The sequence below is a fragment of the Pholcus phalangioides genome, unplaced genomic scaffold (genome assembly GCF_987345545.1).
Source record: "Pholcus phalangioides strain wild (caught in Gottingen) unplaced genomic scaffold, Ppha-v1.0 ptg000011l_1, whole genome shotgun sequence".
Classification (NCBI taxonomy): Eukaryota; Metazoa; Arthropoda; class Arachnida; order Araneae; family Pholcidae; genus Pholcus; species Pholcus phalangioides.
The window spans coordinates 2,182,371-2,326,549 of NW_028301604.1; the positions used below are offsets into that span (position 1 = coordinate 2,182,371).

Sequence of the window (144,179 nt, forward strand, 5' to 3'; positions counted from 1 at the left end):
GATACACAATGGGTGCCGTCTTCAGAGGACAAATTACGTTGACAGGGAATCTCTCTTGGGTTGGTTACCAAACCTTAACGTTCGGTTGTTCAGCGGAAAAAATAAGTCTGTTCGAGTCAGAAATTCTGACCCCGGCGATTGATTCTCCGACTCACTGCTCTACTCTATGAGGCAAACAGTTGATTGAGATGAAACACAACATGAAAAAATGAAGGCAATTTTGAGAGTTTTTTAAAAACACTAAATATATCTATCTATCAATAGGCTGTTTTAATTAGCACAATATAGGTTGCTGTCATTTTTCCTCTCCCCATTCTCTGTGTCTAAGGAGTTATTGGACCTATTATAGCTTAGCTTTTCTTCTTTTTCATTTTACTCACTTCGAGAAACAACTCGTTCAGATTCTATAACTCCATTGTGTTTGATCTTGGTTGTTTTAAGGCTCAGAATCTCGGAGTTTTTTTTTCTAGACACCGACCTAACGCAAGCGAGTAATTCTAGCCGAGACGCCTATAGATAAGTTGATATTTTTAGGAGCTCAAAATCTAGCCATTACTTCCTAGGCTCGGTGGTCTTTCCACAGTAGGATTGTACTTGAATTTTTTAGTAGGCGCTGTAAAAAAAGCTATACGAGACTACCTCACAACAGAATGAGCGTTTGGTCGTCAGAACTAAGGCGACAAAGAAAGGTGTTTCTAAGAGTTTTACCCTGAACGATCAACAGCAGACAAAGAAAAAACTTCACAAAAATGTAGGCAAAGTATTGTCCTTTGGAAGGGAGCGGGCTGCCCTGACCATGCATGCTTTCAGAGCTTAATAGCAATTTTGAAAAATGATAGTAAGGAAATCCCTACACTTTTCTCTGTCTTCTCTCGAATGAATAGCACAAACACAGTCATAGTGAAACTGCAAGAGGAAGCATGTAAATGGAGTTTTTTTTATTTTTCGCAATTAGGTATTCATCCTTTCAGTCAATGGAGGCAGAAAAAAAATTTAACTTTTTTTAAAATTTTTTTGTGTAGATCAAATGTCATTTAGGAGATATAGGTGCCAGTGTAGGTAAAACTTTCATTGGGAGAGCAAACTGCCAGTCTGCCAGACAAAAAGCAAGAAGTCAAAAATAATAATGATGACAATTACGTGGAAACATAAGTACTTCACTTTTTATTTTATCTTATATATTTTTCTTCAGAATTAAGTATTTTTGCACTTATCCACATTTATTTATACATTATAAAACAATCAAAAAACACAAAAACTTTCATAGAAATATTTATTGCCAGTATACAAACAAATAGAAATTTTACAAAATTATGTGTAGTCGTAGGTAAAAAAGTGGCCACCAAAACATTATTTAAGAGCATTTAAAAATTCATCGATGGATTAAAATTTATTCATTGTTTTGACATTGCTTCCTTATCAAATACATGACCGCAAAAAACAGCCACAAAAATTCAATAAATAGTGAGAAATTTTACAAGGTTTCAGTTAAAACGGGTTCGGACTAACAGATTCTTATAGGCATGTAGGACTGTCTTTGATTATATTCAATAAAATTTAAGGCTGCCTTTAAAAGTACCTACATTAAAATGATATATTTCTTTCATACTTTATAGTTAATATGGTTGGTTACAATAGACAGAAGCATTGAGTTTTCTCAATCTCCATAGAATTTAGAACGTTTTATATAGTCATTTTTTATTATTTGAAGGCTCTGTGATGATAATTTAGTATATTTTTAACGAAAAGGAATGTTTTACACCCGTTCCCACTCGATACGAATATTAAAAAAATAAATCTCACATTTTAAAACGCATGAGTATATATCCAGCAAATAGCAGAGATCTTTATCGTGATCCTATATATATATATATGCGATATATCTAATTACTAAGATTTCTAGTTTCTCTAATGTTTCTTTTTTTCAAGTTGTGACCTCAACTACTCTCACAAAACACGGTTTTTGGCACCTTTAAATCATAGACGATAAAAACACTACGATTAATTGCTAGAATTCAATTCGGGTTTAAACTGTCGGAAAATAAATACGTATAATATGCATTTATATGCACCAAACTAATGGTATTTCACTGTACACTTCCACTAACTTCATCCTTACACGAATTGCGTTTCTTCATCGGGGCATCTCATGTAGTCTTAGCTTCTGTTGAGAAGTTTTGTGGAATTCTTACAAAAATGGTTGAGGCAAAAAAAGACTAAAGGTGAGCTTTATATACACCTGTCACACATCCTACAATAAAGACAAAATACACACAAAACAAACATTGAGCACAATTATTATTATTATTATTTGCGAATGAATATTATGCACACCTCTGGTTTGATCACCGTCGAAACTTATTAGTTACATATATTCTTGTATGAATTTTTCCACACTTCGGCGAAGGTGATGAAAGAATGAAACCTGAAGAAGATGCTCAAAGGTAATGTCGTACGCACGATGACTGTCCAGGCCATGAAACCAAAGAAACCCAGTTGAACTGGACTTGCTTGCACTTTTTGCATCTCGAAAGTATAAATGATCCAGAAAGTTAGGTTGACCATCAACAAAAATGTTATTATCTGTCTGCCAGGCTTAGTGTTATCATGCTCGGGTAAATATGTCGAGCGACAAGTGATGTCAGCCACGAATAAGGATTGTAGAGTTACTTGTATAATGGTGAGGCAGCTAGTAACCATAACAAGAAGATTCGGTGCGAAGTGGAGAGGCGAGAGGGTTCCAGCGATGATACCGAACATAGCGTAGGTATACAAGCCGAAGCCACTGACTCTCAACAGCAGGTCGCGAAGATGGTCTTTACGATCGTAATGAAATCGCAAAGATCTTACCCGGAAGAAGCCGATGACAATAGCAATAATAGAGAACAGCATGATGACGGAATGTGATAGATCCGAAAGATACACAGCCAATAAATTCAACTCATCGTGATGGATCAATACGAAAAAGACGATCAGACATATAGTCGAGATCACGAGAAGGAGTAATCCTAAGAACAGACCACGGCTTGAACCTGCGCAATTGACTCTATGGAAAGACTGTGAACTCGAGGTTCTGGATAGTGCATCTTCAGCACTCTGCTCGATGCGAAACATCGGATTGTTGCCAATATTTTTCCACATCACGTACAGCACAGCAGCGGCTATCAGACTGTATTCCACAATAAACGGATACAAGAATGGTGATGCATCAGACACAATTGATCCCATTATATTTTGCTTTTGACACGGGTTGGAGAGGTTTAGTGTGATATTATCATCTTCTGTAAAATAATAAAAAAAAAAACCAAACAATTAAAATTATGCAAATACACAACTTATTGAGTACTCATACCGAGTTAAATTTATTAACAAAAGACTGAAAATATAAAAAATGAATAAAGATGGAAAAAACTGGGTTCATAAATTCACAATAAATCATTATTGTTATTCGATTTCAAACATCAACTAAATTATAGTTAGATACGTATGTTCGTAAATCGACGAGCGTGAAGAAAATTGGCCTATATACACATAAGTATGTGTGGAACATACTAACCAGATAATCGAAAAGGTAGAATCAGTTCCTCCAGACTTGAACCAAGTCCCGATTCACGTTGATTCTCTGCGATAGCTTCAAGGGTCTCTTTTCCCACGGTTCTGATCCAAACACAAAGATTCGTCGCTATGATGTGCATTAGTCCAAATCTAGCTACTACTTTGAATTTCTGGATATTCAACTGTTAAAATAAAAAGAAATACGTTTTAAATTTATAGGTTTTATCGTCGTTCATGTTACTCATTTTATCGATATTTGATATAAAGAAAGAATCATCCTATTTTTTAAAATTGTACAGGGTGATTCAAAACTCAACGTACAAACTTTTAGGGGGAGGAAAAAAAAATAGAATCACATAGGAATGTATGACCGGAAACCCCAACCTGATCAGCTGGAGGATGAACGAAGATGCAGAAATGACAAGACAATAATGGGTGGAAAAATTCTTCATTTAGCGATACTTGACACGAGGACAGTACTGTACTCATTAAGTTTCACACAAGTGATCAAAGTTCTTACCATCCACAGTTATGCACGCTTGAGGGCGCTGTTATCCGCTATTATTTTTGAAAGGGCTCGACAATCAATGCGTCGCCGTTGTGAAGCGTGCATAACTGTGGATGGTAAGAACTTTGAGTACTTGTTGTGAAACTTGACGTTTACACGTACTGTCCTCGTGTAAAGTATCGCTAAATAAAGAGCTTTTCCACCCATTATTGGCTTGTCATTTCAGCATTTTCGTTTTTCCTCCAGCTGATCAGGTTGAGGTGTCCGGTGATTCCATTCTTATGTGATTTCCTATGCGATGAGAATTACATTCCTATGTGATTCCGTTTTGTTTTTGTGTTTACTACCTTCCCTAAAATTTTGTACGTTGAGTTTTGAATCATCCTGTATATTTTTATTAGAAACGCAGTAGGATAACTAATACACGAAAAAATGAAGAAAAAATGTCAAGTTTTTGATCATGAACTACCGATGATGTTAGTGTCGTTTATGAAGCTCTGTTTTGGTGAAGAAGTAAGATGAGGCAGCAGAGAATAAACTTTCATTGTCATTTCATATGCATAATGTCAGTCGATAACCACCGTTATGTGTGTTCCTCAGCTTACTGTTTGTCGTATGTTGAAGAAACAAATGTGAGATACAAGCAATGAAGCTTTAAGATGAACTAAAATGACTGAAATTCTGCCTTGTCATATGCACGAAGCTCTGGAGACTTATAATTTTTGCATCAGACACTTTCCATTAAAACATGTTTTTATATAGCCTTGGCATTATACATGTGATTAATGGCAGTTGTATTGAACATTGGTGAAAAAAATGGACATTTTCCCTTTATATTCATGTGTTATGTATTCATCATTATGTATCGTTAATTTTTTTAAATATATCATTTTGAAATCGGATGATTCTTGCCGAATCACCTTGTATAAAAAATTGAAATAACAATATTAACAAAAAAAGCATCGCACTGCGTAGTTAACTTAAAATAACCCACATTTTTTTTCGTTTTTCGCATCCCACCGTCAGTCATATATAAAAAAAGGAGTTTTACGTGAACCCCCAAAACTATGTGTTTTAAAACCAACTAGAGATTTTAACCTAGAAAATTATCTTTGAGATTTCATTGTAAAACGACGTTTAGTGATCAAACATCTTTCCACAACAGGCAAACAAATCGATACATATAGCTTCTAAGAGAATTTCTAATAGGACAAAAAGAGGCAATTACATCAATTACGCGACAATTCTCTCTTCGTGTGTGTGTTTTTTTTTTTTTGACGATGCATATTACATCGTAATATTTTTTCCTTAACTTTTCCATGAATGGTAGAAGAACCGAACATTAAACGCACACTTCCAGGAATAACAAATTCCTTAAGCGTTTATAAGTGCAGGGATTTGCACTGATGAGCGCCTTTATCTCTTAAAATCGTCATTCTTCCAAACCTGCTAAACGAAATTACCCGTGATGTCATTATCAACGGAATATTAACTCAAAGATATCTCGTGAAATGTCCAATCAATTGTGAGAAACTACTACAAAGATTAACTTAGCATTGAAAGTAAGCCTTTCAAATTGTCAGTGATGTTTCCAAGTCAGAATTTTCTCATGACTATATATATATCCCCTACAGGGTTATTGGATAGTATCATTCTCATATGGATGTCTGATTGGAAAACAATATAGTGAAAAATACTGTTCGTTTGCATATAACATCGGCAATTTATATTTCATGTTTTTGAAAATGTAAGTTTCAATTGAAAAATGATAAAAATTTCACTTACTCTGGCATTTACGAAAATGAAGTACATCTGGGCGAAAGTGAAAATCATTTGAAGAACTGGATTTAGTCCTAAGAAAATGTTGTAGCAAAGTGAATGTGATGGTACTTCAAAAAAAGATCCAAATTCTAATCCATTGTGAACCATGGTACCAAGCCCGAATGCTGAAATGAAAATGATTTATCCATAAAAGACTTGGAAATTTCATCTGCATTTGTGGCAGACATCTTTAGTGGATAGCACAAATAGTTTTTATTTCTCATCATTTTGATTTTATGTCATAGCATATTCAGAAAATTTATTTTTTTAACCCTTTAAAGGGCCATTTTTTCACTATTGAATTTCTAGAATTTTTTTGATGATTTGTTATTGTTTGAGAATTCCATCGAAGCAAATTACTTTTATTCTTTGAATATGTCCCCCCAGTTTTTTGGTGGTAGGGGAAGTATTTGTCCCCCCCCCTTAAAAATTCATAATTTTGAGGTGGCAGTCAGTAATCAGAGTCATATAATAGCAACACAAAACTACCACAGTGAGAAAAGCACTTCTTAAAGGAGCATTTAATAAGAAGTAGGTGGGAAGTATACTTCCTACAGCCTTAGAAAGGGTTAAACAAAGTATTAGTAATCATACACTAGTCAGACACGAAATCAGGAATGCTTCAAAACAGAAATTTTATTAAAGTTTCATTATTGTCACTGTCAAATGCACTACCACAGGACTACATGTTTATTTCTAGTATGGAACATACACGGGTAAAGTATTTTTTTTATTTACCTACTTTTAGGTCGTTTAGACCTAATTATGACAAAGACTAGCATTAAAGGCAAAGCTTTTTTTTTTTTTTTTTTTACTTTTTTATTAATAGTTCTCAGAATATGACGTTCGTGCAGCTGAACAAATGTGTATTTTATACATGCGGAAATTCACTTATTCATATACAATATAAAGAAATATAACAGTCCTTGAAAAAAAAATGGTTTCATTGCGTGGGGTGAAGAAAATAAATACAATATCGTTCTTGCAAAAGAGTTTTTAATGTTGTGGATGAACGTAAAAAATTAGTGTTACTTCATTTGTTTCAAGGCTATATACTAGCAGAAAAAAGTATTTAGATATCTGCTGATTAGGTCACTATCCTTAAGTTTTTCATTCGGTTATAAAGCGTGTTTTATAATCTCTTGAAGTATAATTTACTTAAAATATTAACCCTCTATGCTCTAATGATTCAGCTATATATTTGAATACACGTGACAAATTTACATGGTAAAAAACCCCAATATACCAATTTCTTTTCTCTTTTTTTTGGTACCTTAGAAAAGTGAAATTTCAGTTCAAAAATACGTCTATTTAATTATAATACTTTTTCATCTAGAAAGAGTTTATTGGTGTAATTTTGTTTAGAGCTGTGAAATTTCACACATGTTTGAGGATTTATAAGATAGCACCAAATTGAGGGGATTGGAAATAAAATCCAAAGTAAAAACTATTCAACTTTGCTAAGCAAGGTTTTATCTTTTTATAGGTAACCATTACTGTAAAATCAAGACAAACTGTGTTTCACCCCTAATTAACCATTTTAACTCAAATATCCACTCTAATTAATTTCTGTTTTGATATATTATTTCAATTGGAAGTATGCTAACAGCAACAATTTACATCCGTTTTGGTAAAAAAAAGTTTTTTTTATATGCTTTTATGAGGGGTGAACCTTTTAGAGGGTTAAGAAATATACAGTCATCAATTGAACTCATGTAATAATACAAAATAAATAATGATTACAAGAATCTAGGAGCACTACAGTATGTAATAGTAGAAACGTTCATATATATGCTCACCGATGGCACCGATCCGAAGGAATAAACTTCCATGGCTCTTATCGTTGTCGGATATTCTGTACTTCTTTAATCTCGGTGGAACGGGACCGTCTGGGCCATTATCAACGCCTTTCTCTCCTAACCGTCTAAGACTTTCCAATATGGTGATTTTCTTGGCAACAGCACTAAGCCCACCTCCTGCCGTTGAATCCCGTAGCAGGTAAATGTAGATATACAGAAGAAACAGAAGGGACATCGTATAAAGGTACAAATAGAATCCCTGAAAGCATAAACAAAATTTCATATTTAGACATTGATAACATTTTTATAAACGGATTAGGCTACACAAATATTAAAATAATCTATAACGAACTACACATTTTTCCTTTTAAAATTGCCATTTTAAAGCGAAAATAACGGTTTTAATTGAAAATAGCTTAAACGCTTGACAGCGGCAAATTACCCTTTTAGAAAGGTATCATAGAAGGGCATAAAATTGCTATCCTTTAAATTAAATTACTCAATTGGTATCAGAATTAGATATGATCACTCACTTCGAAATATAGCAATGGGACTTGAGGCGTAACTATTTCAGAGATGAAAAAGGCAACACATATCACTACTACTAGCTGAGCATACATTGAGCTCAAGATGATGAATTGTTGCGTCCTGAAATATACGAAATTTATTAAAAAAAACTATTAAAAATATATATGAACAAATATTCATCACAATCAAACTAAAGTTTTTCAAAGCAAGTACACAAATACATTTTTTTTTTACAAGATATGATATCCTGTTGGCCTCTTTGTCGTAGGAAATGTGTTGGTAGAAATTGTGCAGTTTTTCACTTGTGCACAGCCTGAACATATTTCAGCAATAGATATTGAATGTTCAATAATGAAAACAAGAATATTTTATGCCTTTCTCAATGAATGTAATTTTTACATGATAGCCAGAAAGAAGTGTTCACTTTTGGGTCCCACAGCTCCACATACTGCAGCAAGACCCATAGGCTAGGATCTTTGGTGGGCCCCTGATCAGATCCTCGCTATAGTGAATTTATACTGTCAAGAACAAAAATAAAAAAGATAAAAATCTTTTCAGGTCCCCGGGCTAGAGCCCTATCACCCCCCTCCCTTGTGGGCACCATTTCTGTTCCTATAGGTGTGAGGGATAATTGATGATCAGATCAGTTGAGTCGAGGTAATTTGCACCATTAGCTCAGTAAATTATTCACACAACTGAAATCCGATACTAAAAAATAAATAGTAGGAAACGCAATGAAAAATAATTTTGCTAATCGAAACACAAGTAAAACCTCGTTAAGTCGTCGCTCACGTTATCGAGAAATTATGAGGGCTTAAGAGGAGGACGACTTATGCGAAAGGTCGTCAATTTCCATGTGCAATATTGTGAAAATCGTATAATTTTATTGTAATGTAAAATTTATCAAAATATGTATTGAAATGCATATAGATTGATATGAATGTATATAGATTGCAAATCCCCCCCCCCCAAATTTTTACCCTTTTTAAGGTTTTGGTATTTTACTTATTATGGTTAAATACACTTACACAATTATCAGTTATTCATGATGTAAATACAAGGTAAACTTGAACACGGAGCCCAATTTTGGCTTGAGGAAGTCCTGGGCAGGGCAAAGCAGACACTAGAAGGCCTCAACTTGGGAAAAATGTTTGGTTTTCCCTTATAAAGATATTTTATTTAAATTTGAAGCCCTAAATTAGTGGGGGTCCATGCAGAAATTACGTCCAGCTCAAACAGTCCCCAAAGTTTTTAAGAACTTCAGTTTTTTCAGTCAGCAAATGAACTTCCTCAGTGTAACTTTCATCACTTGAGCTGCACCGTTTTGGTAAATAAGGCTTTTACGATCACTTTTGCACGTGTTGTGGCAATGCTATTATCAAGCTCTTTCTTTAAAAGGAGCCATAGAAATTATTTGTTCCTCTCTCTCTCAAACTTTTCCATGGCAACGAAATAACTCAAAATTAGCGGCGAGTAAACGAGGGATTAATAAAATTTGTTGTTTATGAAAGCTAGACGGGGGCCGAAGAAAAATGTGACTTAACAGGAGTGACGGACTTATTAGGGTAACGAGACTTACCGAGATTTTATTGTAGAAGCTTTGGACATTTTCATATATCCATATAAAGGGTGGTTCTAAATTCAAGGGACAAACTTTATATCTTCAAACTTTTTTTGGCATAGAATGTGTGGCCGAATTGCAAATAGCAAAGGTGGTAGAGGGTGTTTTTAGAGATTGCACAACAGCACTTCACCAAAAGCAAATATATCATTTTTCTAATGGATGTGCTACAATAAGTGCAATGAGGAAATTCGAGGGTGCAGGGTGTTGTCTTCTCATGATTCAACCTGGGTAACGCCAATTCTACTACAAGTCATTATAGTGCTTTATCATTGTTTGGCACAGCACAACCTTGATGGTTTTTGCACCAATAAAAAACAATCTCCAATCCGATCCGAAGGTCCATAGGCACCCTCGAATGGTTGATAGCACATATCGCAGCAAATCCGTCGGAAAAAAATGTATTTGTTTTTGGTAAAGTGTTGAGTACTCTCGAAAAACATCCTCTACCACCTTTGCTATTGCGATTCGACCACACATTCTATGATCAAAAATGCTTGTTTAGGTGTCTCTTAAGAGGTGATATATCATCTCTTGAAGTTTGTCCCATGAATTTAGAATCACCCTATAGATCAAAGTTTCTGAAACTTTTTTTCTACCACTCCCTTCTTTAGGAATAATTTTTATCATCGCCCTCCAACTTAATCCCACCAATAGCATCCCATAATACATGTACACATAGCTGGATATACCATACCATTAAGCTGGGCCATTCCATCTCCCCCCCTCCAGGGATCGATATTGCCCACTTTTTGAAACCCTGATGTAGTTAGACACAATATGTTTTCTTGATTGAAAGTTATTTTATGTGCTTCTTGGAAACAAGCACAAAACCTATCATTTACAGAAATTGGATCGTCTACCTCAGGGATGGGCAAACTACGCCCGCTAAATTCTATTCGGCCCACCGCAGATTTTTTCAAAATAATAGCATAGAAATGTTTTAAAATGAATAAAGTTTTATGATAAATTATATAGGAACGAAAAAAAACTTCTCTTTTTTTTTTTAGGCCACTCCTAAAAGAGTTGGCCATTACTGGTCTACCGTAATAGAAAATATCCATGTAAAGCACAGGGATGCTGGTGCTGTTGCTACCCCAATCTTTTGTTGAAAATTGGACAGGAGGCAAAAGTTACCCTTTCTCCTGATTTCTTGCCCAACTTCGCCTTTCACCGAATTTCTGCCCTTTTTCCTTTTTTGTAAATTTCTACCTCTGTGCCGCTTTGGTCATAACTTCCATGCTGCATTTTTTTCAGAATTTCTGCTGCTTTGCCCTTTTAGGTTTCTAGCGTCACACGTCACCTGGTACAACAAGTCACACCTGAAATAACTCTCATACCATGAAGAAGCTGCTCTTCAACAGATTTGTTTATAAAAATAAAAATAAATCAATATGATTTCTTTATATGTCAGTCTTTCACCAACTATAGGCAAATTTTTTATGTCCAGTAACGGAGGTATACGGCATGAATTTCTCTGGAATTTTTTTTAGTTTTTACTATCTTTGAAAAAAGTCATAACCGCTATTCTGTAGTTTTTTATTTAATGAATCAGTGTGTCCTGGACGAAGTTTTCAGACTCTATTAATTTATTGGCCTAGACCGTTTGCCTCGGAAAAACGCCAGAACTTGGTTTCAAAAAACAATACAGCAGACTCGGTGCAGTGTGAACTTCACTCCCTGAATCTTCTGCTGTACCTCACCTTTCACGTAATTTTCATTCGTGGTCCCCCCCCCTCCCCCTAGATTTCTTCAGGGCTTCAAATGGGCCATGGGGTGAGAACAAGTGATTAGAGCTCATAAAGTGTTTCAGTAGGACTTCGAATAGTGTTCGTCTATAAGATGATATTGCATATTAAAAGAGTTAGCTTTCTCCCAACTTATGCAATTACTTACCATCTTACCATTATTGCAGCGTCTTTGTGATCCAAACTGAGTAAATTGTCTTTTCACATTGCTATATTACAATTAGCTTGTTTTTAGCAATAGAGTAAACTGTCTAAGAGTTTATATAATCTTGAATTAAATGAAGTAAGGAAGATTATTGCAGTTATTAAGGATTTAAAATATTTAAAGCTATCGCGCGCGAGAGGGAAGTTAGTGGAAAGCAAAAGGATTTTAGAACATTAATTATTCAAATACAAACACAAACGCCACAACAGACAAATTTCTCAACGAGGCGGCTGAAAAAAGATGTCTATAAAAAATATGGATGTCAAATATAACTAAAATACAGCAATCCAATATAAGAGCATTTATCTCGAAAATAATTAATAATACATAATACACTGCTCATAAAAAAATTATGGTATGAAGAGCTATCCTCACACTTATCTAATTATGGACAGCTTCTCGATTTATCTCAATACGTTTATCGTACTTCTTTTTAAACGTTTCATTTGTGTTAGAATTTACGACTGCTGGAGGTAAGCTATTCCATTTATTCACAACCCTATTAGAGAAAAACTCCCTGTGGCACCACAACCTAGAATTGCCCCTTACGAATCGATACTGATGTCCCCTTGTCGAAGCAGTTGATTGACGATGTATTAATAACTCATGCTCCATTTTATCCATCCCGTTGAAAACTTTAAACACTTCAATCATATCCCACCGACACCTGCGTTCTTCCAATGTAAACAAATTCAAGTCCCTCTTCATAGCTCAAGCCTTGTGTACCAACAAGAGCATGCGCAGTTCTTCTCTGCGCACCCTCAACCAAGTCAATGTCCCTCTGCAGGTATGGTCTCCTCTCCAAAACTTTATGGCATACTCCAGTCCAGGACGAACTAGGTCTAGGAAAAGCGGAAGAATGACTTTAGAAGAACGCGAAGAGACCTTTTTTAAGAATGAAACCGAGCATTATATTCGCTTTTCTGACCACCACCGAGCAATGTTCGGAATACCTAAACAGCTCGTCAATGAGAACTCCGAAATCGGTGGGCCTATTTGCGTCCGGGATAGTAATACAATTCAACTCGTAAGTGAAAAGTAGGTTGTTCGAACTAAAATGAGCGACTATGCACTTATCACCGATAAAGGTCATGCTCCATTCATTAGCCCCATGCTGCAATCATATTCAAGTTCGTCTGGAGCATCTCTCTATCGCTTGGATTCCCGACTACCCCCATTACCTTCACGCCATCTGCGAATTTTCTAACAATTCCATCGATACCCTGATCAAGTTTATCGATAAAAAGTGCAAAATAGTATGGGTCCAAGGACATTCCTTTGAGGGGACTCCACTTTTCACAACGGTCCAATCAGATTCGAAACCTATCAAACATTTTGATTGATTCTTGTATATTTAATTCAGTAATCGATTTCACCCATGCGATATGATACGATTTCGAACAGTAAAATAAAATGAAAATAACAAAAAAAAAAATCAATTTTTTTAAAAACTTATCTATTCTTTTAGTTTTTTTACTAAAGTTAGTCTGACTCGGCTTTTCTAATAAGTTTCGGTAAAGAAAGGGTTGGAAAACACTCGAAAAACTTACCGAAGCGCGAACTTATCAAAACAAATAGGACAAAATTATGTAAATAAGGAAAAGTAATGTCGGGGAGAAAGAAAGTAGTCGAACGGGTTAACAAAACTGCTGTAGCAACAATACAATAGCTTCTTCCATAGTATACCGACAAATCTCTTGTGTTTAGAGAGAAAAAAAAAAAACTTTTTCAGATTTTTGCCTTTTTGTTTATGCCATTTGACATCACGACTTTGTTACAAAGCATATTGCGCCTTTTTCTCTGAAATAAATCACATTTTTGCTCGGGTTGTTGTGATTCTTTAACAAGTTTTTGTCATTCCTTGACAAGAAATGTGACGTTACTTTTGTCTTGTTCGGCTTTAGGTGAAATATTCCTGTTTTACGATTAACTTGGGATGTGTATATGCGTGGGTTTTGAAAAAAAAAAAAAATCACTACCTCGATTTGCGTTTGGCATTTATTGAAGAAATCTCAGAAATTGCTCTGAACTCATCACCATTAATAAAAATATGTAAGCTTTTCTTATTCTGTTCTATGAATGTGACGTGACCACCGTCAGTTTTACCCCGATAATAAAAAAAAATTATCCTCAGAGTAATCTAATTCATTTTTTTTCCATAAATATTTACAAAAATTCGTATATTAAAATTTTTCCAGAAATTCATATTTAGTAGATTATTTTTTTAGCTTTTAATTCGTAGTTTCCCAAACTTTTTGTTCCATCTTCCCCCCTCCTTCAGAAATTTTTTCTCTCATCGTCCCACCCCCTACTCAAGCGAACCTATAGAATCCTATGTTAAACCAGTAGCTTTTATCGCCCCCCTGGACCATTTCATCGTCCACCAGGGAACGATATTGCCCACTTTGGGAAACACTGTTTAAATTGATCATTGGGTTCTTCAATTCCTTTCGAAAAAACGTGACTTTATGTCATTTAACTGGATTTTCATCTTTTTCTTTCATTTCTTCAAGCAAAAATATGATTTTTTTTTTTTTTTGCTTGTTTTCATGTCACTGTTACTTGCATGAACGACCTTCCCAAGCACGAGGACATTTCTGAATTATTCCCAACAAATGTCGTCATCCAGAGAACTTAAGGAGACATCTTGGAGCTTATCCAACGATCTAAAAGATCAGTTGCCTTGTGTTTACGAATCTATACGCGCGTATACGAAGTGCCTAAACAAGAGGTTTGAAGAAATAACTAATGCAATAAATAGTTCAAGCTTCACTGCTTCGACGTCTACTTCTCGTGGACGTATACCATCAAAATCAAAAAACTTTCCAGCATGTTATGCAAACGTCAAAATGTTACTCATGACAAAACTGTCGCATCTTAATTGAATGCTTTGATTGAAGGAATGATTTGAAAAAAAAATGCATTGTTCAAAATAAATTTTCCAGGTGAATTTTTTTTTTGCATGCTACAAATTAATGTGCTGCAAAAAATATGACGGTTCAAAGATTTCACTATTGTCACGTTTATTTTTATACGTCATTTTTGTTGCCAACTGCAGTTCAGACTTGCTCAGAATAAATGACAATTCACCAGTCGCGTCTAAAAAACTGTGAACTACAAAAACAAACTACTTGTTTAATTGAAAGTTGAGTTGGTTGCAATATTCAAATACATACATTTGTTTAATATCTATTTTCTTAGTATTCTTGGCTACTCTTTAATCATTCTTTTCTTTAGTCCTGGTTTTGGTTTACTTATAAACTATCACGTGTTTAATAGTGGCATATGGTGTTAGAGCGCTTCATCTCTATTTATCAATGTTGTTCGTTCTCTTAGAATATCGTCGTGATTTGGGAGCATTTCTTACTAGGGCTGGTCCGATGAAATAGATAAATCGGGTCCGTTAATCAATCAAAATTTCAGTTAAAAATTTTGGTTGAGTTAATCGACTCGATCAATTCGATTAAAATTTGATAAAAGTTTGCAAAAAAAGTTTTTAATTTAGCTTGATTTATTTGACGAAACCAATTTTTGATGTTTTAAGTTATGTTTCTATACATAACATTTTTCCCACTCCCAACACTTACTCATACACTTTTTCCCCTCACATCAAATTCAAATTTCCCTCAGCCAAAATTCCAAACTTCTAATTGAAGATCCCAGCTCGTACGGAGCCGTACCTTTTATGGAGCGAACAAGAATGCATTTATAAGACGTCCGTTACCTCCTACAAAGTTCCATTTCAGTCAGTCAATCAGACATAACGTTTTAGATGAGTAACCATATTTAAAAATATATGAATCAATCTATTAATCAAGTTTTCCGGCATTGGGGAATACATGTCGATTTAATGAAAATTATTGATACAGAAATTTTAGTTTCAAATTGAGTTTGATGGACATTTCAGAAGATAAGAGGCCAAAATTTATTTATTTCACAGTGAAAAGAACAGTTTTCATGTATTCCGTATAGATTTTTGACTTCTATATTTTTGCAGACATTTTTTTTCAGCCACTTCGTTAGGCAGTTTGCCTGTTGGGGAATTCGTATTTGGGAAGCATCACAAATAGGGTATTATCCAGCAAGAGCTTCTAAGAAAACAAGCAATAGTATGAAGATTGGAAGTAGTTTCGAAATCAGTGATTAACTTAAAGTAACTGTTTTAAATGACAAGATCCAAGTGAAGAAACTTCAAGATTTGACAAATAATGTTCATCATCTTTGACAAATAACGTAAATCGAGAAGCTATCCATACTTAGAATAAGACAACCATAAGTATTCTTTATGGGCATTGTATAATATTTTATCACGTGTATATGTTGTTTATAATTTTTATTAATTGCATTTTTAATTGGATTGCTGTATTTTTGAAATATATGACATCCATATTTTTATGGGCATCTTTTTCTCAGCCACCTTGTTGGGCATTTTGCCTGTTGTGGCGTTGTATTTGTATCTTAAATTGCTTCATGTGGGCAGCCTCGGTATCTTAATTTATCCTTATATTTGTTTAAAACTACGAATAGGTGAATGAAAATGAATAAAAAATATTTTCATATCATCAGTTAATATTATATAGTTACGAAAAATATTCGATTAATCGATCCAAAAATTTTGATTAACCAGTTTAAAATTTTAATCGATTCCCAGCCCTATTTTTTACTATGTCCTAACGCGATTCATACGTTTCTTTTCACTCAAAAAGTCCAGATGATTAATAAGGTGTAGAAAAGGAGTAGAGATGAAGTTTTTGATGTCGCTAAAAGGTGATATGAAATATGTCCTAACACGTCGTCAACTTTTCTTAAAAGCAAAACTAAAATCACAAGCAAAAATCGTTGGACTAAACAAGATGGTTCTAAAATAAAACGAATGAAGAAAGCTGATTATCTTTTAAATTGATGAATGTATTTTACCCCCTCGAGTTAATGCTGTCTTAACGCACAGGCACTGCTCGGGGTCCTCAAGAGAAGAGGGAGGGGCCTTATATATGTACAAAAATAATATCTGGTTGAAATTTTCGAGAGTAGGCATGTAAATTTTCCAGGGAGGGCCTCAGAAAAAAAACTTGGCACGCGGGCACATGATGCTATTAAGACGGCCCTGCTTTGGGTGACCATCCATCTAAACTGGAAAAGAAATCCATCTAAAACTGGTGCAAGTTTTTACTGAGTAATTTGAAAAACGGCAGAGCCTGTTAGGTAAGACGAATGGTTTCAACAAACACGAGAGTATGATGTACCATTATCTGGCTACATTATTTGTGCTAAACCGAAAGAATTTGCTAAAAAATGAAAAATTGTCAATTTTATGGAAAATATTTTGGCAAATGAAAATTAAAGTTTTTCCTTGAATGAAATTATTTGCAAAACAGGATTTCAATATTTTTTTGTTTTTTCACGCTATAAATTCATCATAAAGGGGGCCCCGTAAAAGATCCCAGTCTGGGGGCCCTGCTTCAGGATGTGGGGGCCATGATCCTCAGACAACCTCGATGCTTTCAAAAAATTTTGCTCGACCACAAATTTTTCTTTTTGCATATTTTAACATGATCCTTGTGATTTTCATTAAATGTAGGCCTATACGTGGATGGATAACAGTGGACAACAATAAAATCGCGTCCGACATGAAAGTATACAATTCCGAATGGTTTTGACTTGCTGAAGAAGAACATCACCATGAAAAAGTTTTATTGGCTCTCGTTTTTGAGATATCGCCATGTTAATAGTTAAAAGGTACTTGACGAGCGTTTTTATATGGTAAAATAGTGGAAAGAACCCATGGCCCCCACATCCTGTAGCGGGGCCTCTAGGCTGGGATCTTTTGCGGGCCCCTCGGTCAGACTTTTAACGGGCCCCTTCTGTAGCTAATTTATAGCGTGAAAAAGCAAAAAAATGATGATAATCGTCCCGGGCCCCAGGGCCAGAGCCCTGTCAGCCCCCCCCCCCATGTGGGAGCCATGAAAGAACCATAGATAACAACGTTACACCAGGGAAAATGACCAATTTCGATGTGCTGGCTGACTACTGTTGGACAATTGTAATTGTAAGAGATGCTCCTTATGAAGGTTTTTAACAGCTGGCTGATGCGAAGATATATTTAGAAAAGAAAGAACATTCTACTGCCCTTGCGGGAAATCCAACCCACGTCCTCTCTCTTACCGGCAGAGCGCCCTAGACCACTAGACTACAAAGCAAAGAATACCTCAATCTTTCCTTGGAAGTCGTGTGCACTGAACGGGACCGTACGTGGACGGTCGGACCTAATTCAGGCCAAAGCTCACTATCGCATACTCCTTATGCCCAGTACAAGCGCAATGCAAAATGAAGTACTTGTTAGACACCGCTACTACATTTGCAATTCTATGTATTTTTATTGTTTTATAGGGGAAAGTGGGGGCTAATGGGATAAGGCCATATTTCAGTATTTGTTTTTCTTTTCAAATATTTCTTTCACATTTGAATGACAACAATCAAGATTCTGTTATTAATCACAAGAAGTGTAACATTCCTGGTTATTAGAAAACAGAAAAGATAGTAATCACGTTTTTTACCCTGAAAAGTAAGTTTGATTTTTTTTATTGAATGATTTTGAAACATTAAATTTCTTTACATAGGTGAAGATACTTTAAACTGGTATACTTGCACTTTTCATAAATCTCAGTTACATTTTTTGTGATAAACAGGGGCTGTTCAGATTTTAAAAATATAAAATTTTAGCCCTTGGGGTCAAATGGGGCAAACACACACACACACATAGAGTTTAGTGCTTAAAAAGTGTTTTCTCTCGAGTAAGAAAAAAAACTTGAACAATTCGGTAATGACATCGACGCTACACCATAGCTTAACAACCGTAGCTTGAAACTATAAAGCTTCCATTTCATTATACTTTAGCTTAGGCATGGAAACTCATAAAATTATGCTAAAACTAGCTTTTACCCGTGGCTTCGCTCGCGTGTATGTGGTAAGCTGAAAACTGTTCTGCGATTATTTCTCCCATATAACATTAGAACCCCATATGACACCTTGGGGGCTGAATTTTCAGAAATCTCGCGTCTTAGTGAGGTATTCAGAAATACCTCACTAAGACGCGGGATTATTGTATCCTTTATTGTATATTATAATATACAATACTGACCAAATTTCGTATTTATAGCTTCAGACACTCTGTCTGGTTGGGAGAGATTATTTTTCAGATGTGAGTTTGTAATCCGGGGGGGGGGGGTGCTTTTAAAAATTTTTTGTGGGGATTTGTGCTATGACTTTTTTCCTTATTTGATACTTCACCAAAACTGACTTTGTGTGTGTGGGGTTTTTCTCATGTGTTTTCATTTATTTTTTCTCCAGGAATTGCAGAAAACAAATCAATTTAACCTCACGTTAATCCGATTACCATCTTCCACCCGCCCCGTGAAACCACCACCACTACTACTACTAAACCATACATGCGCCTCGTCCATATTCCTTGCGGAACTTCAAACGAATCGGTTCATGTTGGAATGTGCGTGTCCGTGTTGTAAACCTAACGTAAAGTTTGTTTCTGTGTAATGCTTGTTTTTAAAAAACCTGCGTTTGTGAATTTTCTAAGAAATCTACACGCACAAAATAAGCACATATTTGGAAAGAACGGAAAAAATCCTATAAGAGATGACACCATTTTCATTGAAATACCTGGATTTATTAGCGAGCTGCAAGCGCTGAAAGATTGGCGAAGTTTAAAATCGAATAAAATTTTTCATCGCCAATTACGCAAACACCCTTCAATCTACAATCGGTCTAAATTTACCAAAAACTTACCCACTTCATCAGCTTCCGAGAGAAAGAGCTTACAATAAACCATATCAGTGTTCTTGTTCAGGAGGAATTCAGCCTTTTGTTCGTAATACATCACTGAAATCAACGTTTGTCGAAGTAGATATTCGACGAAAATTCGGAATCGGTGGTTACAGATTTTGGCGACAATTTGATTTTGCAGAAAAAATCTCATAAGGTGACATTACAGGATCATCGACATCTACAGGATATCTGTATTCAATGGCAGGCTTCAATCGCTGAGAGATTGGGGAATTGAAAAATCGAATTGTCGCCAAAACTACTAAAATTACTTCGACGAACGCAGATTTAGTGATGCATTGCGAACAAAGGCTAAATTTCTCCTGAACCAGAACACCGATATGGTTTATTGTAGGCTCTTTCGAAAGCTGGTGCAATGGACAAGTTTTTGGTAAATTTGACCGATTGAGCCAGGAGGGTATTTGCGTAATTGGCGACAATTCGTTTTTGGAATTCGCCAATATTTCAGCACTTGTAGCTCACCAATTAATCCAGATATTTTATTGAAAATTATGTCATCTGTAGGATTTTTTCCGTTCTTTCTAAATATGTGGCTTAGTTTGCGTGTGGGTTTCTTAGAAACTTGACAAATGCAGGTTTTTTGGACTTGACATAATAAGGTAAAAATATAATATAATATAATAATAAGGTAAAATACTCTATAATATATATAATAATAAGGTTATAATATAATAATAAAAAAGGTTTATATAATTTATAAACCTCATTTATTACCTCTTAGTAAACTGAAGAGCCAAAAAAACTGGTACAGGCATGCGTATGCAAATAAAGAGATATGGAACCAATCAGAGTACGGCACTGCGGTCAGCAACGCCTATATAACACAACAAGTGTCTGGCATAGTTGTTAGATCGGTTACTGCTGCTACAATGGCAGGTTATCGAGATTTAAGTGAGTTTGAACGTGGTGTTATAGTCGGCGCACGTGCACGACACAAAGCTTTACGCCTCGCCTGGGCCCGACAACACCGACATTGGACTGTTGAGGACTGGAAACACGTTGCCTGGTCTGACGAGTCTCGGTTCCAATTGCTTCGAGCTGATGGACGTGTACGGGTATGGAGACAACCTCATGAATCCGTGGACCCTACATGTCAACAGGGGACTGTTCAATCTGGTGGAGACTCTGTGATGGTATGGGGCGTGTGCAATTGGCGTGATATGGGACCCCTGATACGTCTAGATACGACTCTGACAGGTGACAGGTACGTAAGCATCCTGTCTGATCGCCTGCACCCATTCATGTCCATTGTGCATTCCGACGGACTTGGACAATTTCAGCAGGACAATGCGACACCACACTCGTCCAGAATTGCTACAAAGTGGCTCCAGGAACACTCTTCTGACTTTAGACACTTCCGCTGGCCACCTAAATCCCCAGACATGAACATTATTGAACATATCTGAGATGCCTTGCAACGTGCTGTTCAGAAGAGATCTCCATCCCCTCTTACTCCTACGGATTTATGGACAGCCCTGCAGGATTCATGGTGTCAACTACCTCCAGCATTACTTCAGACATTAGTCGAGTCCATGCCACGTCGTGTTGCGGCACTTCTGCGGGCTCGCGGGGGCCCTACACGATATTAGGCAGGTGAACCTGTTTTTTTGGCTCTTCAATGTATATCCTTGACCGAAGATCTAATTTAATTTCTGTTAGTTTCTCCTTTTTTCTCCAGAGGCGTTATGAATTTCCAAACATCGGGATGACGGACTTCAACAGTGCTGCTGAATGAATTGTGCCAGCCCTCAATATTATTATTGGCTTTTGTCAAGCCGTCAATAGTGGCGTCGAACTGATTCCATAGTTCTATGGGAAATTTTGGACCTCTCCGACGATTTCTTCATGTTGGCTTTCCAATCCAGGTGCCTTCTGAATAATTTACAATGTCATGTAAATATTCTTCGTTGTCTCTGTAGTACTATCTAACAAATTATGTGGTAGCATTTTACGTCCCTTTTCACTAATTAAAAATTGCAACGGCATCGTCACAGAACAAAAATTATTGAACGTATGGCACGGAATCCTTTTCCCTTGCGCTGAATCGTCGGCACTGAATTGCCTTGCGCTGAATTGTCTCGCACTGAACTGTCGTAGATTCTGGTGGGGGGGGTTTCATGATCCACTTGGATTCGTCTTGGATCACTCCCTTTCATTTGGCAGAATAGGTCGGATTCACCCTGTATAGATAATATTTCTTGTGTGTTTATCTATTTCTTTTTGCGAGTCTGTTTTTCTTGTCCCATTAGAGCCCGAGTTCGGGGTCAAAAGAATTGATTCATAAATTTGGTCAGTGCAAAAGTAACTGGAATTATTTGTTTTGAATATTTTTATCATATAAAAAAATGTGCATGTTTATTAATAAGCAAAAAAAAAAAAAATTCAAGTTGTTTATTTCACTACAAAGAAATCAAAAACAAAAATTTGTCCCATTAGCCCCTCACTTTCCCCTATATATTAATGTTAGGCCTTTATATATTTATAAGTGTTTTTTTTTAAATATTTATTTTGTTTTCCATATACTCATGTTGTGTTTTAATGTATTATAAAATGTATTATATTATATGTATATTAAATGTGGAATTTCAGCGAAAACTAGCCAAACCAGCCTTTTTATGTTCAAATTCGTGTTCGGTCACCGAAATACGTAAAAAATGATTATTTTTGTTTCGGATACAGAAACTTTGTCAAAATTCGTTGTTCAGTTAATTGGGTTTTCACTCATTTTCATAAAATCCAATTTCTATAATCCCACTTGAAGTGATATCTTAGGTGCACGTATTTGAGAAAAGAAGCCTATTCTCACAAAAATGAAACTTCCATTAAAATAAACAATGTAGCATTTTACTGCTATTATCAATAATCTCTGTGTGAACTCTCTCACTACTTTCAAAATATTTGAGCTATATCATACGGTGTGGTATCGATATAAATACTAAAAGTATGCAGGTATTAGTTTTATCCCACCGGCATATTATCGAATTATCCAATTGAATGCTGAACACGAATTTGACCATAAAAAGGCTGGTTTGGCTACGGTCTTCTCTGAAATTCCACATTTAATACACATATATGTTACATTATAACATATCAATAACAATGCAATACATTAAAACACAACATAAGTACATAGGAAACAAAATAAATATGCAGAAAAACCACTAAATGTATAAGATCACTCATTTATGATCATGCATATGTATTTTTATGATCATTTACGTAATTTTTTTTATCTCATTTATGGTCAGGGACATTTTTAAAAAGTAATCTTTGAAGTTTTAGTAAAAGTACTGAGAATGAATAAATCGATGTTGATTATACAGTGCGATTCAAATTGTTAGTCCGTTCTGTAACCGTTGGCTTCAGAAATGTACTTCCAATTACAAAAAAGTTTTCAAATGACACGTGGTTTCTTTAAATGACGTAATTTTTTTGAGGGATCGTTCGCATACAAACATTAAGTTTTTATACAGTCCGCATGTGCTAAAAAACCCAATTAAAAAGTTATTGCTCTGTCTCTCCTGAGGCCAACAAGAAAAAAATTCCATAGTTATAAGTGCAATATTCGCTGAGATAATTCGATTCAGAAATCTGAGAAAAGTTGGAGGAAAAACAGCATAAACTAACGGAAAACGCCTTTTTCTTTTATTTATGCGGCTTTCTCCCACCGCCCCAAGTTTTCTCCGATTGCTGAATTCAAATATCTCAGCAAATATTGCATTTGTAAACGTGGATTTTTTTTTTTTTGGCCTCAGGAAAGACAGGGCAATAACATTTTAATTGAGTTTTTGGGTACATGGGGACTGTATGAAAACTTGATGTTTTTATGCGAACGATCCCTCAAAAAAAATTACGTCATGTAAATAAACCACGTGTCATTTGAAACTTTTTTTAATTGGAAGAATATTTCTAAAGTCAACGGTTACAGAGTTAGTCCTACGGACAAACAATTTGAATCACCCTGCATAATAGGTAGGTAATATTAGGTTATTAGCCTAGAAAAGCGAAAATGTCTCTATGCGAAGCGAATTATGCTTCGTCTACCACCATGCTAATAAATAATATGTTAATATATCCTAATATGGCGTCCGTACCCCAATGCTTTCTTGACAGTTGACGAGATGGGAGAAAAAAACTTTCAAATGATCAAAGCCACAGAAAATTTTAAAGTTATTCCAACACAGAATGATATATGTATATGGCTCGGTGAATATAAGAAAATATATACCTTTGTGGATGATAATCTGAGTATTTTCTTTAAATTTAGTGCTCGTACGTGAAAACTCATCTCAATAAATTGTGTCGAAAGAAATTCACGAATGTTTTACTTAAAGATATATTCTCAGTAACTTGACTTTATATTGCGTAAGATAAAACTCTATTCGTTTATATGCCCCAAACCAGCACATTTACATCTGTTTTATACTAAATTGTTGCTCAAAATTTGAATATCTAAGTCGTGAATCAATCACACGTAGACATGGACGAAATGAGAACGATTGTGGGATGAAAAAACAATGAGGTTAGATGCAACCAAGACGTTGAAGAATAACAAAATCATCTTAGGACTATAGATTTGGTAATGCAGTTAATGACCTATCTAACCTAACATTTTTCCTAAATTTAAATAAATTGAAGTTTCCCGAAAATCGCGAAAAAGTGTAAAATCTCTCAGAAACATGCGACAAACTTAGATCCTTCACACCGGTATATACAGTATAATATACTTAGGTGAAACAATTTGACCATTTTATTTTGATAATGACTTTCTCTTATTTACAACTAGATCTTGTAGTCTCCAGTTATGACCTGTCTCGAACCCTTCTGTCATTGTAAGAGCTTCATCTACATGACTTATTGTTTAATCAGCTGTATCTACGGAAGTTGAAGAGAGAGAGAGAGAGAGAGAGAGATCATGCCAAGATCACGTTTCTTGGATAAAATCATTCAACGAAGGTTAGTTTAAGTTCATCTGGTACTTCAATGAGTGATACTAAATGTTCTTGAAGGGGTGCTACGCATTTACCGGAGTAAAAGAAAAAAGCTTAATGTTTAGACATGTTTCCGAGTATTGCAGAAACGTCACTATAAATCTTAAATTATGGCACCAACTGTCGATTTCTGATCGTTTATCTTTCATATAAGTGTGTTTATGTGTACGCTAACGATCACTATTGGGACAGTTGACACGAGCTTGTAAAATGGGACAGTTAACAACGCTAGTAAAATAAATCAATTGACTCGGCCGTTACAGTCGTGAAGAGTATCAAGATCCTGACTGATTGTAACATGCTTGATGAAGATCGGAATATCCAAAAACATTCACTGGTTATTTTTCTACCGGTAAAATTTTGTAAAGAAAATTCTGATTTTCCGGGTGTGGTAAAAAAGTAACGTAAATCTCCAAGGACAGGTAAAGGCTGTTAGAATGATGTTGTGACACGTGAATTTATAGGAATACCATATGCCTTATAAAATTTGCCAGCTCCTCTCGAATAATCGGTATACTAATATGCAAATCCTAATTCTACATCATGTTGATGTAGAGCAGGACTGTTCAACGTACGGTTCACTGGTTGACTTGAAAATTTTACTCTGACTAAATGAAAATTATCTAATTGTGTGCACTAATATTAATTATATTCATATAGGTTCGAATAATGAATTAAGCTCAAATACTGAGCAGTCTTTAAAATTGTTTAAAAATTATTAGTGGTCCTGAGATTTTTTTTCAGACTTGAGTTTGTAATGTGTCAAATAGTGAAAAAAACTGAAGCATAATTAAAAAAGGAAAAAAATATTGTGAAAATTCTCTCTCTTACCAAAATTTTTAGTACATGGGAAGATTTATTCAAAGGGTACTAGATATGTTTGTTATGGTTTTCTCATATTAAAACAAAGAACACGTAGGACAATACACGTAGATGTAAATGATATGGATATCGATATGACTCAAAATTTGATAGATAACTATTACACATTGATAGCGGGAAATAATGATTTATTTTCGCAATAATAATCGTAACAATACTGAATGAGTGAGAATAGAAAGTAAAAGGGATCAGAAAAAAAGAATGGTGAAATATATAGTCGTAAATTATGCGTTCCAATTTAAAAGTATCCTAATCGCGTTCAATCTGATTTTTGTTCCCAAAGATAAATTTCAAGCCATTGGACTAAAACTCTTTGAAAAATGTGTGAATTCATTCACTTCACTAATTGTGAAATGCAATTCGCCGAGTGCGTTTTTTTAAACTGTTTAATCAAAAGGCTTCGGATCAATATAAACGATATTTCTTTAAACAAAACCTGAGAGCACATTCATGATTTTATTTATATTATAAAATTTTGAGTTTTACAGGTATTAACCATATGATCACAAATTTAGTTAATATTTCAAAATTATTTCAAGTCCGTTAATCATAAGAAATCATATTTTATAAGGAAACAATTAATTTCACCAATTTTGTAAATCTCTCTCTATCTACTCATAACAAGCATTAAAACTTTGAGCAATAACTTTACATTCAATTATTAAACTTTTTATCTCTCGGAAATTAAACCATGGCAATCATTTGAAGTGTTTTGTAGGTAAATATTTGTAGTTGAATTGGTGTAAACAAAGGGTACTGTTCATGTGCATCCTCGATGTACTGTGCCAGATAACTCAATCCTTCATCGGCATGATAGACGCTCTTACTGTAACTGATTTTGGTAATTAAACAGACAAGTATCAACCACGCTTGAAAAGAATCAATGGACACATAAAATGATAATTTTATAGCCATTATGTTGAACAAAGCTTTGTAACAGTTTTATATCTGTCTCCCTCGGAGTCCCATTTGCATTATACCGACATTTTTTTTTTTTTTTTGCAGAAAGAATGCAGTCGTATGTCACATATTATATACGTTTAAGAAAGGGAGCCAAAGAGATAAACAAGTCAACAACTTACACTAAGTGACAGAGGATCTGCCAAACGGATTGGGATTCGTGACTCCATTCTCCCTGGTGCAAACTATCCACGCCGGGGCAATCTTGAGGCACATGGGACGGGACACTTGCAGGATAATCATCCGAACGATGTACAGTTCTTCGCGAGTGGATACGTGTGATCGCGGGTTTATGCCAATCGGACGTTTCTGCGGCCTCAACATTGGATGCTGACATAATTTCCCGCTCGGTGGATGGATCTGTGCGTGCGCTCGCACACGGCGATTCTATCTTATTCCAACGACAGCAGCTGTGAATTAAGAAGAAACTACAGGTTTTGTAAACTGAAGCGCGAGTCAACAGCTAGATTTGAAATGATTCGTTTTTCATCAGGGCGGAGTTAACATCACGTGGCTTGTAGCTACTAACTGTTTCACGCGCGATTGCTTCCAACATATTTCCGTTTCTTATAAGGTAGCGGCTACAACAGGGCACTACCTCAAGAAATATATGTATACACATGTTTAACAACAACAACAGTACGGGGTGGGGTAAAGGAAAAATCATGTAACCAAACAAAAGTGAAAATATTAGCCATGAATAGTTAGGTTTATTTTCTTTTTGTTTTTAATGTCCGATCTCATACTTGCGTTGCAGCAAAACAAATAGCGCAAACAAAGTTGAAGATTCAATGACTTTTCGGAATATTCCGGGATTAGGAAATTTAGTAAAGCCTCCCTAAAACGACAGAATCCTAATTAGCCTGGTAAGTATTGAGTCATCCCGAAAAATTCTGAACGTTTTTCTCCTAAGTTTTTTGTACAGAAGAAAACATTTAAAAACTTACCTCTATTGTTTGAAGCATACTTTTTCTTCAACTTAAATCTATTTTTTAGATAATTATGAAATTTCGTTCTTGTAGAGTTTAGCTGGCTTTAACTTTTAAAAATGTGCAATTTCATTTTTTTTTGAGATGATAATTTTTTTCATAGTTAATGACACGTATTGAAAGTCAAAAAAAAAATCATCTAAAAAAATCTATTTCGAATCGTACTGCTTATACAGGGCCTTATTGAAGACTTGCAAAGCCTCAAACATCGAACATAAAATAAATGTGTTGAAGTAATATTACTTTCATAATATACAACTACCTTTTTTATGATTAAAACTATACTAAGAGAAAAATTCGAATTTCAAACTTTTCGAGGTAAAAAAAAAAGTAATGTAAACAAAACATTTTAACAAATTAGTGAAATCACAGACGTACACGCTCTGCAACAAACAAAGAGCTATTGTCATTAATTGCGACATCTACCAGCAAATTCAAAGTATAAAATGAAAAGAATATTACCTCACTTTATACGCAACGGCAATTCTGCATTTTTATCTTCAAATGGCTGCAGTAATAAACGTTTAAGGAACCCTTTGCACAGGACGGAATTAAGCAGGTGCAAAGGGTGCGACAGCATTGGGATAAAATGGATAAAAATATTTTGATTGCATTTTGACCTCAACTTCTTAACATAGCATAGTAAAAGTAATAGCTTAAAATTCAGTCTAAGATAAGGAACCTCTAACATTCAGAGACTGAACCATCAGGTCCAAGATTTTGACAAGACCCCCCTTTCCCCCAAGTTAAGAAGGGTAGTGCAGGTGGATCGGCCGGGGCGGGTGCTAAATTCTTCTTTAAACCACTTATTAAAAACTGCATATAGGAGGCATAATTACCGGCTGAAAAGAATATCGAGTTGGAGCCCTGGGTAGATTTTCTAGTCCTAACAGCCCCAACCTTTAAGTACCTGAGAATTGAAATTTTTTCAATTTGCAATTTTTTCGCTAGGCAGCGGATACTGTGCCCATATTTATTATACAAATACAAATATGCAAATGCAAAATCCACAACAGACGAGGTGGATGAAAAAAGATGTCCACAAAGAATATGGATGTCGAATATATATCTGAACTGTATCAAAAATACAGCAACCCAATAAGAGCAATAAAAATAACCAACAGTTATGATAAAATATAAATGCACTGTCCATAAAAAGATTATGGTTGTCTCATCTAAGCATGGATAGCTTCTCGATTTATCCCAATATGTTTATCGTATTTCTTTTTAAAACGTGTCAATCGTGTTAGAATTCACGACCTCTGGAGGTAAGTTATTCCATTTATTCACCACACTATTAGAGAAAAACTCCCTTTGACACCACAACCTAGAATTTCCCCTTACCAATCAATACTAGTGTCCCCTTGTCGAAGCAGTTGATTGACGATGTATTAATAACTCATGATTCATTTTATCCATCCCGTTGAAAATTATAGACATATCAATCATATCCCCCCAACATCTACGCAATTCCAATGTAAACATTTTCAAAAAATCAAGTCTCTACATAGCTTAAGCCCCGTGTGCCATCATTAGCACGCGTCGCTCTTCTTTGCATGCCCACAACCAAGCCAATGTCCCTCTGTAAGTATGGTCTCTAAAACCTGACGGCATGCTCCAAGCTAAGACCGGAAAAGTGAAAGGATCACTTTAGGAGAACGCGAAGTGACCTTTTTGAGAATGAAACTGAGCATTCTATTCGAGTTTTTGGCCCTCGCTGAGCAATGTTCAGAAAACATTATGTGCCGAACGGCTTTCATTAAAGCTAAATCTACTGGAATTCTCTTCTTGTGGGGACACATGAAAGCATTGTTGTACAAGACATCTGTAGACTCTACGGAAAATCTCGTCGCGAGAATCCTTTTTACAGCTGACAAGGTGAATACGACACCAGGAGTCTGCAAGTGGGTGTGCCAGTCTTTAGTTTACCAATGGGAACTATGCTATGATACCCTTGGATGTCACTTTTAGCATCTCCTTTTAGTCTTTTGCTGAGCTTCCCGGGGCAGTTTATGTATGACATCCATATTTGTTATGGGCATCTTTTTCTTAGCCACCTCGTTGGGCATTTTGCCTGCTGTGGCGTTGTATTTGTATTACGACCATGAAATTAGTTTGACAGTCATTCTCGGGCGCCAGTGTGAACATGGCGGCCACCAGAATACCCATGGACACTGGAATGTTGGAACACCCCTGTTCAGAGGGTTGCAAAGTTTTTTTTTTGCACCGTGCCGAAAAATACTTGAGGCCGTCCCTGCCTTTGCACATATGCAAAGCTATGCATTTAAGGGTAAGGTAAAAAGTTTATCTATATGACTTTTGATAGCATTACTGCAGCGAATAATTTTCCATGTATAGAACTTTGATAGGAGTGAAAAAATATGAAAATGAAATGGTATATATATACAATTTTTGGTATATACAGGGTGTGAAGTCAAGTCCTTAGACACTCTTTATCTTTTGAATCGTTGTTTATAGAAGCATACGTTCAATTAGAAAAAAGTATCCATCTCAGAGAGATATGGCATTTATTTCACTAGGGGCCGTGTGTGCATCGAGGTACAAAATTTAATTTTTTATACGGTCCCCCGTCGTCTAACTTCCAATTATAAAGATGTATCCCTATCTCCTCTGATCCCAACAAAGAAAATTCCACGTTTCTACATCCAATATTTACTGTGATATTGGAATTCGAAAAACGAAGGAAATTTGGGAAAAAATAGCGTTATAGATGAGGAAAAACTATTTCACCCGCATTTAATGCTGGTTTTTTTTTTTCCAAATTTCCTTCGTTTTTCGAATTCCAATATCTCAGTGAATATTGCACGTAGAAACGTGGAATTTTCTTTGTTGGGATCAGAGAAGACAGGGATATTGGAAGTTAGATAACGGGGGACCGTGTAAAAATTAAATTTTGTATCTCGATGCACACACCCTAGTGAAATAAATGCCATATCTGAGATGGATACTTTTTTCTAATTGAACGTATGCTTCTATAGCCAACGGTTCAAAAGGTAAAGGTTGTCTAAGGACGGGGTTACGCTATAAAAGTTTTGTAAAACTGCTTTTATAAAACTTGAAAAATAAAACCAATAAACTGATCGGTTGCATTTACTCGAATATAACTGACCAGCTTATTGGTGGTATTTTTCAAGTTTTATAAAATAACTTTTACAAAACTTTTATAGTGTAATCCCGGCCTTAGGACGACTTCGCACCCTGTATGTTTTTTTTTAAATTTATGTTATGTTATGTATGTTATTTTTTCAATTTCAAACCAATTTATTATCGCAAATGTATCGCCAATCTTATCGAATTTATTTTGGCTGACAAAAGACGAATGGGAAATTGAAAATGGGTCCTTAGAACACGTGCGTTTTAGAAGCATGTAACACTCTGAATATCAATCCATAGTTTTTCTCCGACTAGTTTCATGAAATTTTTGTGAATTGCAATTTTAGGAATGTTTCAATCTCTGATAAGTTTAGAGTAGTCAATTTTTTGTGGTATTTTATTATTATTTTCGCCTTTAACCCATTTTTGACTGACGTTGCATTTGGTAACGCTTTGTTTAAGAATTTTTTTCGACAAATTTTTGTATGAAATTAATATTTTCGAAAATTAAAAGGTCTAATGAGAGAAAGAGGGAAAGAGAGAGTGGCATAGTATTTTTTAAAATTTGTTTACAATGAAATTAAATTTTCTATGACTTTCCAAATATGAATTTTTTGGAAATTTTATTCTGATGTTCGATTAGGATTTTTTTTTACATGAGCATGAACAGAAATAACTTTTTTAAAAATTGGGAAAAAAACTTTTTTCTTAATTTTTTTTGTCATATGATATATGATACATGAGGTTTCTTAAAATAATAATTGCTAATTATTTTAATTAAATTGAGTTAATTTATATTAATTACAAAGTTATTTATTTCGAAAGTTATATTCATTATAAAGAAAAACATGTTAATACCATTTTTTTAAACTTCTCAAATATATTATTTTTTTAAGTAACCAGTTATTATTTATATAAAAATTGTGGAATTTTTGGCCATGAATTGGAGGAGCGGTCAAAAAGGGGTTGAGACGTCAAGCATTGCAACTGATTATCTACTCCGATCATTTAGACTAAAATTTCAGTGTTTTAGGCCAGGATTACACTATAAAAGTTTTATTAAAGTTCTTTTATGAAACTTGAAAAATGCAACCAATAAGCGTATCCATGAAACAAGCAAGGCTTTTGCGGCCATCATGTAGGTGAGATTTTATTTTTTGAAATGTTCACCAACCGCGCGACCGAAACGTCGAAAGATAAAAACTATCTGTTACATTCGAGCGAATGTACAAATTAGGCTTATTGGTTATTTTTTTTTCAAAAGTTTTGTAAAATATCTTTCATCAAACTTTCAGAGTGTAATCCGGTTTTAAAAACTTCTAGGCAGTATATAAAGTATCATCTCCATAAACTTGATATATTTTTAATCCCTATACTCTACAAGATAACTACAGTAAAATTACATTGGGGCAATTATTCAAATAAAATTTATGTTAAGTGAAATTAAACAACGATTTGATAGTATTGAAGTGCCTTTCATAGTTTAGACATACAATATATGCTGATTCGAACCCTTTAAATTACTTGGAAAATTTTTGATTCTCCATGACATTCTGTCATTGGTTTTAAGTATTGTAAATGATAACATTTGTATCAGCTGTTTGTTCAAAATGGTCGGAAGGTAGGTAACATCAAGGGGTACGTACGTCTCTTTTTTTTTTCATTTGGTCGTTTTGTGCGATTCCGAATGGCATATGGCTCACGATAACAGCTTATTCGTGCGGCATTGAGCATAAGCCGCCTCGTTCACGATGTGCTCGAGAAGACCATTTTTTAAATATCAGACAAAATGAACAGAAACAAAAAATAATGAAAGGCAAAAACGTGACTGGGATCTTAGAAAGTAAGGCGACTTTCTTACAGAGAATAGATAGATACATTACGGTTTGTATCACAAAGTCTGATATTACGTTATCATGAAATTCATAAATCCGATCACAGAATGCTTACACACCAGGCGTGTTTTAACACAAGTAAATCCAGCAGAACTTGTCATAAACAAAGAAACACTGCATTAAATGATGAAAAAAAAAATCCATACCTTTGAATCACAGTGCATGGTAACACCATCTGGGCTACAATGGGTCCCATGATATCGTTTCGGTTCACTTGAACATTCATTATAGTTTGAAGATTGTATGAAAGAACGCTATTACAGAAACACACTTCTACTCACACAAATCAGAATTACGCTGAAATTCTGACATTGGTGTATAGTATATCTGACTACGAATGTATGGTTGTGCGTTCATTAACCGTATCACTTTCATCTGTGTCCTAATTGAGCTCTAACTTGAAAAAAGAAATGACGTCCGTTAATGAAATGCATTAATTTTAATATTTTCTAAAATGTGCTGAAACTATCATCTTCGATAACAATGTGTTCATGGCAATGAAATGCATCAGTATACACATCCCATCGATGACTTCTTTCCACTTAGCTCAATAATTTAGATAATAGCTCTGCAATAACAGAAGTAATGAATTTTCTAAATCATAGTGATTGGGCACAAAGCAATTCACAAAATTTTTAGATAACTGTTACATGATGTTTAGTAATATCCACTTTAATATACAAACAGCTTAGACTTCTTGAGCTTGAAAATTATCTAAATGATTGCAGAATATATCCACACACACACACACACACAGAGACCTGAAAGCAATTCATTCAGCAAACACCAAGACCAACTGATAAAACGATCAGAATAAGGTACTTTTATCGAAGCTTGCGAGACCATACCACGTTTATGGTGAACATGTGACTTCGCTACCTCGGCAAAAATCCTCAATCCCCAAAGTCACTAAATTTACATATTAGTATGTTTTTCTCCGAAAGCGCAATACCCTAATACTCTATGGCCAGTTAATAATCAATCAGGATAAATCCGGATTATCATATAACAATAAGCAATAAATATTCGCTCATTTTGGTCAGTATGGCAGAATAGCCTATACCAAACGAAAAACATGCTATACGAGATTTTTTTCGAGACTTCTCAGTTCCAGTTTTAACACTTCCATCTGATACGTAATGTTTATATATTGTAAAGAATGTTAAAATATTTTACTAGAAGAAAGTACGATTGTGAAAAAAATGAATATTTCTTTCTAATAGCCTACTCATATTTAATAACAAGAAAGAGATTTTTCTTCCGTGATTTTGTTCCAAGTGTGAAATTCATGTTTTTTCCAAATTTATTATCGCTTAAATACACATTCTGTTTTGAATATTTTGTACTTAATGCCTTATTATTGGTGTGTTGCATCTGGCAGTTTACCTTATTTACGGACATTGTGAAAAAATGGTGTGGTTTAAAATACTTTTGCAATTTTTGAAGCTTTCCAAGATATTGGAATATCCTCTCTCTTGTCTCTTGTCATGCTCAATATCATCAGCATAGTGTTTTACTATCTGCTTTCGTAAATCGCATGCACTCAGTAACTACTTGGACATATGATACTGTTCATTCCGCGTTGAGGCTTTCTTTAGTACAGCATTACGTAAATACGAAATAATAGAAAATAATGTTAAAAGAATAAAAGTGAAATTCCTTATATATATATATATATATTTCCTTCATAAGAATAAAAATGGAAGACAGTATTTATTCTTTTTCACCCTGGTATCATATCACAGAGAAGGTCGCAAAGTATGCATTACGCTTACTAACAATGTTTACGCCTCGGAAATTCGCTTTGTTTCCTTTGTTTGTGCCTGTGCCTTCAATGCGCCTGGAAAAATGGAAAAATAGAAATAAAAGAAACATAGTAATGTTTAACCACAGGCGGTGCTCCTACCTTTAAGAGAAGAATGCTTTTTTTTTGTTTTCTTGCAGTACTTGAACAATTCTACAGTTTCTAGGAATAATCTTGGAAATGGTAAGAAAGGAAAGGATTCGGCAAAATGCCAAAACATGTAAAGAAAAAGACTTTTAGGGTGAGCGTGTTATTAGTTCTACATCTAATGTCACAAAAATGTCATCTTTCTGAGGTGACACCGGCAGTGGAAAGCAACAAATAGAAACTTGGGCTTTCATACGCAGGGTAGTCACACTAGAAGCATGTCTGACGCGAGCGTCTCTTCTTTTGTTGTAGATGAACGTATTTGACACAGCGTAAGTCAAATATAGTATCATTTTACCACGCAAGAGAAAGCGGCTGTGTAAAGCATAAGTAGATGAAATGATGACATCTTTGTTGCTTTTCTTTAGAGCTATTCTACATATAAGCGTTTTGATGTACCTTTTTTGGCGCTATAGAAATTAGCCTCCTTAGGTATATTACTCGTTAATTTTCTCGAAATCAGACGTAACGTAAGGGTACGCAAGCCGAATTTTCCTGGAATAAAATCTTATAAGGCGATGGATTAACACACGACAGCACAGCGGCTTTAGTTTTTAAGCTTAACTCTAAGAAGTAAGGCTTTGCGTGCCTGACTCGGGCCCGTTGTCCTATCCCTTCAAGATAGAACTGAATTCCTAAAACGAATTGAACAAAACTCTAAATTCGTCATAAGTAGGGGCCTACATATTCATATATTTTCGACCAGGGTTTCTGAAATGAAGTTGTGGGAAAAATAGTAATAATTAGCAGCAGAAAACATACAGGGTGATTACTTACTTCCCCTTGTCGCAATTTACTGGTGAGTCTCGTGTGATCCTAGAGGCATACTTTTAATTAGAAAAATTATCCAAATAATGCGTAGATCTTAGAAGCATCGTTCATATTGCAAAGAGTTGTATGAATATTAAAATGTAAAAATTAACTTTTTATACGGACACCCTGTCCTAAAAACACCCAATAGCAGGGTTGTTGCCCAATATTCGCAGAGATATTTGAATTGAAAAATAGAGAAAAATTGGAAAAAAAAAAACAGCAAAAACTAAAGGACAACGCTTCTTTCCCTTATTTATGCTGTTCTTTCCCCAACTTTCCTCCGATTTTTAAATTCCAATATCTATGCGAATATTTCTCTTGGAAACGTGGAATTTTTTTGTTGGCCTCAAGAGAGACAACAACTTTCTAATTGAGTTTTTGAGGGCATAAATAATTATCATGTAAATTATTTGATATAGGTCACTTTAGTTCCAATTGAGGACAAAAATTCTTTTAAAAATACTGTTTTTAAACAATTAATTAGTTGCATAACACATTATCTAACCTGGTACTTGAAAGTACCGTCGGTAGATAAATAAAAAATAGATTACTTGTGTACGGTACTTATTTCACAAAGTTTAATCAAGAAGATTTCCTGTTTTTTATTTATTTATATATTTTTTGTATCACATTACACTAGTAGATTACGAAGAAAAAAATCCAGTCAGTTCAGTGATAGGAATTCGAAATTTCGACATAAACAGAAATAGTTTTATCTTCGAATCCGACTAATGATAAGGACTCATTGAGAATTTTTCGCGTTGACAATATACCTGTCCAGTGATATATATTATCTAGCGTTCACAACTTCATTGTCGTATGAATAGACAAATTCAACTCAATTAATAAATAATTTAAATGAGGTAAATATTTGCACTATTTAATGACTTGAATATCATGCGTACAAAAACAACAAACAAGTTTTTTATTTGAATAATTTTGATTTTTTTTTAGTTGACTATTCTGTTTTCCATACCAATTTTTCCTAGCATTTACCAGAATTGGTAAATTTTTTTGATTGACTCCTTGGTAAATTTTTCTCTTTTTTTTTTGTACTGTTATATGGTAACAATAAATTGATTTGATAAAAAAAAAACACAGCATTTCTCAAATTTTGGTGTGATTATTAGTGTTTAATAAAAACAGTAAGGAAAGTATTCGCAATTCACAGTTTTTATTTAATGACAGTATTACGTTAGCATCAAATCAATAAACTAAAAATAGTGAATTTTTTCGTTTGAATTAAAGAAAAGCCAAATTTTCATGAAAATAAATCGATTTCTTTAAAAAAAATAATTTATATTTTTTTAGAAATAAAAGAAAGTAATAAAAGTTCCGCCCAGTTTTCAGAAATAGAAAGTATTTCAAATGCAGCAAAAATTTATTTTTGGCTTTCTTTTGCCAAATAAAGTAATTATTTCTGATTTAAGGGAAATGAAATAAGAGAAAAATAAAACGGCATAATTAACGGAAAAATAAACGGAGTCGCGAATAGATTTTTAACATGTCCCCTTGAATGTTTGTAATCTTGGTACGTGTAAGTAAAAGTAACAGTCCTGCCTGTTATGGTTTAGAATGTGTTTAAAAGCGGGAAAATTTAAAAAGAGTTGTCGTGGACAAAATTCATTAATCTACTAAAAAAATTTAAAAAAAAACAATATGACTGAAATGATACTAAGAAGTACAAACTTTTGTTTCAAACAAATTTAGGCAAAAAAAAAAAAAAATTTCCCATTCATTCTCATATTTTTCCCCCTTCTTTAACATAAAAAGAAAATGATCTCAACGCAAACGCATAACAAATCTCTCACGGGTACTTTAGAAGCAAAACCATGACAAATCACTATTCTTTCTTCCATAATTCTTCTCGGAAATTATACAAATGTTGTTCACTTTTCAAATTCTAGCACGAGATTCAAAGCATTATTGTCACAAATCTCCACGCAAGAAACACAAGTTTGAAGTTTTATATTGGAGATGACGTTAAAAAAAAAAAAAAAAAAAAAACAGCAACAAGAAATTTGAATCTTTCATTCAAGAAAAAAAAAAAAAAACTTTCTTTTTGTCGGATCGTGTTGACTTACACTTGACTTCACAACATCCCTGTATGTATCAGGTTTTTCCTGAATGATTTATTATCATAATTTCTTTTAATCTTTCAAAAGATTTATAAGTTTATAGTTATCAGTATTTTTCATTATATTCACATTAAATGGGAGACGAGCAAACAAAATACTGTAGTGCTTCCTCGAATTTCACGTAAGTTTTTCCTTGATCACGGAAAAACTAACTAAATACGAGATGTAATAGCTGGAAAAAACCTCGTTGATGTCATTATAAGGTGATTTTTATTTCCTTCTCGCCAGAAATTAAAATATGCTGAAAACATGCGTATTAAAAACATCACGCATATGCCAATTTTATTTAACAAAAATTTAAAACGTTAAAAGTAATTTCTAGTCGTCTGGACACGGCAATTACTGAAACACACATTCAAGGACACGGCATCATTATTAAAGTACCGTGAAATTTATCGAGTAATTTTCATAAATTAACTATTGCCAATGTTCACAAACATCGTTAAGTATATCCAACTTTGGTTGCCCTGAATGTGGGTACGCATTGTAGTTTTTTTCTAATAGGAAGCAGTACCTGCAATTCTTTTTCCGCTATCTTAAAAAAAATAGCGATATCACCCCACATGGAATTTTCTTTTTGATTTCCTAATCATATTGCAAATTCTGCATCTGAGATTTTTTTTTTTCTCTCCTTTATACTACACGAACTGTTCATTTTCTGTGCACCCTTCGCTTTCCCTGTGTATTTCAGTTTGGATACAAAGGACCAAAAAAGTAGAGGCCATACCGTCCATAAATGCCACAACGATTCCGAAGGGAATGAAATGCTAGCTGAATCAATGGAGACATAAAGAAGCCATGGTATAGGTATATATTCCGCACATTTTTGGGAGTAAATTATGCGCTTATTCGTTCTTATAAACGTGGCTGATGAATAACAAGAGACAGTCAAGTTTTTGTCTCCTTAGTATCATTACTTTCTCCAGACAGAATCTTTCCATGTTTTTCTTTGACTTTTCTTCTGCACTGTTTGGCTTATTATAGCCTAAATTTGAGTTGTCTGTTGATATTTCTTGTGAATGGTGCGATTATCTCGAACGAAATTTTGAAATGCGCAAGAAAATTCGTTTTACACACAAATCGCGAAATTGATTTCAACATATGACAGAGGTTGAACCTTTTCTTTGAACCTCACTGTTTTTATATATTTTAATTTAAAAAAATAAATTAATATACATACATACAAGGTGAACGAGAAGACCAGGACACATTTTAAAAATTAATAACAAATCAACCAATTGACATAAAAAGGTGCGGTTGACACTAAAATACTTATCATGACCTAAAATTTTTTTTCTTTTTGATAAATTAAGAAAAAGTTCAAATTTCACTCACAGGTGGCGCTGTAAATCGAAAAACTCGACACAACACATAAATTGCCACACAAACAACATAGTTAATGTTTATGACAATTTGCATTACATAAACGTACCACATTTCAACACGAGCACCTTTCACTAGTTCAAATGTGGCCCGACCTAAAAAGAGCACTCGTATTGAAATGTGATTGTAGATGAATTTTGATATATTGAGGCGTTTTTAAGTGAACAAAAGAATCTCGCATCAGTTAAGACATGTTATACTTTCATACATCGCCCCCCCCCCCTCATGATAGAAGCATGAATGTGCAAATTTTCACTTTTTCTTATCAGCTGGTTGGATACCTTATTTTACTATTTAAGATTTTTCCTGAAATGCGAATGTGTATTTCTAGTGAAACACGTTATAAAACAGTTTAGGAAAATAACTTCCATAGAGTAACATGGGTAGAGTAAACATTCAAACGTGATTTCCCGCGTTCTTTTTTTTCCATTGACATTGCACATTCATGCTTCTAGCATGAGGGGGGGGGACATACAGGGTGATTCAGAAAAGGTGGGAAAAACTTTAAGAGGTGATAGTACACACCAATACAAAAAATCGTCATCACAAAATGCATGGTCTAACATGGAACGCAAACGAGCTAGCGCGTTTCGAAACGGCCGCTCTGCAAACGTTAAAACTGCATTCTTGTTGAAATTTATCGGGAGAAAATCTGCTTCACATTGAATAAAAGGCGCGGACGCCAGCCCTGTGAAGTTATTCCAGCGTGCAACCGTTCTAGCAGTACTAACGTACGGGACAATGGCACACTTTAGTAATGCTGAAAAGGCGGACATGCATTTCACACCCTGTAAAATGCATGTCTGCATACGGTTTTTCTTCTTCTTCCCCAGATTACATTTCCATGCATATGGTGTTCAATTTCCAACAGGAATGCCGTTTTAACGTTTGCGGAGCGGCCGTTTCGAAACGCGCTAGCGCGTTTGCATTTCATGTCAGACCATGCATTCTTTGATGACAATTGTTTGTATCAGTGTGTACTATCACCTCTTAAAGTTTTTCCCATCTTTTCTGAATCACCCTGTATATTATAGTATACTGTATGGAAGAAAGATAAGAGCATCAGCAAGAACACGAAACAAGCACAATTCTGACAACATAAAAACGTTTGTGCCACACATACACTCAGAACACACATTCCGTCATGTACCAATTAGTTAGAAATTCTGTAGAGGAATGTGTACGAGGTGCATGTACGGTTAAGTAGTAGTAGTAGCATATTGTATAGGAGATTCACTAGCTCAGAAAAATAGTTTTATATGTCACAGAAATGTTACCTAGGATTAAACACCCCACTTTCTAGAAAGAAAACAAATGAAATAAATATTGGGATTTCTGATCAGTAAATACATCGTTGTACTTCAAGACCTTGCATACGAAAGATAAACAAACAAAAATCGACACACGCTTCAAAACATATGGTTACGGCATGAAACCTCCTCGTAGTTGTAAAAACGTTTTTACAGTATTATTATTACTCCATCTATACTCTCCAACATCCTACCGAATCGTGCTTAAAAGGGCGCATTAATCCTAAACTCACGAAGCGTCTGTTATTTGCAAGAACATCGTAAGAATGGCTGTCGCGGCACGTCATCATATTCAACGTTGCACGTTTTTGACAAAGCTTTATGGTATAAATCTTTGTGATACCTTTTAACCTCACTTGCCTACTTGAGAATCTACCCTGGTAACGTAATATAAATGTGCGGTAAATGGACTGTATTTTTAAAATGTTAACAGTGATTTACTGAATTAGAAAGTAAAAATATTACGAAAAAGAAGTTAAATAAGTTTGGGATTTTTCTTAAAATATAACTTCGACCCTTGAATGAAAACACTAATATTTTTCGATGGCCCAAATACTTTTTCTCACGAGTTGCAATTTTTTCACATTGTTTTTCTCATTTACATGACAAATTGTAAATGACTATATGGATTGAAAAATATACTTAAGAAAGTAGCCTACTGATGGATTTGATGCGATTGCGAATGCAGATTTATACTAATCCTTCATATCTTTATACACATAAATTTTGATACTCGCTTTTTATAGAATTTCATTCCTAATGAACAATATAGAAATTTCCCACACCATAACCAATAAATGATCTCTTAATCTTTCCCGAGAATGAGTTTTTCCCACTGTAAAAAAGATTAAAATTTCAATAATTCAAATATTTTGTCTTTTGTAAGAAGATACAAAAAGAAAATTTCTTTCAATTTTTTCTAATGACACATGAACAACATTAAACAATATGCCGTGAGACCAATGAAGAGTACCTTACACCATCTTGAAATGAAGTTGGTAAGATATGAAAAGTATAAGCAAAAAGAGGAAATTTCAGTGTGTTAGTGAAATAACGATTTTTTCAACTCCGTAAAATAACGATTAGGAGAAATATCAAAAAAATTGAATTTCTATTCTTCAATTCAAAAAAATATTAAATAGTAAAACATTTGTGCATCTCTCTATTACATCGAAAGAAATTCAACTTGTAACAATTGAATGAAAATTCACCGATATATTGAACTTCTAGATTTTTGCCAATTTTTACGCGTGCTAAATTTCTCGAAAAGTTTTAGGAATTCGAAAAATTGCGGAAACGGGCAAAAATCACAAATTTCAAGTACCAATATCCTTGCGAATTTTTATCCAGTGCTAATTTTCCTCACTACAATAAAAAAAACCACAATTTCCATTAGTTCCCTTTTTTACGATTGGCTGTATATAAAAATTTTGGTTTTTTAACTCTCCTTCCCCAGCCATTTTTATTCCTGAATTTTCGTGTTTTTGTTGTCATTTTTTTTTCATATTAATTTCGGAATCAATCGTAAAATCTTTATTCCTTCTGGGCACTCTTCGGGAATCACCCCGATCACGTATACCTAATACAGAATTCTAATTCAAAAGATATTCCAAAAAAATGATTAAATTATTTTACTTTTCTGATAGCAACCGAGCTTCCGTTATTGTAAAAAATTCTTATCTTCTCAATTTTACGGTTTTTAATATTTTTGCATTAAGAAAATAAAACGACAGTTTTTCTAAACCTTCTATAAAGGAAACGTAACAAAAGCTGATAAAAAAATTTGGGAGAGGAAATGTTATTTTTTTAAACATTTAAACTACATGTGTCAGCTTTATGAATCCCACTGTGTGGATTTTCATTACCTATTCTATACTTTTAACGTGCGGTCTTAACTCTAATTTATATTTGTAAACAGAATCTCGGCACGGCAACTGCCAAACTTGGGATAGGACTAAAATTGAGCCATTCTCATGAAATATTTACTTTACCCATTCACGAGCAAAGTTTTTATATTGTTTCCCAGCAGTAGAATTGCACGTTTTCAAGAATATATTTTTAAAAAATAACAAGAAAGTAAAACAAAAGATGCACACAACGAACTCTGGTTATATATCTGAATGCATAAAACGTGTTTTTTTTTCAACCAGTAATCATGATTCAGCAAAAAAAACCGAAACAGTAGATTTTCGTTTCGGTTCATTTTGAGACAGAAGTCCAAGTTTATCGATACTTAATGCTGAAACATAATAATAACTTACTTTGAGTTCTAACAATTACTCATAAATTTGTTTTTTGTCTCTTTCTTTTAGTTTAAAATTCACTGAAATACTCTTTTTTCATATTTTTTTCTTGGTTTAGATTTTGCGAAATGAATTCGACTCAGAGTTTTGAATTCATTTTGACGTCTTGTAGCTGCTATTCCACTGTCTCTAAATTAGAAAAACCACGTTTAAAGTCTAGATATTTTATATTATGAGAACCAGTGTGTTCCGTATAGACTTACAAAAGTTACTCAGAAATCACCAACGAATAAGGAAAATATACTTAAAATACAAAACTCCTGATGCATTTTTCGACACACAGTGGATGTTGGCCATTATAATGGCGTTGGATGTATAACCATTAATCACGCTGACCGACGGTCCCACTTAGGTTGTATGCAAAATTTTGATACCAGATTTGGTACTAATTTACAAAAAATAATCGTTAAAAATATTTATTACCATGTTAATTACAAAAGTTCTACTCTTAATTACAAAAAATAAATAGCTAAACTCCTTTATATTTCAATTTTTAGGGTCTTTGAAAGCTGCTTTTATCACTGGTGGTGAAAAGGGGCTTATTTTATCACTTTGGCAAAAAAGTACATATATTTTTCTTCCGGAAATTTTGAAAATAAAATATAAATTTTTGAATTTCTTTGTCGATCAGGATATTTACTCTAAAGTTTTCTAAAAATATGTAGAGACTATAGGCCTGTAATTTTTTCAACGTATAATAGCAAAAAAACACTAATTGATACTAAACCCTTACTAATGTCAAGTCATACGCAATATCTCACGCGAATGATTTTCTTTCCTGCTTCATTCAAAAAATGGATAAAAAAACTCATGCATTCCAAAATTACGACTGTTGCCGTGTTTTTAATAGCTTTTAGCACACTCAATACTTAAAAATAACCACAACTGCACAAGTTTCCGATGTATCACACATAATACAGTAAAACCTTGAAACCTCGCTACAACCATACTTGATATAACGATAAATTTCTCTACAACGATATTTTTTCGTGTCTTGTTTGGAACTGCCTATGCTCTCTGTTAAACCTGCTGCCTCTCTGAATAAATCTGTAATCCTTCTACAACGATAATTTTTATGGTCTGCAGAGTATTGTTATATTGAGGTTTCACCGTATTTTGAAAACATGAATTTCTTCTGGGCAATTTCGTACTGCTGAAGTTGTTTGATACGCAAAAGGGCTAATTATACTGGGACCTATAACTTTCGACTAATCATGAAATGTTTGAAATGTTAATTTCTTCATCCACAGCCCGTGAATGGCTATGACAGTGTGGAAATGTACCATTACAAAATGAGTACCAGAAAGGATTGCGGCTGTTTCCTTTGGATTGAATGCCGCTATTTTGATCTGTGTTTTTTTTCGAACAATTCAAAAACTTCGATATGATATTTCAAGTTGTAGTTTCTCTTGTTTCCCGACTAAAATAGTGATTGTGGCCATTGCCGGAGTTATGGTTCTCAAACTCATTTTTCTTTCATGCAGATCCTGGACTTGATGATTATTTACTCCAATTCGGTCTGATATGGTCATGGACCATCTCCAATACTGTTTGTTAAACACTCTCTATCGATGGTCAATGCATGAATGGGAATTTGGATAAACAGACTTAGCAAGTGAATGCGCACATTTTCTGCATGGGCTCTATCAGCAAACACAATATTTTCGATGTTCTTCAAAAATTGATCACGGGAATTAATTAGGGAAAAACTTTCGCCAAAGTAGTTTTATGGAATCATTTGAAAAATGCTTATCTCTTTGTCTTCATTCAGCTTTCATTGGAGAATTTCAAATCGCACCAAGAATGCATTAATACCATTCGTTGTTTAGCTATCACTAAGAATTAGTATGCTATAAAGATTCGGCCAAAATTGCAATTGTCCGTCTTCGAATTTCATTTTGAATTTTCTTTTATAATTTAAATCTCTCTACTTCGTTCATCTGTAGCCTTTATATTTGTTTAAACAGTTTTGTGCATTGTAATACGTACATAAAAAAGCTGTTCATTTGGTATTTTAAGTAAGAGTTTTTAAATATTTAAAATATTTTGAACCGAAATAAAATCATGTTAAAACTGTGATAGTCCGAATATATGAAAGAAAAACCGGTCCTGAGTTTTTCGTATTTAAGCAGTCCAGTTTCATTGAAATATCTTTTGCATAAGTCTCGAAATATTTAAATGTTAACACAGGCCCGTAACTAGAGGAGGGCGCGGGGGGGGGGGGCAACTGTCCCGGGCGACAAAATTTAGGGGGGGTGGCAGTTTTAGGTGGGAAGAAAGAACACCATTACAAAATTATTGAATTTTAAAGCTGCGGGGGCGGCAAAAATCCTAGTTACGGCCCTTGTTAACAGACGGTAGAAGAAAACCATTACAGGTGTCTCCGAATGATCAAAATATTTTTTTTTCATGATTATACATAGCAAAGTAAATAAATCAAGATGGAAAATAATGATAGAATCAATCTATACATCGTTAAAAAAACATGCATAAAGTACGCTCTTTTTTTAACAAAAAATGTACTGTATAAAATGTATTCCCAGAATATATTGAATCTTCTTCCAAATTTAGTTCTTGAGATTGCCTATAAATTTATGCATTTATAAAAGAAAGAAAAATTTTATGAGAAAACATGATCATTCGGTCAAGTGGATGTGGAAGTCCCAAAACTTCTAGAAAATTTATGCGCAACCAAAGCATCAGGATCAGATGATATCTATCCTAGGTTCCTCAGGGAATGTGCTAATGAATTGCTGGGGCCAGTCGCACAGATTTACAGAAGTAGTATTGCTGAGGGTATCATTCCAGGCGATTGAAAGCTTGCTGGTGTGGTTCCAATATTTAAAAGAGGTAGTAGAGAAACCGTGTCGAATTATCGTCCAGTGAATTTGACGAGCTCCCTCTCGAAAATTTTGGAAATCATTATCAAAAAGCAATTGGTGAAGTAGATAGACGAGAATAATGTATTGTCGGATAATCAGCATGGAAAGGAAAGGCTCAGGAAGGGAAAGTCACATGTAACTAACCTTCTTTGCTTCTATGATTACGTGACAAAGGCAAAAATGTAGATGTTGTTTATCTTGATTTCCAAAAAGCATTCGATCGGGTCCAACATGGTAAACGCTTGAAGCGTTTGCACGAGATTGGGGTTGAGGGCAACTTGCTTAATTGGATAGAATCGTGGTTAAGAGATAGGTCACAACAGGTTATGGTGAACTGGGAATTCGCTGATTACACAAGCGTCACAACTGCAGGCACTCAAGGAAGTGTCCTTGGCCCCCATTCTTTTTCACTTTTTATCGCTAAACTCTATCAGGATATCGATGCGATTTTTAACAAATTCGCATATGACGTAAAGCTAATAGGGTTGGTCGGGAATCAAAGCAATAGGGCTCGTGATCAACCTAACCAGGATTGTAGCGTGAGCAAATGGAGCATGTCTTTTAGCGTTGAAAGGTGCATGGTCACGCATTTTGGTTCGAACAACGCCCGTTTCAGTTACGAGTTGAATGGTATTATTATTCCGAATGCAATTAGGATCACCGATTTGGGTATTCTTATTTATGAGTGGCTTAGGTTTTCTGAACATTGCTGAGCGGTGGTCAAAAAAACTAATAGAATGCTCGGTTTCATTCTCAAAAAGGTCACTTTGCGTTCTCCTAAAGTGATCCTTTCACTTTTCCTGGGCTTAGTTCGTCCTGGATTGGAGCATGCCGTCAGGTTTTGGAGACCATACTTACAGAGGGAAATTGGCGTGGTCGAGGGGATGCAGAGAAGAGTGACGCGACGCGTGCTCTTGATGGCACACGGGACTTGAGCTGTGTAGAGACTTGATTTCTTGAAAATGTTTAAATTGGAAGATCGCAGATGTCGGGGGATATGATTCAATTGTTTAAAGTTTTAAACGGGATGGATAAAATAGAGCATGAGTTATTAATACATTGTCAATCAACTGCTTCGACAAGGGGACACCAGTATCGATTGGCAAGGGACAATTCTCGGTTGTGGTGTCGCAGAGAGTTTTTCTCTAATAGGGTTGTGAATAAATGGAATAGTTTACCTCCTGAAGTCGTGAATTCTAACACGATTGATACGTTTTAAAAAGAAATAATATAAACATATTGGGATAAATCGAGAAGCTATCCACATACTTACATGATACAACCATAATTTTTTTATGCACAGTGTATTTATATTTTATCATAACTGTTAGTTATTTTTATTGCTCTTATTGAGTTGCTGTATTTTTGATATAGTTTAGCCATGTATTCGACATCCATATTCTTTGTGAACATCTTTTTCCTGCCACCTCGTCTGTTGTGGCCTTTGTATTTTTTTTGTATTAGAAAAAGTAGCTATAGAATATTTTATGCAGAGCGGAAAAACCAAATTTCTTGCAATTTATGTGTGATAAGACTAATTATAATGCTGTAGTATATTTCATATAAATATAAAGAAATATTAATTTTTAAGTAGAATTTGTACAGAATATTTTTTGTGCTACATCTCGTGCGAAGGTCATTCTGGTCGATGTTGATAAATAAACATTTCGAATCAATATCAAAATGATTTTTATGCATGGAGTCGTTTTGAATGGATGAAATTTGCATAGTGATAACATACCAACCTGTTGAATAATTTTCCAGCTTCGAAATTTTTCTAAAAATCAGTTGGAAAAAAAATCTTATACAAACATTTTGTAAAAGTCCTTACGATGGTGAGATACGAACAAAAAAGTGAAAAAGTCCTCAAAGACCGTTGAAAAATTAGTGTTTCCGTATCTAGTGACATCTAGAAAATGTCTTCGTGACATCTAGAAAAAATATTCTTCTCTATTGATATGGAAGACACCATAGGGAGAAAAAAAATTTACTCACCTATTTTTCTGATCAAACTAAAGATTTTAAAAATTGATGAGGGGGAAAAACACAAAATTTATGCTTGATATTTAAAAATAAATAAAATTAGCACGAATCTCGAAAAGTCATCAATAAATTAAATGGTTTGAAACAATTTCAAGATTTTAAGACTCTTTCATGAATGTATTTACCAACAATCAATAATTTTGATTGTCTGGAAAAGCCCCCTTTTGAGCAAGAAAAAAATATTCGTGCTGAGTAAAATGAATAGCAAAAATTTTTTTTTTACAAAGAAAATATTTTCATGATTTTGGATGAATGATCTACTAATGATGCATTAAGAAAATTAACGAATAAAAAAAAAAATTCTGGGACCACCACGGCTTTTTATATGCCCCAGCCTCGCGTAATTTTCATTCAAAAACTAAAATAACACCAACATTTGAATGAAATTAAATGCTGTGCATCTAGCATACTGTTCAAGTTTTCGTTGATAATTTTATAATGTTACGTGATGTTTGACATCCTTTTGGGGTAAAAAATTAATTGTTCAACTGGATTAAAAAGAAATGCACAAAAACGCTAATAAGAATTAATTAGAATCCCTTAAAGATATTGGATAGGCCACGGCTTTGAATCAGCCTCAAGAGCTAAAAATTAATTTTTAAAGGAAGGGCTATTTTAATTAAGATAATAATCCGGAATCATGAAAATTTTCAATTTTATTTCCCACAGAAAAAACAAACAAAACACTCATTTGTGTTTTTAAAATAAAATAATTCAGTAAAACGAAATTTCGATTGTATATCTAATCAATCATCGTTAAATTAATTTAATTACAATTAACACTAATCTAACTTGACTATTTATTTATTATTTCAAAAGTCTAATCGTGTCTTCCAGTTATGTCAACTCACCTAGTCAAGTCTTCGGGCTTTCTTTTTTCGTCTCTATCAGCATTCCAGTGTCCGATATCCAGATCCATGTTATCCGGGTTGGAGACCCGGAGAGGAGCCGCATGTCCATCGGCACTTTCGATTCCCACAGGACCCCCCGCTCGGGGGGCCTGTCTCCTCGGGGTCAAGAAAGCCAGTTTGGGAAACGGGACGAGAAACGAAAGTTACGAAATCAAATTTCTTATGCAGGAAAGACAGAGAGAGAGAGAGAGAGGAAATTTGTTTAAAGGAGGCTAAAAAGCAGCAGCGGCAACACCGCCTGACAGCGGCGCCGTCATTAAACTGACCCAAAGCACTGTGCTGACGGTGAGGGATTTTTTTGGTTTTATTTTTTTTTATCCTGTTTTTTTCCGAAAAAAAAAACACAAATAAAATGACGATGATGCTAGAGTGTCAAAATGACAATGAACGCAGTGGTATTGTCTTCGGTTATAAGTTCTCCTCTGTCTCTTTTGCCTTCCCTCTCCACAATGCAGCACATCCATTGCCACAAGTACCTCACGTTGATAACCACGCATGGTGACCGCTATCGTATAATGTGAGATCAACTGCAGCAAGTAAGGGAAAATGGAATAAATATAAAAGAAAATATATAAATAAATAAATAAAATACTCTGCACAGAATCTAAGTAATAGTTGCATGGAGGAGAAAAAAAAAATTACACAGACGAAGTTTTTGAAGAGAAAAATAAGAAGGAAGAGGAGAAAAACAGTTTCCATATATATTTACAATTCGAATATTTCACAATTACAATCAAACAAGTTGTCTATCCAAGTAAATTCAATTTCTCAGACTTTGTTCCCATCATCATTGTATTTTGTAAATATTTGTTGTGTAAAAATACATCACACTAGGATAGTTACGTGGAGCTATTCACATCGATCAAACTGTATCATCGAATAAAAGGAAAACAATCTGATCGTTCAGTCGAATTTTTTAATATTTTGTTTCATAGGAGAGTTTTTTTTTTCCCACAACAAAGTCAATCCAAATGATACAGATTTTTTCAAACTGCAGCTATTGTCAATAGTTTACTCCAGTCTAGTCGAGAGAGTTCAATACAGTCGAACTCTATTAATATCAATACGAAAAATGAAAAATATCGATTATTTGCTCGTGATATTTGTTATTCATCATATCCGTGAAAAAAATAAAGGTGGAAAATTTATAAGTGACATTATGAATGTTTCAAACGCACATCATAAAACACCACAATAAACAAATCATCTAACCGATTTCGCATGAAATTAAATTGCAATGTGGAATGTGTATTTCGCTATTAGCGCATGCTGAAGGATCCTTTTGTTTTTCGGAGAATCGAGGAATCCTACTTTATTGAGCCACCAGCTATTATAAGGTAGTCCTATGTGAATAAAGAGTCTTCCCTTTTGAGGAAAATGTTATTCCCCCCCCCCCCCCCCCCAGTAATTTGTGGCTGACAAACTTCATGTTGCACAACATGCATTGATGGTAAGGTAACTTCTTGCCTAGCACAGAGTTTCAAGTTTAGTTCGGGAACCTCCTCCCTCCCTGTGGTCATCTGGCTGAGTAAAGGGATAGATGGATCATTTTTTTTAAAAACATTAATGCGGTATATACGCTTTTATATGTACATGCATCTCATCTACGTAAAGAATTTTGAAGGGAGCGAAACAAATGAAAGTTAATGTCTTGGTTACTGTCTAGAAAGTTAATGTCTAGTTAATGTCTAGAAAATTAATACTATCTAGTAAATAAATGTATAGTCAGCGTACTTGATACATGATAAACATCCCAGCTTGTCCCTTGGAATTAGTGTTGGGTGACCAAAGGAAAATGAGACTTGGTGTTTTTGGCGTTCTTTTTCAGAAGCATGTCAAACACTGAATGTCGTTCCAAAATGTTTGTGATTTACACTTTTGGACATGTTTAATATTCCTGATAAGTTTTGTGTGATCAATTTCAAGTATTTTCTGATTTTTAACTTTGAGGCATAGTCATCCACTGCAACACAACTCTCTCTCTCTCTCTCTATATATATATATATATATATATATAGAGAGAGAGAGAGAGAGAGAGAGAGTATATATATATATATATATATATATATATATATATTCATCTTTCAGACCGAAGTTCTCGGATTTGAAACTTCGCTAAACCATCAAACTGGTAAAAACCGTAAAGCATCATACCTATTTCTAACAGTTTGAGCAATATATATTACATCTATTTAAAAAAAAAAAATCAGAACATTAAGATATTGTTCTTAATTAAAGTTCTCATCAAAATCAGAACTTTTGATCAGTCTTTATAGAAATATTCAAAGTACACCGGTTATGAGAGAAACCTCAGAATGTTTATTTAATAATGATAAAAAGACACAAAATTGCCACAAAACGTTTTTTAAAACATGATGAAAAGACACAACAGTGACCAAAACATGTTTCTATCAAAAACGGGATGACAATACCAGAAGTGGATTTAACGGTGGGAGCACCCGGCGCGCACCCTGGGCCAGCGAAAACCCCAACTTTACACTTTTTTCCTAATTTAAGGGGCCCAATATTTTTCCTGCACCCGGGGCCTCAACCGACCTTAATCCTTCTCTTCCTAATACACGTATATCAAAGAACCATGAGGAAAATGACTCATAGTTTAAACTCAAGTTTTTCATGCCATATAACACAAAATATATAGATCTTATTTAATCGGTTATTATTGGCAACTCAGACAAACAAACCAATTCATATGAACTAGATCATATGAATCGGTCATTCCCCACGAGAACCCCCCCCCCCTCCTCAAAATTTTAGTGATGATGATGATTGGATTCGGTTGCCAGGATACCAACCCACAGGATGAGAAAGGAAAGAGAGAGTGCTCCTTGCAGCCGAAAAATCGTTACGTTTGCGATGATACAGTATGGACGTGTATGTATGTACAGAGTCCTAAATGTGAAAAGATATAGACGGTGGGATGTACGCAGTCACTCACCTCTCTTGCATAGGAGCCGGCGGTATATCGATCTCAAAGTCACGTGCTTGGGCCATTCCTCCTCCAACGCAAACTCGCGCTTTCTTCTTCACCAATACCTATAATAACACCCAAAAATTGAGTAGTTTTTCAAACATATGACATGACAACATGATCACATGTTTTTGTAAGAAATATGCCAAAACATTTAAAGCACTCTTAGATTGACCAACACCCCCCCCCCCCTCCATGGTGAAAAGAAATCATTGTTTCGTGTGAATCAACATATATTTATTTATGAACTCCTTTCCACAATAATAAGTTCCTTTCTACACAGTAATAATTACTATTAATAAGAGAATTAATAATTATTTGTTGACACAAACATACGAAACGGGGTAAAGACAAAATATAAATAGGGGAAAACACAATTGAGATGAGAGAGGAGTAAATAAATGCAATTTTCCATGATAATGACCCAAGAGATCAATAGGATCTGTTCAGGTTCAAGCTACAAAAAAATTCCGCGTTGGTAAACGCATGCTATTGAAATACACAAAATGCTTAACTTTATAAATATACATCAATGATACAAGTCGACCAAACAATAGTATGGTTATTATTATTTTTCCTCACAATGGCGTTTTTTTTTTTACTTAGAGGTTGAAAAGAAGAGAGACAAAACAAATTCGGTTAAACACTTGACATACATTGATGCTTCTTTAGCATTTGAATTTTAGTCATAGTTTCAGCATTATTATAAGGGGGTCATTCAAGTATTACGCCAGCATCGAGGGGGGGAGGGGTTTTTGGATTTGCTGACTTGATGACGGGGGGGGGGGGTTTGAAGGTTGCTTACGTCATCACCCACCCTTTTTGAAGACATGAAATATTCCAAGCTGCTGACGAAATTTTGCTGACAACGGGGGGGGGGGGTCAAAAATGGCTAAAAATCTGCTTACGTAATACTCGAATGGCCCCTAAGGAGCTAATGTAATCTATATGCAATTCTTTGAAACGGGTTATATATTTTTTTTCGAATTTTATGTCATTGCTGAGTGTGTTGTAAGATTTAGGTGCTAAATATAAAAACTGTTTCTGAATGAGTGTTTTTTTAGGTTTTATGATCTCATATTGAAATTCTATGTTGCCTTGTTTTTACGAGAGTGTGTCGCAATGTGAACCATGTTGGGGTTTTTTTGTAGAAACAGTAGAATTCTATATAAATAAAGTTTATGCATGTCAGAACTATAATCGGCATTGCAATTAACATTTGAAGAACAAGAATATTGACTAGATATTCTATTGATATTTTCCCTTAGATTATTCGTTATACACTGGTGTAAGAAATTAAGAGAATTTGCAGACTTGGTCGATTATCTCTAGAACTACTGTACCGATTTTAATGAAATTTGATATGTACATACATTGATACAATACAAAACAAATGACCATTCAATAATTGTAATACACGCGCATGATCGTGCGTAACACTCGTTGGAGTCGGAAGGTATGAAACAGCGGTTGCAGAATAAACAAAAAGATGGGTTAATAGGGGATATGGCCCCCCCCTCTAACAGATATACAGGTCTTGCAGCGTGATTTCATACTTGAAATAAGGCAGTTTATCATTTCCTTTGGCAATTGGTCCCACTCGTTCAGCAACGCTGTTTCCATTCCCTGGATGGTTCCCAGAAGGGGGTTGCGAGTTGCAATTGCCCTCCCCAGAGCATCTCAGACATGCTCTATAGGGTTAAGGTCTGGAGATCTGGCTGGCCAATCCATCCGGCGAATATCCTCACTCTCTAGAAAATCGTCGAGCAGAAGAGCTCTATGTGGTCTCGCGTTATCGTCCATTAAAATGAACTCAGGGCCAACTGCACCCCTGAAAAGGCGAACATAGGGCTCCAAGACCTCATCCCTATACCTCACACCAGTCACAGTGCCTCTTTCAAAGACATGGAGAGGTGTGCGGCCATCCAACATGATGCCTGCCCAGACCATTAAACCTCCTCCGCCTAATGGTCGATTTCGCGGACATTGGAGGGTAGGTAGCGGGTCCTTGGTTCTCTCCATATGAACGTACGGCGAGAATCGGTGCTTAGGCTGAACCGGGACTCATCAGTGAAGAGAACGGTCGCCCATTGATCCATACTCCAATCTCTATGCACCATGATAAACGGATTCTCCTGTCCGTAGAAGTGAGCGGGACGCAAACAGCAGGTCTTCTTGCAAACAACCCTCTCTCATGAAGTCTTTTGGAAACAGTCACCCTTGATAAACGGGTTCCTGTGGCTGCATGCAAGTCACGAGAGAGCCGAGAAGCTGTGGCACTCCTGTTACGCCTCGCTATAATCGACAAATGGCGATCTTCTCTGGCCGTCGTGGCTCTTGGACGACCTTGCCCAGACTTTCTCTCGATGGATCCGGTCTCCTGAAACTGTTTCCATAAGTTACACACGATGCTGGGCGTTAAATTGAACTCTCTACAAATCTGGACTTGAGATTGGCCTGCTTCTAGCCTCCCCACAATTCGCCACCTCATTCCATCATCTAAACGTTGGTGGTTACTCATTTTTACTGTTACAATTTGAAATTAACCGATTGCTGCAAAATAACACCAAGAAATTTGCCGAGGTGTGCTAGCGAACGAAATGCGTCTTAACTTACGCGCGCTCATAAAGCCTGTTTCTCTACTGGCTCCGCCTACACACACGTGTACGCTCACGTATTTGACGTACAAGATTTGCATTTTTGTCTAGAAGCAGAGGTTTTACATTCAGTTCAGTTCTTTTCATGAAATTCGATAAAATATGCAAATTCTCTTAATTTATTTCACCAGTGTAAGTTCTAAATTAGATCTGTAGTCATCACACCAGATACATATACCATATTTTAAAATAGAGAAAACCTATGCAAAATAAAGCTTATGGAGGAAATCGCTTGAAATTGTGTTTTTCAGATAATAAAATCTCATGTTAATATATTCAAGTTTGTTACTAATTGCAATAGCGTGAGATTTACATTTGAGATTTCTATTTAAATGTTATTCCTAGGTATTTCATTACATCACCCTCAGAAATAGTAGGGTATGCACAACGATGCAAACAGCAATCTAATTGGTGGCACTGTAATTGCAATTGTTCTCTGTTGTTGTCATTATACGACTGAAAGTTGATATATGTAGTTTCATTAAGATTCAAGATTAGTTTATTACTATTTAGCCAGATATTTATTTTACACAGATCTGCTTCGGCATGATTTTTCAGAACGTCATAATTTTCTGCTGCTATGGTTACAAGCGTTATAACAGTGTCATCAGTGTAGCTGATTAAATGTCCAATTAGTTGAAGATACTTTAAATCATTAACGAATATTAAGAACAATATGACGCTAAGAACTGATCTTTGAGGAACACCCGTGTTTACGTATTTGTGAAATCACTAATTATATTATCAATTTTTACAGCCTGATTTTCGTGTTTATTTTGAATATGACCGTGGGGTCAATTGAATGGGGTCAAAACATCTTGAGTTCTATGCAGAAAATTCCACATCTATTAATTATTTTTGAAGAACCACAGTCATTTCATGTACACAAAGGCCAATTGTATTTGAATTACATTTTTAAAGTCGATTTCGAATAGTTGTGTCAAACTTAAAAGACAGAAAATCGTCCATTGACGACACGTCAAGGCTATTGTTTGGTACATAAATAGTCGATAGATAGATGTGTCAGGTCTGATCATCCGACAAGTCCGTGAAAAAGATGCTGGAAGTAATTTACCATCAAAAATACAGATGACAGAAATCACTCTTGAATTTCGAGATTTATTTATTTTTAAATCTATTCGCCTTTAAATCTATCGCGACAGTAGAAAATGTGATGAGAATTACACTAGAACTTCCCCAGAAACGGGGTAATGAAACCAAAACGATACGTTGAGGAGTCTATCCAAAATTTTTTGTAGGGTCCTGTTTTTGTGAAGATTTTGCTTATTCTCGTAAAAATGGTGTTCTTGCTGGTGCTCCCACCATCTGTTTTTAATATTTTGAAGTGAAGATAGCAAATGTTTGAATTTGCATATTATGTATGTTATCATGTTGAAGGTCTTCCTTGCACTCTGCGAAGAGCCTTTTCAAAATAGGAGACCGGCTTGTATTAACGCCTCGAAGTTGGAAAACCGCTCGAAGCTGTAAACCAACTTCAGCTAAGCACCACTGTACCGCCAACGGGGTTCGAACTTGGACCCTTGCGACGGGAGTCCAGCACGATGCCCATACGACCACACAGCGGCTTGTGAAGGGTCTGAAAAACGCACCCCTGATGGTTGAAAAAAAAAAATTCATGCAGATTCCAAATCATTATTAATGAAAATTTAAACGTAGTCACATTTCCTTCCTTATTCAATACGAACTTTTCTCCAATATGAAAAATAAATTAGTATTGATTCGGTACATAACTAAACCTATAAAAATTCTAAAACTTCTTGAAAATAATAGAATAATAAAAAAATTCAAACTACCTCTACTTTACTTTGTCTTCGATGGAATTTTTCAAAAAATACGCTGTATGTACTGAGTTGGTGGTTATTCATTGAAAACCAGTTACACGAATTAGATGTCTCATATCCTTCAAAATTTATATGCTATATCATAGGAGTCAAAGGCAGAACGACCGTATCTCCCAGGATACACTACCAGATAGATAGAATGCCGGATTATTGATATATGTTAGATTCTTGTTAAAATACTTTTTTTTTTCTTTTTTGCTATTAAGCTTGACTCATATAAGAGTTATCAAGAGGCAGTTGTGTTTCTCCTAAAAATGAAGCATTTCTTCAACAGCTGTTTTCTAGCAGATGGTTTTGGGATAAAAGAGTGAACCTTTGTCAAATGTCACTTCTTTTTCTCGTAATCTAGTTTTGATTGTTTTCATAAATACGTTTTAATATATTTTAAAAGCAATATTTTCCGTGTATTTTACGAGATTATACTCGTAAAGAAGTATTAGAAATAAATAATAATCAAAAATTAATAATTCTGTGTTTTGTAATAAAATTTTATATTGACAAGTATTGTAAGAAATCATTGCAGGTATCACTATACCGATCCAGCTCACGACATTTGCCTTATTTCATTAGCTACACTCGATCGATAACAATGTGCATACTTGATGATAATAAATACTGGTCAGAATGTTAATGAACTTGAATGTGTGCATTCACGTGAGAACTAATATGAAGAACGTGATTGACAAAATATGTTTCTGAGGAAAAACATGGTTATTAAAAACTTGTGATATAGTGATAATAATCTTCTATTTTGCATGAAACTTCCCGAAACCTGGACGTTTCTCTCTAGGGAAATTCAATCTTCTAGGTTCCGTGTCAATTTTTTTTTTTGGTATTTTAGAAAGTACATCTTTTACTGACATTTTAATTCAAAATAAGACTATATAAAGGCAATACTTTTTCATCGAGAAAGAGTTGATTCCTTGTTGGTGTTTTTTTGAGAGCTGCTGAAATTTTACGTATTCAGAGATTTATAAAATCGCACAAAATTGAGGGGATCTAAAATAATATACAAGGTAAAACTATTCAACTTTGCTAAGCAAGATTTTATGGGTTTATAAAATAACATTATATAAAATCAAGGCAAACTGTATATTTTAACCTTAATAAACTATTTTAGCTAATTAAAAAATCCACTTTAATTAATTAAATTGCTGTGCTGATGTATTGTTTCGATTACAAATATGCTAACGTCAGCAATATACATCCGTATTTTCTAAAAAAAATTTGAATACGTTTTTATGGGGGTAAACCACATAGAGGGTTAAAAATACTTAATCAGGTTGAAAGTACACTACCCACAGAGCTTATGAAAGTGTTTATACTGATGCGTCATAGCCAAAAGACATTGTCGTATCAATGATGATTTTCTCCATTTATCGATAGCATTCATCTATAGCAGGGGTTCTCAAACTGCACGCCGCGGCGCCTTGGTGCACCTCCAAACTTTGTCTGAGGCGGTGCAGTGACACCGACAAAAGTTTATCGGAAATATTATTTGTTAAACAGCTCTGGGGAGCCAGTGGAGGTCGCGGTTAAGAATTGAATAGGGGAAAAGTTCGGAGTGGAAAAAGTTTGAGAACCCCTGATCTATGGTGTTTTCTTCTAAAATCTACTTCAAATATAGAATTCAATGGTTTAAAACTCAGATTTTTGCCACTACATGGGTGCTGAATGTTTTATTGAGATCCATCAATTGTTTGTTGCTACTTTTTTTTTGAATAGGAATACTGGAAAGTTTGCTCAGGTGTTTCTAAGCTTTAGGTTTCTTCTAGTTAACTTGTTTTTCTGAACGTTTGGATTGCTATACCAAGCTGAATAATGTTTATCGTTTTACATATGGTGGGAAAAAAAAATTTCTGCGTATTCTGAATTTGATACGCTTCCACGTAAATTTCGCTATACACGAGTGCGAAAAAATTCTACTCAATCATATGACCGAACGCTCAGCAAGTTGTCATTTTACATTTGAAAAAGAAATGAATTCGCTTTTGTTAGCTCATGATTGAAAAATTCCTATCTCTCCCAATGAGGAACTAACTTTGACCCGCGTTAGTTACGTAATTGACGTGTTTCAATAAGTGTTCATTGAATATGATGAAGCCAGCGAACACGTTATTTTTATTACCACGTCTTCCACTAAATCATTCATATCAAACTTATCAATGCATTAAATACTATTTTTGACTTTTTGTGTTTAATCCACTGCTTATTCATAGTTACCTAGATCTCCTTCTTTGCCCCCCCCCCCCTCCTTATTTTTTTCATTATTTTAATAAGTTACTAATCTTCTTTACTCCAACATCTCTCTCATTCCTCGTTGAATCATCACGCGAGGCAAAAAAAAAGCTCAGCTGTCCGTATTGCACGTGACCAGCAGAGTCGGCATAAAATTACATGCCGTTATAAAAAAAAAAAAAATCCGCGAATCCCCCTCACTGAAAGCTGAATAAGTAATAGCTTTCACAAATTTTGGTTTTCAGTAAGAATATTTGGAATCATGTATTAGACCTCGGAAACTCACCGTGTTTTAAATAAATAGAAATTATCTCTCTTTCATCGTTTCAGTCGAAATGTGTTTATTACTTATGTGGTACATGATAATGAAATGTAAAATACCAACGCAGTAATTAAGGTATAAATTACAAAACAAAATAAGGCGTGCAGATTATAACTTGGTTCTTAGTCAAAAGAGATGATCCTATGAATCGAAGAAATTCGGTTGTTCTCATAGAACACTGCGTTTTATAAATCGTGATAATCATTATAACTCATTTGTACCCACTGTACGCATTTGAGTACAGCGAGGATTCGGCTTTGTATAATATTTTAGCCTTGCTTGCAGCTAGATGTTGCATATTTCAGCACATGTACATGATAACCCTACTCAGATTGACATTGAAAAAATTTTCGAAAGCCATTTTTCTCTGGTTTAGATATGAACTCTTGAAGTTGCTGTATTTTATTATCTGGGTACATTTGTTTCCACCTTACATTATTGACATTATATTCTTATTTTCATGTAAGTGATTCTTTTGTAAATGATTACTTAGATTATAGTTTAATGTGAATATCACAATTCAATTTTGTTTCATTTCAACTTTTTTCTTTCAAATATGTCGTAATATTTTGTTGTAATCAAATGCGGACACTTGTCGTCCAGTGTTATACTTCCTGTACGTGTATTTAAAAAATCTCTTGGAATATTCTTAACTGGTGCAATTTCAGAAAAATATCCCAACATTGAAATGTAATTCAAAGCGCATCAAGGTGCGGTCATATAATGCGAGTTAAATCATACGATACACAACCTTTTCCGTCTGTAGATCGGCTACAGATATCTGCAAAATGGCTGCCAACCGCGAGATAAAAACTGATGTACTTATTGTGTTATGTGGATTTAATACCTTTTCTAAGAACACCTTCCGTTGTGCACCCTGTACATTACTTATTAAAAATAAGTCAACTTGGTTTTATGGTAGGCTCCCATAAATATGTACTGTATATTCAATTAGAGGCACGGATGCGAAGAAAATATTAGATGTGCTTGGAGTTAATTATTCCTAAGGGTCCTGGCGACTATGTACCTTACGTGATACTTGCTTGCACGTTTAGTGATGATAATTTCAATATTCTTTATTAATTCATTATTTCATTTTTCTTGGATTAAAAATCATTCCTGTAGTATTACAGTATTTACATTCTTTTTATGCTATATTGCATGTTTTTAAATTCCCTTCAAAAATTATAGATTGCAGTGAATTAAGAAGACTTCAGTTAGAGATTACCTAGCATTATTAGAATTCTGTTGTGTTCATTCTAATCAAATAATTTCTAAACAGGGCTGTCTTGACGCATGAGCTCACTCAGGCACAGCCTGGGAGTCTCTTGGTGCATTAGGCGACTCTGATGGCTGCGTCATAGGCGGATATAGAGAGAGGGGAGAAGGTAACGATCGGCTCCCCATTCAGCAAAAAAAATTGTATTACTGGCATCGGCGAGAGTTCGGAGGTAGACATTCGCCCCCCCCCCCACCTCGTTCACAAAACACACCCTTAATAATTCACCCCACTCCTTCGAGGAGCCTAAGCTCCTGTAAAGGACTGTGTAGTGTTAACATTGATTGCATCAGTTTTTTACAGCGCCCCAGGGCATTGCTTGGCCCGAGGACGCTTGATGTTGTTGAGACATGTTAAATTTATTACTCAAATTTAAATTACTTATCAAATATTTGTTTTAGATATTTAATTATTTATTAAAAAATATCTAACATATGAATTAAATTTTTAAATTTTTAATTCCGGTGAGAAAAACAAACAAACCATTCAAATACTTGAGTTACTCGTACTCAGTCTCGCCCCCCCCCCCGGTGCGAGACGGAAAAAAATTGTAACACGTGCTAACTGATTATTCAGGGAAATTGAAATGATGCAAAAAATTGAATTTTCAATTTAAAAATACGAGTCATACCTACATGTTGATATCTAATTTTTTAGCTTCAAAGATGCAGAAATATGTTTTGTTTTTATATTGGGTCGCTGTATTTTGGTTATATTTGACATCCCCATTCTTTATGGACATCTTTTTTCAGCCACCTCACCGGGCAATTTGCCTGTTGTGGCCTTTGTGTTAGTATAAATTTTAATGTTCCCAACTTGGAAGTATTTGAAAGGCATACTCTTATATGCAGTTTTGTGATGTTTTTGCAAAGTTTTTTTTTCTGTTAAGTGATACTAGATCTATTCTTTTCGATCTTAATTGTATAAATGATGGTACTTTAGTAAAAGATGATTTCACTGAGAGAGAGAGGGAGAAATGGGAGTCAGCTCACACATATTCAAATGGAATTTCAATATTCTGATTTAGAAGAATTTTTGTATGTCCAATTCGAACTACTACCAAAACTAGAGAAGACAGCTTTTCAAACAGATCTACCATTCACTACCGCCTACCTTTACGAAATGGGGTTTTCCCCCCTTTTGCGAATGAAAGCAAAAACCAGAAATCACTTGAATGTAAGTGATGATATTCCCTGGACGTATCATGCTGAACCCTTGGAAATATGTGAGGATCACATTTAAAATATATGTATATATATATATATATATATATATATGGGTAGGCCCCCTTTCACACACAAAGAACCTCGATTTACAATATCGAAAATATTGCAATGAAAAAACAGTAAAAACTTGGTCACTAAAAATCGGCACTTACAGTAATTTTAATTTTCTTCCGTTGATACAGTCGAATCCCGTTATAACGAACTCCAAGAGACCAGAGAAATCACTTAGTTATATCGAAATTTTGTTATAAAGGAATTCCACGTTTTTGCATTGTTACAATGTAAACTTATCTGGGGAATTAGAAAAGTTTTCGTAAAAACGAGATTTTTTTTTTCGCTACAACGGTATTCGTTAAAACGGGATTCGACTGTATATTATACCTTTGTGTATTTTTTCTTCAATAAATTAAATTAGCTACTATCTTTCAATTTAAAAAAATTTATAACAATGAATTAATGGATAATTAATATTATATATTAATTGCAAAGAACTAAATTTTCAACAAGGGGTTCCGGAAGGTAAATCAAATTGCACTGGGGGTGCAGGATGCAAAAAGGTTAAGAACCACTGTTATTTATATAACATGAAAATTTCCGATATCACTCGACGAAAAGAGAGAAGAATTAAATTTTTCGTGTTGAAAAAAAATAATTTTCTACATTGAATTTAAGATATGAAAACTTTTCCGTAACGTGTTACGCGGGGAACGCTATTTTTGGAAATTAGTATTGAAAAAATGTTTCTCCTCAGAGCGCTAATATATTTTTAAGCGTGGTGCGTTGACTTCTCCCTGTTGACAACGTGTGTCAAGGACCCCTCTCAGTTAGTCAGACACCTCAAGCTTCCCCCCATCTCTCGTCCCTCACTTTCCAAAGCGTTGGCTTTATAGCGTAATGTAACCAACAGCTAGCAAAGCGATCACTGAAAAACGTTTCGGAAAAAACATGTAGCTTCTGTGTTTAAGAATTAAATAAAACTATAGATACAAGATCCAAAAACTTACTGGATTCGGGTTACCGAGATCGACAAAGTCTGGATTTAACACCGGCATCTTGATTTTTTTTAGACTACATGTGCTGGATATACAGAACTTTGTTTTCCGTTAGCGACCACCCAAAGATGCTGACAAACAATAGAGATGGTTCTCGTGCAGGAGAGCTTCAGGAGCTAAGCATAGGATGCCCAGGAGCAGTAGGGTGGCTATGTAGAGACGAATGGAAGGTGGCGTTTGAAAAGAGCATGCGCACTAGGGACTTCATGTTTTCGTCCCAATAACCACGCATAGAGTTTGATCACCGCTACTGATTATACGAGTCCGTATCTATGTTTCTTTCAAAAATTGAGTTCTATGTGTAGAATGATTTGAAAGCAATGACTCTTTTCGATTCTTTTCATTTTATTCACGCAGTTTTATCGATTGTCAACGATGATAATAGAAGCTCGTTGCACCACTCATGTAAATTGCGCAAAATAAATTAACAATTAATTTTTCACACGAATATTCTTTCTGACTAAAAACAATTTTTACTGCGTTTGTTTTCAAGCGTATAAAGTTATGAAACAGGAGAGAGAGAGCGAGAGAGAGAGAGTCTGTGTGTGGTAGTCACAATTCCAATGGAAGTTACAGCATTATGCAATCGTATCAGTGTTTGTTTGAAGACTGCGCAATTACACGCGCCCAACGTGTCATTATTCATTGCTCAAATCTGTAGCATACCACGAGTTGATGAAGCAACATTTTTGACGTTAATTGTAGCAACATAACCATGTTTAAATTTTCAGGAACACTTGAAATTTCAGTGAGAAATATAATCCCATTCCCAAGTTGGGTTCAATTTCACTCCAGAGAGAAATTTTTGCTCTTTGTTGCATTTAATTTTTAGGCAGATAAGAACCTCGGTATTCTCTCTTGTTGATTGTCTTGCGCTTTTTTCATAATTTTTTTTTCATTTCATTAGCATCTTTGTTTTTCCATCGTTATAGATAAGCGTTAAGATCAATCGACATTCCATCGGCAATATTTCGGTAGATATTTTGACCTTAAATGCAATTCTTTAAAAATAAATACAAACGCAAATGTTTATTTCAAATCTTTAAAAGATGAGCGAAAATCATTTTTATACTTCTTTTTGCTTATTTTTAGTAAATTTGGATAGTTATTTTAATTATAATCTGATTCTAATTAATCTTACATGTTTAAGAAATTTAATTTTTTTATATCTACTAAATGTGGATTAGCTCATGCTTTATTAAAATAGTAGTATTAGTATTATGTCTAAAAAAATCTATTGAAATTTACTGGGTTCAAAAATAACTCCATCTTGAAAATTTATGGAATTTTCTGATATTGAAAAAAGGAGGTTTAAATATTTTTGATTATATAATATTCGATCATTGGGTGCTTTAATTTGATTTGAAATTCAAAGCAGAGTTAATCAGAGGCGATGGTAATGTATGAGCTTGAAAATAAAAAAATTGTACTTGAAAAAGAAATTGAAAATAAGCAATATAACCTACATAAATATTCGAACCGTTGATTTTAGAAGCATACTTTCAATTAGAAAAAGTAACCAAATAACGTGTAGATCTCAAATACTTCATTCATCTTGCAAGAGTTTGTATAGTTATTAAAGTAAAAAAATTTAACTTTTTATTTGGCCACCCTGTCCTAAAAAACCCGTGTCGTATAATACTCACTGAAATGATGGCGCTAAGCGAGACGGCACGGGTGGTCATCAAAAAATATTTATATTTTCTATATTTTATACAAATACAAATACAACGCCACAACAGGCAAAATGCCCAACGAGGTGGTTGAGAAAAAGATGCCCATTTGATCTTATCCAACAGAGCGAGTGAACTCAACTCAATAAAGCAGTTTCTGGCTTCTAGCCCAGAAATTAACAACGCCAACCAATCTCATTTGCTCACCAGCAAGGTGTTAAGCGACACGACTCGCTCCGATGGACATTTTTATATTATAGAGTGAGAGAGAATTCCCCTATTTATTTTATTTATACAAATATATATACGGGTGATTATAAAAAAACTATCCCGACATATGGGCCCCTAACTATCATACCATTCACAGAAACTGAATGAAATTTTGGCATAAGGTATTTTGATGTATGCGCTCATGAATGATATGGAAAACATGTGTCACTCTAACAGTTACGGTTACAGTGAGAAAATTTCGAAAATATCAAATGGCAACACCAAGTTTTTTGTATTGGAATGTGATCTCCATTGTGAAAAACCCTAAATAGCGTTCGAACGGCAACTGTAGCATGAAAATCACCGGCGGTAGATAGGCTAAAAGTGAGGACAACCAATAAGGACAGAGAAGCAGCATAAAATAAAGCATTTTATTGTGTTTCACAAATTTTCCACATTTGTATTGTATGTGGGCATGAGCATAAGTAACGACGTAAAGATCCGCCTCACCACAATTGCACCTATTATTATTAGAGTTTTAAAACGTTCTAAATGAGCTGGAAACGGGCCGTGTTCCGTAGACATAATAGCTTTTTCACGCAACCATATGAGGCTAGGGCAGCGGACACGTCGTTGAATGCCGTATGCATACTTTCTAATGTTAAGATCCCATTGTACTTGCCACTGTCGAAGCGATTCGTTCTTCAAGTAAGTTCGTACATGGCCACGTGGTAGTAGATGTTGATTCGCATTAGGTAAGCTGGTGGCATTCTTAGCTAGTCGGTCAGCCATTTCGTTGTCCGTATTTCCTATGCGTGCTTTAACCCATCGTAGAAGAATCGAACAGTGGGCACAAAGTTGTCGTCGAATGTTCAAGTGCTTAGTGCAGAGGTCACAAATTACATGAAGGCAAGATGTACTGTCAGTATGTATAACAACAACTGGTGAATATTGTTGAGACGCTCAAACTGTAACATTCATACTAGGGTGACCCCCCATGACAGGGCCGTAACCAGAAACATATTTCAGAGGATCAACTAGTGTTTCGGGGGAGGGGACCAGAGTAGTTAAACAATATAACTTACTATATTCTTTCATAAATTTTAGCCATTTTCTCACATTTTGGAAAGGGGTACAGGATACACTGTTTCACACTCTCTCTACGGCCTTGCCGAAAGATCCTTATTTTATATATATATATATATATATATATACATACGGGGTGATTATAAAAAAACTATCCCGACATATGGGCCCCTAACTATCATACCATTCACAGAAACTGAATGAAAATTTGGCATAAGGTATTTTGAGGTATGCGCTCAAGAATGATATGGAAAATAACAGTGTCACTCTAACAGTTACGGTTACAGTGAGAAAATTTTGAAAATATCGAATGGCAACACCAAGTTTTTTGTATTGGAATGCGATCTCCATACTGAAAAACACTAAATAGCGTTGGAATGGCACCTGTAGCACGAAAATCCCCGGAGCTAGGCAAGAAAAAAGTAAAAAGGACTTTGCCGTGCACCAGAGCATTAATGTTCGTTTCATTCGTCACACCGTTTCTTCGATCCCAGCCTGATTAGTCCTCCACAAGGTCATGTGGAAAATTTGTGAAACACAATAAAATGCTTTATTTTATGCTGCTTCTCTGTCCTTATTGGTTGTCCTCACTTTTAGCCTATCTACCGCCGGTGATTTTCATGCTACAGTTGCCGTTCGAACGCTATTTAGGGTTTTTCACAATGGAGATCACATTCCAATACAAAAAACTTGGTGTTGCCATTTGATATTTTCGAAATTTTCTCACTGTAACCGTAACTGTTAGAGTGACACATGTTTTCCATATCATTCATGAGCGCATACATCAAAATACCTTATGCCAAAATTTCATTCAGTTTCTGTGAATGGTATGATAGTTAGGGGCCCATATGTCGGGATAGTTTTTTTATAATCACCCTGTATATATAAGGGACACTGGGGGGTGTACTATCTCCTCATGCTTATCAGGAATCCGATCCGTATCCGCGCCGATTATGACAATATAAGCATGAAAGGGAAATTTCCGTACTAGCGGCATTCTCCCTCCGAAAACAAGCATCGTATTTCTCCGAATATTCGGATGACGATAAGGATAGGGGAGACCCACTTCTTAAGCATCGGATGATCGTATTTTCCACTCGCAATGGCGAGTGGAAAATACGAAAAATTTATTTCTTGGACTTGGAAATTTATTACGATGACTTAAGTGGTGTTTTTCCTTGAAAGAAAACTGCAATTTCGTCGGTTTTTTACAATTGATTGGACAGATTCAATTAGAAATCCAAGTGTAGTATACAGTGAAACCTCGCTACAACGATACTCGATATAACGATAATTCCCTCTACAGCTATATTTTTTCGAGTCTTTTCGAGATTTTTTTTCACGGTATATTTCTCGATGATATAATTATATTATCCTAAAATTGTATACATATATATAAAATAAATGAAGCAAAGTAATAATCACCCACGTCCATCAAAATAGGCAATGGAGGACGACATTTTTATCCCAATGTGATTTTGGTAGTTCCTTTTGAGAGAGAGGTACGGCTTAATTATAAGCAGGTAGTACAGCCCCTGGAGTAATTTTTCTATTCCGACCCTATTTTTGAAAATATATATGTCCAGTTTTTTCATCGTAGCTCAGTGGAATTCGTAGTATTTACTAAAGTCATGAGCGAAGCTAATATATGTATAACATATAAAGTATGTTATGATAACTACGACAAACGTTTGTCAATGTTCATTTAATATTTTTGTCGCACGTAACTAATACTCTACGTACAGGCTGAATTTTTCAATTGGTTTTTATATTTTTTCATTTCTGATCCCCTTCTTAAGAGACAACATCCGAAAAATTTACGGGAAAAAAAATCATGTATCCTTTCTGGAAATGTGTGATTTAAGGAAAATAAATTGATGACAGCCAGTGCCATATTAAAGCATGGGCTCACTCGGGGCATCTCAAGTGAAAAGGGATCTCGCGATGAAAAGATCAGGTTACAATTTTCAAGAGTAAGTATATAAACTAGTAGGCAGTGGTATTAAAGGGGGGAGACACAGGTATTAAGGGCTATGATGCTCTAAGACTGTCCTGATCAGAGCTATAATAAATGAATTTTTTATTTTCGATCATTGATCATTTCTCTCGCACCACGGTCATTTTTTGTACACGAGGGCTAATTAGACCGGGACCCACAATTTATTACCGATTCCTAACGGCAGCCTTGTTCATACTCACCGAGAGGTTGGTGCACTAACCTCTCGATGTGGGAGTCCCTACGGTAGTAACTTTTTTCTGTGATCATGTCGCCGTTTCTGTTGTACCTCTGTATCAGGAAAGTTTCTGACAAGGACGAACAGGGTATCGAACTCGCGACATCTTTAAACATCCTTTGGTACATTTAGCGAGTATCTTATGTTACGGCCGTGATCGTTTCGCTCGAATTGGGGGGGGGGGGAAAGGCACACTATTTGTGTCCTACAGAAAAAAATATTATCATTATTATTATCAGCCTTTAGGGGCGGAACGGGTGTGTACCAGAGAAGCATTATTATTATTATTATTATCATCATCATTTAGAAAAGAAACCCCCCCCCCCGGTAACCAATAATTTGGAACACAACTGGAACTCCGGTCCATACAAAGTTGACTGAGACATGTTTGGTACCAGAGAAAAAATTACGTGTTCCCCGCACTGTGCTTACGATTGTGGAACGCTAAGAGCGTGATCAACAACTTCTGCTCCGATTGTTAGAAGTATTGGGTACGCACATTGTGCTAGCGCAAGACTTTCACTGACGTGTGTGTGGCATCGATTATTTCAAATCGCTTTTATAGCGCAGTTTCAACACTCTTCACTCCTTTGTTGTCATATTCCAATAACTAGTATCGAAATTCGTATCATACATTTAATTCTGGCTCCACCAAACCTCCTCCTTAGTTGCTGAGAATCAACTTGTGGTCGATTTTTATTTTTATTTTCTTTGCTGCGGTTATCCTTCGCTTTACGAGATCCGCCTGATAGATTTCTTTTAACCACTTTACGATCAAAGGACGTAATATTACGTCCAAACGATGGAATGAATTAAAACAATTTCGCTATGTTTTCTTTCCTCTCTCTTGATCATCTCAAAGCTTCGTTGCAACCTTACAATTTTTGGTTACCCTGATAGTGATTTTTTCCTCACATATGACGTATCTTTCTTATAAGAGTGAAAGAACAGGTAGGGTGAGGGTGAAAAGAAATCTTTCTAAGAGTTCTTATATCACCTTATCTATTATACTGTCTTATTCTTTCATTTGTTTTTTCTTCCCTTCTAACGTGCGGTTAGGTTAGGATAAGGTTACCGAATCGGTTATTCGTCAAATAGAGAGCATCCGAATTTCTTGCGTATTCTCTTGTAAGCGGAGGAAGGAAGCCCCACGGTAACAAAAAATTTGGAACAAAGTGGAAGTCCACGTGATACTTGAAAACGAGGAAGAAATATTACACGCACAATATTCCTTTACCAGTCTAGTGCCTTCAAAACGTTCCTAATCGCAGGGCGTAATCATTGGCTTGTGTGTCTCCAATGGCACCTTCATGCTCACTTTCGCGCCTCGACGACCGCTTCAGTGGCTGAAATGACCCCCCCCCCCCAATAAATTTTGTGAAGGGACTGAGCCCCTTCAATAATTTCTGAAAAAGCAATGCAATGCTCCTCCCTCCTCCAAACGCGCTTGAGTCCCGTATATACGGGACGACCAGCAACTTTCAGCTCCTCCAATGTTTTCTCCACTTCGGTGCTTCTGATCCATTCTCTCTGTCTGTCCTCCACCATCCCTCTCCTTATTGCCGAGAATCCAACTTCAGATATAGATCTTTATTTTGATATGGATTCCAGTCCTTCACTCATGTGATATTTTATTCCCATGTCCCGTTTCTTTGTTACGGGTATCCTTCGCTATACATGATCTCACTACGAGTTTTTGCCCGACATGATTGTTTTCCAGAACTAATTAATCGCGTAAAGTGAAGATCTGTACGCATCTGAACGCGGATCTCTCTGTTGTTTTAACATGGGGGGTAACCTTGTATTTGAGTTATCTGGTCTGAGCTGGATTTCTAGAAAATTTTGATTTCTGAATCGATATAGCACCCCTATAATATGTTTCCTGAAACAAATCCTTAATCACGAATCTCGTCTAATTTGATCACCATTCCCGTGGTCCTGGTCAACTTCGTTAAGTATTGATTTTATACTTGACATCTAAGCTTTAGTGAAGCAAGACAAAATTGGTGGTTTTTAGTTTAGACTGAAATGACACGTATCCGTCCCGTAATCTATTTATATTTTGAGCAAGGATTTAATGGATTCGTAATGTAAGTTAATCGGGTCATATTCATTATCAGGCAATATAAAGAAAATAAGAGAGAGAAGTAAACATACGACCAACTGCCACTTTTCTTTTCCAAACACGAACATATCTTGAAAGGCAATACAGAGCTGTGCTTGTTGCCGGAAAAAAATTTTGCTCTGATTTTCTATCCCCGTGTTGTGTTTGCGATTTCGGAACGCTCTTAGTTCAAAGAGTGTGGTCAACAGCTTTCGTTCTCATGCTGGACGGCCGCTTTCGTTTGCGTACATGCAATGACAATTTCGTTCTTGGCGTGTCTGGCATAACATTTTCGTTCACATTTGCGTGCCATTTCAGCGCGGGCATAACCTTATATTTGAGTTGTCAGGCATAAGCTTGATTGATATCATCGCATTATAAATTCATCAAAAATTACAAATTCATCTTGCAGATTTTGTATTCTGCGTTTAACAATAATTTCAATTTTTTTCAAACTATTGATTTTTTTAGATTCTGTGATTTAAAAAAATTAAATTACCGTCATCATTGGAAGATGGAGCCACCCAGAGCAGAGTCATAATTGCGACGCAATAAAAGCCATTGAACTGAAATGAAAAATATTTGATTATTCGAATTTTAATTTGACTTGTGTGTTTAACATTAAAAAAAATCTGATTTTTTTCCCATCACAGTTTTTGTCTTCGAAAACATTTCATAAGTTTCTTGTTGCAAAAGCGAGCTATAAGATTTCATACTTCTGACACGGCCATCCTTCGAAGATAAAACGGTTGTAAATTAACTCAATGGTGAGACTAGGTTCGATACTGACTAAATACTAGGGCTGGGAATCTATTAAAATTTTTAACTGGTTATTCAAAAATTTTAATCGATAGATCGAATTTTAAACTGATATTTCCAAACGCTAATCATTCATAGCATACCTATAAAGTGTTGGTAATCTCATTGATACATCCCTGATCCCCCCCCCCCAAGGGTATATAAAGTATTGGTAACTTTATATATATAATATTTGATTGATGCTATAAAAATATATTGTATTCATTTCACTCACCTATCCACTTAATGACAAAAGTATTCAAGCACAATAGACTATATCTACTTCTCTTCATAATTCTATCTCATTATAGATATTTGCGAAATAAACACAAAACTAACGTATTAATTTAAAGCATTAAAGCGAACAAGACTTTGAAATACAAATACAACGACACAACAGGCAAAATGCCCAACGAGGTGGCTGAGAAAAAGATGCCCATAAAGATGATGATTTCCTAATAATTTGACTTCTAACACGCGAGCAAAGTTGAAAAACGATAATGGATTCTCGTCTTTGGAAACCCGGAAACTATATTTCGTGCTTATTATCCATCAGCGCTTCTCAGAGTCCATTTAATTTCATCACAGAGACGGGAAAGCTTGACAAGCTTCGGCGCCTTCTCCTTTGAGCTTTATTTAATAGTCTCGCTATTCCGAGATGATGCATCCTCTCCTCCGTAATTATACACATAAATATATAGAGAAGAGTCTTTATAACAAAATCTTACTGGAACGCTCTTACTTTCTTAATTTACTGTACTTTGAAAATTATTTCTCTGTAACGAATTTTGTTGTTTGAACAAGTAACTTCGTTACACACATATGGAGATTCGATTGGTTTCGCATTTTGGGTGGCTGTTAAATTTTACTCGCTAACACGAGTATCTCTACCATAAGTGGATACAGGGGCTGTGCTATGAAGGGCTTGTTTCTCATACATTAAGACACTTCTCATTTTAGGGGGGTGGGGGAGCTAACATGTTTTTCCGCCCCACCACTGCATAATTCTATGATTTTATAACGGTGTTTTTGTTCCCACCTTAAATCTGCTGCCCCCAAAACTTTGTCATCCAGGGCAGTTTTTTCCCCTCCCCCCAGTTACGGTGAAAGAGAAAAATAAAGTAAAAAATCGTATCATTTTTGTCAATCTTCGGTTTGTGAATAAGAAAAAATGATTTGGTTTGCGAGCACGCAAGCTAGAAAAAATCCCAAGGGAAGCATATTTTAGAAGTCTGCGGCTTTATTGCAATATTTTATTTTATTTTGTTTTTTGGCAGAAAAAAATGGTTCACAAATTAAATTTCATCAGAACCGCTCATTTCAGAATGGGGACAGGAACCAGTTTTACGTTCCTGCCGCAAACATGACTCATTTTATCCAGCCTGGATGTCAATGGGTCGTTTCAAACTTTAAGGAGCTCTAAACTTTTTCAAAGATGTTTTGCAATAATATCAGACATATAACGGCAGCGGCGTATTCACATGGGGAGGGGGGGGGACTTAATGGGCTATAATGGCCGTAAGTTCAGAGGGGCGGCAAATTTGAGGAATAAGTGGCCAAGAAAATTATTAGAATGTTAGAAGGAAATTTGTATAACCCTAAATATAAATCTGTCTCTGCCTATCGTTAGGGGAACTAGGTCAGTGAGTGACCAAAAGAGTGAATTAAAGAGTTTGCAAGCACGTGAGGGGGAAAAAAAGTAAGCCGGGTTTTCCTAGGAGTAGAATTTCTGCGTCGTATGCAGCGTGAAAATGCTGATTGGTTAAAAACTTGAAATTCAGGTTTTCTTAACCAATCAGAGGTTTCACGCTGCACGCACTGTAGAAACCTGCTTCTAGGAAAATCCGGCTTTAGAGTTTGAGCAAGCATGTGAATGAACGAAAGAATGACTTACAGAGTGAGGAACCAAGTCAGTAAATGACCTAGATCTTGTGTAAACATGTGAATGACAAAAAGAGCGACTTAGAGAGTGTGTGAGCGTGGGAGTGACTTAGAGACACAGGTATACTTGCAGGAGTAGTGGAGGGAAGCCAAGCAAGAATTAAAGCACACGTTGGCGAATTCGAGGAAAGAGTAGTCACAAAATAATTAGACTTAGAATGGGAGGAGGGTGCCAAAATTCATGTAGCCCACGGTATATGACAAAACCATAAATACGTCTCTGATAACGGGGTAATATTATGTGCACTTAAATTCGAATACTTTGCACTTGTTACATGGAACTATAATTCGAATAATTTGCGCTTTAAAACGGATTCTTTGCACTTATATTTAAAGTGAAAAACATCCGTTTTAGTCGATATCATTCAAACTAAAGTACAGTTCATTCCATCTCTTTAAAATTTATATGTTTAACTACAACCTAATTTCGAGTCGCTAGTTATAATTATTCAATAATTAAAATTTAATAATTAACGAATGAATTTAGTAACCTCTATAATTAAATAATTAATTAAATCCGAACAATAAAAGCCCGTTTTTAATGAATCAATTGACAAAAATGAACTTATTAGTTCCTGACACTTATTAATTAATTATCGTATAATTCATTGATAATTAACTGATTTCATATTATCACGTTTCAATATTAATTCCTTTGTGTCGTTCTTTAGGGCGTGTACTATCACTATAGCACTATATCATATATATCAGAGGAGTTAAGAGGGTCCGCCAACCACGAACGTGGTGTGACAGGGATTAGGGAGCGGCCACAGCTCTCACTATAGTAATTATCTTTACACTGATTCGCACAAGATCCCGCCACCCCCGCGTAAAATCGTCAATTAATCATAAATAATTAATTAACAATTTCGCTTTTATTATATCATAAATAATTAACAATTAGTATTAACAATAACTAATCGTCATAAAAACTCCGTTGCATTCAGTATAATAATTATCATTAATTAATTAATGATGAATTAACGATTTCACTTTTATTGTGCCATAATTAATCAACGATTAGTAATAACGATAATTAATCGCTACAAATACCCCGTCAGATTTAATATTCCACTACAAAACGAATACTTAGAAGAAAGTATCCATTTTAAAGTGTAAAAAGTATCCATTTTAAAGTGTAAAAAGTATCCATTTTAAAGTGTAAAAAGTATCCATTCTAAAGTGTAAAAAGTATCCATTTTAAAGTGAAAGAAAATGTATTCGTTTTATAGTGCAGCTAGTTCCATTCCACATACAGTATAACGAACGGTCAGTGACTTCTAGGAACATTATTTCAATGTCCTACTTTGCATAGTTCTTATCAACAAGGCTTGGCAGCAAGCGCGCGATTTACAGAACCATTTTTATTTAATGATGTGCACTGCCCACGCTCTATCGACAATTGTCAATTTTAGCTATTGCCACGGATGAAGGACTAGGCGGTGTCGGGTGCTTAATTATTATGCATACATATAATACCCGAATATAAAACATATAAAATAAAATAAAAAAAGTAGATAAACATTTGAAAAGTTGCAAATGTTACAATTACAAAAAATCCACAATATTCAAAATTTATGTCTATGGCTATGTTGATTTACGGAGCCATGAATTTGGTTTGGAAATATATTGTAGCCAGATTTAGAGGTCTTTGATTCTTAGATTATAAATAATATTAACAAAGCCAGACATAGCCCTCACATCGTTTTCATTCTATCTCTCGTATTTTTGGGGAGGTTTTTTTAGTGTTAGTTTAATGATTTCCATTGGTTCTACGTTTTCCACAAGAGAAAATCTTCAGGGTCTCAGGAACGAATCAATTCATTTTACATTGGTTGCCGTATTAGAAGTTTATTTTAGTTTACGAACAGACTTCCGTTCCGGAATGAATCAAGTTCGTAAACCGAGAATTGACTAGCCTATATTATTTCGCAGGACCGATCCAGAGAACATCATGATCATTTTTGTCGCACCATTGTAATTTTCTGTACATGAGCGCAAATCAGACCGGGACCTACAATTTATTACAGATTCCGAACGGTAGCCTTCTTTGTACTCATCGAAAGGTTGGTGTGCTAACCCCTTGATGTGGGACTCCATTCTGTAGCAATTTTTTTCTGTGGTCATTTCGCCATTTCTGTTGTACCCCTGCGTCAGGAAAGTTTCTGACAAGAAGAGTATCGAACTCCCGACACCTCCAAACATCCTTTGGTGCTTGAAGCGAGTATCTTATCGACCTGGGCTACCGCGCCCAAATGTTATGTTATAGAAAATTATTTTGAATATACTCTATCATGTTGTCGAAAAGTATCCATAAACATTCAAAAATAGCATTCATAATTGAAAATTATGAATTTTTTCTACAGCATCGAATGAATATCATGCTAACAAGCTAACGGGAAGGGATACAAAATGCTTCAGAATTCCGTCACCCATCATTTGATCTACATTCTGAAGTTACTTGTGTTGTAAAAACATCTCGTGTTTGAAGAACGCGCTCTTCTGTTTCTTTACCCTCCAATATATTGTGACCATATTTCTTCGAGAAAAATTGGGGTTTGTAAATAGTCACCAGTTATGTGAAAAATTGGCAATTTTATAGCTAAATTTCTAAAAGATTGCCAATAGGGTGGAAGTAAAGTGATACTGCAAATCGTAGTGAATTGAAATATATTTCACGTTAAAAACGTCGAACAGGACAAACATATGAGATGAACATTTATATTTATAGAGATAATTATCGTAATGTAATTTGTAAGATTACGAAAATCATCCTCATCAACGATTTTAGTAAGTATCACAAATTAAAGTTATTCTTGGAAATAAAAAAGAGAGATTTTTATTTAAAAAAACATCCGGACGTCCAAAAAAGAAGACGAAACGGGCCAAGTGGTCATCTGATATGTAACAGCTCTTCTCAAAGTCGTTGTGCAACCCTCAAATAATATTAATCTTTCCAAGTGAGTGGTTCTCAGGAAACTTTGCATTTCTAAAACTATTTGCCACAACTATTTCGTGCGGAACACATAACAATGTTTCACAGAACCCTAAGGTTCCGCGGAACTCTGGTTGAGAAACCCTGCTTCTTCATGACGTCATATATACAGCCGAGCCAATAAAACGCTTTCTCTTAACCAATAGCGCGTGTATTGCAGTAACCATTTCCAGGAAAGTGAACACATAGCATATATGCAGCGCCGTCTTCCTCCAAAAATGTGAAAGTTTCTGTTTTGGAAATTTAAAGTAAATTATATGAAAAGGATTGATGCTTTATATATTATGTTTAATAACAAAATTAATATTAGGTTGGAATCATAATTTTTGTTATTTAAATTCCTTCTACGGTGTATTCAACAGAGAACGTAAGCATTGGAGATGGGTAGCTAACATTCAAGAGAGAGGTATGAATTTATTTGTTGAGTATTCATGTTTGGTCGTGTATTGTTATTGAAAGGAATCGCTGTCATGTGTTGGGATAAACATAAGGTTTAAGACAACTTTTCCCACCTTCAACTCAATGTTCTTTGTAAATATCCACCTGGCCTTTATGTCACACAAATTAGAACAATTTGGAGACGTTTCTCATAAAAAAATTAATTGTTATTGTTTATTGTTGTAGGATCTTGACTATGAACTTATTTACTTGGGTGATTTCATGGGGTGAAGGAAACAATTTTTTGTTCTGTTCCATTGCAAGGTAAATCGTATTTAATGCATTTGATGGAAATTTAATAAATTGTTTCTTATTTTAGTATGTGATGTTGTATTTATGCTTTATGTATGCAGGGTGTCCGTGCTAAAGGTGTCCAAAACTGAAGGCTTATACTTGGTTTACCACACGTGATTAGTTATGAAAGTGCTGAGGCATCTCCAAGGTTTTTTTTATCCAAGTTTCCTACTGAGGTCGCTCATGTGCTCTGTGGACAGCTGCTTTGAGGCACTTTTCACAACAGTTGCATGCTGCAACGTGAGTTCAGTGTGTGTTTTGGTTAGCGGAATTCAAATCGATGGTGCATTTTAATCACCGAGTACAAGCTGAGTAGCATGTGGAGTCTTTCAGATCCATATCAAAAACATATTTCTGCAACTGCTGATTTAATAACACCTGAAATGCTACTAAACACTTGGCAAGATATTGAATACCATTTAAACATCTGCAAAGCCACTAATGATGCTCACATCAAACGTTATTAACCTAAAAATAAACTTGAGTTGTCCTCTTTAACACAGCTAAAATTTATAACCTAGGCCTATCATGGGTAGTTCTTTCACTATAAGGCAGTAAGTGTATTTTCCTTATAATTAAATTTAATAGTATTTTCATACAGTATGATAGTACTCTAGTGTTTTGTTCTTATACATAAAAAACTAGCTTGCATATATGCGCTTTGGTGATAATGGTCAGGAAAATTCTGCGCATATATGCGCTTATGATGCAAATGAGTTCAAAAAGTTTGGTGAATGGTCCAATATTTAACTCGTCTTGTAAAAGGAGGAAAAGCCGCTATGGTGGTCGAGTTATCATAGTGACAGACTCGCATCACGAGGACCCGGGTTCGAACCCCACCATCGCCATAGTGGTGGTCGGCTAAAGTTGGTTTTCTGTGGTTCCCAACTTCACGGCTCGAATGCGAGCCGATCTCCTCTTTAAAAATTCTCCCCACAGAGCAACAGACCTACAAACAGTAAAAATGTAATTCAATCATAACACATCACTCACTTCCCTTCGGAAATATAGATGGCAGCACTGAAAAATCAAACACAACACTACATATGCACTCAGACTGTTAGGTACACACACAGTTACACTTCCGGCACAACTCACTAGGTAGTAAATCGCCCATAAATGGTGATGGACCTGACTTGTGCTCGGTTTGAAAGAAAGGAAGGAGGAGGGAAAAGATTGTTAGCAGTATAGATTTCACTTTCACCCCCCACCTTCTCTTTCTTGTCCTCCCTCTCTTATAAATATATTGTAGAAAGATACATTATATGTGGGAGAATATCGCTAAACAGACGTATAGAAATAATGCGGATGGAAAAAAACTTCCATTCATAGGTTACAATAAAGCTTTGTGATGGTGAGAAAAGAGATAAAAAACAGGGAGAGCTGAAATGAATATCCTCCATTTGCGTTTGGACAAAATAGACCTATCTCGTTCGTGATCGTTAAGGGGTCAAATTGGTAATAGGATAAGCTCACCCATATTATTTGATCTATGGTAATGTATAGACCCGCTCAGACATGGCACAAAGGGCCTCGTGTTAGAGATTTGGTTACCGTGATTTTTTAGAGTAGGTATGGGATTTATAATCTATCTCTCTCTCTCTCTCAGGTACCTCAAGCTAATGTAGGAGCCCAGGTCATTGCTTTATCCATGGTCTCTGGGTAATGTTAAAATAACCCTGCTGTGATGATATATACATGAATATAGTATATATATATGCAGTGACAATGATAAATCCCTCTATAACAATATTTTTTCAAATCGTGTTAGGAATCACCTATAGTGTGATGTTAAACTCCTCTCGATATGACAATATCCTTTACTACAATAAACCTTTCCATAACGATAATTTTTTAGATCTTGAAACTGCTGCTATTTTTTTATATATCACTCGAAATCCCCTTCATATATTTTTAAACACGTCATATATTCAGTTATTCTGAGGAGGTGTAATAATATCTAATTGGTACCACCTAATCACAGTAAGTGTTGATGAAGTTTTCAGTATCACTACTTTCACACCATACACCAAAGTGTGTTGTGATAAGCCTCTTTAGAGGGACAGTACACACGTCTCTAACTGAATTTTGTTTATCAACTAATAATTAAAATTTTTTGCTGTGAATAAATACTCAGAAGCACATTTTTTGTTGGTACTAACAACACCGATTTAAGAAAGATGACAACAGCATGAATTTGATGATGCATGATGATAATATTACTTTTCTATATAACGATAATCCCTCTGCAACAATATTTTTTCTTACTCCTCAGAATATTGTTATATGGAGATTTCACTGAATTAATAATATATTAATGTATATTATATCTTAAATTTCTCTCATTTTAAGAGAGGTACCACTGTGCTGTAGAAAAATAACATGAACTAAGGTGGAAAATATTGATATCTGGGATAGACCCACACAAGTGGATGAAATTGCTAGAAAGTCAAAGGCTAAATGAACTAACTTGCATTAGCTTATTGAAAATTTGAAGAAAATTGGGATTGACCTGTATAAATAAGGATCGTAACTAGAGGGAAGGGGGCAAACTCAAAAGGGCAGCAAATTTTAGACATTATTAAAAAAACATGTTATAAAATTATTGTATTTTACAGAGGTGGGAGCCGCAAAGTCATGTTTGTTCACATACACACAAAAAATTCTAGTTATGACCTAGAAAGGAACTATCTGCGTTTGGCTGATTATTTATTATTATTTTTTTATTTCATTCTCTATTGTATTCCCAAGAGATCCGTATTATCTGTCCAGAGAATTTGTTGGTGTTAGTATCCATGCCCAAACCAGGATTCGAACCCTTACCTGCACAGTCAGAGGCTACTTTACCGCACACCAACTCCAGTCATATCGCCATGCAGCAATTTTCATCCGATAGTGTTGGGATGGAAATGAAGGCAGCATCTATCTGCGGTTGCCCTAGACTTGCTAGGGAAACATGACAGTTTAGAGGTTCCCAGGAAGGCATGCAATTAACACTCCAGAGGAAAGTCGAAGTTGCCTTGCTCCGGGGCAACCGTCATCTAGAGATGTCCATGCTACAAAATACTATAGAACAGCGGTTCTCAACAGGTGTTCTGCGGAGCCCTTGGGGCTGTGTGGGAATGATTAGAATTTGAGAAAAATACAAAAAACAGTAAATTTGGAAAAATAATTGTAAGTATTTTTGAATAATAATAAATCAGTAATTTTGATGAATGAATAAAAAATAGGTCTACAGGGCTCCTCCATAGAAATTATATACCAGAAAGGGCTTCACGAGTCAAAAAACAAAAAAGGTTGAGAACCGCTGCTATAGAACATAAATAGCTAAAGCACTGTACGGATAAAAAGTACAAACGTTCACACACCTTATGCACACTATTGGTACCTCCAGAGCAGATGATAACTCAAATGAGAGGGGAGGTTTTCAAGGACAAAAATTATTAGATTTCTTTTGTGTGTCCCTTTTCCTTTGATGCTCTAAGCATGTTTTTTTCGTGGTTAATATAGCCCTATTATCCTTTAATGGCAGAGAAAAAAAACTACCGACCTTTTTCCTGAAATTTTGCGGCCTGGTTGAACCGCACTTTTCACTCGCGCACACCCCCCCCCCCCCCCCCCCAAGTCTGGCCTGGACTGCCAGGCAGCATATTTCCATCATGTGTACTTGGGTACTCCAATACATCTGATTTGAGAAAACATCAAAAAGATTTACCTTTGCAAAAATCAATATTGCCAACGATTGATGTCATTATGACTATTGTGTGTGTGAATGTGCTGTGCTCTCTATCATATTTAAGTATGTTTTATAAATTTACTGAACTTTTTATTTTTGGTTAGAGTGCATTAGTTTATCTGAGAATAAAACAAACTTTTATTATGTTAAACGTATTGTGCATTTTGCTGGTGCTCTTGAGACAACAGTGACTGAGTTGGCCAAAGATTTAATTAGCAACTATGAAATGGATACATGCAGCCAGGAACACATATCCATGTGTGGGATGAGAATAACTGAACTGATTGTTATGATTATAGACAAAAATAATAAAAAGAATGTTTTTACAATTAGTGTACTTAACATGTATTTTATCTATCTGTTTATTTTATGAGTAATTTTGTTCACAATGTTCTTGAACTTTTTTTCTGTACCTTTGTTTAGCGTTTCAATGTTTTCATACGATTTTTTTAGGCTAATAAAAGTATATTTCCATCATGCGTACATCTTCCAGTACATCTGACTTGAGAAAGCATAAAAAAGAACTACCTTCACTAAAATCAATATCATCATGTATTGTTCTACATACTCTTGGTAAAGGAGATCTAGATGATGAGTTAGTGAAGATTTTTATAAAAACTCTATATGAAGATTTTATGGTGGTGGTTATTTTATTTTTCTTTAGTTTTTGTATTTTCAATTAAATTTGTGATATAGTCTCTAAATGATGAAATTAGATTTTATAGTTAAAACTAAATAATATAACTTTAATAATATAAAACCTGAAAACCTTGAAAATTTGAAAGAAACGTATTTTGGATTCATTTTTCTCAACAAAAAAAAAATGTTGGGCTCCTAAAAACATTTTCTGGCACCCAAATTATTTTGCGATTGTCAAGTCTTGATGTATATAGCAAAAGTAATGTAATGTGTTAGTACAGCTTATAATGATAATCCCTTTATTCATAGTAATTTGCGAGTGATTGTCAAAGAGCTGATGCAAAAAATACAAAACAAATATGTGTTTAAGTCAGTCATTTTTTCAACTTGTAGCTTGTGAACACCACAGTGTCCCAGAAGCACCAAGAGTGCTCAAAGCTTGTGTCTGATTTCATGCTCACTGTCTCATGATCAATGTCTCAATTATACACACTGTACTAATGGTATTCGAGGATTACAATTATCCCAATTTCTGGCATGCGTTTGTCAAACGTGCTCAAAGGGTGCTCTTATTTTAATAATGGGTATCGGCAGTGCATGCAACTTGAAAAAGATTGAAGACACCCCCTTCTCCCAATTTAAGTTATAGTAAATTGAAAATTATGAACCTTTTGCTGTAACATTAACAAAAAATTCTGGAAATGCTAGTTTTTCCTTCTCTCTCTCATCAAGAATTATTCTTAGGATGGATGACTATCGCACATTCTCCGTGTTAGCATTCCGAGGTACTTCTAATAAAGGATGGACACAGAAAATTTACACTTTTTACCTTTCCCTTCCCCGTGCTCTATGGAAAACTAAATTTTAGAAAATGGGTTATCTAGGCGGGAGTGGGGGGTGTAGGATGGAAAAACTGTTCTAAAGCAACAGAACTATACTGATTTTACGAAAAAATATTAATTTTTTTTATATATGTTTTGGTCCATATTTTCAATGCTTTTTTAAATAAAAATATGTTCCAGGCAATTTTTCATGTTTGGCGTTTTATTTATCACTTTAGTGTAAAAGAAATATTTACCCATGTTTCACAGGATATTCATTATTTTTTTCAAAGGTTCCCTAACTTTTTGTACCATTGTCCCTTCAGATTTTTTTCTCATCGTTCTTCAACTCAAGCCAATCCATGGGATCCTATGTTATACCAGAAGCTTCTACCACCCTGCAATATTGCCCACTTTGGAAAACTGATTTATATGAATGAAATTATTAATGTCATCGTTAGAAATGTTGATATGGGTTATGAAGCAAAGCCCACTCTGAGATAGCTGTTCCAAATTATGGGTTAAATAAGTTTGAAAAATGAAGTTCCTTAATGTGTGTATGTTTCTATAGGCTGCAACAAGTTACCCTTTTCCAGGTGGAGTTATTTTTTGCAAGCTTCAATCATAGCTAATGTGTATATATAGGGATTTTGTTTAGTGTTAAAGGCATTTTTCTTGAAATGTCTAAAATTAAATTACCTAGTTTAAGTAATCACTCAGTGGTATTATCATTCAGTTAAAACAATTTCATTGAGAAATTGATTTAATATATTATCCACATTTTCCAAAATATATTTTATTTATATTCTACACACAATTTTGAAGAAAAATTTTGTTTTTTTTTTCCTTGCAGCAAATCATGGAATGCCTGTCAAAAAATCGATAAAAGTCAACTCAATTTCCCAACGACAAATCCTGAATTTCAGGTGAATGGTAGAAGTTACATTTTAAAAAACAAGCTTTCTAATTCTGCTGTGGAAAAAAAAGAATATGATGCTTGTATTAATGAAGGAAACCAGGTGTCTTTCAGATGGTTTGATGGCTTGTTGAAGTGCTTCAAACCAGTGTGGACAATTTTGGGGAAATCAAATTTGCAAGAGCTTAAAGGTGAGTAAGTTTTAGTTCAATAATGATCGAACAGGTGAAATAATAGGGTGTAGGGTGATGAAATTTTGTGTGCAAAAAAAAAAAATTCTGGGTTGTGATTACAAAACCAATCTACTTTATATTACAAATGTACAACTTCTGCTTCATCATTCAGCTACCAACAACAATTTTATAACTAAACATGTCTTAACCCAATCAACTTGAATGACGTGATGTTTGCATCCTTTCGTTTTAGTTATCTTGGAAATTACATGAAGATTACAACTTTGTATACTGTGCCTGACTTTCATGTCAATGAAATTTAAAACCAGTTATAAAAGGACGTGAATGTCACATCATACGAGTTGATTGGGTAAAATCTGAGTGCAGTCAAATTTATGCCCTCTCTCCGTAAAATCAAATGAAATCTTTGAAATTCCTATACATAAAAAAAAAAAATTTTTAAAACACAAAAGCATCAAAAAATTGCATCACACTACCTTATGCACTAACAAAAATAATTTCATTCTCTTCATTTAAGCAATATTCCACTACATTATAACAATCTCAGATATTGAAGATTTTTTTTAGAATAAGTCTCTCCTCACACAAGAATACTGATATTGTCTAGATACCAGAAGACTATATCCTGGCAACTCAACACATGTATTTCTATGACACCACTCAAATGGGGATATTGGAGTATTAGTGATTCGAAAAACCTATATGACACTGGTTGGCTGGCAGTTGATGACTCTGCTACTCCAGTATCGTGATTCCAAAAAATTTCTTTATATTAATTATAAATACAAAGACCACAACAGACAAAATGCCCAATGAGATGGCTGAAAAAAATGCCCATAAAAAATATGGGTGTTGAAATATATATCTAAACTATATCTCAAAAATACAGCAACTCAATAAGAGCAATAAAAAACCAATAATTATGACAAAATATAAAGATAGTGCCCATAAAAATCATGGTTGTCTCATCTGAGTATGGATAGCTTCTGGATTTATCCCAATATGTTTATCGTATTTCTTTGTAAAACGTGTCAATCGTGTTAGAATTCCTGACCTCCGGAGGTAAGCTGTTCTATTTATTCACAACCCTATTGGAGAAAAAACTCTCTGCAACACCACAACCTAGAATTATCCTTTACCAAATGATATTGGTGTCCCCTTATCAAAGCAGTTGATTGTCAATGTGGTCCATTTATGGTCCATTTTATCCATCCCTTTGAAAATTTAAAACACTTCAATCATATTCCTCAGATAGCTGCACTCTTCCAATGTAAACATTTTCACAAAATCGAGTCTCTCTTCATAGCTTAAGCCCCATGTGGCATCAAGAGCATGCATGGCTCTTCTCTGCACCCCCTCAACCAAGTCAATGTCCCTCTAAGTATGGTCTCCAAAACCTGATGGCATACACCGATCTAGGATGAACTCAGCCCCAGAAAAGTGGAAGGATCACTTTAGGAGAATGTGAAGAGACCTTTTTTTGAGAATGAAATTTATAGAAAGAGAGAGAGTGAGTCCTTTCACATACAGATGACAACCCTCTCTCGTGCTTCATGTATGTATACAAATGCTCGTTTTTATTAGTTGATAGTTTCAGGATGTCTCCTTGTTTCTATAGAATAACCTCTGCACTAATAAATGTCTCATCTATTTTCTCACTACATAGTATTGGCAAATATTCTTGTAAAGGTGATAAACTAAAACTGTATAATTTTTTCTGTCTCCTGGGTTTTGAAGTGTTTTTAGTAGCACTGTGTGAGAAAGAACAGGCAACTCAAGTCGTTCAGTGGATCAGTCTCTTAATCTCCTGGCTACTTGGAGACAGATATTAGAATTCTCACGAGAGTGCCTACGTATTGTAACTCTCTTACTTATTGTTTTCATAATACAGTCAATGCTCGATTTTACGAACCTCCAATTTACAAATATGCTTTTTTTTATAAACTGGTCCTCTGTCCCGAACAGCATGTCATGGAGCTAATGTTAAAATCCTCTCTTTTTTTATGAATTCACATTTCTATCAACTCTTTATTTTACAAACTTTGCTTTCTTTCTGCTATTTTATTTCTGTTTATTTTATTCTTCCAACCACCTCTGAATTCGTTGTAATAAAAAGTAAACTTCAATTCGGATGTTTTATGTGTTACACCGTTTAAGAGAAAATAGAGGAAGAGGAGGGGAATTTAGAAATCTTCGCTTGAAATCTATAAAAATTAATTTGATTGCTTGTCAAAAATGTGTGGCTTGCTAAAGCCTATACATAATTTTTAAAAGTAATTGAGTTGCAGATTCAGATTAAGTCTAATTAGCTTACGTGCTCCGAAATACTGACCTGGTTGCCAAAGAATAATTAGGACCCTGTTATAAATATATGAAATGATGGCAAGAAATTTAACCCTTTCGCTTACATATTTTTCTCAACAAATGCTAGTGATGTATAATTCAGATCCAAGAGATAAATATTCAAATTTGGTAGGCTATCTTTGTTTATATTTGATTAGTAGACAAAAAGAGAAGAGTGGTTTTGATTGTTCTGTTATCAAACAATATTCCAAGAAGAATCCAATACCCTCTATTTAATCTTTATGTGTTAGCTATTTTTTCCTCCATTGTATTCCTTTGAGTTAAGAAGAAGGGGGTGGGAAATTGCTTAGGTGGACAAAAAAAAATTCTGACTGCAGCCTTCTATAGCTGCCATGCAAAACAGTAGTGCTAATGCATTTTTTTAAATACATTGGAAAAGTTAGCTCATCCTTGCAAAGAAAAAATTTGGTAATTTCAACTTAGTTTTTCCTTAATTTAATTGTCCAATAAACTTTTATCAAATAGTAATACCTTTTCAGATTGCTGGGAAATTCCTTTTGAAGATATTAAAGATCTGCAATGGCTTGGAAGTGGAGCTCAGGGGGCAGTTTTCCGAGGAAGTTTAAACAACAAGCTGGTTGCTGTGAAAAAAGTTCGAGAAAAAATAGAAACAGACATCAAACATTTAAGGAAATTATCACATTCCAATATAGTAGCTTTCAAGTAAGAAATCATGCTTATACCAATTTGCTATCTTTTAACAGATTTGATGAAATGTATACGATGAAAAATACAAATTTGTTTGAAATTTATATTTTTAACGAGGTGACTTGGGTACATGCTCTAATTTCTTATTTCAGATAAAAGAATAATTCTTTATGCATTATTTATGTATTTATACTTTTTTATTTGTCCCTGATTACTTCTAGTTGGGTGAGATAAAAGCATGTGCTTTGAAAGCGAAATATCAAGGCGATAGAGTAGTCAGGCCTTCGGAGGGGGGGGGGGGCATGGGTACACTACTCTATTACTCTGTACCCAAGTTACCCTACCTGTAGGGTGACTTGGGTATAACTTTGCATTTTTCTCCATTATTATGAGTTACAAAACAGTCATCCTCACAAAAACAAATGTCTAAAAACTTCTTTCTCTAGCGTTACAACTTTTAGTAAAAATGTTGAGTCATAAGGGAGAAATAATGAAAAACTGATTTACAGACCAGTTTTCAGTTAGACTTGAGGGATTTTTTTCCTCATCTATTATAATTGTGCATAAAATACCTTTTTTTAGGTCATAATAGCTCTTACCGTAAGTCCATAAAAAACCAGGAAAATGAGTGGGTTGATGCCTTTTTCAAAAATTATGACATGATAAAACGTTAAAAGTAAATACTTTTGACATGATAAAATGTTAAAAGTAAATACTTTTTAACGTTTCGAATATACAATCAAAATTAAACCAATAAACAGAACAGTGAGTATCTACTGAAGATATACGATGGAACTATATCAAAGTATAAAAAAGCGTTGAAAACAATGGGAAAACAAACTTTTATTCATTGTCCTTGCTATCATAGGTTGGCCAATTAGATGTCTCATCATAAAATTGTAAGTACAGTAAAGCATTGATTATCCAAATACCAATCAATCGAAACATCGGTTAACTGAAAGCAATGTACTCAGCAAATTCACTGTGTTGAGACGGCTATGAAGTGTTTAGAAAAACAAGATAAATGTGATGCTGTCTAGTTGCTGTCTTTAAAACATTTGCTAGGTTTAGCAGTAAAAAAATGAATCTCAGCTCTGAAGCAAAAGGAAAAATTTTGAACTTTTCTCAAACTGTATTTCATAGTACTTTAATGTCCATTTTGAACTTGTCAAACTAGGCTAGTAAGTTCTCTGTGTTATTTGTAAGCTGTATGATACAAAATATATACAGTTTGTGTTTGATTTCACTGTTTCTTTGTTTCATATTTTCCCCATGACACTGGTACAATTTTTCTCCGTAGATGATCGGTTATTTAAGAAATCAGTTGCCCGAACACCCCCAGTCCCCAATTGTTTTAAATAATTGATGCTGTACTGTACTCATCTAGAATATATCATTGAAGTAGTTTGATGTCCTCAATCTTTTCAGAGTTTATTTGGCACTTATCAGTGTAGGCTTTTTCAGTAGAAAACTGAATTGTATCAGTTTTTTTTAGAAACCCTGAAAGTATGCGTTTTTAGTTCATCTGCGTATTCATAGACCTTTAACATACCTTTGTTGTGCTTGTGCATTTAAAAATGTGGAACTTTGAGGTATTGAACTCTACTTTATTCCGTTTAGGAACTTTATTTCCCAAAGATTCTGTAGATAAAACTTTCTTCTTGTAGAATTTAACCAACTTTTAAAATCAACAGAGAAGTTTTCTTTGTGTAATAAATACACTGGTAAATTTGCAATTTTTACTTGATTCTGCTACCATCTTTGCATATTCTATTGGCGAATATATGTGATCACTCCTTCTCTTATGTGTCTCTTTATCACACCAAAGTTATGGTCACAGGGGAGAAAAGAATGGCCCCGTTATTGGGTAGTGTTGGACAACTTTATCAAATCGTCCTGTTGACACTAGTGTCATCACGTATCGAATGACAGTGTTGCGGTTTTGGCCACCACATGCATCCAAAACAAATAGAGGGTTTTTGCAGTAGGAGGTATGTTATTCAAAATATATTCATTAATAAAAGTGCAAACTTCATTTGGCCCTCTTTTATCCAACCCCCCCATAGCATAAGTGATATGCTGATGTTTTCATGTCATGAATGCAGAAATTGTACACCCACAGTTGTCCTAAATAAAAAAAATTTCCTTTACAGGTACATGAGGTAAAGGGAGGTTTTGCATGTAGTCAAAACAAGTACAGGCAACATTGTCTTGTGTTTTTCACATCTTGCTAACTTCCTTTATTATGTTGTAAAATTTTTTCACTTTGCGTTTATGCACTGACGACTCTGCAGCAGTCATGTGTTTTGCATTATCATTTAAAAAATTTGTTTTTGGCCAAGTTCCTCACATCACACGCACACATCTTTTCAGATCTACCAAACGTAAAGCCAAAGTTTTCAGTAAAATACTTGAGATGAAATCCATAACTAACCTTAATATCTTGATATTTTTGACAGAATAAGGAATGCGCAGGTGTATTGTTTTTATAGTTAGATCAACATTTAGGTATTTGATATTCCCATTTGCAGGAAAAGATTCAACATGTTTATGGATTTTTTCACAACATTCTCCTGGAATGGAATTTAATTCTAGAGCCTTCGCTGCAGCGAATTCACAGCAGCACAATGCAAGACATCTTACTCTTTTCGAAGATACTCCATATAAACTCAGGAATGCCATTTTGCAGACAATGTTTCTTTCCATCAATCAAAACACTATACGAAAAAAGTAAGACGAGACAACAATCAATACACAATGGAATTCTGGGATTGCCAGTATTTCACTGAATGACCACTTGATATCACTAGCGCAGGTGTTTTGAAAAAGGCATGAATCCAGGACTGATGAAACAAACACTAAATTCAGTTGTCTACTAAAGCCATGCTGAACATTGGATTGGTACCCTTTTCATACAAAACTGTGTACCTAAGCCTACAGAATGTAAAAACACTCGTAACTCATTTTCGAAAAAAAATGTGACTGATGCCCTTTTCAAAACGACTGATTCAATTAGAGTTTCATTGTCTCTAGTTAGGGACTCATTAACAGCCAAACTTTAGGCTAGTATTACACAATCTTGAATTTGACACTTGCAAATTTCCATTAGCTGTTGAAGAAACTAAATTTTCTTCCTTTGCATATTTAGCAAAGATGGTTATTGTTCATATTTAATTTCTTTTTATTTAATTTTTATTTCTCAAACTATTACAAACAGTTACATCTTCCTGTTTTCAGATTTTTTCTATGCTTCTATTCTATATTTTATATCACTCACAGGGGTGTATGTGTTCAATCACCATGTTACTGCATCATAATGGAATATTGTCCATTTGGAACTGTGTATGACTTACTTCGAAGTGGTACAGAAATTTATCCTGAAAAAGTTGTTGATTGGTCCAAGCAAGTTGCTTCAGGCATGCATTACTTACATATGCACAAAATCATCCATCGTGATCTAAAATCACCCAAGTGAGTAAAAAAATATCAAGTGATAACTTTATTCTTAGTTAATTTTAAATTTAACAATTTTCAAATTCATGAAATAATTTATAATAAACTCAACTTCCTGGAGATTTTTTAGCTTCAAAATTTTCATTTGGTTATGTTCATAAAATTAATCAATTTTGATTATTTAATAACATAATATTCCATTATGTTACTGAATATAATATCAAATCAAGTATCATATCAAATCAACATTTAGAATGGGTTGCTTTTTTTTATTATTTAAAAAAATGAAGTACAACTTTATATTGTTCGTGAACAATAAATTTTTATTAAAAATCTTTTCTTTAGAACTATAGTATAAAACACCTACAAAGTGGTCTCTAAAATTTATCTAACTATCAGGATGCTACATTTCATCTGAAATTTAAAAATAAAAATTGATGTGATAGCATTTATAATCATGGCTTTTTGCTGAAGATATTTTATCACCTATTCAGATTGATTTAACAGAAAGCTCGTCAACAACAGGTAATACTACAGAAATTGTTTTTCTTGAGATATATATTTCAGGGATGCAAAAGCTGCTCCAATTGTGCCAAACTGCACCAAAACGGTTCTCTTGCTACAAGGTGCGCCAATTGCAGTTTGTGGTGCAGATTCTTTTGAAATGCAGGCAGGTTTTCTGATTCTGACAGCAGGCGTGGATCCAAAGGGTTGGGATCACCCCTCCCAACAGCCGAATAATATGGGAGAAATCAGTCTGGCCAGTAAAATATGGGACAATCGGACGAACCCACACAATAGATTGCCCCTCCTGACACATTGCCGTGAATCTGCGCCTGTCGATAGTCGTGCCAATCAGAGTGTGAAACGAGTGCTTCCAAAAATCTGCTTGCAGTGCACCATCTACTGGGTTCACTCCCTGCACAGGTAAGCATTGTGCTGGCTGTCGAAATCAATATGATGGTTTTGGCTCTCGTAAACAGTATTCCTTTTATTATTATTTTTCTTTATTTTACCTGCTTTGATCTTTTTTTTTCTTTTCACAGTATAAAAAATAATGCAATCTGTAAAGAAATTGGCTCATTCATGTGAATTCTATTTGGATAATGTTTTCTTCTGGCGGGTAGCTGTTTGGCGCGGGCCAGTGTGGAACTGGGTTAATACAAAGCAATAATGCGTTTAGTAGTTTTTCATGCGCAGGATACATTTCCAACAAGCACACCTGCAGAAAGTTTCACCATAGGTGTCAGGACTGTCTTAACTCATGGGCCCACCAAGGCATAGCCCGGGGTCTCAAGAGAGGGAAGGGCCTCACAAAAATTAGATCTGTTTGAAATTTTCTAGGAAAGGCCTCAGAAAAATCATTTGGCCCGAGGAGCCCATGATATTCTTAAGACAGCCCTGGAAGGAGCTGTGATATGACAAAAACATTGGTAGGGGTTTAGGCAGGCCCGTAACTAGGCTGAGAAAACCGGGGTGCTGTTCTGGAGCCGCAAGTAGAATGCCCCCCCCCCCCACAGAAAATGTACACTCATTTTGAATTATAATCTTTCTTAACCCTTTCAAGGAGGGACCAAGGACAAGTCAAGAAAAAGACCATGAGAAAGCACGCTATGGCCCTGGGTCTAGGGTTGCCAGACGACCGAAAATACGACCCAAAAGGGCGTATGCAGGGATGGATTGCATTGAATGTTCATGAATTATTTGAGAACCTTGGTTGTCTCCTTAAGTTGCTTGGGGTGCGCTTATGTGGTCTGAGTTCTTAGGTTCCGGTGCATATGGAGTGTTGTATTTGAATGAATTGGAAAAAATTAAAATTTTAGTGATTTTTTCAGTTTTGGGGGTTATGGAAATTCTTGCTTTGGCTTTCATCATGCATGAATATGTTTTGAAAAAAGTCAAATAATTGGTTTTATCATTGCAGTATTGTATGCTTTAGCAGTGACATATACTTCAGAAAAATTGTAAATAGACTAATTTGTGAAGAAAATTTATTTATACTTATCTGTCCTAACCATTTTTGGCCAAATTTTCAGCATTTTAGGGAAAAATTACCCCTTACATTGTAGATAAAGTCCATTTTTATTCCTGCTCCATTTTCAAAATTTTTGCTCCAAAAATGGAAGTTTGCTGCTCCAAAATGGATGAGTGATGCTTGCATCCCTGATGTTAAAAAAAAATTAGCCCATGATAACTCAACATTTATCATTAATGAAATGCTTCATGCCAATGTTGGCGTTTCTGCATAATTCTTTTCAACTACACATTTATTTACATACAGGGTGGTGCAGAAAGTCTGTAGAAACATTAAGAATGAATAAAAACCGAAAAAATAACTGAATTAAAAAACGGAAAAATAACTGAATTAAAAAACGGTTTGCAGGGTTAGCATCGCTAGGTCACAGGAATTTTTTTAAGACTGAAAAATAACTCAAAAAACAGCCGATAGGTGGCGCTGATGTACACAAGTCAAAGAAAAGCTATGCAAATAATGAACAGAATGCCTCCAAATCTTTTATTACAGCCATATGTGTTCCGCCAGACCTGCTGTACTCTGCTGTTGCTGGATTTGTGACTCGCCTGCAATGTGTTATCCCCCGTGGTGGTGGTCATGTGGAACACATACTGCTGTAATAAACAATTTGGAGACATTCTGTTCGTTATTTGCATATATTTTCTTTGACTTGTATATGTCAGTGCCGCCTATCAACTGTTTTTCCCCCCTTCTTAAAAAAATGCCTGTGACCTAGCAATGCTTAACCCTGTAAACCGTTTTTTATTTCAGGTATTTTTCCGGTTTTTATGATTTTTTAAAGTTTTTACGAACTTTTTGCCCACCCTGTATAACCTCTGTGTTTAATTTATTATGTGTCTATTATGAATGTTTGAACATAACTGTATATAATAATAGCAAAAAGAGCTTTAGCCTATTGCTTTAATAGGTAATTATAACAGTATTGAAGTGCAATCAAACCTTAGTATAGAAAAGATTAGTCTATATACTATATATAAGGAATCATCTTTTTTCCTTTTCTGAATCCTAACATTTTATGATATCTCAATGATCCTTTAATTACTCAAATAATTATCTAGTTTATGAAACTTACAGTGTACAGGCCTTGGAGGGCTCCTATTTTTTAGAAATGTCCTATTTTCCTACTTTTGCTGCAATCGTGCTTTTTTACCCCAATTCTCTTCTACTATTCCTATTTTATTCCTCCTTTCTTTTGTTTACAGCCAATATCTCACTACAAAAATTCTGAGAAACTGCAAAATGTCACGGCTTTCCCTCCCTTTTTCATGTGTTTTATATTCACATCACAACTCGCTATTGAAAAAGAAGAGAAAAAAATTAGAGTTCCACTGGAGTAGGGGACAACGACCAGCATATATTTTTGCCACCACCCTCAGTCAAAGTGCTAAAAACTTAAGTCCAGTGGGGAAAGCGAATCTGTTTTGCAGATTTGTTGCTGTAAATAAGAAGGCAAAAAAGGGAGGAGAAGGAGGCTCTGTCCACACACGATTGATTTCATGAGAGACTAGATTTCTCTCCCGGGATCCCGTAAAGAGTATTCATCCCTAAAGCCTGATTTTCCTAGGAGTAGGCTTTTTTCGCCGCATAAACTGAACTTTATCATTTTGCGTCGGCAGAAATGTGTTACATAATCACGGTACGCATTTGTGTTTTTCTAGCCTGATGCATCAGCTCAGGGTGGCTATGTACATACGTCTCTGATCCCACCAATATGCGTTAGGAGGTACGGGGCAGAGCAATGGCGAAATTTTGCAGGGGGAGGGTCAGAGTTTTGCTGATGGTAGGGGGGGGGGTCAAAAATGGCTAAAAATTTGCTGACATAATACTTGGAACAGCACCTTATTTTAAAGCATGCATACACATTCCTAAATAGGACCTGCCTCGAGTGGCCCTGGTATACTTGCAGATAAATTAAGTGGCTCACGGTGCATTCTTACTTCAATTAAGTTGCCTGAGGCAAATTTCCAGATCACTTGAGTGGCCCATGGCACATTCCCAGATTACTTGAGTGACCCACAGCTCATTTACAGATCACACAAATAACCTTCGGCGCTGTTCTAGATCACTTAATTAAGTGGTCCGCGACGCATTTTCAAATCAGTGTAGTGGCCCCAAACTTTTCAAAAGGTTGAGTTAAGTTGAAGTATGTGTGCGAAGAAATGAAGATGTGAAGAAATGTGGCGCTGGCCGTTTAAGTCAACTGGAAATGTGCCACAAGTCACTTGGATGATCTGAAAGTGTGCAACGGGCCACTTGATAGTTCTTTAAATGTGTCAAGAGCACCACTAAAATAATCTATAAAAAATGCATTGGGCCACTTAAAAGTGTTAATGTATTGCAGACCATTAGGTGATCTGTGTGCTGTGAGCCACTCAAGTGATCTCATAGTGTACCGTGGGCCACTCAAATGATCTGTAAATGTGCCTCCAGTCACTGAAGTAATCTGGAAGCATGTCCCACTTAAATGATTTGATGATCGTTCGTGGGCCACTTGTGTGGTTTTGTTATTCGTCCTGGACCACAGAACTCTGAGGGCCATAGGTCAGCATGTGTGTTTTAACACATACTAGGTTCATGTTTATGCTATTGACAACTGCTGCCATCGGCCATCGTCTTTGAAAAAAAAAAGACATTTATGAACATATGCAGGCCATTTTCTAATTGTTGTATCCTTCGAATGTAATGTAACTCCAGGAGGTGTTACATCAATTGTGCACAACATTCATTAGAGTGTGGGCCATTTCATTGATTTTTAAATGTGTTGCGGGTCACTTAAGCTGACCTGTAAATATGTCTTGACTCAATTGAGTACTCTGGAACTGTGCAGCAGTGATCTGTAAATGGGTTGAGTATGCGTGTGTTGCATTTCTATGGCACTTAGGCAGGGTTTTTTCCTCATAAAGCACAGAGGGGAAAAAACAGATTGTGATCATTAATTGGACTTTTCAAGTAACAATAGAAATTTGATTAATTTTTTTTTTTTTTAGTTTTGCTATTTGCATTGTTTTTGATCCCACATTCTGTGGAAATGATTTTTAAATTTGTTTAATATTTAAACTTGAGTTTCTTAAAATATCAATAGATAATACTATAATTAAAATATATAAGGTGTGAATCTCAATGGCACAACATTTTTAAATGCTATGATAATTTGGGAATTTTATTTTTTCCCTCCTATTTTTTCCTATTTTTTGTCAATGGTGTTCCTATTTTTCCTACTTTTTTTTTCAAATTTTCACTTCTATGCCTGAGTGTATTTTGACAAGAGCTTCTTCTTCCAAAAAAAAAGCCAAGACTTCTGATTGGAAAACAAATTCTTGAATTTTGTTGCTACAGTCTAATCCCATTTTAATGAACACTTTTCTAATCCCTCAGATAAGTTTACATAGGAATAATGCAAAACCTGGAATTCCTTTATAACGAAATTTCATTGTAATGAAGTGATTTCTCCTGTCTCTTAAAGTTCGTTGTAACAAGATTCGACTTTTATTTTTTTATGTACAGTCAAATCTCAGTAAGGGGATACAGGATATGATGATAACTTGCACTTATAATGAATTTTACATGATTTTCAGAATCTACATTTTTTGTCATCTTTATAGCATTCTTCTCAGCTATAAGGATACTCTGAAAATATCTGATTTTGGAACTTGTCAACAGTGGAATGATAAGAGTATTAAAATGTCGTTTGCTGGAACTGTAGCATGGATGGCTCCAGAAGTTATTCGTAGTGAATACTGTTCAGAAAAAGTAGATATTTGGTAAGCTATGTTTCACAATTTCTATAACTTTGATTTGTACAAGAAAATTAACTTGAAAATATTGTTTTCTAAAATTTTGAATGCAATTTATATCAGTTAATATTGTCACCTTATTTTGTGAATTTATTAGTGTACATATGTAGAATTATTTCATGTATTTAAGATGGTAATATTGATGTAGAAAAGAATTGAAATAAATTTCTAAGAGCTAATTTCTCACCATTTTTTTCCCCTTTATCCCTTTGCATTCCACTGGTGTTGCAATCATAACTTTAGCATAGTATAACAGTTTTTTGGCACTTGAGTGAATAACAATGAAACTTGGACAAAGGTTATTCGTTGGTTCGAAAAAAAAAATGCAAATGTTTTTCTATATTCTTTAAAAACATAAAACTTTGATAATGCTGTTTTTTTTATATTCTGTAAAAAGTTCAATAAAAAATTATTCAATTCTCAGCCATTGATTCTGTGAATTTATGAACTGTAAGTAAAAGAAAACTCATTAAATTTCAGGTCATTTGGTGTGGTTTTGTGGGAGCTTTTAACTTGTGAAATACCGTACAAAAATGTTGATACTTCAGCTATCATTTGGGGAGTTGGCAATAACAGTCTTCACCTGCCTGTTCCCTCAACATGTCCAGACGGTTTCAGGCTTCTTTTAAAACAATGTTGGTAAGTCTAGCTAAACTTTATGGTTTTATGTATACAATATGGTTTTATCTTGCTTGGTTTTGTATGAAAAAAATTATAATTCATCTTCCATAAGTAATTAATAATCTATTTGGGGCAAAGATAAGTCCTATATATTAAATCTAACTAATAGTACTTACTGTCTTCCTTTATTGGTGATGCTGTGGAAGTAGTTATTTCTTGCCCAGTTTAAATGAAGCTTTATATTTCTTCCATCGCTATATTGTTGTGTATGCAGACTATTATAGGAGGTTAGGAAGTGTACCCCTCTCCCTTGTTGGTAAATATTTCCGTACTCCGTTCACATTGTTTTCCTCAAAGGGTGTAGTAACCATCATGACCCATGTAAGTATGGCATTGCTTTCTATAGTGGAGTTACAATAAGCCAGCAACCTTAAAGCAATGATAAATCTAGAAATACTCTAAATCTATAATGGAGGCAAATGAAAAGAGAATGGAAAGGTTCTACCGTTCTTGAATATAACCACATTTACAGTGTTTTGTAGTCAAAAGTCATTCTCAAGGGATCTATAGTATGTACATATAATAAAAAAAAATATTATAATCCACATAAAATAATTCCATTGTAACCCCTCACAGCTTAAAAGAAAAACAAATTGTGTTTTGGAACCTTATGATCAGGCCAGGATTACACTATAAAAGTTTGAAAAAGTTCTGTTACAAAACTTGAAAAGAACAACCAATAAGCTTATTGGTTACATTCGCTTGAATATAATCAATACCTTTATAGGTTGCATTTTTCAAGTTTTATAAAAGAGCTTTTATTAAACTTTTATCGTGTAATCCTGGCATAAGTTAATGAAAATGAGTCAATGGAATACAGTGAATGTCACAAATAAACATTTTACAACCAGTTTTTGTGTAAAAAATAGAAATGTCTTATTTTTCAAAAACAAAACGAATGGTCATCTTATTTGCATCTGTGGGTTTTCTCCAAATATAGATATCAATCAATTGTTATCTGAAACCATGAGCCCAATGTGATCATATTAAATGGTATGCACTGTATATACAGTCTGTTTCAAAAGTTTAAGCACAGTTTGAAAATTTAATTTTTTAAAAACTACTAAGTATAAAACAAAAATCTTTTGAATTCTAATAGAAAAAAAACACATAAGACTTATTAATGAGTATGATGAATATCAGATCAGAAAAATTATGACTGAGACTACACTGAACTAGAAAATGAATTACCTTTTGGGTTAGATCAGACAATTGAATAAATGACGTATTTGAACACAAAATTGCAAAAAAAAAATTTTGAGTTCAACTACGTCATTCATTCAATTGTCCTACACTGAACTAATAAAAATGTGAAACTAAGGTGTTTAAAAGTTTAGACACAAACACCATTTTATGCAAGTCAATGACCATGTGTGATTGGACAGTCAGGATTATGTGTTAAGCACCTGATATAAAAGGAGAAGAAGTGATTTAGTCATTGAATCAAAGCATCATAGTTATCACAAAACCAAGACAGGTTTGTGGATTGTCGAAACTGAAAATGAAAGCCGGGGGGGGGGGGGGGTTAAACAAAATTTTGATCACTTCAGAATGGTCCAAATGCAGTATTTGCCCAATGCTAGCCTGTAACATAAATTTTTAGCCAAAATCCCTGTGAAAAAGTCATGCCCAATAACCACAACTACAGTGAGGTGGATTGTAAGAATGACATCTGGTCAGAAAATGTCTGTGTTAGATAAAAGTGGACTTGATTCCAAAATCATGTGTCAACAATTTTTCCTCAAATCAAAGATGTCAACCATATTTTTAAGAAAATGGCTCAGCAGCCCTACTAAATATCAACCCATAAAAACTTAAGATTAAATGCAAGTATTGGTGTTTATGTAGGGTTTCCATATATCCGGTTTTTTATGTCATTTCAAGCATCCTGCATTTTAAAAATTTGCCCTTTTGTCCTCCTTTTCAGGTTTCTGCAATTTTTTGTTTCTTTTTTTCCTTGGGAAAAGATTTTTTCCACACAGAAATCTCTTTATCAACATGAATGTTTGTGTGTGTGTGTGTTTTTTTTCCATGCATGTTTACATGCTCTTACCAATCGTCGTCTGAATTCCCAGAATGCAAGCACCGAAGCAGGGGGCACTACAAGCACTGGAATCTGGTAACCCTAGGTTGAAGACCCCTGTGGTAGGGTTTTTATCAGCATAGTGGCACTATCCGTTGTGGAAATCTGAGAAAATGGCATTATCAAAGGTACACACGCAGGCATCCTGCTTTGTAAGTTTTCGAATCTGGTAACCCTATGTTTATGGGACAAATAGTTACAAAAGTCTGCAATATTTTAGAGCATTTAGCTTCAACGGACAGAACTTGTTGTCTTTCCAAAAAAGTGAACAAAAATCTGAAAATTATCAGAAAACTCTTGAGCCAACTCCTGCCCAAGGAATAGAGGGTATTTAAAGTGATCTGATACTGAGGTAACTGTTTAAATATGTGAAATTAGAATTAAATTTAAAAGTTTCTGTGTTTTTTGGCCAACGTTAAGTACAGTTTTTGTCTTTTGACGTTTCGTTCACACGAGTGACAAACATTTTCAAGAATTACATAATGGCAGTCAAAAGGCTACTACTTACACCTCCCTGCTTGAGTCGCACTGCCTCGTCAGGATTGGCCTGTTGAGCCAGATTTTCCCCCATTGACCAAAGTTGTTCCCAAGGGTTCTGGATAATGCTTAGGTCTCAATCTCATCATTTTTTAAATGGGAAACCAAGCACTGTTGATTTTCATCCTTTCTTCCTTTCTGTTGAAGCAGTTCTTTTGCTTTTGAATTTCAATTGCTTCTCTAAAAATACGTGGAAAATATCTCACATTTCATTGGATAGCACTTCGGTGTTCGCGAAGAGAATTTTGTGATCCTTGGTTAGGGCATGCTCTGCTATGGTTGACTTGTCAACCTGATCCAGTCTAAAATTTTGTTTGTGCTCGAATCTGGTCGATATTGATCTTTTTGTAGTGCCTATGTACACTTCTCCACAACTGCACAGGATACTGTAAATCCCAGCTGTTTTTAGTCCATCCCGTTGATCTTTGGCCGACCTGAGGCATTCAATTAGCTTTTTGGTTGGCTTGAAGATGGTCTTGATGCCAAAGTTTTCTCAGGTGTCGTCCAATTCTGTCCTAAACTTGACATGTAAGGGAGAAATGCTTTTCCGATCACTGGTTCTTCTACTTTCCGTGAGGCGCTTTTTGGATGTGTATAGCCCTCATTACATCCCCCGTAGAGTATTGGCCTGGAAGGTCTTAATCAGGTGTAATTTTTCTTCATCAAAATGTTCTGGCTCACAGATTCTTCTTGCTTTTTCCACCACAACTTTGATCATACCTTGCTTCTGGGCAATATGGTAATTAGACTCAACTCCTGGTGCAAGTATCTGTCTGTGTGCATCTTTTTTTACGGTAAACCATATGGCCCACAGTCTATTACATTTCCTCGTGAAACATCTAGAAACAGAAGGAATTTGATGTTATGATGTATACTGTTCAGATGAACTAGGAACTCTTCAAGTTTTTCCTCTCCATGACCCCATATAACAAATGTGTCGTCCACATACCGAAACCAGGTTGGCTGGTATGGTGCTGTCGCCAAAGCTTGGGCCTTGAATCTTTACATATAAATACCAGCTATCAACCTGGTTTTGGTATGTGGATGACACATTTGTTATATGGGGTCATGGAGACTTTTAAATTTAATTCTAATTTACACGATGGCCACAAAAGTCTTTTTTGTTTTAATATGTGAAATATTTTTGTGCATAATTTCTTGGAATTCAGAAACCTTTTTTTATTTGTGCCTAAATTTTTGGCACTTGTTTTTCATGTTTTGGTGCACCCTTGTATACATTTATTCAAATTTCTGAAATTTGATACTACGTATATCAGGGTCAGACAAATCGCAAAAAAATCTAGGTGTCAAAAAATAATGTTTCTTTTGACATTTTCAGGGCTTAGTGGCCTTCTTTCATGTTTTCATATATGTTTGCTATAAATTCCCAACATTTTGTGCTGCTCTAAGCCTGCAATTTAATAACTACACAAAGAAAACTTTTTAGGTGCAAATACCTATTTTTTAGTCGCCATGGCGACCTAGCGCTTGTCCAGTCCTGATGTATATGCAGTCTTGTGTTTGAATAAATAATAATGTAATCATCATGTTTTCCCAAGAGATCTTTACGATCTGTCCAGGGAATTTGTTAGTGTGTTAGTAGACATCCATGCCTGAACCGGGATTTGAACCCAGACCTGCACAGTCAGAAGCTAGCTCCCTAACCACTGGACTGCCAGGCAGCTAAAAATCTTGAGAGATTTTTTTCTATGTTACCTAGTTTTCCTTTTATTACAATTTCCTTACAGTGCCTCTACTTTTGAAACAGATGGTACATGATTTCACTCACTCAAAGCAATAATTTTCATAAATGAAATCTTTAATTACAAATTGATCACTAAATTGACCCAGAATTATATTTTTCAATTCAGCCAGACCTGTTTACAACAGAGGTGGAAAAAACTGCAAAAATATTCATTATATACAAACTTCATTATATCCATACCAGCTTGATGAGCAATACTAAATTCGCGGAAAATGGAAAAAAAATTGTTATGTGTGAAAATTTGAAATATCTGTAGTCGTTATAAGCGGGTTGAACTGTATTTTTCATCTATTATATTTTTTAGATTGAGGGTGTGTGAAGCTGTTATGTTATATAAAGTTAATCAAATATAATGATTATATCTAGTTAACTGTGGGTAATACAAATAGTTCCAAATGGTTTAATAATTGTTAAATTATTTGGAAACTGTTACTCGCGCAGAAACAATTTTTGCTTGACAAAACATGATTCATTGTGCCACATCTTCAATGTGTGCAAACTGAATAACAGCTATTACCTTTTTCACTGCCTTTACTATTTGGCAAAATGAAAATTGCTGATTCACATCTCCTGTCTTCATTATTTTTGTCTTTGCCCCTGTACTTATTTACAATGAAGAAAAACCATTCAGTATCCGTACTGAAGTTTGCAATTTTTTTTCTCTTTATGGTGATTGTGCTACATCAGTTTTTAGTCATAAGAATATTTTATACTTATCCCTTAAACTGCTAAATCATCTCTTTGCGATTGATGTGATATAAGTCTCAATAAAATTTAAATTTTCCAAAAATCATTAATGGGACTTTTTGAAAATTATATTTTGCAACTCGCCTTGAGATGATTTCTTAATAAATATGTTTCAAACTACTTTTTCCATGAATAAAAAATAACATAAAATATATGTTAAGACTACAAAGGTGGAATTTTCTGTGCAGTTAAAGTGATGAGGTGTATTTCATATCAACCTTCATGTATTTATGGACCATTTCACTCTATGGACCTATAATTTTTTAACTGTTATTTGTAGCAGATAGAGCCACAAAAACACATTTTTCTCAACAAGATCAATTCAACTACTGTGGAGTCTCATTAAACCAAGGTGGGTGGGATGAAGGTCACCTCTGATTATCGAAAAACTCAAATTACCCGAAAAATGATAAAAAAAAAATGCTTTAAATCTTGTCATTTTGCATTATGTCACAGAGATTACAAACAACACAGAGTAGAAATGTTAGATGATGTTTTTCCTAAAATGAAGATTGTGAAAAGGGTGCGAAGATGAGAGATGATCCATAAGGATTGATTTCGTTTCAGGTGATTGAGAAGAGTTGGGGATTGATGGTGAACATTGCTGAGACACATATAGTTTTCAACTGCCTTTCCAATGATTTAACTTAAGTAATTAGGAGACAATGTCATTGTCCACCATTACAAAGAACTTGGATCAAACTTGTTCCTTTTTCTCAGTGACCCCCCCAAAAAGTTAAAATGGTCTACATCCTTTCAAGGGAGTCAAATGTTTTATTACACGAGTTACCCATTATAGGGCTACTACTAAACGGCACATGCACCTTGTCTATATTCCTCTGTGGAACTTCTAACAAATTGGTCCATGTTGGAAAATGGCTGTACACATGTTGTGAATCTACAGAAGTTTGTTTCTGTGTAATGTTTGTTATGTGTAGTGCTGCCATCTGCCATCAGGTTTTATAACTATGAATGAAGTGTAATGATTGAATAATTGTATCATTGTATGCCTGTCGCTCTCTGTGGCAAGACTTTTTAATGGGGAGATCGACACTCATTTATGCCTCAAAGTTGGGAACCACAGGAAATCAACTTCAGCTGACCACCACTGTGGCGATGGTGGTGTTCGAACCCGGGTTCTCATGATGCGAGTCCATCACTATGACCACAGTGGGCCCCATTATAGTGCTTGGAGCTGCTTAGTCACTTTCAAACTCAAATTACAGTACAATGCGTATGTACTATGTAGTATTCCTGGGAAAAATGAAGTTGGGTTCTTGGAGTCACAAAAAGAGAGAAAAAGAGGGTCTCAAGAGGAAATTTTATAAATTGTTGTTGCCTCAGATTATCTGGAAACTCAAACTTTCGGGATAGCATTTTCAAGTTTCTACTGTACACATTGTACTTGTAGAAAATCTCTTGCACCTGACTCTGCTCACTGTTAGCATCAGCTGTGATCTCTTCATAAAATTGAAACTTCTGTACATGGTGTTCTGTTAATTGACTGACAAACTCAGTGGGTTGTTAGTAGACATCAAGAGGAACAAAAATTGCAATGGAACATGGTGTCACAAACCACATTCAGAGGGTGAAAATCGCAAAAAACGCATGCAGGTTTCAACGTCATGCTGGAACTACAAAAATTACAATAATAACTACAAAAAAATTTATTTGTTTGATTATTACATGATTTGTTAGAAGTGGCGGCCGCTGACGTCATTGCACAGTCCACAAGAATGTAAAACTGATTCCCGGACGTGCTCGAAGATACCGGGTATGCTTTTGATGTTTGCCGCAGCGACTACAAGCCGGGCTATGAGATCCTCCGGTGTGTCCACAGGCGTCGCATAAACGAGTGATTTAAAGTGACCCCATAGGAAAAAGTCACAGGGATTGAGATCCGGGGAACTTGGAGGCTAAGCAACAGGTCCCGCGCATCCAATCCATTTCCTTGGGTATATAACAGGTACGGACAACGCCTCATCTGATATTGCTGTTGGTACATCCGCTGTGCTAAGCACACCCATTGCCATCTGCTCGCCCATAAATCAGATGCATATCAACATATTCCTCGTTCGTGTAGTTGGCCATCACGATACTTATTGAAACAGATAACTAACTGCTACACGTTCTTACTACCGCAATAGCGCTAATTTATGTCGCCTGCCACGCATGGGTTATGCGATGCTGCTTTCATCAGATATGGTGAGCGAATGCATTCAGCGATGAACTGACATCCACCTTTCGTCTCCTCTGGACTCAGAGCTTGCATGTGTTTTTCGCGATTTTCACACTCTGAGCGTGGTTTGTGACACCATGTTCCATTGCAATTTTTGTTCCTCTTGATGCCTACTAACAACCCTCTTAGTTTGTCGGTCCATTAATAGAATACCCTGTATAGATCAAGTCTGGACATCTTTTTCACTTTCCATAAATATAATATGTTACTTCACCCATTTTATTAAAACCACATTTATTTTGAATTGTGTGTTTCAAAGTGTCATATTATTTTTTAAATTACTTTTCTCTCAATCAGGCTGTAAGACCAGTTTTAGTAACTAGGGCTTAACTTTTGATTTGAAAATTTATTTTCAACAAAAGTAATTTTTCTTACCAAATCTGTTGATTGTTATGCAGGAGTATCAAGCCAAGAAACAGACCATCATTTCGCCATATTCTGATGCATCTTGACATAGCTGCTGTTGAAATTCTGAGTACACCAAAAGAAAAGTATTTCATTACTCAGGTAATTTTTTTTTACATTAAAGTGGAAATGTTTAATCTTATTTCTCTGGCTCTTCTCCCTCCTCCATTATGTTTGAAAAGTGTGTAAATAAATTGTGTTTATCAATAATAAATGTTTCAAATATAATTTATATGTCAAATAGTATTTTAGATCTGTGAATTTCTGGATGGGTGTAAAGTTTGCTGATTTCAATTTTGTAATTGACTGGCAGTCTATAGGTCTTATAAAAGTATACTAAAAAAAGGTTTAAGGCTTTGCTGCAAAACTACCGAAAAGTCTATCATCTCTCAATTAATAAGGGTTTTGGCCATTTTTCTTTCTCATACAAACAGTTGAATATCCATCTTAACTTATATGATGTTGAACATTTTCATCGTTGACCTTTTTATACTTGTAAATCAACCCCCCCCCCCCATATGTATATGTTACTGCCAAAGCCTGAAATCGGCCAATTTTGTCGTAAATTGACCCAGCTAATGCCCAAATTTAAGACTACGCAAAGTGGCGGGAGATCCCTGGTCAAAGTGAAAAGAAAAGGCATGATTCAGAGTCATTGCCATTTGGCTTTTTTTATGTGTTTTATGTGATAATTATGTCCACGTTAGCTATGGAAGCCCATCAGTCACAATGCAGTAATAGTTGGGTTTTTTTTCCAAAATTTGACAGAAAAAACCATGTCTATAGTTACACTTGTGTGCAAAAATAACCCATTGATGCCGGTTGATAAAAAAATTTACCATTCAAAATTTTAATTTTTGTCTTTGCCAATAAATGGTGAGAAAGGTTCCACTCATTGTTTTTTTTTTAGAGAGGATATCTTGAGCCCTATGTTCGATTTTTCAGGGGACACAGTTGGCCCTCCGTTCATGGACGACTACACTCGTCCACATTGGGCTCATGTGATCAATAATTGTCTGGAAAGTGAGAATATTTGGCGTATGGATTGGCCAGCCAGATCTCCTGACCTAAACCCTATAGAACATGTCTGGGATGCTTTTGAGAGGGCAATCGCATCTTGCCATCCCCCTTCGAGAACCATCCCGGAGCTGAAAACTGTTTTGCTGCAGGAGGGGAAACAATTGCCTCAGGGACTCCTCAACTGCCCCTCGTCCAGTATGTTGTTGCTCTGTGCGACCTGTCTGTGAAAGGGGGCCATTTCGGTTCGATCTTGTAACATAGATTTTGGACAGTCTTGCAATGATGAGCTTTACTGACAATCATGCTTACGTACTATGACTTTTGTATGGTACAGTACGCACAATTTTTAACCTAACAATGGCAATATCTTGGGTTCTGTTTATTGTAAAAAAAAAAAAAGAAGAAAGGTAGCATTCTTCTTTGTTCAAGATCTTCCATAAGTGTATTGAGTTCATTTTTTCTTAAGGGGTCATCTAGACGTTAAAACTAGATCCAACTTTTGAAAGTTCAATGGTAACCACATTTTTTTATTCCATATTTGGATTTAGTATACCAAGAAATGCAGAAATAACAAATTTCATCATTTTTTTGAATGAACAGTCACTGAAATATAAATTATTGAAAAACGAGTGTCGTAATATTAAACAGAAACATAATTGCTGAAATAATGTAGGTATATCATTACTTTTAATTTTAAATGATAGATTTTAATGGGCCAAGCATAATTTTATTACTTATTTTGAATATGGCTTTTTTTAAATGAGAGTTATGAATTATTAAGACATATTTTTTAAAAATTTATGAGTTTAGTGTAGTGGCTATTGGTGTAGTCGTCTCTGCTAAAACTACAGCATTTCATTTCATCCGTATTTTTTTTTTAGCATTATTAAAAATTGGGGAATTGCTAAATGAAACAAAATTATAATATAAAATAGTGCAATGTTTGACGGAAAATTCTTATATTTTTTTATAAATTGATGAAATGGATGTGTCACAAACAATTGCTTTGTGACATGTCGTTTGAAATAATTATGGTATAAATATTCATTCAATCACGGATATAAAGTCACTAAAATGAAGAGTAATGAAAAAAGTTTGTTTTTCACACCTCCATCAAATAAAAACTATTTATTTTTTAACAGCACTAAATCCAAACACCCGCATAGCATATGGAGTATTTATTGTTCAAAATTCGTTTGGGTGTGTGTTTTTTCCCCTGCAATCAACCTTCAAATTCAGTTTCTCAATGTTTATAGTGTCCCCAAACACATTTTCAATCATATCTCTCTCATTTTTATACTTACAGTGATGAAATTTTATTTTTAGGGTAAATGCAATGCGATAAATCAGATGGGAAAAAAAATAAGGGTTTACATTGAAGATTTTGAAGTTTGAACAATAATAAATATGTAGATGACCCCTCATCAAGACTAATTGCACATAGTCGGGTAGAAAATCACAAACCATAATTTTTGGTGAAAACCACATATTCTACAACTTTTAGAAACCAAGATATCGCCATCATTCGGTTAAAAGTTGTGCATACTGTACATCTTTCTCTGATATAATTGTGTATTCGTACCAAATTTCATTAAAATCTGCCCATTAGTTTTTCAGAAATTAGACACAATGTACTAATTCTCTTAATTTTGCACACAAGTGTATTAAAGGGTGTTTAGAAAGAATCACCCGATTTGAAATTTGTATATTATGAAAAATATTGAACACATAGACACTTAAGATTAATTTCATATTACATGGCTAATCAAATTTTTTTACAAACCAAGCTAAAGGTGCTCAATATGTCCACCTTAAGATGCATGGCATATGTCTATACAGTAGTCAAATTTGTCCCAAACTTTTGCGAGCATATTTGCATCCACTGCGAGTGGATTTCTGTGGACTATGCACAAAACTCTGTCGGATGCGCTCCACTTTCATCTGACATGCGGGGACAACCAAGGGATTTCCCTTTGCACGGCCAACCTGTGTCTCGGAATTGTTTATACCATCGCCTAATGCTCTGAGTGGTAGGAAGTTCAACACCAGGGTATTGTTGACAAAAAACACGAACAGTTGTTACGGACTCGCACTTTGCGAAGCTTAGAACACAAAACGATTTCTGTTGTGCAGTCATCTTGACATCTTGACAAACACTGAAGTGGCAGCTGAAGAAAGTGTTAGTGCTACCTGTTGGCAACTGCTTAAGACTCGAGATTTCCCTCTTTCTACCTAAACATTATTAGATAAAAACAGATTAAAAGCTGAATGGTTGTGACTTTTTTTTTTAATTTGATGATTATTTTTGAAACACCCTGTATATAAATAGTTTTTCTCTCAAATTTATTTTTTTTTCTCTCTCTTATCACATGTAACTAATCCAGTGGTTCTCAAACTTTTGTCGCGAATTGGCTGGCCGAAGCATTTCTGTAAATCAGAATTTGGCCGCATTTCAGACTGGTAGTAATGTATACATGTGTAGGCCTGATTTTAAAAATAAAAGTGGGTCATATATGTATATGTGTACAGGGTGATTGTGCATAATTACCATAGCCATATTTTACTGGCAAACTGTTAATCCTAAAAGAATACTTCCAATTAGAAAATGTATCCAAATGTTGTGTAAAACTTGGCTATGTTATTCATGTTTCAAGGGGATGTATAGGTATTAAAATTAAAATAAACTTGTTATATATATGGACACCCTGGGCTCAAAAATCTAATTAGAAAGTTGTTGCCCTGTCTCTCCTGAGGCTAATGAATAAAAGTTCCACGTTTCTAAGTAATATTTGCTGAGATATTTGAATTTTAAAAATTGAGCAGAGTTGGGAAAAAGCAGCATAAATCAGGGAAAGAAGCATTGTTCATTAGTTTATGCTGTTCTTCCCATATTTTCTCGATTTTTTAATTCAAATATCTCAGCAGATATTGCACTTGGAAACATTTTTTTTTTTGGCTCAGGAGAGGCAGGCCAACAGTTTTCCAATTGAGTTTTTGAGCACAGGGTGTCCGTATAAAAAGGTAATTTTATTTTGATAACTATACAACCCTTTGTTAGATGAATGATGTATCTGAGTTCTGCAGGTTATTTGGATCCTTTTCCTAATTGGAAGTAGGCCTAGGATCGATGGTTTGCCAGGAAAATGCGGCAAGGGGAATTATGTAATTACTCTGCATATGCATACTGGACCCCTCCCAATTTGCCGAATCAGAAGCTGTGCAGCATTGGGTTCTAGTTGCTAATAGAAACTGTTCTGGTTGGTCACTGACAGTTGATGTTTTCTGCCGACTAAATGTTGATTTTTTTTGTCGCCATTCAAGGCTGCATTCTCTCTCTATCTCTGGATAGACACTTTGGTCGAAAAATAGACCTCTTAACTGTTCTGCATGCAAAGATGAAATCAGTTTAAAAACTTAATAAGTTTGCTGAGCTTTAAATATCCATCCAGTGGCTTCAAAATTCCTATTTTAATTACATAAAAGTGATAAATTTTTTTTATTTTTTTACTGATACTCCATTTTAAAAAATAAACATACAAAATGATGTCAAAAAACAACCAGATAACTGATGTCACTATCCTCTTCCAAAGTTCAAGGGAAAATATTGATGTATTTTTCATTAAGAAACACCTTATTAATTTATCAATAATCCTTGAAATATATATTTTAATATCTGACACATACTCAATAGCTACTTAATTTAAGATGCAAGAAAGATAATTAATTATCATTAGCATAGTTTGCTATCAAAAACACTTGTCTAGATTATAAGGAAACAGTTTTTCATCCAGTAAGAAATGTATATTTTTTAAAGAATATGCTCTAGTACTATAATATTGCCAGTGTTAGTCACCTTCATTTTATGCTAACTGTTATGTCAGCAAATTTTTACCCATTTTTGACCCCTCCCCCCTTGTCAGCAAAATTTCCCTACCTACCCTATCCCCTAACACATATTGGTGGGATCAGAAACGTACGTGGAGGGGCATAAGGACCTTGTGCTCCCTCCCCCCAGATGGAAAAAAAATCTTAATACAAAAAAAAATTTATTTTTTTTTAATTAAAATTTCAGATGAAAATACCTTTATATGTTGTTATAATATATTTCTGTTAATTTCAATGCTATTTGAAGGGTAAGAACTCAAAATTTCTCTTTAAGAAATTCGTTGCGACCCACCCTTTAAGCCATATATGGTAAACCCTTGACCCGCAGACCAAATGTGGTCTTGAAGATTATCTGATGTGGCTTGCCCCCTCAAACCTAATTTTGTAAAAATGAACTAAGCGGCACATTTACAAATTGCTTAAATGGCCCGTGGCACAATTCCAGAGCATTTAATTGGCCCATGGCACATTTTCAGATCACTGAAGTAGGCCTCAAAGGTCACTTTCACATTCAAAGATCACTTAAGTAACCTGCGACACAGTTCCAGAAAACTTGAACGATCCGTGGCACATTTAGAGATTCTTTGAGTGACATGTGGCACAGTTTTAGAGCACTTAAGCAGCCCACAGTGCAGTTCTAGATCACTCAAGTTACCCGCGGAACATTCCCCGATTACTTAAGTGATTCATAGCATAATTACGGATCACGTGATGTGTGGCACAGTTCCACAGCACTTAAGCAGCCCGGACACATTTCCAGAGCACTTGAAGGATCCGTGGAACATTTAGAGATCACTAAAAAACTGTAGGGGACTTATCAATAGGGAGAAAGAATTATTAGTTCAGGTGCCCAATAACCATCGAAAGGTTTTTCCATTTTTGGCACACCGAATAAGATGCCATTAAGAATATTTCATATCTTCATAAAGGGTGTTTGATGATGTAAGCATCATCCAAACCCCCTCCCCCCTTGTCATCAGAAGTCAGCAAATCGGAAACTCCTCCCCATCGATGCTGACGTAATACTTGAATGACTCCTATTCTATGACATTTATTGTTTTTTTTTTTCACCTAGGCTACTTGGAGAGAAGAAATCGGTCTCTACATGCAAAAAATTAAGAATGATGATCATCATGGCTTAATTTTTGAAGAAGATCTGGTACAAAGACGGAGGGAAGAACTCAGACATGCCCAGGACATTCGAGAGCATTATGAAAGGAAATTGGAAAGAGCCAATAACTTATATATTGAACTTACGTCATGTTTGATGCAAATAGAGCAACGTGAGCTACAGCTGATGAAGTAAGTGTGAAATATTTGGAGAGATTTTTTTCTGGTTGTTATTAAATAGCATCATCTCTCCATAAGTGTAAAATAGTTCTAAAATATTACTAATGATTAACTCATTTTTATTGCTTAACAACACTACTTTCCTACTCATTTACAAACATCTTAACAACATTCCCTATCCCCTCTTCCTTTTTTTCCCATATCTCTTAAATCCCTATATTTTGATGCCAGGATTTTTTTTTTGTTCTTTTTCAAGTTCATTTAAAAATAGTTTTACATTCAAAAAAGTTTATAAAAATGCTAAACAAACCAAAAAAAAATTAGGTTTCAGTCACAATTCTCTAAAGAAGCCAAACATGTTTTTTCTTCTTTCCCTTGGCTTAATGATATTTTCTGATGTTGGAAGAGACATTATTATGAAATCAGAAAATTTTTGTCGTCCTTAAACTTCAATTTAGCAAGCATGTGCAATAATTTTTGGGCACAGCACCTCTTTTCTAGTCGCCATGGCAACCTAGGATTTGTCAAGATGTGTTTTGTACTATGCATATTACATGTGTCTAGTCTAATCACACCTGCTCGTATTTCACACTTTGCCTCTAACACACGTGCGCATGTGAGAAAGAGATAGGTAAGATATATATAATTCTCTCTCTAATCTATACAATGGTATATACAGGGTATTTGTAAAGTGTTTTAAAAAAAATTACAGGGATGATAGCATGACACACACACCTATCAAGACGAACAATGTGGAAGAGATGTAAACTCCTATGACTCTTTATTCAAAATAAAAAAATACCATGAAGTCGTTTTGAGGCTAATTTAGCCCCCTTCAGAGGAAAAATATCTTCTACATTGTACTCAAATGGTATTTTTCCCCTTTATATTTTTAAAAGATTAACTACATTTACAATGAAACCCATGGTCGTAATTGGCGCAGTGTGTCAGAAAAGGGTAAACTAAATTGTTCATGTTGGAGTTTTAGCACTGAAAAAAAGAGACATAACAAAATAATAAGTTGGGCAATTCCATACAGATCAGTGAAAGTCTCAAAGGACATGCTCAAAGTGACGTCTAAGGATGTTGTTGCATTGTTCACATCAGTGAATGAAAGATTGACAGTCACTATCTTGTAGACTTCTGGTGTCATATTGATCTTGTCTGCTGCAACAAAGGTTCTTCCGACATGAATCAGCCAATCAGCTGCAACTGCCGATGTTGTGCTTCGTCTCACTAGAAATAGCATACGGCAAATGATTGATGACTGTTCTGGAGAAGTGCTGCTTCTCTGGTAGAGCAGAAATGACATCAGAAGTGTGGACTTGTGCTTGTTGGACGTGTTATTAAGTTTCGTTTTTCTGGCACTCCGAGTGAATTTTGACCATAGGTTCCATTGTAAATATTGTTTGTCTCGATGGGTACTATCAACCTCTCTAATTTTTTCTGTATAGTTTATGAACACTCTTTATATTCTTCCACCAACTTGATTTAGACAAAGGAAAAAAATCTTTCTCAAACACTTGTCTCACTTCCTCATTTTCAAAATGTTAACCAAAGGAAGTTACCACACTCAGCAACTTTCTCCAGCTGAAAGATAAGTTACATTCCAGTCAGACAAGGTTGGACTAAGATCTCAGTCTCCCGATGATGTTGTGTTAAGTAATTTTTGATTAGATGAGCATGAAATTGATACTTGTTTGTGTCAAGCTTTATTATCACTTTTTGTTTTGTTTCTTTATATTATTATTCTGTAATAATTTATTGGCAATTTGCCTGTTGTGGCCTTTGAGTATAATAACAAATACTAATATAGTGAACCTACTAATAACTGATAGGCATATTAATTTTTGGTTCCCCTACCAAATATAGAAAGAGATTGCCTTTTGAGTGAAAAAAAGTAAAACCACATAGTTATACCCAAAATATGGTGAGAACGACAGCTGTACATGTTTCAGAACTATATGAAGTTCCTTGTTCAGTAGCATAGAAAACAAAAGACACAAAATGGCAAAAAATAACTTCCATTATATGAGGATATTTTGTACCTTTTGCCATGTTGCTTTACTCATGTTCATTCTCAACAAATACAGTTTTTCCCCCAAAAATAAGCCCTAGCATGATTTGTCAGGATGCTTGTAATATAAGCCCTACTCTGAAAATAAGTCATAGTTAAAATCATCAGCCATGCGGACTCATTTTTCCATCCATTGCTGTATTCGATGAGTGCATTGAATTTTAATTAAAATACTATTAATATCTGTGTGTGGATAAATCGGAAAGGGAAATTTTACAGAAGAGCTGTTTTCTTCTTTTTTTTATTTTGGGTTTCTATGTAGTTTGCTAATTTTGTGAAGTGAATATCTCTGTTATTTATTGAAATAAGGAGAGTACTATACCTATGTGTAACAGAAGTACAGGAAATTAGTAATGTTATCCCAATATTGACAAATGCACATAGTGCCCTTTACCTTCGGCATACAGATACGTAAAATACGTAAATTTTATTACTTTGTTTTACCATCTGTTTATTAAATTAAGATAAATGACTATTGATCAAATAACTGTAAATACTGAAATGTGTGCCTTAGATCAGTAGTTCTCAACCTTTGGAAGCTCACGGCCCAGTTGTGTTTTTTTTTTTTTTTCGAGTGAAAGGCTTGGTCATAAACATGACTGTGGGAAATAAATGGGGAAGAATTGATAGATGAATCACTCGCGTCCTGGTTTGACTGATGCCAGGGCCCGGTGGTTGAGAAACACTGCCTTAGATGAGAGGTAAGATCCACACCTCCAGAGTAAGGATTTATGCAAGAATGACTCTCTCTCAAGATCATGATATTGTAGGTATATCAAGGTATTGAAAGCAGGGCCGTCTTAATGCATGGTGGCCTATCCAGGGATCAAATCAGTCACAACTGTACTATCAATGCACTAGGAGCAGGCCCCATAGACAAGAAATGCTCATTTTACAAGAGCTTTTGTACTGAACATAAGAGATTAAGGCCAATGGTTCTCGATAAATGGAGTCGTAAGAAATTCAAGACAAAATTTTTAGATATTTGCAGATATATAATTCATTTCGATTTTTGTGCATCATAAAAATGAAACATAACCTGAAAATAAGCCCTAATGCATCTTTTGGATTGAAAATTAATATAAGACGAAGTCTTATTTTTAGGGAAACATAGTATGTCTACTTTTCTTTCAACGATTAATTTTACCATTGGAAAATCTGCTAAAATGCAAGGTACTTTTGAGGCCCTTTTTTTAATGCTGCTTGGAGCAACTGCTTGCCTGCTTTCCTGAAACTAGCACTGATCTGTTTCTCGTTATTCATAACAAATGTCGATCCAAAGCAGAGGTCTTTAACTTTTTCCTAGAACTTTATTCACAAATACTACCTGTACCGATCATCAAGAGAAGAGCACCCTTGCGGCAAGTTTGAAATGCACGAAATCTGAACGATTTCTTCAGTCCTTGAATGCAATTTGTGCAAGATGTTCAATTGGAACATTGATCAAATGCTCGCAAGCACGAAATCTCACCGTAGTGCTCGCGAGCAATGGGTTGAAGATGCCTGACCCAAAGTATGATACAATATTTGAAAGCAATAAATCTTGAAATGAGATTTTTTATTCAATTGAATTTACAAACTGCTAATTTATTCATTAAATTTATTTATAGGAGGGAGCAAATTTTAGGTATTGGCAATAGCAGCAAAATTAACAGCCGGAAATTTAACAAACCATTTTTAAAGAATCAATTTCGAAAGAAGAGCAACTCTAAGGGTAACACTGAATTGAGCAGGTATTATTTCTCAAGTATTATCTTTGGTTTATTTTTAAATCAGTGTTTGAAGCAATAGGTTGAATTGAAACATGTCAAGCTTTTGTGGCATTTGGGTAGTAACATTATGATAGAAGGATTTCAGGTTTTTTTTTGCCAAGTTTCATCATTTTATCCACACCAATTATGAGCACATTCAGGAGACAGTGATTGAATGACACAATCTTAGGCTTGAACTGCTTCATTGTGATTGTTTAAGAACACTTTTGCTACAATTAATCTCCACTATAGTAACAATAAGTGGTCTCAGCTTATTGGTCTTACCTTCCTTTTAGAAATTTCAAAAAAAACATTTTCTCAGCAGTCTTGTTTCCTAAGCTAATCCATAGAATCCTGTATTGTTACCAGTCTGTTTCTGTGTGTCCTCTTAAAAAACGACTTAGTTTTCTTTAAGAAAACATTTTCCTGTTTAATTTTATCCATTAAATGTGATCTTTTGTTATAAATTATATTTCTTCATTCCCTGCATGTTTCGATAACCTATCTGTCCTGTTTACTAGGTGTGTATCTTGGCTTACTAAAACATAGGCTATTCAGACTGATTTGGTCCTTTCATATTTTAAATTTGATATCATTCCTTGACAACTCATCAGTTTTCTTTTCCATTTAAGTTTTCTTTTCATACTCAATACTTGAGTCAAATTAAAAGTAAAATATTTGGGGATTTTATATCCCCCACACTGGAGTTTCTTAAATGAAGTCACCATCTATCGATGGTCATCCCAAGCTCGGTAGGTAAAGAACTTGTTTCTGACATTTTATGTCCAGATTCAAACGAGTGGACTTTGACGGTAACCTTTATAGTGGAAGAAGAGCATCTTGTCACTTGGACGCAAAAAATTACTATGTTCCAGGATATCTGGCATTCAGGACATGTCAAGCAGTGGTGCCAAAGTGTGCTGGAGCTCCATCATGCAAAAACTATGTTCCTCTATGTGACAGAGCAGAAATGATGTCAGCATTGAGGACTTGTGCTTGTTGGATATGTTCCTCAGTTTTGCTTTTCTAACACTCATAGAGTGAATTTCAATCATAGGTTCCATTGTAAATTTTCATCTTAATGGGTACTGTCACCCTTCTAATTTTTTTTTAACAGTTTACAAACACTCAGTATAAAATATGATTTAATGTTTTAGTGTAAATCTCAAATAATTTTTTCAAAGTCTTTTGTCGTCTTTAATTTTTTTTCCATCATTTTTTTCAAGCTGGAGCAGCAAGATTTCAAAGTTTTGTTAAAAGCAATTATTATTTTTTAATTATTAGACACCATCTGAAAAAAAAATGAAGTAATACCATACAACAGAGAATTAAATGAAAGAACTAGAAAATATGGTTACTGCCCAGAATGCTCTGAAATTTTTAGTAAATGAAATATATTAAATGTGCCGGACATGTTTTGCACACTTTTTATGTATGACCCTGAAATTATTAATTATTTTTCAATATGTTCAACCATGTTTGAAAATTTTCACTATCAAAATTTCTAAATAGCTTATCAACAGTCTGCTAGTACTGGAATACTCACTTTATGTGTTATCTACCTACTAAATCTGTTCTGCACATCACTTTGTTTATACAGGGTGTCCTGTAAGTTACAGGACACCATGCACTGCCATTATATCATCAACCGTCTGTCGTAGAGGTATGTGGGTAAAACATTTTTTTCGCATTAACTCTGAAAAACCGTTTTACCCACATTTAACGCTGTTCTTTCCTCTTCATAATATTTCTATGAATATTACACTTAGAAACAGAATTTCTTTTTTTTTTGTTGGCGTCAGGCAAGATAAGGCAACAACTTTCTAATTGGAAGTTAGAGCACAAGCATTAACTCTGAAAAACCATTTTACCCACATTTAACGCTGTTCTTTCCTAAATTTCCTCAAATTTCGAATTCTATATAATATTTCTGTGAATATTACACTTAGAAACATGGAATTTCTTTTTTTTTCTTTTTTTTTGTTGGCATTAGGCGAGATAAGGCAACAACTTTCTAATTGGAAGTTGGAGCACATGGGGGACCGTATAAAAATTTAGATTTTTATTTTGTTACACATTGTATTTTCACTTTCAAAACTGATACAGGGTAATTTTTGAATACCTGTTGAGCATTTTTAAGTTGTAATCATACCTGTACAATGGACAGTTGATCGGCTAAAGGCTGTGCTATAGTATTTACAGGACACCCTGTATATTGAATACTTTCTTCGACATGAGACTTTTATTTCACGTTTTTTTATTTAAAAGTAACAAAAACCATGTCAAATTCTAACATGTAATGGGTATAACAATTTTTATTTCATTAATTTATTTTCATCTGCTTAGTTTCTTTGTCATTATTGAATACTTTTTTGCATGTTGAGTACATGCCTATGTACATGGACTTAATTACATTTTGTTGTAATATATATATTAGTATATGCATGCATGAAATGCTTATGACACTATAAAAATTATCAAATGACCAAGAGAATCACTTAAAATTAGAACATGTAAACATAATCTAACATAGAGCCAGTAATGTTTTTTAAAGGTACTGCTACCATGGTGAAAACAGTAAAATGTGCTAATGCTTTTCAGATGGATTTATTGTGTGAAAAAAAAATAATAGTAAAAATTTTCCAGCCTTTTTTGGAAATGAAAATTATGTTGTGTGGTTTCAGAAATTTTCATTTTTTTTCTGGTTTGTAGGAAATTTTTAATAAATTCTATTTATTAATTATGCAAAAACTATTATTTTTCCTTTTGTAGTGCAACAACCTCCACAAAAGTTATTTTAAATAGTGGCATATCATCATTCCATGGATCTGCTAAAGCTCGTATTAGGCGAGCCAAAACTGCTAGATCACGAGACCATGTGCCTGAAAAGTTCTGTTATTGTGTGCCTTCTAACATTCCTTGTACTGATCTCAGAAAAAGTAGGTTGTCATCATCTCTAGATTGTGAAACACAAACAGAAATACGTGAAACAGAAAAAACCAAGAGTGTTCTGAAGCCTGTTTGTGAAAGAACTTGTCAACAAATTGCACAAAATTATCAATCTCCAGATGAATTTTTAATGCAAGCTACAGGTTCAGCTGAAGCTGATATTAAGAGCTCATCTGTTAATTTCTTTTGCACCTGTTCTGGAAAATGTTCTACATGTTGTCTTGCTCATGGGTTTCCAGAGATGAATGGTAATATTGAAGAAACTGCTTCAACTTTTTCTTTCAGTCATAGGATCATTTCTACCAAATCAAAGTCATATTCTCACTGTGAAAGGGAAGCAAAATCGAAGTTATCTTTCTCTGTGAGTAATTGTGTTTCTTTTTTTTTTTTTTTGTACTTTGAATTTTTTTACAACAAAAATAGAATTTTTTACATTGCTGCGTGTAACAATTCATGAAAAATATCAAAAATATAAAAAAAATTTCAGTTTTTACCCAATATATTGAATTAAGGCTTTTACAAATTGTGAGTGCATTAATACCATGAAGACAACTTTTTCTGACTGAAAGCATTGTTTTTTTTACTATGCATTAAGATCTTATTGTCTTTCCTTGCATACTGCATTCAGTTCTCTACATAAAACTCGTCTCTCTCTGTCAATCTACAAGTGAATTTTTTAAAATAATTTTTTGGATATTTACTCATAGCCATTTTAAACTTATGCCCTTGAGTTCATAATGGTGGGCCACTGATGTATGTGTTTCGTATTTGAAAATTTTTTAACAATACATATGTGAAGAAATTCTCAATTTATTTTTTTGCTTGTTTTACCGTGAAACAGCTGATTGGTGCTGTAATACTTACCTCATAGAAAGATACTTCTTATTTACAGTATCCTGTCTAAAAACCAGTTCATAATATAAAAACTCAATCTCGATCATTAATTACATTTTGAAAAAAAAATGCAAAAATTATGATAATTAAATAGTCTCTTTCATACTCTAGTAAATGTTTATGTATTTGATTTTAAATGTGTTTCAGGATTCAAGCAGTTCGGATGTGACATACAGTAGTGGTGATGAAGCTCAGAATGGGGATTGGTATATATTGTTTTAAGTTGTAATTTATTCAAAATCATACTGAATACTTGAAAAATCTATTGCTCTCAAACTTCCATTTCAAATCTAAAATAAAAGTGGACTTTACTTTGACAACTTGAATTTTCGGTTAACCGGTCCAGTGTTTCTGATGTAATATTATGTCAGGAGTTGAATGGAAGAAATAAAAACACCATTCTTCACTGCTATTATTATGCCACATGTGTGCATTTAACAAAGCAATCCTACAACCAGTTTGAAATCCAAACACACACAAAAAAAATTAAACTAGAAATCTCATTTCTTCCTTACCATGCATAAATGTAATCATATCTTCCTCTTTTGGCTAATTACTTCTCAGGGAAACCTGAAATACAAATCCTCCCAAATATTTAAATGAAATGTAACATACAAGGGGTTAACTGAAATTAATATCAATCATGGAAGTGATCTTGAAGTTTAACTGTAGATGCTTTATTTTCCGTGTATTTTCAGTTTTTCTAATTTTTCTCATCTCATGCTGCTGATTATAACAAATTTTTTTTTTTCATAGGCACTCTCATCATATCAAACGATGTCCAAGTGCTCATTCCATTCTTACTAGCTCTGATGATTTGTTATCTGAAGAGGAGAACACAAGTGAACATTCCAGTGGCCAGTATACTACTGGGGAGCTTTGTTCCAGTTTGTCTAATCCAGATGTTTCCCAAAATCATGGAAGAAATCATCAAAATCATAATTCTTGAATGAAAAATTAGTAGAGCTTCAATGAATTAGGTTAATATGCTTGGTTTGTTTTTTTTAAGCAATCAAAATCGGACACTTTTTCACAGTCATTTCCATTTAACATTTTTTTTTTTTCATTACTAAGCCAATTAAATTTTTTTTTTTTTCTAAAACACATTATTGTTCTCTTATTTGAACAACACTTCCGTTTTGGTAATGCCATGTATAATCCTCCAGACCACGTTGCTCAGTATTTTTAAATTTCAAACACTTTTTTAGGCCATTTTTAAATGGTGTCAGGAGCATTTTTTTCATTAAAATGATATTTTACTGAAAACCTAATAACTTTTAATTTTTGAAAATATTGACATAATTTAAAAACCATTATATTCAGTTTAGTTAGAACTTAACAAAATTTTGGTAGTAGGTACTTTTTTATTTAACCTTTAAAAAAAATTTTAAATACTTTTCACTGTGCAAAAAATTTCAGTTGAAAGGGAATGAGGCTTGCCTTTTCATAATTTTTTCTTGTTTCTTGGATAGATATCTTACAGTAGTACATATTTTTATGGGCTTTTTGCAATGTTATTTTTTTTTTTTGTATTGATTTTTCTTTATTTTTACATTTCTTTCCTTTCCCCCCCCCCCCAGCCACTTTGTTGGGCAGTTTGCCTGTTGCAGCTTCTGATTTTTTATTTGATAACCCTGTGAATAAAAGTTTCCTCAGTATTATCTTCCCTAGCATTAGTGATATACAAATCAGTCTTCTGAAGTAAAGATCATGTGTGAACGGAGAGGATGTGGTTTGAAGAGTGAAAAAAAAATGTTCTACAGGGTAATTCAAAAATAATCACTGAGTTTAAAAAAATGTAACTTGAAACGTATAAATTTTGTACTGTTTAATAGTAAATGAAGTAATGAATAGTAATGAAGAAGCAGAGGTTAAATTTTTATTCCCACACATTCAATATTCCAAAAGTGTTGACATCTTCAGTGCAACGAGCATACCAAAGAAAATATAGAGCACAGTTGCTGTCCCATCAGATGAGAGCCTCCAAGGTCTCTTGATCTTACTGTTTGTGACCCCCATTTTCCCTTTGCGGTTTCATTAAAGACACTGTGTGCGTGCCTCCACTGCCAGCTCCTTTGAATGAGCTCAAGAACCGAATTACCACCACATTTATAAACATCAATAGCGACGTGCGGTATCATGGATGAATTGGACTTTTGTGTAGCTGTGTGCCATGTAACAAAATGATATACTTATGAGTAGTGGGAAAAAAACTTAATGCCTCCTCTGCTTATGAGGCATTATTCATTTTTCTATCTGTAATACTTTTTGAAATATACTACTTTGAAATCTGATGATCATTTTTGAATTTCCCTGTATATATAAAAAAGTGGGGGAAGGGTAGTATAATGTGGTTGATAACAAAGAAAAAACCTATTCCAATCATTTTTTCCCCTCGTCTTCTAAATTTTAGCAAAAATGCCAGGTTTGAAGATTTATTGTTGGTATCGCCAAAATTTGTTTCAAAAACTCATAAGTAAAGCGGATAAGCCAATTTTGAGATGAAGTATCACCGAAACCAGATGGGTATCAGTCATGAAATATACGATACAAGTTTCCACCTGTGAGAGAATTATCTCTTGAGAATTTCTGCCCTCTTTCAGATATTCTACTTTACATTTTCATTACAAGTCATGTTTGAAAATTTATATTTGAAAAAAAAAATTGTCTGAGAATTCATACTTCTCATGAGTAAAAATAGTAGGAAATTTTTTTTTGAAGTCTCACTTCCAATTCAATTCGAATTTTTGTGTCAAAAATGCAATGTTTACACACAGCAAACTACACTGCAAAGTGAAATTTTTTAAAGTATTTTTAAGCCATTTTTCTAACATATCACAGAGTAGTACTTACTACCAAAATTTAGTTTAGTTTTTGATAAATATAATGGCTCTTCAATCAAAATAAAATATTTCTAATATCTTCAAAAAAGTAGTTATTAGAGAGAGTTTTCAGTAAAACACTTTTTTTTCCCTTTAAAAAATGCTTCTGATAACATTTAGAAGTGGCCACCAAAATAATACATAGGATTTAAAAAGTTTTTACTCCCTGTTTTAAATACTAAGTATGCTGGTAAATTGACTGACAACAAAATGGAAAATTTTTTAATTGGTCTGGATAATTTCATGTGGATTTTGACCCAATTGTTTGAAAAAAATTCAAATTTTAAAAATATTCTATACAATAAATTATTGTTCATAGTTGTGTACATAATATTTTGCATAAGTGGGAGGATTCATCATTTTGTTTTCTTAATAAAGATGAGAAAATGTTTTTTCCTCAGTTCAAAAAAAAATAATCTTAACTCAAGTGTGTTTCACTGTCCCCTGCACATTCCTGATTGTTTATTTTTGCATACATTTCTAACTGCATTTTCTTTGTGAATTCAACTGAGAAAGCTTTTCTTGATAGAACTTCTATTCTTACAGGAAGAAAACTGGATGATATACTATTGATCTGTTTTTTGTTGTTGTTGTTTTTTTCTTACAAAAACATTCCAAAGAAGAGTTTTACCATATGCTGCAACCTCATCTTGAACATATTTGATGTATTTGTGCTGTCGTATATATTTTTTGATACCGTGTCTGTTTGTACAATATATACACATGTACATAATTTTTCAAGTGATATTGGTTTTTATGTTGTTATTCATTTTTTGTGAAACTTAATGCACTGTCTGTAATAAAACCTATATTTTATAGTTGAAATGGGAAAATGGGTTTTTTGGAATTAAAATATTACTTTCGGATCTATCAAATTTTTTTTTCATTGTCTCAAGACCTTGAATGAATGTTGTAAAAATTCTCACTCTCTCTCCAGCAGGAATTTATTCTTTATTTCAGGCAGTGTTTTAGTGATTCTTGAATTATTTTTTATCAAAAGATTTTTGCTTTTGTTATATAATCAAACAAAATAACCAACTTTATCCTACTATTAAACCATAAGGAAAAATGTTTTACAACAAGGCTTCAACTGATCAAAAAATTTCTGTTGTGAAAATTCCCACAATAGTATTTTCTCTAAGGAGGAGTTATTTTTCCTCAAGATTGTTCTGCGACGTACATAGTAATTGGTATTATTCTGCTTTTATGCCATTAAAAAGTGATTGGTGATGTGGATACCTTGAAATATAAAGACCACAACAGGCAATATGGCTGAAAAAAGATACCCATAAAAAATTTGGATGTCAATTACATCAAAATATTAGCAATTATCATGAAAAAACTAATAACTATGATAAGACAACCATGGGTAATGTTATATTTTATCTAAGTATGGATAGCTTCTTGATTTATCCCAATAATTAGATAGTTTAATTTAACATAGATATATGTAAATATATAAATGAGATACAATGAACCCCCCCCCCCATTATATTGTACATGTCGGAAGACATGCAAAACCACCAAAATTTGTACATTCAAGTGATACCAATTGACATCAATATTCATAGATGAATCCCCATAGTTGGATTTCAGAAACTGGAGGAAAATATAAAATATTTGTGACTACATTCTTGGTTACTTTTAGAATAAGATTCAGTCTGATTGAAGAAATTGAAATCTGAATCATAGTGTTCAATATCCTCTTCCAATTACTCACTAGGAACTCAAAATGCCAAATAACATTCCACATTTTTATTACATTGTGGAAGAATTTAAACTGTCTGAAACATCTACAAAATAATGTGTTGCATTTAAAATACTGTTGTAACAACTGTTCCATTATAACGGCTGTTACGAAAGGTCCCAATTTTTTTTCTATTACCACATTATTTTCTATCTAATATAGTGATCATCAAATATCCTTCAATCCATTGCAACGACCAAACTCAGCTCAACCTCCCTTTTTTTGTTGTTTTTTTGCAAAGAAATTGATAAAATCTGTCATTAAGTGCATTTAACACCTTTGAAAAGACAAAGCATTGTGACTTCTACAGAAAACCTTGTGGTTAACAGGACAACCATAGCAAGGTACACTGCTCCATGACCTTCGACCTGAATGATGTCTATTTCTTCCTCTCTGCTTACCATTGTTTCATTTTCTCACATGGTGGCTTACTTCCCACTTGGAGATTTTCTCCCAATGGGAGTATATGCAAGCAAAATGAACTCATGTTTTCATTTGGAAAATTATTCATTGACATTGCTGTTTTAATAAACAAAGCACTATATTTTTAGATCTCAAATTGAAAGTGGGATTGAAAAATTATGATCAAACATTTAAAAAATGAAATAAATTATAATTTTTAATTGATTTTTTTGTATGGACTGAATTGAAGACAGTACATAACATTCAATAAATTCAAATTTATAATTACTCTAGCTTATACAGTACTTGACTGCTTACTATGAGCTAACTTATACAATACTTGATGATGGTGCATAGGGCTGTATCAAAGTGACATCCTAATTTAACTGGTTATGTGGCCAGAGAGAGGCAAATATGTGACCACTGGGTATCTGAAGAGGCTACGGCTCGAACAAGGCCAGAAACTGCCTCAGGCGGTGAAATTTAGGGGCAACAATTTTCAGATGAGAACAAAATTACCGTTATTAAATAATCAAATTTCACCGTGGTGTAGGTGGCGAATCATTTTTGCCCCCCCCCCTAAAAAAATCCTAGTTACAGCCCTGGCTAGAGGTCAAGAATGAAGTATAAGAGGTCCCCAAATCATTAGAATTTAGTTTTTCAAATTTTATTCAATTGTATTTGGGATCGGCAATTTGATTAAGGGATTTCTAAAAGTTATTGAAGTTAAGTTGAAAAGGGTTGGGGGATGTCACTGAAAATGTTTGGGCTTAGTGATTTTTCTGAGCCCCCTCCCCAGCTAGAAATGGCATGATAACACGAGGAAGATGGGTAGGGGCTGTGTGGCCCCCTTTTTTTCTGGCAATTTTTGATCATTTTTTGTTGCACCACAATCATTTTCTGCATACAAGGGCTAATTAGAGCGGGACCTAAAATTTATTGCAGATTCTGGATGGCGCAGCCTGTTTTTTTATACTCATCAAGAGATTGGTGTGGTAACCACTCGATGTAGGACTCCCTGCAGTAGCCATCTTTTTCTGTGGTCATGTCGCCATTTCTGTTGTACCCCTATGTTAGGAAGGTTTCTGACAAGGACGAACCAGGTATCAAACTCGTGACACCTCTTAACATCCTTTGGTACTTTAAGCGAGTACCTTATCGACCTGGGCTAACACGCCCTGGCAATTTTTGAACATTTTAATATTTTACAGCATGGTATAGTATTTTTATGACAGAATAGAGCTATACCACAATGAATTAGTGGGTAAAACCATTGACCTCTTGATATACAGGTTTAAATATACATTACATTATTTAAATTTAAAGGGTTTTGTAGTGTATGTAAATGGCCTCTTTTGATGAGCAACAGTATGGAGGGAATTCGAGATTAAGGGATCCGTATTTTCTACATTCCCGATAGGATTTTAGTGTTGCATCACCTCTAGGTTGTGAATATGATCAACAAATGTGTGTGCTATATATTTTTTTTCCATGATGGGTAGTACCTGATGTTGGCCGCTGTGGTGGTCGAGTGGTCATAGTGACGGACTCGCGATGCGAGGATCCGGGTTCGAACCCCCACAGTGGTGGTCGGCTGAAATTGGTTTTCTGTGGTTCCCAACTTCAAGCCGATCTCCCCGTTAAAAAGTCTCGCCACAGAGAGCATCAGGCCTACAACGTTACAAATATTCAATCATTACACTTCACTCACAATTTGAAGTATAGATGGCAGCACTGAAATACCATACACAACTCTAGCTACACACTCAGACTGTTAGGTGCACTCACTTTGTTCCAGACTCTGCCACAAAGCTGGGCTGGAAGAGATCTCGGCAACGGGATAAGTCCGGTGGCAGAGACCCCCGTTCATCAGTACCTGATGATGATCTTTTCGAAATGCTTCAACCAAGCTTTTTGATTTAGATTTTTAAAAAAATTGTATAATTCCAGTGATGTGGAATCAGTATCTGTTAGCAATAAGTTTCTCATAAAATATTGTGGAATTCTTGACATCTTATTGACGAGGAAGCCCATGATGTTTTTTACTCTCATCTGCAGCAGTTTCTTCACTACTGATAAACAGGATATTGATATCTTTGATATTTATGGAAATCAGTTGACATTTTGGTGTAGTATTAGGTCTTCATTGATGGCTTCAATGTGGTTTGCAATAATTGTTTCTTGTAGAATTTCATTTTGCATCAGCTAGGGTATTTTTGGAGGTATAATTTCATCTGATTCGCACATCCATTGTCAATACTGTTGCTTGCTTGCTTCACATCGGGTAGTTTTCATTCTTTCTCTCCTCTGAATTCTCATCATCAGCACTATTGCTTTTTCACACACAACTTATGAAAAGTTTTATCTTTGGTGTATCTGTCTTTTTGCCATTTCTATATATATATATATACACACACACAGCAATCATAAGAACGTGGCTATTTTTACTTTTCAGAACACAATTTATTGAATAAAATGACAAACAGTTGACAACAAAAACTGAGACACCTGCTGGTAAGGATGAAGGTATAAAAAAAGTCTCACAAATGTGTGTGTGTGTGAGGATTAAACTGTATTACATGTGTACATAAAAAGACTATCAGAAGACATCGACCTTACAAAATCGAATGTGACAATTTTGGTGGTAGTATATGGTGAATGTGTGCTCTAAATATATGGGAGGGTCAGTGTGATCCCCTCCCCCCTTCCGCGGTATATCCATCGAGGAGAAATATGTCTATTTCTCCTCTAAAGATGTATCCATTCTTATCTCCATCGCTAAGAAAGATAACGAAAGAAGCTTTGATGTATGCTAAGAACATGATAATTCAGGAAAAGTTGAGAAATTTTAGTTTTTCATTTATTCTCTTAAGATATAGGAGCAGAAAGAGCGTGCAGTGTCACCAGGGCCGGTCTTAGACTTAGTGGCGCCCGGTGCAAAAACAGTAGTCAGCCCCCCACCACCATCCCTCAGGCGAAAATCCAGATTGATGTGTCTGAGGCAATTTTTGCTAATCATTACTGTCCCGTATTTTACAGACAGATTCATTCTACATTATTATCAGACTTTTGGTGTTGTGATCGTCCACATCCCCCCCCCCCCTGGTTGGATATTAAGACACGAAGAAGTCGGAAAAACTTCTAGAATGGGATTACTGCTATTTAACTTGTAAACAAGTAAAAAACCCCAACTTGTGTGATTTAATAAAGAGATTTAAAAACATTAAAAAAGCAAAACGTCACACATTCATGCAGGATACTCATCACAGGATCTATCTATGAATTTCTTATTGTTGATCGAAGTTGCATGAGAAGAGTCTTTGAAGTGGCTTTAGTGCGGATAAATCACTATGCGTCTTATATACGGCTTTATTTTTTTTCCGAGAGAGATTTCATTAGTTATAACTACGTTAAAAATTTATTAACAAAAACATTTTTTAAATATTTATAGATTGAATAGATGCCCGTACAAAAAATTGACATTTTCTATACAAAACCGTGTTAAACAACCCCCCCCCCCTCCTCCTTGAGAGCGGTTTTATACGTCGACTTACCTACAAAATGACTTTCTTCACGATAATTGAAATTCTTACAAATCTTACAGAAAACTAATATGACAAAAATTAAAATCGAAAATTTCACTAGTATCACCAGATTTTCATTTCGATCGAATTTATATTGAAGTTGTGGTGAGATTCGATTTGTATTTTATCTCACAGATGGCGGCACTTGTAAAGCCGCCGCCATCGGATTGTCACACAGGAAATCGGAAGAGAAGCGATCGAACCATCAAGAGCTCAACATGTCGCTCCGTAGAATTTTTATTTCGTCTTATGTTTCGTGTTGTAAATAAATAATTATTTTCAGAAATTAATCAATTATCCTGAATCCATCATTTTATTCTTTCGACTTGATACGCTTACGAGAATAGGCAGTGAATTTTCAGTGTGAATGCTTAAAAATTTCTCGTTCATGCGATTTGGAAGAGCTCCCAGTGGCGTCGGAGCCGGAAGGGGGAAGCTGTGGGTGCTCGAGCACCCACGGAAGTTTGTAGGAGCATCACCAGAGAATCAAAATTTCCGACATGAAACTCGAGAGAGTCACCCACAGGTTTGAAACACTAGCCGAAGCCCTTGAGCAACACCAACTAGAGCAGCTCCCTCTCATCTTTAACCCATTTTCTTTATTTAGTGAACTCATTAAAATCCGCGTTTTTATTGGCCATTTGTATCAGAGTCGATCGCAGAATTGAGACGCACTTTTTGCAAACGTAGTGGAAAGAACCGTGAGCAAAGCGCTTGAAGAGGCAAGCGCTTTGACCGTGAGTCTCATGAGTGGAATTCGCTCATATCGGCTATTTGGTGGGTCACGTGAACCGCCGGAAGTTCACGAGAGCTATTTCCGGTTAAAAATCCAGAATAAACCACGTGATGAATCATTAGCCGAATACGCTCTTTCAACACCATCTATACCAGAAGGTGTCCGCGCGAAGCTTGTGCCATCACTGAAGAAGTTATTTCATCTATAGCCATTGGATGTTCTGAAAAAAGGTGAAGATATCGCATGCGTCGGCCTGCTATATCCTTAGAGGAGAAATAATGTGAAATAATTTCTTCAGTGACGTCACAAGCTTAGCGTGGAGGACTGCTATAGATGATGACCAAAGCGTATTAATAATTAATTCGCTTTGGGTACTACGCAAAGCGTCTTAATACGCTTTGACGGTGACTCTTTTCACTCATATTGGCTATTCGACAGGTCATATGAACCGTCGGAAGTTCACAAAGAGCCGTTTCTAGTTAAAAGGTCACTCTTAATGCAGCTTTGCCTGTAATTGATCGGGATGAACCATTAGCGGCAGAAATTCAGGTGAGCAGTTTCCTGTTAAAAGGCCTCCTGTAATTGGTCGGAATGACTCTCCACTCATTATCGTTCTTCAGAACAAACCAGTCTCTTCCCAAGTCCCCACCCGCCCTTCTAAGAACGGCTTAGTTTTCTTTTTTTTTCTCCCTTGGCCTGAGTTTGTTTCTTTTTTTTTTTTTTACTTTCACCTAGGATTTGGTGCACCTCCTGGAGGGGACGGAATCATTTTCCTTATTATTAGTTATTATTTTGCCTATTTGCCAGTGAAGTATATTACGCCTTTTCTTTTTTTTGTGTGCGTGTGGTTCTTTAAATTTTTTTTCACTCTTCCACCTCGGATTTGGCAACCCTCCTAAACGGACAGGAACAATTTTCCCCGGGGGGCCTCGTGAAAATGAGATGTTAAAATTTCCTGAGTATGTAATTGGTTGGAAGGAAGTTTTAGCCAGATAGGGCAGGGCTGCAACTAGGGAGAGTAGGTGGGTCTGATGCCCGGGCACTGGACTAGTGGGGGAGCCGATTTCACCCTTTAACTGCTCCTTCTACATTACACAGGGACACCAAAATGCGAGCTTGTCCCGGCTGAAAAAGAATCTGGTTGTGGCCCTGGATTAAGGGGAGGGGCAGGATGCTCTCAAGACAGCCCTGCTCTTTACCTCAGATTTGTTGCCCCCCTCCTAGAGCTGACCGAAATCCTTTTTTCCAATTTTTCTTCTTCTTGATCAATATAATTTTTTTTTCGCCGTTTCACCTCGGATTTGGCGCCCTTACTAGAGCGGACGGAATTCATTTTCCGTAATTTTTTTTTTTGGACAATGAGATATTTTTTTTCCCGTTCATCACGGATTTGGCGCCCCTCCCACAGCGGTCAGAAGTAATTTCCCCTAAATTTTTTCGACTTTTCACTTCGGATTTGATGCCCTTCCTATAAGAGCAGACAGAAATCATTTTCCTTGATTTTCTTTTTTTTTTGTTTCTTTAAAAATTTTTTCACTTTTACACCTCGGCAACCCTCCTAAGCGGACAGAAACCGTTTTCCCTAAATTTTTTTTGGTCCATACCGTTCTTTGGGCATTTTGAATGTATTCCAAGCGAGGAATCTGGCTGTGCAGAGTTTAGGCGGTGTTAATGGGACACCGTGTATATACATGTATAGCACGTTGGCAATTAAAAAAATGGATTTGCCTGCTACCGGGCCGTCTTGCATCAGCACATCAAGCTTCAGCCAGGGATCTCCGGCCACTTTGAGAAATGGTCGTTCAAAGTCCGAATCGTTTCTGCAATTCGGACTCTGACCAAAACTCTCGGCCAATTAGCGAAGTGACCGGCACCGTCACGAATTGGCCGCCACTGCTTTGGCTGTAACATAATACCTATATATGTACATAAGAGGGGTAAGCGAACAGGTAGGTGAGGATGAAAAGATAAATATGCTTCATACCTACTCTCGCTTATCTGTTAAGTAAGAGAGAGAGAGAGTATAGTAATATAAACTGTTTCCCCCCCCCCCCCTCATTTGTTTTTTCTTTACTTTTTTTACTTTTTTGCCCCTTTCTTTTTCTAACATGTCATTACTTTAGAACAAGGTTATCATATTTATCGCCGATTCGACAAACAGAGATCATCCGAATTTCTTCCCAATCGCTTGTAAGTGAAACGGGTGAGGAAAAAAAAAATGTTTTTCTCGCCATCTTATGTATCTGGTCTAGTGTACAAGATTCTTCTTTTTGGAAAAAGTTTATTATTATTATTTTTGGAATGAAATACTTGAATTTTTTTTTTTTTGAACGTGACGTATGCCCCTCAACTAAATCGCAAAAAGAGTGCTGTAATTTGGAAATAAAATCACAATTTAGAGCATTGAGAAGAAATATAATCCTTATTTCTCCTCTAAGATTTAGAGATTCTCGAGGGGTGGGGGGAGAAGCTGTGGGAATTTACAAAAACCTTCACTAGATGACGCTTCTGATCAACTCTTTCAAAAGAGCGGAAGAGCCGTGAAAGAGCTCCGGTTCATTTCAGTGAGCGAGCGGTTCAAAACCGCTCACGAAAAAAAAAGAACCACTTTGTGCACTTTTCTACAACGTACGGTTACAAGATCGGATCAGCTTTTTTTTTTTGTCGTTCCCGCGCCATGTGACATTTGAGATTAGCTGGAATTCTACATTAAATGCAGGGACATAACAGCATGAGCGAGATTCCTTAGATTTTCAGCTGTTGTGGGTTTTGTTTCCATCAGTACTGACCAGTGAATATTCTCTTGAATAACTTTTGTTTAAGTTCAAAATTTAATCGTACAAGAGAAATTTAAAGTCATTCTTTCTAATCCTGAAATAGAACCATTTTCTCCAGCCATGCATTTGGCTCGAAGCATTCAAGCTGACCACAGAGATCTCATACATGATTTAGCGTATGACTTCTATGGTAGACGGCTGGCGACGTGCTCGAGTGACCAGTGTGTTAAAGTAATTTCTAAATTACTGCAATTTTTACCAGATAAATTCTTAATTCATGGGAAATGGCGTTTTGTTTGTCTGTGTGCGCTCAAACGTTTTAGTTGTCACAGAACGAAAAAAAAAAAAATTTGAGAGCGACTTTAAACGTACGGAACGATTGTTCAATGTTTTTTGATGATTGTCTTTGTTTCGAACTTTACAAATATATTTGCTGATGGCAGTTCCGCAACTAGCCGGGAGCAAATTTCGCCCTTCACTTTTTCAAATACCCAAATTATCCTTTACTTTTACAATGGGGGAGGGGGGGGGTGTGCACCAAAATGTGTGCTTACCCCCCAGCTAACCAAGTTTCTATTTGCGGTCCAGGCTGATAGTGACTGTTAGGAAATAAAATTGTTGTCTAGAAACTACTGTAATTTCATGGAAAGCAAAAATAACTAAATTAAGGAATAAGTGGAATGTTCAAATGCTTGGGTTATTTTGAATCTTCAACATTATTACAATAATGTAAGCCGTTATGTGTCAAATATGTAAAACATTTGACTATGAAATGAAGATCTCTCTTATTTTTGAAATAGTTAATGTTCATCATTAGGTATCGAAAGTATTGCTTCAGTGTTTATTGTTCAATGATGTACAGCCATGTTTTTAGTATGATTAGGCTGTATTAATGACTGTACAGAGTTTGCTTACCATGTATCGGAAACAGATTATGTTTATGTGTTTGAAACGTTTAGAACCACCAGGGCTTAACAAATTAAAAAAAAATTTGGTGCCAGCCTAATTTCTTTGGAGCCTAAAACATGGTTTTTTGCTCAAGGAAAACGGTCCTGAATAAGGTGTTTTTTTTTTACTTTTTCCCATGTTAAAAGACATAGCATAATGAAATTAGCAAATTTTGAATCATCCTTAGAGACTCTCATTTACCAACCACATTTAGAATATTTTAGGCGTCAATACCAATTTTCTAGGTAATTTGGCGCTTGCCCAGCTCTAATGCATAATTTCCCGTTTGATTATGGGCAATGTATTTTTTTTTTTGGCTCGCTTGGCTTGCACTCTCCAGGCACCAGAACCTGGGGCAGATGCTATTTGTCCCCCCCCCCCCATTAATTACTGAATATGTAATGTAATGCAACCTTCCTCCTGCCTACGAGCTCAAGTCCTGTATATACCAGACGATTGGCCCCCAACTTTCACTTTTTCTCCAATGTTTTATTCATGTCTGTATCTCTGCTGCACCATTATGTATTTTTCATTATTGTCCTTAATTTTCATTTAGGTAACTTAATGGTGATAAAGTAATTTAAATATTTTTGTAAAAAAAGTTGTAATTCATTATAAAACTCATTGAACATGTTCTAAAAATATATTTTATTTCATCTTGATGTTATAATGAAAGTTTGTTTTGGAGGGGGAGAAACGTGTTTCAGGAAATGGAACAAAGTGACAGAAGAAGACTTTTCGATTCTTTTATTGTGCTATTTATATAATTTCCTCGCATTTCAGGATTATATTTCTGCCAAGATTTTGATCAGGAAAATGATCAAGAGAGCAGGTTTTTTGCTGAGGATCCTGCTGTTGGTCTGTTTTGTCATTGTCTTAGGGTTGTCTCTTCTAGACAGGGTTGTAAAAAACCCAGCCTGGTCGGGTTTTTCTAAAAAACCAGTGTTTTTGGGCAAAATGGGAAAAATTGAATTTCCTTCTTCCACAACCACAAAATATCTAATTTAAACATGTATGTAAATTCTTTATGTGTACATCTTACATTATGCCTAAATATATATATATTTTTAGTGCATGTTAAACTACGTATTTGATTAATAAAATTGACCATACAATAAGGGAATAATTGTTCATTTACAGCCCGGGCAGGATTTTTGGGCAAAATGGGAGGAAAATTTAATTTCCTTTTTTCACAACTTTAAAATATGTAACTTAAACATGCACATTAGGGTGGGTTGAAAAAAAAATTAAGTTTTTTTTTTCAAATTGCTATAGTGCGGAAAAGTTGCCTCCTTTAATAAGAAAAAAAACATATAAAATCAGTTGATATCTTCTGGTCGCGCGTAGTACTTGAAGTTTATGGAAACTAATGAAATTGAATATTTTTCTTAATTTTTTTAATATTACTTAAAGCTGAATGATCGACACAAAAGTTTGTTTATTTTATGGTTGAAGTAAAATAAATTAAAACACAATATTTCACCGTTTATCGGTTGTGCAATGTGTTCGAAAAATGGGAATGACCAAATTTTTGCAAGTTTGTCAGAACAGACTTTGTTCATACTTTGTCAGAACAAAATGATCCAGATGGCTGTACGTCGAGTTCCCCTCACACCCTATCCAATTAACCATCCAAAGTAGGAGTATGTGTGTAAATTACATTATATTTAAAAACTATTTACCAAAATTGACATTTAAAATCTGACGATTAGGAGAAATCCGGCATAACTGATTTTGATAATAGTGTACATCTGATGTAGCCATCTCTAGCTTCATGTCTACATACTTCTTTAGTTCAGAGGCCTCTGTAACAAGTTTTACACATCTCTGGACTGTTTGTGTCAACAGGCCAGTAAATAATCTGAAGGTAATCTGTAGCTTTAAAGTTAATCTTAGGTAGCATGAAATGTGCAAACAGAACAAACCGAGCACAACCAGGCTGTGTCGCATTAGCAATGTAAGCCCAGTGTCCAGAAGGGCGCAGTTGTGCCGGAAAAAACTCCAGTCTGTAGTCTGGCCGGTTAATAAAGGGATCAGTAGAAAAGTGAGAAAATTAAAAATGTAACACACAGAAAATAACAATTAAGCTAGGCTAATACAATTAAGCTTAGCATGAATTGTACAATAGTTCTTAATTCAGAGGCGAATTATCTTTTAAATTTTCTTCTATACCCAATCTCTCGAATATGTTCTGTCATCAATGATCATAGCCAATAGTTAAATTTTCAGGATGCAAAGAACATATTGTGTTCAATTATTGGATTAACAACTTGAAGTAAGTCGTCAAATAAATACAGCAATGTTTGAACTGCTAGAAAAACATGATTAGCGCGTCGCTAAAATACTTTTTATTTTTTGTGTCCAACCGTGACAAAAGACCAGGATCTCGAATTGGCAAATCCTCTGGACAATGTCTCGACTTTATATTGCTTTGGATATGCCTAATAAATACAGTACTACTGGTCTTTGCACGGCATCTTTCTGGCTACTTCTAGAATCAATCATACATCACTATCAGTGGTGATTCATACTCCACCACATTGAGCTTTTCAAACTCAGTAAGCTGTTATCCAATGAGCACAGAAAAAATATTTTGGTCCTGTGGGTGCACCATCTATATGCTGAAAAATATGACAGAAAGGGAGTTCTTTGAAATGAAGTAGACACACGATCCACTGTAGTGGTCTTCCCACATGCAATTCACATGTGCTCCCAGGCAGTCGAGAGATATGCCTGGCTTGTTACCGAATCCTCTACTAAAGTATGTGGAGATGAAGCTATAGGGATTGCTACACCATATCTACGCTGTTATCAAAATTAGTCATACCTAATTTCTCCCAAAAGTTACTTTAAACATGAACAAATAGAAAAGAAACAATAGAAGAAACTGTAAACCACTAAATCCTAGTCAATTTTGGTAAGTAATGTAAATTACTCTCTCTCACTATGGATGGTTGATTGGATAGGGTGTGGGTGAAATTCAATGTGCAGCCACCTCAACATGGTTAATTCTGGGTCATTTTGTTCTGACAATGTATGCGAAGAGCTGTACAATGAAACTTGTAAAAATTTGGTCAATTCTAGTTTTTCGAACACATTGCGTGACCGATAAACATTGAAATATTAATGGTGTTTTAATTTATTTTACTTTATTGAACCATAAAATAAGCATATAACAAACTTTTGCATGTCGATCGTCAAGTTTTAAGAAATATTAAAAAATTTTAAAAAATGTTCAATTTTGTCAATTTTTATAAACTTCAAGTACGATGCACAACCGGAAGATGTCAACCGATTTTAAATTTTTTTACATCATTTTTCTTTTTATTAAAGGAGGCTACTTTTCCGCACTATAACGATTTGAAAATAAAAATTTTCAACCCATCCTTTAAGTGTACGTCTTATATTATGTCTAAATATGCATTTTTGGTGCATATTAAACTATGTATTTGATCAATAAAATTGACCGTACTATAAGGGTATAATTGTTCACACACAAACACCAACTTCTGTGTAATTGTATCTGAATCTTGAGTTGTATGCAGAACTGTAGCAAGAAGATTGTGGTAAAATAAATGAATGTGGATAATGGAAATTCTGAGAAATCAGAATGGTGCCTGAATTTTTTCTCCCTAAATTTTTCAAACCCCGCAGAAAATTTATCCAAAAGTGTCCTGATACATCAAAAATAAAACCTTTAGCTATGTAACCAGAACCATAGTTTTTTTTTAATTGAATCCAAACTTTCAGGAGCTATGTTTTTAAAGGAGCAGTAATAATTATAAGATCTGGCTAAGAGGAGGAGATAGCAGTCATTCTGAGGATTCGTTACTCTGGAGGTGTTTTCCACTTGTCTAAATTAGCCATTTTGGGGAACTTAAAACTACAGAATAACTTGAATTATTAAACACATATGCCAATAACATTATTGTATATTATCACTTAATACAAGAAAACCTGTCATGTATAACAACAGACCTACAGAATGCCTTCATCTGGCTGACGATTTTAACAGGCAAATTTCCGGGGTCGGGCTTATATTGTAAGTATCTTGAAAAATCAAGCTGAGGCTTATTTTCTGGTTAGGTGTTATTTTCATAAGAAAAACTATACTTGTTCTGTTTCACTTGAAGGTGTTCGTTACCAATGTTCAATTCAAGAATTCCACAATGTTATTTTCTTTTTGTTATGAGATGTTATTTTTTCTCTCTTTATATTTCAGTTATGAAAGTCTCGTGTACCTGTATAAAACTTATTAAAAAAAAAAGTAATGCAAACATATAAATATTTTTTCAATGAAAATTCAGTTTACATACATTGGTTTACTTCTTCACAGATGCTTCAATGTATACAAGGATTTGTCTGTGTGAAAAATTATTGTGTATTATAAATAAGCAATTTCTGTGGGTATGCTTGTTGCATATGTCAGGTATATTTGTTAAACTAAGGTCTATGGTTACACATTTTCTGTGTGATTTTTTGCAACACTTTAATATGTGAATCTCGTACCTAAATGCTTACATAAAAAAAGGTAGAAGAATTATAAAAATGTGTTTCATTCCAAGAAAATATTTATCATATTTTTTGTCCAAAAAAAATCATTTAAAAATATTTCGAAATATACATATTATAAACACTGCACTATGCAGCAAATTTTGGAATATATAAAGTAGGCTCAAACTAAAATTTTAACCTGAAAGCAACACATTTTCTTCGAAAACAAACAATATTCCCCAAAAAAACTTATTTTCCCTGAACAACGGTTTTTTAATCTAAAAAACCCAGCCTGGACGGAAATTTTTGACAACCCTGTTTCTAAAGGCTATTAATTAAAGGCTTTTTTATTGAAGAGCGTGGTACTTGAATCCGTTAGAATTTTCAAGCTTATTTTCTTTGTCTCGTTATACTGTTTACAATATACAATTTATGTCACCATTTTTCATCACAGTCAGGGTCGCAACTAGGCAAGAGCAGGCTGGTCTGGTGCCAGACCAGAGCGTAGCCGGTCAATTTGTCGCGGTACAAATTTGTCGCAGCTCCAATTCGTTGCGATACAAATTTGTCGCAGTGTCAATTCGTCGCGGTACAAATTCTTCGCAGCTCCAATTCGCCACGATACAAATTCGTCGCAGCTCCAATTCGTAGCTGTACAACTTTTCCGCCGTGTCAATTCGTCGTGACGTAAATTTATATATTACATCGCAGAATCAATTCGTCGAACCGTCGATTCTTCACTGTACATGTTCCACGCGAGCTTGTATGTAGGTTTTTGTCTTACACGTGAAATAAAAACATGAACAAAAGTGTACACGCAGTTAACTGAAAATAATTAATTTTTGTCAATGCAGAAAGGTCATCAAAATTAAAATTACAATATCAATTACATTTAAAAATTTAACTGCATATAAAAGTTTAATTATATTTGAAAATTCGGTTATAAAAATTTGAAATGTTAAATAATTGATTTTTGCTGTGATAAAATTTCAATATCATGTGGAAAAATTTCGGTTTGTATGATATTCCCCAAATTACAGTGAGCCTATCTTTAATGGTAAATTTCTATCTGCCCCATTACAATATCTCTATAAGAACCTGAAATATTTGATTAATAATTCAATTAAATTAATATTTAATTTTCACCGCACTTCCCGCTTTTGTTGGGATTTCTATTTCTCACAACGAAGGGAGTTGGGCGCAGATCAAGGATGGAAATGTACAGTGCTTATGAATGACGATTCGATGAAGTTTTCATAATGCCCACAGGATGAGCACCGACAAAGGCAATGTAATCAACAATAAGAAAGATGACTATGGGTCAGTCGCATAGATACAATATAACCATTAATCTTATGTTTATAATCAGTCGCATATCTTTGGCTGGCTTGTTTGAATATTTTCACATAGTTTTCATTAGCGTCTAAGCTTTTGGAACAAGGTTGGTGTGCTTGGTCTACATATTTCTGTTGGCATAAACATGGAATATTGCAAAACCGAACGTGGAAATGATATGTTGGTTTACATGTGTGTTTAAAAGTTTTTTCCCCCATAATTCATGTTCCGAAATTAGAAAAACTTTTAATGCAATTCAAAATGAATTAGACTATTATTTTCTTTATTTGAGTTTTTTGTTGTATCTTAAAGAGAGATACAGGTTATACGGATGACAAAAAATAATGTAGTACTTTTTAAAATTAAATTGTTTGAATTCAATTTAAATTGCAATAAATTGAAATCTTCTACGTATCTTTAAAAAAAAAGAAAAAAATGATGGTAGTTCAAAATACCATCACGTATTATTCTATAAATCATCATCGGGTTTTTACTGCGATATTCAACTATATAAGTGTAAATAAAATGATACTCAAAGCACTGAAAATAAAGGTTTAGATATTGTGGAGTGTTTATATGTACGATATGAATTGTTTTTAAAATTAAAATTATCCTAATAAATGTAGGCTATAATCAGAGGCGGATTTATAGTTTTCCCACCTGTGGGCTATTCAAACCTTGCCTTCCTTCTTCCTTTCTAACTCATGTTCTTGATCACCAATTACTTAATTTTGGTCATGCCCTTTCACTTGAACTTGTCATCTTGGGATAAAGCCTGCATACCCCCTTCCCACCTAGGAAATATACCTCTGAATATAATAATCTTATATTGTCTGTTAATGTTAATTCACTTGTATTGTAAGAAGAAATTTTTACTAATCGTTGACTGGAGCCATAGACCAAGCACACCAACCTTGTACCAAAAGCTTAGACGCTAATGAAAAAAAACTATGTGAAAATATTCAAACAAGCCAGCCAAAGATATGCGACTGATTATAAACATAAGATTAATGGTTATATTGTATCTATGCGACTGACACAGTCATCTTTCTTATTGGTGATCACATTGCCTTTGTCGGTGCTCATCCTGTGGGCATTATGAAAACTTCATCGAATCGTCATTCATAAGCACTGTACATTTCCATCCTTGATCTGCGCCCAACTCCCTTCGCTGTGAGAAATAGAAATCCCAACAAAAGCGGAAAGTGCGGCTTATACGGTGAAAATTAAATATTAATTTAATTGAATTATTAATTAATCAAATATTTCAGGTTCTTATGGAGATATTGTAATGGGGCAGATAGAAATTTACTGTTAAAGATAGGCTCACTGTAATTTGGGGAATATCATACAAACCGAAATTTTTCCACATGATATTGAAATTTTATCACAGCAAAAATCAATTATTTAACATTTCAAATTTTTATAACCGAATTTTCAAATATAATTGAACTTTTATATGCAGTTAAATTTTTAAATGTAATTGATATTGTAATTTTAATTTCGAGTGTCATGTACATGAAGTTACATACAATGATCTAATTAAAAGTCTGATTTCATTCTTTTCACTCGAGAGTTGTTACTTTAGAGTTGAAAAAAAATCTAAAATCGATTGATATTTGCAGTGGTGTCGGAGACAGAGATGCTGTTGGTGCCCAGGGTACTTTATATAATGGGTATGAGCACCCAGAGAAATGATTCAGAAATCAAAATTTCCTACTTCAAGATCAAGACAAGAACCCATAAGTTCCAAACACTTCCGGCATCCTTGGCCAGTCAAAGGTGCCGACATGAAGGAAACATTGAGGAGGGGGGGGGCTGAAAATCGCCATTCCTTCCGTTTATAAGGGACTCAAAGCCCGACAAAAAGTGGGAAATGCAGCTTATACGGTGGAAATTAAAATTTTAAAATTTATTTGATCTCAATTTTTTTATTTGGGTGAGCTCTTCAACATCCCTCACTGCGAGAAATGGAAATCCCGACAGAAATGTGGCTTATATGGTAAAAATTAAATTTTAAAAATTTAATGACTTCAATGAATACTTTCGTTTATTTGTTAAAAATTAAAACAGATGGGCAGGGGGAACATTTCCAATAAATGAGAAAAGAAATTAGTTCCATTTTTTACGCCTAAAGCAACTACCCTATTTATAAGATCACAACAAACATATGAATTTTAAAGCAATTCAAATTTGTCGCGATGAAATGAGCTTGCGACAAATTTGTACCGCGACAAAATGAGCCTGCGACAAATTTGTACCGCGACGAGTTTGTAGCACTACGAATTGACGCTGCGACGAATTGTCCCGCAACAAGTTGACCTAGACCAGGCAGAGGGTGCAGAAATTTCATGCTTTAAGCTCGCTTTCAACATTATAAGAAAGGGACACCTTCAATATATGTTTTTGTCCATTTTTTTTTTAATACGAGCAGTTACACTTAGAGTTTTAATCCCAAAGAATTCTAGGTCTACTTTAGTTCAAGAGTCCTTGTTTTATTCTAGAATGGTAATTTTAATTTTCTGAAGAATATTAACCCAGAGTTTATATTCTGCAATCAAGGCTTATATTTACATTTATCCTCATCTTTTGTTTTCTTTGTTGGCGACTTCTTTGTTTGCATTCGTTTCACTCTGGGCGAATTTTCATCATGCTTTTCTCACAAAAAAGAAATTGCCAACACATCACCCAGGGCTCCCACTCGTCCTACTTTTTGGTAAAATGTCCTACTTTTCCTACCAAATCCTATCGACAAAATTTGTGAAATTAATTTTAATTGAGCAGGGGAAATCATCGATATATTGACAAATATTACAAATGTTGGAGAATGTAATTAATGATTCTACCAAAGCAGAAATTGTATCGTTTTTAAGGTTATTTGGGGGTGTATGTGGACCATTTGGTTGATTAATTTTTCATTTGCTTAGTTTGAGGGTTCAACAAGTATAGTAGTCATTAAAACTTCTGTCTGGATGGAAAAAATAATTTTGTATTTATTACTTCATGATCTTGAACAGTAACTAACATTCATCATTCAAAATTATGGTGAAAATAGGGGAAACAACAGTTCGCATTTCAAAGCAGTTGGATACATAGGCCTATTCTAGGTTTGGTGATTCTGATGCTCCCAATAGCATTCAGTTGTCTTCTGTATTTTTAAGGCATGTGAACAATATTTACAATGCTCAGCAAAGAGCTAGAAATAGAAGTGCTTAATTTGTCAAAAATGATTACACTGGCATTGAACAGTAAAATGTGAACCAATCCCTTTAAAAAAAGGATGGAGAATGCAGTAAAACTATCTGGTCCATCTTGTCTTATTTACATCGGATCTTGTAATTTACACATTTTGCACTGCTCTTTTGCCACTGAAAGTGGTCTGGAAAGAGCATTCTTAAAAAACGTAATTTTTCAAAACTTGCTGTGCATTTTCAAAGAGAGTTGACAGACTGCACTTTGGAAGACTCCATAAAAACAATGTAATATATATGAGGAGAGACAGAAAAAAATTATCTGTGGTTTCCAGTACACTGTTTTGGCCAAAAATTGGTTTTGTAAGCAAGTCATTTGTCATTTTGCTTTGGCTTGAGTCAATCTTATAGGATACTGAAATAGTGCTATGAAAAAAAAAGTTGAAAATTAATTTTTTTTTTTTTTTTTGCAAAAAAATTTTTTTTTGGGGATTTTTTTCATTATGCTATGATTATGTTGTCTAAGGGGGTTACCCTCCCCCGTCCTACTTGTTAGTCCGGCGTTTTCCTACTTTTTCTCATTTTTTGAGTGGGAGCCCTGCATCACCAAAAAAAGGGATCATACTATAGCTGTTGCAAAATTTGTTAATTCTGATTGTCACTAATTTTGACACTTCCAAAAATTTATTAATGATTCACATGTACTTTTTCTTTTTTAGATATGGGATCTTGGTGAAGAAGGTCAGTGGAAATGCACATCATCATGGAAGGTATATTTCTTATAAAAATTGGTATTTTAAAAATGGGCTATTCTCCCAAAAAAATGTACATTTCACATAATGAAAAATTTGAAGTTGAATTTTTAAAATAAAATTTATATCACAAATTATAGCCAATGATTTGAACTTCAATATTTCATAAATATTTTTCACTTTTATTCTGAGTTTTATGCCTGAAAAGTCATGGATTTTGTCCACTGTTAGAAAACAAATATTGATGTAAAAAATATTTCTGCTGTTTTTATCCCTTAAAAAATAATCAAATCAACTTATTTCTTACGTGCATGCTTTTTCAGCATGCGTTTATAAAAAAAATTTAAAGGCAGTTTAAAAATGCTTTTGACTTGTTTTAATGATTTTTCATGATTTTTTTTTTGAGATAGCATATAGAAAAGTTTATTTTTTACATATATTTAACTTCTTAAAATCAAAATTTTATTTCTGACAGACAATGGGTTGTAATTTATGATTTGATATCTTAGTTTGAAGTGTTTTTTTTTTTTTTTTTGCCTAAATGAACTGCAAAAATTCTTCCCCTAACAAAATGGACGTCATTGGAACATAGTGGAGAGAAATATTTTGACAGATATCTCACAAATATTTTAAATAGGCTGTGCAAATAAGGCCAGACTTACACTATAAAATTTTTAGAAAAGTTCTTTTATAAAACTTGAAAAATGCAACCGAAAATGCATTGGTTGTATTTTTCAAGTAGTATAAAATAATTTTTACAAAACTTTGATAGTGTAATACTGACTTTAGCAATAGTATACAAGATGGGATAGGTGTCCCAGACTCTTCCTCTATAACCTTTGAAAAACATCCATGCCATGAAGAAATTCGAAAGCATCTGCCCCCTCCTCTTAGTTCGAATTTTGGTTCTGGTAAAATTTTTTAAATCTGGTCAAAATGGTCCCTAGATTTGCTCAGCTGTCCAGTGAAGACTTTCACTTTGAAATTTTTTTTGAAATTGAATAGTAATTTGATGTTGGTATAAATCTCGCTGGTTTTTATCTCTCATATTATTGATTGAAAAATGGATGGGTGTCTTAACGTTGGTGAAAGAATCCATAGACACACACATTGTGTAATAGAAACATTTACTACGCATTACTACTATTAAAGTCAAGCAGGATTATAACATTTCAAAGATACAAACATTTGATCAGTACGACGGCCTATTAGCAACTGACAAGTAGTTCACATCACCTCATGAGGGCACTATGCTCAATACAGAAATTGAATTCCGTAAGTGGATGTTTTAAGATGGGATAAATATCAGGACATGAACAAAAAAATTGTTTTTCTTAAGAAAAAATTCTTTTTAATTTTGGGTTTTATTTATCTATATGGCACATATGTAAAACATTGTATCTGAAATTTTTTTCAAAAAACAGTCTCTTCTTTGACACTTTCTTCAAGCTGGGAACAGAAGGATCTTGGAAGTTTTGCTACAATGATTTTTAAAAAAAAATAAATTAGATATACCATCTAATAGATACCTCTACCGCTACAATGATTTTTAAAAAAATTAAGAAATACTATATTTTATGAAAATTACATTAACTAGAAAAAAAAAAATTACTACCAGAGTGCTATGTAATTTTGTAAAAAAATAAAGTCTTGGTCTTGGTTTGTACACTTTTTTTTGGGGAATGACCCATATTCAAGGTTGAGCATAGGCATTTTGAACTATATGATATTTAAAATCATAGTCGAAATTAAACGGTCACCAGGGTTTATACCCTGGTTAAAATATCCTTTATGTGAATTTTTCTTTTTCTAAACAAAAAAGTGTACATGTTTATGTTTGCTTAACTTATTTGCTTATTATGGAATAGGCCCACAGTGGATCAGTGTGGAAAGTAACATGGGCTTATCCTGAATTTGGACAAGTTTTAGCTACATGTTCTTTTGACAGAACAGCTATAGTATGGGAAGAATTAGGTATTTATAAATATATATATTATATAGTTTTTCTTCTTTCCTTGTAGAAGATGTAATGATAAATATAATATTGAAAATGTTTAGAATATATTCCCCCCCTCATGTTAAAAGCACGAATGTGCAATGTCCTTGGAAAAAAAAATGTGGGAAATGACATTTGAATGTTTACCCATGTTACTCTACAGAAATTATTTCCCTAAAATGTTTTGTAACATGTTTCAATAGGGATACACATTCTCGTTTTAGGCAAAACTTAGATATAATTTATGTCTGTATCAAAACCAATCATCAAGTCACAGAAAAGTAAAAAGATGAATATTTTAGGCCATTGTTTTGTTTAAAAAAAAAAGATTTGCTCCCCTGAAGATTTTGGCTAGTGCCTAAATATTTTTTTATTAATTTTTTCTGGTACAAATGCTGAAAATATGTAGAGTGAAATCAAAATTTAACGAGATGTCCTGTTCCTGTGTGATGGAAGAAATACATTTGAGTTCCCTCTCCTTTCCTTTGGGACTTTTCATTGGGAACACTGTAAAATTAAATTCTTTTCTTTTCCCTCACCTCATCTTTCTTTCCTACCTCACTACGGTTTGATGATTAAAAAAATATGTAGTATAACAAGCATAGGAGAGGATAGCTGAGAAGAAAAAAAACAGAAAACTAGTTTCTTTTTTTTTCCTTTATTTTCCATGTGTAAATAATAATGATACCACTTTGTAGATTTCTCTGCCAGTTCAAGTGCATGTTGTCTAAATTTGTTGCCAAAAATTTGTACGTAAAAGGGTTCATGATTGTCGCAGGACCAACAAACATTGTTAAATCAAGGATGTTAAAAAAAACCCTTTGACGCAGAGGAGTTTTTTAGGCACCAAATGCTATGTAACACAACCACAACATTTTTTCAGTCAAACTTATCCTTTTTTTTTCAGAGAAAAGGGTTTTTTTGGGGAGGTGGTGTTTCTAACAAAACAGTAAGAGCACACACATGATTCTGCTGATAGGTTGTTTCTTCCCTCTTTTTTGTTATGTTCTTAAAAGTGGTTGAAGGCTGTTTAAAAATATGAAAAAAGGCAACTTTTTAAAAATATATCTATCTACAGGTCCAGAAGGAACAGGAGGAGAACGAACACTTTCCCAATGGGTGAAAAAAATAAGTTTGGTCGATAGCCGAACTCCAGTTACTGATATAAAATTTGCACCTAAACACCATGGTTTACAATTGGCAACATGTTCAGCAGATGGTGTTGTTCGTATATATGAGGCTCCTGATGTTATGAACCTCAGTCAGTGGTGTCTTCAGCATCAAGTATCTACTAAACAGCAGTGTAGTTGTATTTCATGGTCACATAACAGGTACTTATTTTGATAAAAAATTCTGTAAAGTGTAACATTCTCGCGTAAATTTTTTTAAATTCAGTTTTATGAAGTATATTTATGATTATAAGATCTACAAAGAAAATCTAATTTATGTAGTTGTGAATTTTGTTTAGCAACCCAAGAAAACTGATGTTTTCATCATCTTCAGCTATCATATTTAAATTATTTTTTCTATGGCCAACAGTATTTTATTCCCTATAGTTTTTTTTTCTTCTATTTATAGTCTAGCCTGCTTAACACTTTGACTACTGTGCAGCTCATATTACGGTTTAATTCCACAGACCACTGTTTCATTTATGACTTACTGTGAACTCAGCTATAAAAAATAGTTGATGCTCATTATAGCGACCATTCCATTACAGTGACCAGTATAAGTCTCAAGTGTTTCATAGAACGATTATCGTGTGTGTTTTACTTTTGATATAACGACCCTCCCAATATAATGTCGGTTTTTGACGGGACGAAGGGGGGTCGTTATACTGAGTGCTGACTGTATACGGGGTGTCCTGTAAGTGCTAGCATGGCCTTTCTCTTATCAACCGTCTGTCGTTGAGGTACGATTCCAATTTAAGAAATATTCAGCAGGAGTTCAAAAATTACCCTATTCCCTATACAGGTTTTAAGAAAAAATATGGTGTGTAACAAAATAAAAAATTTAAATTTTTATACGGTCCCCCTGTGCTCTAACTTCCAATTAGAAAGTTGTTGCCTGGTTTCCCCCTGATATCAACAAAAAAATTCCATGTTTCTAAAGTGCAATATTTACAGAAATATTAGAATTTGAATATCCCTGTGAATATTGCACTTAGAAACATAGAATTTGTTTTTGTCTGCATCAGGAGAGACAAGGAAACAACTTTCTAATTGGAATTAGAGCACAGGGAGACTATAAATATATAGATTTTTTTATATTTTTTTTACACACTGTATTTTCACTCTCGAAACTGGTGCTGGGTAATTTTTGAATGCCTGCTGTGTATTTTTTAAATTGGAATTGTACTTCAACAACGGATGGTTGAACGGATAAAAGCCATGTGCTAGTATTTACAGGACACCCTGTATATATTTCAAAATAGACATAAGTAATGACCAGTATGTTTATCTCCACGTTCACCAAAATAAAATGGGGTGGTATATATAAGTGAAAAATTAAGTCTCCACTCCAAGCCCGTCATGTAGGGGGGGGGGCATAACACCCCCTGGCTTTTGAAAATACACTACAAATTGTATATATATACAAATATATATATATATATGTGTGTGTACCTTTAGTACATGCTCTGTGCCGCCCCCCCCCCCCCTGGGAAAAGTTGAAATGACGGCCCTGCTCCACTTGTTACATAGTGATCAGAAATTTGAGAGTAAAGAATAAGATAAGTCTGAGTTTTTGCTCATTGTCACCACCAATTTTCTTTTCATTTGTAGTTTCCCTAAAAATGGTTTATTCCTATTTTT

At 34.7% G+C, this 144,179-nt stretch overlaps 3 protein-coding genes across 8 annotated transcripts in view; 2 read left to right on the forward strand and 1 right to left on the reverse strand.

Moving 5' to 3' along the window:
- Positions 1-1,259: 1,259 nt before the first annotated feature.
- Positions 1,260-62,000, reverse strand: LOC149079938 (proton channel OtopLc-like). 4 transcript variants are annotated; one of them, XM_089238827.1, is made up of 7 exons: positions 61,782-62,000; positions 51,161-51,258; positions 8,217-8,331; positions 7,684-7,942; positions 5,849-6,009; positions 3,557-3,737; positions 1,260-3,281 (listed from the first exon to the last, which is right to left on the reverse strand). In XM_089238827.1, exons 1-7 carry the CDS (start codon positions 61,827-61,829, stop codon positions 2,362-2,364), a joined length of 1,782 nt encoding a protein of 593 aa, XP_089094953.1. In that variant the 5' UTR covers positions 61,830-62,000; the 3' UTR covers positions 1,260-2,361. The 4 variants fall into 4 exon arrangements, with proteins under 4 accessions (XP_089094953.1, XP_089094952.1, XP_089094954.1 ...); XM_089238826.1 differs by lacking the exon at positions 61,782-62,000 and adding an exon at positions 55,665-55,795; XM_089238828.1 differs by lacking the exons at positions 51,161-51,258; positions 61,782-62,000 and adding an exon at positions 48,145-48,415.
- Positions 62,001-75,041: 13,041 nt separating this feature from the next.
- On the forward strand, positions 75,042-120,280 carry LOC149079939 (uncharacterized). 3 transcript variants are annotated; one of them, XM_089238829.1, is made up of 15 exons: positions 75,042-75,276; positions 75,495-75,572; positions 79,792-79,933; positions 81,652-81,905; positions 84,752-84,935; positions 88,200-88,391; positions 94,011-94,169; positions 94,683-94,841; positions 102,653-102,761; positions 108,640-108,866; positions 112,542-112,664; positions 115,455-115,992; positions 116,673-116,731; positions 117,282-117,505; positions 119,954-120,280. In XM_089238829.1, exons 3-14 carry the CDS (start codon positions 79,815-79,817, stop codon positions 117,472-117,474), a joined length of 2,316 nt encoding a protein of 771 aa, XP_089094955.1. In that variant the 5' UTR covers positions 75,042-75,276; positions 75,495-75,572; positions 79,792-79,814; the 3' UTR covers positions 117,475-117,505; positions 119,954-120,280. The 3 variants fall into 3 exon arrangements, with proteins under 3 accessions (XP_089094955.1, XP_089094956.1, XP_089094957.1); XM_089238830.1 differs by lacking the exon at positions 119,954-120,280 and having other exon boundaries at positions 117,282-117,506; XM_089238831.1 differs by lacking the exon at positions 75,495-75,572 and having other exon boundaries at positions 75,047-75,276.
- An 8,154-nt stretch (positions 120,281-128,434) lies between these two features.
- The window catches only part of Nup44A (nuclear pore complex protein Nup44A), a 22,496-nt gene continuing 6,751 nt past the window's right edge, over positions 128,435-144,179 (forward strand). The window contains exons 1-4 of the mRNA XM_089238832.1: positions 128,435-128,884; positions 139,341-139,391; positions 141,242-141,347; positions 142,448-142,700. Of these exons, the coding sequence (XP_089094958.1) occupies positions 128,774-128,884; positions 139,341-139,391; positions 141,242-141,347; positions 142,448-142,700 (521 nt within the window). The 5' untranslated portion in view covers positions 128,435-128,773. The remainder of the gene's footprint in view (positions 128,885-139,340; positions 139,392-141,241; positions 141,348-142,447; positions 142,701-144,179) is intronic.

Excerpts from the sequence above, each read along its gene's own strand:
- LOC149079939 (XM_089238829.1), top strand. The coding sequence starts at position 79,815 with ATGCGTACATCTTCCAGTACATCTGACTTGAGAAAGCATAAAAAAGAA. Across the intron at positions 94,170-94,682 it reads TCAGAAAAAGTAGATATTTG|GTCATTTGGTGTGGTTTTGT; the intron begins GTAAGCTATGTT and ends ATTAAATTTCAG. Across the intron at positions 116,732-117,281 it reads GAAGCTCAGAATGGGGATTG|GCACTCTCATCATATCAAAC; the intron begins GTATATATTGTT and ends TTTTTTTCATAG.
- LOC149079938 (XM_089238825.1), bottom strand. The coding sequence starts at position 26,809 with ATGTCAGCATCCAATGTTGAGGCCGCAGAAACGTCCGATTGGCATAAA. Across the intron at positions 6,010-7,683 it reads CCTTCGGATCGGTGCCATCG|CATTCGGGCTTGGTACCATG; the intron begins GTGAGCATATAT and ends TTTTCATTTCAG. Across the intron at positions 3,738-5,848 it reads TCATTTTCGTAAATGCCAGA|TTGAATATCCAGAAATTCAA; the intron begins GTAAGTGAAATT and ends TTATTTTAACAG.